The following is a 144,179-nucleotide window of genomic DNA, read 5'->3' as shown; positions in this document are numbered from 1 at the left end:
TCAGTTGTTAGTCCTTAATATTCATTGAAATGTGCTTTTCCTGAACTGCTCAACCACTAGGTATACCACTCTAAAATTTGGAAATTTTTAAAATCTAGCACCTCTCCATCCCAAAGAGTGCCAGATTTTAAAGAGTTTACTGTATATCCCACTTATTTGCACATTATGTGCTGCACATATGAAATTTTTCAGTTGTTTTATGAACAAATAAAATAAATAAATTTCTGAATTATATAGTATTTTTGTATGCTTATTGTTCTCAGAATCACTGCAATGTGTCAGGACCTATTTGTGGCCGTGATGGTGAGACATATTCCAGTGAGTGTGCAGTATATGCAGAACATGTTCCATTGGACTACAAAGGAACTTGCCTGACAGTTGGTAATATGTTTGGTAAGTTTAAATTTTGTTCTTATTACTGTATGACAGTAATAATAATTATATAATAATGATAATATTAATAAAAGAACAATTAATAAAAGAAAATAAGTTATGGCTCTTGGAATATTCAAGCAATGACAAAGAAAAGCAGTGAGTTAAACGTCAATGTAAAAAATATATAATTTTCATTGTTTATTATGTTTATATATTTGTCATTTAATTTGATTCTTTTTGCAGTTTTCCCATCAGGAAAGTCAATAAATTTCCTAAACTGTGTACAAACAAAATCAGAAGTTCATTAATTCTGCTTCTAGTTTATTAAGAGTTGACCTATTTCTTTGCCACACATTTTTCATCAAACTAAGTTACTTGTAGAACTGATATAATGAATTTGTAAATTTAATTAGATTAACCTATTATTTATCAATTAGTAAAAACAATATACTCACTATTACCAAAGAAAAAATGCTGATGTACAAAATTTAGAATCAACAAGTCTAGAAGCTTATTTGTTGGTCTGTTGCTAAAATTGGATTGCTATGTTCAGAAAATAAGTGCTTATTATAACATTAAGGAATTAGTACTTTAAACTTACATATTTTTTACTTTCATTTTCACTCTATAATCAAGACAAACTATCACATCTTGACAGTTTGTCTTGATTGGCAGTTTCTGTTTCAAATTTACCTTTAAAACCTATATTTTCATAGGTTTCAGAGTTACCTATGTTTCATACGTTTGCTCTCATAATGATCTCCATGAAAACATATATATAAAAACATAATTACATATGAATATATATTTTTATGTTTGTGGAACAAAGGTTTTGGAAAGTGCCAACAAAAATTTGTAAAGTAAGATAAAATAAAATACTACTAACAGAAGATTTCTACAATTACATAAATAAATATCTGTTTATTCATTGTGCCAGATGAATACATAATTGACTGGAGACAACATATCTGATACAGCCAAGGCCAGAAGGGTTTAATCAGATCCCAGTGATATATAATTAATAACAAATGAGTCTTATTTACATCAAGAATCATATAATAATAATAAAAACACACTAGCCTACAGGTTAAAAGAATGGATGGAGTCAGCAGTTTCCTTGCATTATTGGTGGTATATAGAGAATAAAAATATGTCAGTACTGAGCTGCTGAATAAGTTTGAGCAATGGATATGGAAAGAACCTATCAAGAGAAAAGATTCAATTGGAGAGAGGAATTAAAGATGGATTCTGTCTAGTACTCCTGGGGAAAATGTGCCAGAAAACATTATCCCAAATAGAAGGGGCCTGACAAGCATTTGAAAAGTGTTTAGAAACCACCTATTAAAGATTTAATGTGAAGCAACTTCTTAAGTGGAATCCAATTAAGTTTTCTATCATTGTAGTTCAAGGAATGTGTTCATAGCCAGTCTTTACTTAGCCTGTGTTAGTAGGCTCCTCCACTATTGTGTGTGGCTTCTTGTACTTTGCAACTTGCCAAGCAACATAATAAGATGCCAAAGTAGCTTGTTGCACAGAATATACAAAGCTTGGGTAGGAGCACTCAGGAGGTATCATTTGATTTTCTGTTCATGTCTTTCAAAGACACTTTGTTCTTTTCCTATGAAATCCTTATGTTTCATCTGAAAGAGTCTTTTTGTTTATTTTGCTTCAACAATACAACATAGCATACATTGTGGTTTGAAAAGTCCATGATCATTAATAAATGTGAAGCCAATATCCAAAAACTGTTCTTTATGTTTTCATTTTGCCATCTGAAGTGTTAAATTTTTGTTTAATGTTTATTAATAATAGTTACAAAAAATACAACCCATCAGCAAGGTCCGTAAAACACATGCTAAATTCTTCACCCACATGACGAATAGTGTCATATCGTGAGTGCTTGTCAGTCTAAGAACTAATGTCCTTACCAGTTTGTCTGTCTGTGCAATGCCTCTCGTGGTGAACATGTTTTGTGACATGCACTAATGTAATACTTTCAAATGGATATAAAATGAACTACTAATTGATATTTAAAATTCCTTACCTACTTTTACTTCCTTGAAAGTTTAAAAAGTTAATTTTGATAAAAAATATTTTAATTTTTTTTCAAATTAATATTTTTTTCTCAAATGCCTCATGAACTACTTAGAAACCTTGGCAACCCAAATTTTGGTCACGACCTAGGGGTTAAGAAACCCTGGGTCATGACCCAAATTTAACCAATTAAGCTGAGAACCAATAAGAATTAGATTAAATGGGAAAGTTTTCTTGGAGAAAGATGTAGGCACACTTCTCAAGATTAGTATGAAGGCCAAACAGGCTAAAATAATTGGTAATCACAACAACTAATAAATGAGCTGTTTTGCTGTGTCTCTTGAAGTGGAGATAGCCCAGATTTTAATATCATTAGCATAAACAATATAGGTGGGATTAAAGCAGAGAAGAGAAGGGCAGAAAGAGTATACCACCCTATAGAATTCCATCCGACACTTTAATTAGCAAGGAGTCTTTAAATTGTAATAGAAGGTTTTTGTGGAGGAGGAGGGATTCTTTAATGAAAAAGAGCAAATTTCCTTGTATACCATAAAATTTCTCCAGTAGGTACAGAAACTCTGATTGGTGAAATGTCAAATGCGGAGGATAAATAAAGGTAAACCAGGTCAAGTTAATCCTTGTGGTTAATAGTATCAGACACAAGAAAAGTAGTTTCTAAAAGATTCGGGATGATGGAGACGCCCTTCTTTCCATAATGAATGTGGAAGAAAGGAGGAGAGACAGAATTTGTGGATTCAAAAGAGGCAGAATGGATCTTTGAAACAATTTAAGCCACCAGTCTTTTTTAATAGTTTAACAAATTTTTTTTCAACTGCTCTGAAACAAGGTCTTTATAAAGACAGTGTCTTTTGATCTTCTGTGTGAAATGCATTGTAGACCTGGTTTCTTATGACAACAAGACTGTTTTATTTATATATCTTATCTTAAGTTCTCTGCCATATGTAGGTGCCACCTTTTGATTTTTAGCAGGTGAAACTAAATACAGTTTCAGAAATATATTTCAAATTAGCAGGAGCAAAAACAATATTATAGCACCCCATTGCAATTCTTTCCCACCAGGATATTGTGCGGTGACGGTCAATTTAATTACTTTTCAATTTGAAATTTTAGAATGACTTTTTTTTTTCTTGTTTCCCATGTCATATTCTTGACACAAATCCATCTAAACATTATATTTGCCATAAGAGTACTTCATGATAATCATAAAAAGAAATAACTTATTCAGATTACAATAAGTGACTGTGCTGAAATAGCAACATGTTGCTACTTCAGTACTAAATCCCAAAGTTACAGCTTGTTTTCTTTTTTCAGATAGCTTCTATAATTTTTTTTTTTTTTTTTTTTTTGATAGTTGTTACTTTTCTTTTCAGAGGGCATAGCATCCTCAAGGTGTAGTTATGTTACCTGCCCACCTTTGCCATCTGTACACTGTACAAGAATTATTCCTCCAGAATCTTGCTGTCCAATATGTGGTAAGATTTAAAATGAAAAGTTTAAAAAAAAATTGCAAAACATGTAATTTGTTCTTATATTTATTTTTTGCATAGTAAAATAATAAGAGGAGTTTACCTCAATATAGTTTGAACTCCACTTTAATTACCAACAAAAATTATAACTATGTTTCAACATGACCCACAACAAGAACAAGAAAAGTGGTAAATATGAACAAGAGTTCATATTTACCACTTTTTAGCATTAATTTAACACACATGATTAGCCTTATGACATCAAATTCTGTGACAATAAACATTTATTCATTAATCATGATTAAATTTATTTTACAAACAAAATTGTTTACTTTTTTTTTTTTATTTGAAGTGAGTGCTCAGTATATGCAGTAATTCCTTTATGTTGTATGTGGCACACTGCAGAAAATATTGGCCACCCCTGGTTATTACTTAGCATATTTGAGAGTTTTGCGTATTTCACTAGAACTTGTCCTCTATTTCCATGAAAAAAAAAAAAAAAAAAAAAAACCTTCCTTATTTTCCTGGAAAAGATTATTGAGAATTACCATGTAGTTGTGCCTTACCTTCTATATTAGACACCGACTACCTTCCCAATGTGCAGCAATAAGTGAAATCAGTCTGAATTAGCAGTATTCATAATCGTGTGATTGATCTTATCCATGTCCTTTAAGAATTAATATTCCCCTCTACAAATCAGTGAATCACCAATGGGAAGAGAGAGAGAGAGAGATTAATCTCTTTAGTAGCTCCTCTTTCTATGCATTATGGTAGTTTTAATTTTTTATAAATTTGTAGTCCTTATGAAATGGGTACAAGGTAGAAAAGTACACTGTATAAGATATACTGTTGGCTTCAAACTAAAGGTGCAAAATTATGCCAAAAATCACAAAAACAAGGTCAAAAGACATTTCGATCCCCCTCTTCCAACTGAGAAACTGATATGCAAGTAGATGAAGCAAGAGGAGGAGGAGGAAGAATTAAAAATTAGACACATACATTTTGTAAGCATGTTGCAAAATGGCCACAGTTGGAAGAAAAGGTGAAAAACTGGATAGCAGACCATAGAGGGAGGGGAAAAAAAAGGAATTTCCATGTCTACAAAAATGATTATATTCAAAGTAAGAAGGCCACATGTGGTACGACTGATTGCTGGAACAACTTGGTGTATAAATTTATAAAGAGGCACAACCTAAGCATGCATACTCAAAAACCAGAATAATACAAAACAAGATTCGGCATTTTTAGGATGTGGTTAGGGTAAGGAAGAAATCATGTTTCAAATTTAGAAAGATAAGTAATATGGACAAAGTTCCCCCAACTTTCAATGTTCCATCAAACAAGACCATGGATGTTAAAGGTGCTAAAACTTCCAGCCACAAGACAACACTATTGCAATGCTGCTATACTGTTATTTTAGCATGTCGTATTGATGGCAGAAAACTGCCTCCATTTTTAATGGGGCGCCTCCATAGCCAGGTGGGAAGGAGCAGCAGTGCGTAGCACATGCTTCTTGATTAGACTGGGGTTCAAGCCCGTCACCACCAAATACGGAGGATGCGGAAAGGTCAGGGAATGACCACCGCATATCCCGGAGCAATATGGCCTTAGTTGCTAATGCTCCTAAAAACCAAATAACAACAACAACCATTTTTAATATTCATAAGTCTATGCTCGGAGATGAATTTCTCTGGGGAATTTTCATCCACGTTCTTGGCTGGATGGATGAAAAGGGAATGAAGTTGTGGCTAGAGAAATTATGGTCAAGGTGGCCTTCTGAAAAGCTAGTTCTTTTAGTATGTGAACAATTCAGATGACACATTACAGAAGCAACAATTCCGTAACCAGTGGACATCACAATTAACAAACCATTTAAACCAGTCATGTGAAAGGAGCAGACCAAACAGATGGTAGCACAAAAGCATGATTTGATGCCAACAGGACAAATAAAGTGACTAGCCATTTCCCAAGTGTGCAAATGGATGAAAATTTCATGGGAGTTAGTGGAACATGGGACAGTTACCAAATCTTTCAAGAAATGTGGAATCTGCAGTGCACTTGATGGCAGATGATGTGCTCTTTGAAGAAAGCAAAAGTTCTGACTAAAACATTGGTAATGGTGAGTGTGACAATGGGTTTTTTGGGTTCTTGTATATGTATTTGATGTTTTACACATTTTGTGTATACATCAGAATGAACCAAAAAAGATTCATATACTTATATTTGTATTTCAAATATATGCAATAAAACATTATTTTTTCACATCTTCTAAAACCTGGGTTCATCTTATGGGTCTGGAAATTATGGTATTTAATTGCACAGATTAACATGTTGCTTTTAAAAGTGTCCACCTTTGAAGCAATGCATTTATCTCATTGCTTGATCCAGGATTGCAGGATGTAGTCAAATCATTCTTTAACATCTATAATCTTACCTGTACCACTTTCATAAGTCTCAGATACCATTTGCTTGTATGTATGTTTTTTTTTTTTTAAATTGTTACTTTAAATTTTTGTTGTTTATGTATGCTCACTTAATTTGTACATAGTTTTTATAATGGTTCAATTAACATCTTACAGTCAATGTTCTATTTTTATCTACATTTCATCAACCATAAATTGATCTTTTTATTGGTTACCTTACCTCTAAAGGTTTTCCCAAGAATTTTGGGAAACTGATAACTTATTGATGAAAGAACTGAGTCATTTCTTGTATGTATATGATTCATATTATGAGTTAAAAATTGAATCTTTATTTCCTTCACTATTTTAAGAGCTATCCGTTATCCTCCATGACAGTATAATGGTTTTGGAGAGGTTTGGAGACCACGGGAATTCTTAAAGGCCTCTTCAGACAAATTTATAGTTAGTAATCACAGGTGAAGTTAGTAGTGTTTTTCTTATGAGTTATCCTAGATTTATCAGCATGCACAACATGGAAATTGGCCTGTAAACTAAACCCACATACTTGTACAGACACAATACACAAGTACAATAATAGCTTAAGATGTACAATGAAACCACAACTACTGCTGTATCAACCACTGTGGATTATTTATTAAAAATAATAATAGAAAAATCAATTTTATTGATAACAAAGTGTATCTTTAATTCAAAATCAAAGTAGCACACCATATTAACATAACACAGTTATTAGGTTCCTGTAAAATGTTATGTTGTGTAAAACCATGTTATACAGGACTAAGAAAAAGTACAAGAAGGGGAGTTACGTTCCAAAAGCTAACAAAAATACACCATTCTAGATTTCGTGTATCTTCTGCTCTCTTTAAAAAAAAAATCAGTAATCTGGGTTTGTTGCTTTTGCTTGATAAATCTTTGTGAATTTTATCATATGGAACTAAGCATTTTTGAAGCTCCCTTTTGAACTTTGGGTTCCTTTCATTCAAAAATCTGCATTCAAAAAAGTAAGATTCTAATTTGCTCGGTTAACTTTATGCCATCCCCTATGCTTTTTAGTGTAAAATTCGGAAGTTTAGAATTTTCATCTGTGATATCATGATCTGAATTGATTTGATTTTATCTCCGATGCCATTTGCACCAAATTAGCTACGCCAACTTCTTTTTCTACCTGTAATTCTTGAGCGTCTTCAGTAATCATATCTTTTTTTATTTTTTTAGGAGCATCAGCAACTAAGGCCATGTTACTCTGTGTATATTGTCTATAAATTGTGTCGTGAGGTCGATTTTCTGTTTTGCTGGACGAAAAACCCCGAGTTTCCAGGAAGGATTTGAACTCGGGTATTTTCCAGCCGGTGTGGGGAGAAGGGCGATTCTATAAACTGTGATACCCACAAGGGCTTCAGTAATCATATCATCAAAACCTTCCCCTCCTACCGACGTAGCAAGTTCTACTATCACATTGATTCCGTTTTTTGCCCGTTTGATCATATTTTCTGAATGAACTGACTCTGGCCATACATTTTTCCACATGCATTTAATGTTGGCAGTTTTACTTCTTTCAGCAATAAAGCTATGATTCTGATACAGTCCACAATTGAGAAATGTTTCCATGCCTCCATTACTTCAATAGATTCGGAATCATTTTTTTCCAAAATCCATTGTAATGATTTTCTGATGGAATGAGTTTTAAAGGTGGATATAATGCCTTGATCTAATGGCTGAATGAAACAAGTTGTATTAACCTAGTACAACTGTGGTGGCAGAAAACATAACTTCAACATTTGGATGACTTAAATCTTTTGGATGGCCTGGTGTGCTATCCAATAGTAATAAAACTTTGAAATCTAGATTTTTCCACAAGTTCAACAAGCACAAGTTCAATAGCACGTAAAACAAGAATTTTCCAATAAAATAAAATACAGGGATTTCTCAATTTCTGTTTTGACTAGTGAGTCAACAGTGGGGATTCAAAAAGAGCGGAAATGTTGAAAAATTGCATCCAACATAATAGCAGGGTTACCCCCTGCACAAAAGCTCAAAAATACCCTGTTATGGAAGGTTTACCAAAATTCTCTAACCGTGTTAGAGCAAAACTGCATTATGTAAGTACCGTGTTGTGCGAGGATTTCCGCAATTTATCAATCGTGTTAGAGCGAAACCGTGTTGTAGAAGTACCACGTTATACGGGGGTTGCCTGTATTTCTAATTTCTCATAAATGATTAAAAAAAGTTTTTAACCACCAATGGAATTAAAAAAAAAAAAAAAAACCTGCAGAATATAAAATGTTAAGCATGAAACTTTTCATTCTGTTTACATTATAACAAGGAGCATCTCTCTAGGAATAACTACACCCATTCATTGCTATTTATGGCTGATTGGCCAAGAAAGCTCAACTGGACAGGTATTTCGAACGAACGGAGGGGTGAAATGGGAGTGGTTTTTTTTTTTTTTTTTTTTTTTGGCTGATGCTGAATAAGCTTGCTTTCTTGCATCATATGCCTCTACTAATGCTAAAGTTTTTACAACATTTTAACTACATCCTACTCAAGTATTTATTGTTTGTTTTCATTATTTGAAATCTGGGACATCCATGGTGATTTACTGTCTTCTTTTTTTTTTGCATGATTATAGCCAGAGATCCTTGTTTCCATTCTGTTCTCTTCTCACTAGCAATTTCTCATACTCAGGTTTTGGTTTTTTTTAATCCTCTATCTATGGTATTTTTATTTTTTTCACCCTAATGCATAATTTAATAAAAGCAAATTTCTGCTCATCTGTTCTACAACTGTCCTTTCTCAATTTGAGTTTATGAACCCTCAGGTTTGTAATTGGAGCAAGAGGAAGAATACCATTAACATTCAGCTCACTCAATCCGGCAAGGCTTTAAACACCCCTATCAGATCTCCCTGCAGGTGCCTGTTCTCAAGACACTGCAATTTGCAGAACTGAAGCCTTTCTAGGTAAGAGCACCCTTTTGTTCCCCTTCTCTGTATTCATTCTAGCAACTCTACATCCTTCCTAAAATCAGGCCTCCAGACTTGTATGCAGTACTCAGGGTGTGGCCTGACCACTGCCTTATACAAGGGGATAATCACCTCCTTATCCCTGCTTGCAAACTTCCTGTTTATCATTGGCAAGACCCCATGACCTGCTCTGGCAGCCTGTCTGGACTGCTCAGAAAACTGGATAGATCCCATCCACTCCAGATGCCTTTCTTATGTTTATCTTCAACAATTTCTCCTCCACTTTGCTCTGTTATTACAAAATAATTTAGCTCCCTGTTAGTTTAACGAGCTTCTCTTCTCCACTTCCCTACAGAATTCCTCATGTGTAGATGCTAAATACACATTCAGTTTGTCTGAACGAGTATTTAGTGAATCTGAGTAGCATCATTAACAGTCAAACCAATGATATCAAGTAGACCGATCTGATTCATCCTCTTCCTTCTAGAGTTTATATAAGTAAAGACATCTTTGCTGTTTTTCTTTGCATTCTTTGTCAAAGATTTCTCATAATCTGCCTTTGCCTGCCTAACATCCTTTGTAACTTGATTACAGACCAGCTTATATCTATTGTATGCTACTATGTCATCTGCTAATCTATATGTATCCTATGCGTTTTTCTTCTCTGCCACAAGTCTCATTAGTTCAAATGACATTCATTTGGGCTTAAATCTTGAACTCTTAGTTCGTATGAAAAGCCTAGTAGCTTCCAAGGTTAATTCCTTGATAACATCATCAGTTGGTCCCACTGTATAGAATTTAAAAAATCTGAGACCACTGTAGTCACTTTTACAAAAGCAAAAACCCTTCCTTTACTCCTGATGATAAATGCCACCTAGTGGTTCCTTTGTTGTTACTCTAGTTGTAGTTCTCATGTGTGTAAGTGTTGTGTGTAATCTGTAACTATTCCATGTTTCCTTAGCTGTATAAGATCTGACAACTTTCTTGTTATCTATTTTGGTATCCTCCTTTTGACATTGTAGTCATCATCATCATCATCAGCCATTTTCAATCCACTGCAGGATGAAGGCCTCTCCAGCAACTTTCCAGTTCCTTCTGTTTTGAGCACTGGCCATCCATTTACTACTCAAAAACTCATGAATTTCATCTATCCATCTCCGCCTTTGTCTTCCAGGTTTTCTTCTAGCTCCTCTTGGGTACCATTCTGTTATTTTCTTAGTCCATCTGTCATCATGTCTTCGAGCTATGTGTCCTGCCCAAGACCATTTTAGTTCTTTAGTTTTGATAAGAATGTCCTTTACTTGAGTTTGCTGCCTAATCCATGTGTTTCTCTTCTTATCTAACAGTCTGATTCCCAATATAATTCGTTCCATTCTTCGCTGTGTAGTTCTTAGCTTCTCTTCCATTCTTTTGGTGAGTGCCCAAGTTTCACTTCCATAAGTCATGGTGGGGAGTATACATTGGTTCATTATTTTACGTTTCAGACAAACTGGGATATTGCTCTTCAGTATGTGACTATATTTCCTGAATGCTATCCATCCAAAATTTATTCTTCTCTTGACTTCCAGCCATTTATCATTATTACAGCTAATAACTTGTCCCAGATAAGTATATGACTCCACCTTTTCAATTACTGCTCCTTCAATCATTATTTCCCTTTCCGTGGCATACTTGTTCATCATTACTTTTGTTTTAGCCATATTCATCTTTAGTCCAAAATCCTTACTAACTGTGCATAACTGATTAAGATTTTCCTCTAATTCTTTGGGATCGTGGCTTATGACCACAATGTCATCTGCAAATCGTAAATGGTTTAGGTACTCTCCGTTCACATTGACTCCTTTCTGCGACATTGTAGTACATTGGGATAAAAGTGATTTTTGGAATCACTTACAAAAGCACATAGTTTGCTGAGATGACCTTTGTCTCCTTCGCAGCACATGCTTTCAAGCTGCTGGATTTGTGAACTGAAAAGTCCCTCAACCTGCTATAGTCGCCATCTCTTATAATTGAAATCCTCTCTTTTTTCCTTTGATGACTAATCTTTGTAACTACAAGGCATCACAGTCCAAAATCAAACAAGTGACACAGCATTTCAGTAACCTAAACTTGATATGATGATATGACACTGAGCAAATATACTTCTCTTTCAAGACCAACTATGTTTCTATCCTTAAACTTGACAAGGGCTGGGTTTGAAGGACTTGCCTAGATGTTATTGAAATGATGAAATGGGGCTCCAGTAGATGAAATCCTCCTTTATTCCTTCATCTGTTAATTGTATTCAATCATTTATATTTTGACAGTTTAGTTCACAAATCAGTAATTTGAAAACACATACTACAAAGGAGACAAGACCACCTTAGCAAGCTAAATGTCAAATAAGTGATATTAGTGATTATATCACTTATTTGGCATATATTTAACACTGGAGCATTTTTGTGGCTTCCAGGATAATCCACTTAACATTTCCCACAAAGCATTTGTATCTGCAACCTAAAATTGCCAGACCACTTGATAAAGCCTAAGAGGATCCTCAACCTGCTGTGTTCACCCACATCTTAAAATTGAAGCCCTTTCGTTTACCTTTGACAACTGAAATTCTCCTTTACTGCCCATTTTATAAAATTATGCTCACTACCTGCTAGTAGTTTCTGTACTGTCATACCTTTTTAATAACACTTGAATCCTTAATAGACCAATTTCAAGGATATTTAGGCCTCTTTCCCTTTCTTTGATATAAGTAATAGTTGTCCAGGCCAGGTGACTCACTGATTTCATTTGGTCTGTTGAATGACTATAAATTCTAGTTGCAAATTTGTAGTCAGCAACAGTTTTTGCAAACAGCAGTAGCTGTGCCCACCAAACTTTGGTGGGGGGTTGAAGGATGTTCTGTTCAACACAGTCTATATGAACCTCATATTTCTTCACCATACTTCTTATGGGATGCTTATATGGCAATTTACATAGTGCTGCATATCTTGTGATAAGGCACTGCCCTATATTTCTTTTCCATTAATTTCTTTTTTATTTTTAATTAGGTGCAGCTTTAACTATTATATATAGTCAGAAGCAGGTTGATCAACTGGTGGATGCCATCAACACTATAGAACCATCTGTGTTGAAAAAGATTGCCGAGAAGTTCCGGGAACATGTAAAGGTAGCTGAATGTGATGTGTTTTTGTACCTGACTCTCCAGTCTAACATAATAGTATTAGTTGACCCAATTACAGCTCATCCTACTTATCTTCAAGTTGAAACCTGTTTGAGAGAAGCACAAAAGTTGCAGTCTCTCATTCAACAAAGCAGTCCAACATTTCTAACAGAACTGCCATTGTCTTCCATGATAGCAGCTTTTATAATAAATCCAGTTAGTGATGCTGGCACTCCTAGTAGTTTTCCCTCAATCCTAGTCACCATATTGATGTCATGGCTGATCTGGCTGAATTCCTGAGTAGCTTTGGCTATAAACAGTACTCATTCATATCTGTGATCTTTACGGGGGAAACAAGACAATTTATTACTCAGATAGCAAAGGTCAAACTCAAAGTTTTTGGTATGGAATTTCCTAAAATAGTTCCTTTTCTCAAAAAAAATTGGTTACTGGATGCTGTATAGCAAAAAAAATATGTATATATGTAAGACAATATTTTGACTAAAATATTATTTATTTTAAGTTTTATATCAAATCCCAAACAAATAATATATTAAAAGAACTTCCTATATAAAAGAACAAGTAAATCTAGTGTATGAATAGGATTCATTTGCAGTAGATGTAACCTGCACATAATTGAAAAAGGGAAGAGAAATCAGGATTACAGATGCATTATTTGCAAAATTATGATGCAAAAAGCTTTGTATAAAGGGAAAAGAAAGATGAATTTCAATATTCGCAGTGCATTTTCACTTCAGATTGATTGTGTTTAAAGGCATTCAATTTGCATATGCACCAGTTAATTACCTGACCATATGAAATTCAAAAGGGCATTTCCCTCTTTAAACATTGACATATGTCAATTGGTTAGTGTTACCTTATGAAGTTAATATATGAAATCAAGCTTTATTTATTGCCCAATCTTGTAGCAGCTGCATACTGCATCCTTTTAACTTTGTTAAATACAGTCTCATAAAATTGTAAATGTTAATTGAATACCATTTTGAAGTTGACTAACTTAAAATCCAAGATCCACTGCCATTGGTTATAATAATTCCCAACCATCAAATGCTCAGTCTGAGCAACTACTTAATTTCGTGATTAGATAGTATGAATCAGAGCTGTAATGCTCAATAATTTTGTAATATAAAATTATATTAGGCCTTGAGCCATATTGACTGTTTACATATCTCCTGTTAATTGAGCAGGTTTACTACTTCTCAGGTAATTTTTCTACAGTTAGAATTTAAGAAAATTTTCTGTATATAATTATAATTTATTGTTTTGCTTTGTATTTAATCTCAGTTAACACAATCCAGAATTTATATAAGAAATGGGAGATAGGGAAACCAAAGATGATATAATTAGGCAGCCACACTAACAACAGCATGCAGGGTACGGTTGTCTCATTTACTAAAATTTTTTATAAATGCAAATCTTAAAGTAAAAATGAAAACTGCAGCGAAATTTAACATCGTTATTATAGCTGTAATACTACAATAATAAAGTTAAAATATGTCGGAGAGTGAAAAACGATGAAATGACAATTTGTATATAGGTTGAAGTTCCACTGATAATGTATATGTTGTAGAAAAAAAGAAAAAAAAAGCAATAATTGTCTCTTCTAGTAGTCAAAAAAAAGTAACTAAGTTTGTGTTCTATTTTTTGTGATGTCCAAAAATTGCACTGTTGCATTATAACCAAAGAATTCTAGCATAGAACTCTCTTAAGTCTTTATAGAACAATGCAATTAACTAAATATTAGGCTATGTTTCACCCAAGAAATATCAGTCAGTGTTTCAAATAATGAGTTCACGTTGTTGTTTAACAGGCATACACAAATATTATTTTGTATATAACAAAGATATTTAAGAAATAACTTTTCTCTAAAAACTAAATTTGTTTTTGTTGCTTTTCAACCAAATTTTGAGAGCACAGATAAAAATTAAAAACTTTGATATGAATCACTGCAATAGAATTTCTCTTTTCTCTCCCTCCATCACATAACTGGGCATAGTATGGTCATAGCTACCAATAAATCGCCAACAACATAATTGGTATCAACATTTAGTATTTTTCTTTTGTTTATTTGCCATCTTACTTCCCAGTTTTTAAATAATTCTGGAACTGAAGTATTAAATTTACCAGTTTGGTGGTGGCAGAATTATATTGCCAGTATAGGAATACACACTGCCATTCCTTATAGTCAACTGATTTAATAAATAAAGTTACTCTCCTCACAGCCATGTCTCATCTTCACATTCAACTTTTATACTCTGTGCCTAGTGATCTAAGTAAACTAGACTGCTCTTTAATAAAAGTTGTACTTAAGGAGTGCTAAATATTTTCATCAAATTGGCTATGTAATATCACACAAATGATTGCTAATTTATCAACCAGAAAGAATTTTAATTTGGAAAAAATTTTTCATTTAATAGTTTAAAAGTTCAAATTATTTTAGCTAGATTATATAAGATGTACCATAACACTTCTGATTAAAATTATTTCCGGTATATCAACTAATTGTTAGTACATGCCATTGCATGAACAGAAATTAACTCCTTCCCATAGCTGCTCTCAAGACCACTCTTGTTTCTCTTTGCTGCTTATTGAAATCTGTTTTTCCTAATACAGTTGAATTTGGTTATAACGAGCATCAAGGGACTGACAAATTTTCCTATTTATAACAGTTACAATATCAGTGATGAGTTAAATTACCTCCTGTTTTTTTTTTTTTTTTTTAATTCTCAATAGCTTGATAAAAAGAGATTCAAAAACAAAAGAAATATTAGAGAGAATAAAAATAATATTAGTGTATACCTACATATTATTTATATTAATATGCTTGTATTCAGTTTTTAAATCGGTCCAGCCAACCATTATTACATACATACAAAATCATCACATCCAAATTGTTTAGCAAATTTTTCCCGCTTGAGCCTTCAAAATCAGCCTGTCTGTTGAAAATCCAGCACTTCTTTGTGTAGTAAACCATTGAAGCAATGCTTTTTCGACATTTGTAACCTCACACTTTCAAAAAAAAAAAAAAAATTTTTTTTTTTCCAATTATGTTCTTTTCCAGTACTGATATGTAAACATGTTTATTCTTCCACAATGTCGATACTGTTGAAGAGGACAAAGAAACCTTTTTACCACCAACATTTTTTGCACCACGTTCTAACAGTGCTATTCAAAGTGTGGTCTGTGGTGAATTGGAAATCAGTCGTGAACATGACTGGTCTCCAGCGATTCGTCCATTACCGATCTGCGAGATTTGTATTTTACAAAAGTACTGGTCCGCAACAGATTGAAAATAAAAAAAAATTGGTCCTTCACCACAGATAGTTTGAGAAGCAAAATCTAACTCCGAATAATTAGACTTTTTTGCAAATTGAGACACTTTCTTTTGTTAGCAGAAATGTTTCCAAAGGAAGGGTTTGTTTCTAACTGATTTTACTTTAAAATGACAGCATACAAAGTTCTTAGAAGTCCTGAAGTAAATTTATGGTTCAGTGAATACAGGGAATCTGTTAATAGAGTAATGCAACAAGCGGAATACCAATGCACTATTGTATAAGCTCTTGTCCCTGAAAGGACAAGGTCATAAACCAGCTGCTAATCTGATGGAGATGGTCATAAAAGCTTCAATGACCCAAGCAATTAAGAATGTTTGCATAGTTACCAAAATTTGTACGGTATATCCGTGCAGTATGCTCGTTACAACAGTAAGCAATTGTATAGGTAAAAAAAAAAAAAGGTAAAGTGCAGCCATTATCAACCCACTGCAGGATGGAAGCCTCCTCAACAATTCATGCTGAGGGAAATGGACCATAATCTGCCACGCTGGTCCACTGCGGGTTGGCAGATCTACCGTATCCAGCAGTCAGGGGCTTGAACCCCGGTCTACTCAAAGAGCGTGTGCTACTGCACTCCCGCTCCTGACCACTTGGCTACAGAGGCCTTTTGTATTGGAATTTGTATTGTATAGGAATACGCATAAATTAAAATCATTATGGCTTTTTGCTCATTTGCTCATTACAGCCATGATCTTGTTATTTCCATGCTTGTTATAACTAAGTTAGACTATATTTTCTTATTTCCAGGGTTTTTTGTCATTTCTGAAATATGTTTTGTAGTTGTACCTGCCCCATGAGAGCTCACGTTTCATTTAAGACAGGTAAACTAGTAATTACATGATTGAAACTGCTTACGTGTATAGTAAAAATTGCGCAAATAAAAGAAAGCACAAAAACTGTGTTACTATCATATCATATTCACCAATATACAGGATTATCCAACACACTAAAGAAGTCCATATCTGAATAACAATAACAGCACTTAACACTTGCTTGTTTATAGCTTATTGGCTAAGGAAGTTTAATTAATTTTAGCTATGTACCTTCCTGTCTAATTTTATTGAGAGGATATAGGTAGGTCATATCATAATCCATCTTATATAATCTATTTTTCTCAAGGTGTGCCACTTATTACTTTCATAATATGTGACAACTTCTCTTCATTATATAAAATGAAATTTGAACCGTCCGTCCCACATTTACTACCATTCTTTAGGTTTTCAGTAAGTGTTACTGCAATGGAACAACATTAAGCTCAAAGTATTTTATTTATTATTTATTTTTTAAGCTTAGAATTTTTTTAATCTAATATTGGTGCTCCAGCTTTCTTTTTGTTCACAATGAAATTTTATGTATTTAGACAAAATATATTTAAAATTTGTAACAATATTAAAAAAGTGAGCAGGGTTCAATAGTGAAATGTTCTACTCCCCTCATTCAGTATTGGTGATCAAACTGTCAGTGAAAAAATGAGAAAGCTCACTAGATTTGATAACATGAGTGGTCAGCTAAATACCCCACCTTCAAATGAGGCTATTGCATAAATTATGGTTCCTAAACAAAAAAAATTAGCACACCTTCAAATGCTCATCATAATTTCCAGTTTTTTATATATACATATATATATATATATATATATATATATATACATATATATATATAAAAAAAAAAAAAAAAAAAAAAAAGCTACCACGTAAATGAATTTTATACAATTTAAATAAAAAGAAAATCTACACAAACTTAATAAAAACTGTTTAGAAATCAGAATACAAATCTTGCACTACTCTCACATTTTGTTTGCAACTATAAACCATATACTATACAGTGTAATTATGGTAATTTGAACTAATTAATGAAAGGAGAGCTGTTGAACTTAGCAAAATATTCAAATTAACATAATTATAACTATCAAAAAAATTATGTACGTAAATTGATAATTTACACTTATTATTCAGAATAGCTCCTTGATAATTTCATTTTTTTCCCATTAATCGAACCTGTAACCTCTTCCTGACTTATTTCATTTCTTAGATAAACGACAGTTTTTACAGTCCTCAGCTTCATTGCTCCATTTCTAAATCTTTTAGAAATGGCACCAGTTTTACCCATAATTATCCACAAGGTGTCAATATAAGTTTGGCTAACACAGAATACCAGGCTTCAATGAGAGAAAACACCACATCTTTTAATGATATCTTTTGATTGAATTTTTGAAGATATGCAATTAGGAATCATTATTACATTGCCACCATCATGACCTTAATTCATCTACATCTGATGGCTTATTACAATGACAAAAAAAAATAGCTGCAATTTTTTTGGCATTTCTTTCTTTTAGATGCCTTTTTATAGATGGAAAAAATTCAGAATGAAACTATTTGGTGAATTCTCCATACAATCTTTCTTGTGGAATTTGTATAAGACATGAACATCATTCATGTTTTGCTGATCTTGTGACCTAATGTAGAATATTTGTTTTTATGAACTAAAGTTTTCTTCGGTAAACTCCAAAAATAAGCCACTCTCATCAGCATTATAAACTTATTCAGGACTCAAGCCCAATTTTGTTATGTTTACAACAGTTTTACACTAAAAAAAATTCTAGGAAGCAGTATCACTATAAAGTCTTTCACTGCTTGTGGACAAGTACAAATTCCATAGTGCTTTTTAAAATCTTCAATATGTCGATCACTGGCTTGAAGCCATATTTTGAAATGTCTGAATAAAAAATAAAAAAAAATTTGCCCTCTCACATAACTTCCCCAGATATTGGAGTGTTATGCAATCACTCTTTGAGGAACCAGACATACAAGGTACTTTCCATTAACAGTTACTCACCAAGGACTGCTGAACTGCTAGATTAGTAGATGAAATAAATGAATTTGTCTCTGATAGTAGACTTTCCAACATATTCAACTACCAGCTTAGTAACAGCTTCACCTCAAGTCACTTTAAAATGCCACACTTCTCCAGGTGAGAGATTTTTGTGCTCACTACTGCTGTAGGACATCAAACAATTAAAACAGAACTACACAAAAATACATGTACTGTAACTTAGTTACAGAGCTCATAGAAAAATTGAATTGACAACACTGAATCTAACCACTAATCACTTGCTCTTTACTGAGCAAAAGACTGCTAAGAATTACCATGATTGCACTGTATTTTGAAATGTAACAAGCTAAATTGCAGTATTTATAATAATTTCACTTGTGGTCAAAAATAAAATATTCATTTAGAAAGATCAACACAAGACTGACCAGCTGATTACAATCAAAAAATTGGGCACCTGTGACATTGAAATGTACTTTATTTTGCTGGAGAAAAAATTGAGTATTCTGTAGTGCATGTGATTTCATCTCAAATCCTATATCACAGTCTTGTTAAAATATAGTAACGAAATATGATTACAAACAACAATTGTAATAACAGCTTTGTGATTCAATATTTAATCAATTTTGGACTTGTGTATTAATTTTGATAAATTATATATAAAAAATAAAGCATAGCCTATGTTTAGACTATAACTATGTCAAATTCTGTAAATAAAGGGGAAATTAGAATCTGTTTATCCCATACAAGTTCATATAATGGTAGCATCCTAAAAAAAAAATTTGAACCAGACAATGAAATTTCCATATTGATATTAAAATCCACACTTCACTAAGACAGAATTTGCCGTGGTTGTTCATTTAACATATTCGAAGTCGGGCTTATAGGCACTCTATGCAGCTGGAATTTTTCAGCAACGGTTAACAGCTGCAGGTTTAGTATGAATGCTGATGGCTTTTCAGAATTGAAATTTGCACCCAGTTCTGCTAACTCTAGATTGCCAATATTACAAATCACTTTTATGAAGAAATATGGTATTTTAACGCTTGAGAATTAGTGTGCAGCTGAAACTAAACTGAGCATAAAGTTCATTATGAACTTCATTATCCATTACTTTAGACAGAAGTAAAATGCAGTATCAAAGCTGAAGCTCTCTGACTGATAATTTCTAAAGTTCACTCGAGAGAGAGAGAAGAGAAGAGAACCTTATTGCATTTGCATGTTCATTGTCTTACACGTTTGTCTGGTGAACTGGCGGTACATAACAGTTGATTTAGTCCCTGAAGTAGAAATCAGATAAGAAAAAAAAAAACTTATTTTCCTACCAAAAGGCATGCTCAATATACTAATAATATTGGATCCAACTTTGAATATCCATTATTAAGACAAAAGTTGGATCTGAAACATCACTGAGAATACAATATTTAGTGTATGTTTAATTTCTACTTCAAGGACTCAACATTTAAAACTAAATAATGTGTTTATTTTTTTATTTTATTTATTTTTTAAGTTTTAAAGAATATCATACCACATCATACACAAGGATTGTCCATAGATTCATCTGGACTATCCAATTTCCTAAGATTGGCTGTTTATCAATTTACATTTGTCTTGCATTATGTAACCTTGATGGCGAACTGTGCCATTTTCTTTCTGTTCACCACTGTGACATACTGTCACTTATTCAACAGACAATGAAAACATGAAGAAAATGTAATGGGTTACAAGTGTTTCCTATTGTTTCAGTTTTTTTTCCCCCATATTAATATTTTTAACGAGTCTTAAAAAAATCCACAATAAAAAGCTGCTTTGATATTACATTATAGGGTAACCTAATATCAAATTAATAGAAATACAGGAATATCCCCAGAAACAGTTAATTTATAGGTATTCTCCAGCCACTTGATGCAACCAGAAATTAAATTGCTGTTAGTAGTTTGAAGATAAACAATTTAAAAAAGTATTCAGAGGAAAAAGTTGTAAATAGCAATAAACAAAATAATTGCAAATAGGAATAAACAAAATACCATATTTTGTTGAACACATGTGCATTTCAGCATCTGGTACAGCCTTAAAATTTTATTGCAAAATATAGAAAATGGGATGTGCAATTTTATGTGAGCTTGTATGGCATTAGATATAAATGGATGTACTATTGTAAATAATGTGTTGCTGTTTTTTATAAAATGTTATAATTACAAAACCCTGTGATTAATACTATTAAAGATGATTTCAGTGTAATATACTTGTTGGTGGGAAACTGGTGACATTGTATTTTATTTATTATAAATGTAGAATGGAAATAATTTTTTTTTTATTTGATTTACAAAGAAATGTACAAGTTTTAATAAAATAATTAGAAAAATATAAATCAAATGATGCTTTAAGAAAATAATTCATAAAAATTGCATTAAAATTGACATGAGGACAATGTAATTATCATAAAAACCTTTCAGACTTGAACAAAAATTTTCTTGCATATAAACTCAAATATAATCACTACAACTATACTTAGATTTTCAGAATATGTTTAACCTATGTGTTAACTAAAAAAAAAGTAACATCCATATTAACGGCAAGCATTCTTCACAAAATCAACTTTAGTATTGGTGCCCTTCAATGACTGCCATTACCACTAAGAGGTAAAAGAAAATTTGTTTAAATAAAAAAAAAGGGGGTAAGGAGACCATTATATCTAATAATAAAAAAAAAGTATTTTTATACAGATGTCAAGCATACACTACCCCACATCTAGTACAATAACTTGCTAAACTAATTATTTATAGTCTAGATTCCTGGATCAACTATGTGATCCCATCATCAGGCTAAAAATGTCAATATTTGTCAAAATTCATATTTGCAAATCTGGATTTCCAGCACAATCTTTAAGAAGTGAAAGATACCCATCAGGACAAAAACTTTCTAAATGTTTGGTTGAAACTCTCACCATTCATTCCATAAAATTAGTTCTCTATCAAGGACTCCCAAGATATAAAGTCATATCAACATTCAACACTTGCTCGCTCTCTTTCACAACATTGATTCTATGCTTTAGCATCATTTCTTTAGTATCATCTTCCAGGAGTAGACTACTACAGCTCCCCCCCCCCTCAGAATATGCTAAAAAATACCTTAAAATACATGTTGGATTCCATCTTCACTTAGGAGTAGACCTATCTGCATCCAGGACATCATGGACCTTATCAACCTTTTTATCGAAGGGTAATTTTAAGTTCCAGGACAAATTTTATGTTCAAAAGTTGAGGCTCAGCATAGGAAACTTGAATAGGTTAAATCTGAAATATGGTGGGTGTGTGTGTATGTGCACGCACGCACATGTGCCTTGCACAAAGAAAGATCAAAATAAAGTTATTTCACTAGAATTTAAGTTGCTAGTTAACCTATACCTGCTTGTTTTGCTTTCTAGGTGTCATATTTCAAATTGTATGAAAGAAATGTGTATTGCAGATGTGATAACAGTCCCACTTTCAAAGTATTTCCAACAAATTTTATTCAGTTCTAAGCTTCTAACGTGTTGGTTCAAGGTCTTTAATTAATACTTTTAACAAATTTCAAGCAAAATTATCTGGGGAGGGGAGGCTTAGCAAATGTCATTTTTGTTTAAAATTCCTCTAGGATTTCAAACAAAAATGACATTTGTTAAAGTCTGCCATCAATTTAGTAGTAAATTGTTAATTTATCCACTGAATTTATTTCTGATTCAATATATCATACATAATATTTTATTAAGTGTTACAGATTTAACCCTCCAGAAGGCATGCTAGCATAAGTGCAATAAAAAATTGTCTTTTAAAGGTTTGTTTTTATATATATATATATATATTGAAAAACTTATTCTAATGAGTGCAGTGTTACTAAACAGATTGAAACCTAAGTGAGGAAATTTGAGGATAAATATCTATTAAAGGATATAAGTTATCTAAAATCTCACTATTGCTTTCAATTATTGGCACACTCTAAACAACATATGAATGGTAAGTGAAATGTGGAGACTTGAAAGTCTAAAAAGGTGTAAAAAGTGCCAAACATCTTGCAAACACTTGAGGATGAAATTATTTTAAAAAATTATGCTTACAATTAAAGAAATATTCTTGTTTGTATCCATTATTTCATTAAAATAAAAAATTACTTTATGGAGTTCACAATTTTAAACCAGTTCTTGTCTTTATTGAATAGAAAATTGCATATCTGCACATTCAGAAATTTTGTTTGGCTGCTGGAGAGTTAAGGTGGTTGGTTTTTTAAATAGTACTCAGATTTTTGGAGATTAATGCACACATGTTTAAGTTAAGATTAATTTTACAGGTAATTCCAAAAAAAAAGTAAGCATCTAAAATAAATTCAAAACTCAGACACTTATCTGTGATCAAAGAGCATTTATTTGTATATCACAGTCAAATTAGGAGTTTAGAATATTTGCAACAGTGGATTGATTATAAAAGAAAAGCACAAGGCCTTTTCTTAATTAGTACTAAATTTTAACAGTGATTATAAGAGGATGTGTGCAGCTTGAAATGTAGAATTAAACTGATATTGCATTACTTTCAAGATGCACTCATCAAACAGTAACTTGTGCCCAGAAATCTAACAGTGATGAAAGAGATTCTGGCATGTGGGGCACTTCTGTATTGCAAGCAATAAGACACCAGCCTTGATTATTAAGAGGAGTTGACCATGAAGCTGAATGTATAGTTGCCAAATTCATTATTGCACCTGAAAGCAGAGAATAAAGAAATAAGCTACTGGCCAATAAATCATAGATAAGGTTTAATCTATCGTTAAAGTTTAATAAGGCAAAAAGAAGATATTTAAGTTATCAATTCATATAAGCATGATCATGAGCACTGGACTGTTTCAATTATTATTAATTCAAGAAATATAAATCACTCATCCAAGTCAGATATTAACTTAGATTCAGTTTAAAACTGAAATCTGAATTTTGATATAGAAGTAATCTGATTTATAAATGTCACTGTTCCCAAAAAGTAGTTCATAAATCAAAAGTTCTTAAATTGGGACTGGTTTTTCTCATACATAATGATATGATTTGGAAAGTTATATGAAAAAAAATAATAATAATAAATAAATAATAAAGCTTTGCATGTTTTTTTTTTTTACAGTACTGTGGCTGCAAACTGGGTTTATGACAGAGGGTCCATCTTTTTCACTCAATTTAACCTGTTCTACATATCACTTGTAGTATATAGTTTGCAACATTTTTTTTTTTTTTTTTTACTAATTCTGAGAATTTCTGCTTATGTTCATTAATGAATTGGTTGTCAGGTGTTCTAGTCTAGGTTGCAAAACAGGAACACAGGATAACATCATTGTTCTGTGTAATGTTCAACTTGTTTCATTGTACTTGAATGGTGCAAAGCTAATTAACAATATCTTTCAACAAGATGCCAAATAATGTAAAATTTCAGAAAATACTGATGCAATTTCTCCATGTATTGTAAAATCGGGAAAGCTAACTGTTTGCTGATTTATATACTGTACATAGATGTGAGGCAGGAAATTCAGTTGATTCAGCCATTTGCAAACAAACAAGCATAAGGAAAACATGCAGCATATAGAAAGAATGCAAAAACAGATATAGCATTTCATGGTGACAGTGATGCTGCTGTATATGGAATGTCTATTTGCATCATTTATCAAATGAATGTAATCTTCCTCTGAGTTGTACTAATCATGCAGGTATAGTTATATTATACAAATTTGTATTATAAAAGTATAAGATAATTATAAAAGGGCAAAATGGCTGGCACCACTAGTGAAATTACAAAGTCAGAAAAAGAAAGAGTTAGTGAAGGTTCTGAAAAATGTGCCATGTTCAACTACTGCAGATGGCAGTAATCAAAATGATTCCAAGTTATATCATTTTAGTGCTAAAAGGAAAGAAGACAGATTTAAGCAGTTTCAGTTAATACATGCCACTGAAGTAAAAGATTTTGAAGCATGTGTGTACATGTTGACTGTCTTTGGGTAAATATTGAACCAGACTGGTAGAACAGTAACAAACTGACAAGTCTATTTAAAGAAGGAGGTTATAAGAAGTGCTATGTGAGCACGTTTTAGTTACCAAATTAAAAAGCGCTCACATGACACTGTTCCTTTCAAGAAAGGTTGAGCTCCAGATGCCTATGCATATTTCGGACTCTTGATACTGACACCAATTCCCTAAAGCCCACTTTTTCAGCCACTTTCTCCAAACAACATCACGTAATCACTATAGAACTGTTTTTTAATATTCCCAGTTCACTGTTTGACTATGCAGGACATTTTCATAGTGAAAAATGCCAAAAATTATGCAAGTCAAAAAATGAAAAGCACAATTTTCACATTTTGCTGAGATTGTTTTAGAGAAGATTTTATTTTGATTTCAGCAAAGCATTTGACTCAGTCCCACATGAGCAGTTACTTTATAAGCTGGAACAGGTTGGAGTCACAGGAAAAATCCTTAGATGGATGGCTTCAGGGCAGGAGGCAGAGGGTTGTGATAAATGGTTATTCCTCGGATTGGGTTGATGTAACAAGTGGGGTTCCCCAAAGATGAGTATTAGGACCACTGTTTTTGATTTTCATAAATGACATCAATGTCTAAATTTGCAGATTATGTAAAGATTGATAGAGTAGTTAATTATCACTGCCAAGCAGAGCATCTTCAGAGTGACCTAGATGGACTTCAGGCATGGTCAGAAAAATGGCAGCTATGCTTCAATCCAGCAAAATGTAAGGTATTGCATCTGGGGAACAGTAACCCCAAAATAAACCGATACACTTAGCGGAGTTGAACTAAAGCCAGTAGTGGAAGAAAGGGACTTGGGTGTTACGATATGGTCAGACATGAAGTTCTCCAAGCATAAGACTGGTTTGCAAGGAGGGCCCATGGTGTCCTATCGATGATTTATCGAACAATTGCTAGTAGAGATAAGGATGTCGTACTCCCATTATATAAGGCTATTGTTAGACCACACTTGAAATACTGTGTTCAAGTATGGAGACCACACCTAAAGAAAGACATTGTGCTCATTGAAAGGGTCCAAAGATTGGTAACTCGCCTGGCGAGATCGGCAAGAAGACCGATATGAGGAAAGACTTTGAATATGTGGGCTACAGAGCTTGGAAACTAGGCACCTTAGAGGAAACATGATTGAGGTGTTTAAGGTTCTGAGAGGCATAAGCAAAATGAATGAGGACAATTTTCACAGTTATAAATGATTCTAGAACAAGGGGCCATAATTTCAAGTTACGGGGGGGGGGGTTAAACTGGATTGCAGGAAATTTTATTTTAGCCAGAATTATAAATTACTGGAATAAGTTACCTACATGGGTGGTAGAGGCTGACAGGTTGGGGAAATTCAAAGGTTAGCTGGATAATTACCTACGGAAGGAGGGAAACACATAGGTTATCTATTTCCTTTTCTCTTATTATTATTTTTTTTTTTTTTGGCTGGTGCAGCATAAGCCATACAAACTTCCTTGCACCATGAGGCCATTGCTAATACTAAGGTCTTCTATTGAGAGGACTGGTCCTTTGTTTCTGAGTCACAGCCATATACCTGTGAATCATCACAAATAATGACAGAAAAAAAAAAAAAAAAAAATTCTGGGTCACAGCCATAGCAATAATGATAGAAAAAAATAGTTTGGGTCAGCAGCATGTTTACGAAAATCCTAATATTCGAGAACTTGCCATTTTCTGTGAACATTAATGAGAATGTGAGGCACAAACTTTGCTAAAATGTGTCATATTCCCAAATCTTGTGTTAAAAATTGACTGATGTCCCATAAGAGATACCAGTTTCACCAGCAATTTCAATCACTCCTGCTCAGAATGAACATGAGTGATTGAATCACTGGTTTTTAAAGTTGGAGGGCAGAGATAGAATCATCTTTGATGGAAAAAGTCCTCTTTAAACTTTAGAAACCATTGAAAGATCTTCAAACAACACATAGCATCTTCTGCAAAAGCTGTTTTTAAACGTTGTGGGATTGGGTTGAATTCTTCCCTCACTGGAACCAAAATTTGATACAAATTCACTGCTCAGTAAGATCACTCATTTTAAAATACAACAGAAATACATAAAAACACCTATTCAACATACGTTAGTTCAGACTAACTGCAGATAAACAGGTGATACATGCTTTACTATGTCCAGATGAGTTGTCAAACTTGTTGCATCAAGTTGCAATGCTAGGATACCACAATTGAAAGATACAAATCTGTCCCCAAATTTTCTGATCACACCTCATCCATATTACATACACAAATAAGAGCATTTGTTTCACTGTTTGAACAACAGTTTAAACATTTGTCCCAGTGTGGCAAATTCAGAATTCCACTGCCACAAGTTGTTAATGTTATATGTGCAGCAGCCAGTGATATACAGCAATTTTCACACTCTCATAAGTCTGGAAATGCTGGCTAGCAAAGATCTTTTTCTTCAATGAGCTAAAAAACAAAAAATTTCTAGGTACAAGGTTGTGTGGCATGGAAGCACCATAATAAGAAACCTGCAGATTCTCTAAGTGCTTTTTAACATATGCAACCTTCTGAATGCTGACTTAACAGCATTAATAATAAAATTACTTGAAACAACCAACTAAAACACAATATACTAAAACTAAATAAAAAAAAAAATCATGGAATTTAGGTGAGGATAAAATAAGTTAAAATCAAACATAATAAAATCAAGCTTTCAAGGCAAGATGCTACTTTGTTGCCCAAGTAGTGCAGAGCATAAATAGGTTTGTCATATAATAGAGGGTAAACCCAGGACATAATATAGGTTTTTTTTTTATTATAGGTGTCATTTTATTTTATTTATAGATTTTTTTTTTTTTTTTTTTTGAGAATCATTGTCCTTGTTTTACCCTCTATCATATGACAAACCTATATTAATGAATTTTAACCTATATTACTCTATGTATTTTTATCTTATATTTTGGAGCTGTGCCTTATAACCTCTCTCGGGCTTCTAGACTTCATTTTTGCTTCTGCTGCATGCCTTTTCTATATATACTGCCATGGCACTGTTCTTCTGAATTGGCTTCTATTAATTCCCCCCCCCCCTCTCTTCCAAACCAGTCTATACACATGCCACAACCAGTCAGCATTCTGTTACAGTCCAACTTCAACTCACAGAACCAACTTTTCTTCCGCATTTATTCCTTCAACTTGCATTTTCTGGAACAAAACTCCCTTCACACATAATTCCCGAAAATTACAATCTACAGAAAATTAGTCTAATGTCAACAACGATCTTCTTTCTTTCATCTTGTCAACCTTCAACCCATGCATGGTACTAAGTACTATAGGCTTGAACACCTTTTGTGTGGGGTGCCTCCGTAGCCAGGAGCGGCAGTGCATAGCACACGCTTCTTGATTAGACCGGGGTTCGAGCCCGTGACCACCAAATACAGAGGATGCAGAAAGGTCAGGGAATGACCACCGCATATCCTCAGAGCAATATGGCCTTAATTGCTAATGCTCCTAAAAACCAAATAACACCAACATAACCTTTTGTGTTTGGGCTTTTCATAAAAAATAATAGCAATAATAATAAAATTAATAAAGTTCAGTCAGTTGTTTCAAGTAATTTTACTGATATGGTCCCAATGTACAAGACCTATTTTCTAATCAAGAAAATGTTTTCTTCAGTTGGTGTGATAATCATGATATACCTCTTTAACTTGTGAAATTAAGATACAGTAAAATCCTGCTACTAAAATTGCTTTTTTTAAACAGAAATTTCACTATAGTGAAATTTCTGTTAAATTTAATGTCCCTGACAACTTCCCTTATTTCTAGTGCTTTACAAATCTCATCTGAATGAAATAGTTCTGATGAAATTTAGTACGAGTTACTTGAAAAGTCTATCTATGCATAAAATGTATTAGTTTACAAAGACAGAAAAACTACAAAAATCACAGATAGTAGCAATGGCTATGTTGGTTTCATCAGTTATCCAAAATTCAATACCTGGAATATTGTGTCAAGTGCACCCCACATTCTATAAATATAGCTAAGGAAGGAAAACAAACTCAAATAGCATTTCCTTGAACAAAAGATGTTTTGAAATATATACAGCAAAAGAATTCAGAATCAAGTCCAATGTTGGGCAGACCAATTTGTATACCATTTTCCAATATCCTTGGATGATCATCCAGTGATTAAAAAAAAAAAAAAAAAAGGTGTGATCACAATCTGAGTGAATCAATTTGTTTCTCCCCCCTTTCCTTTCTTTCTCAAGAAAAAAAAAAAAAAAAAAATTGTTCCTTATCAAAATAAAAATCAAATCTGGGGCTATAATGAAACAAACCTTATATTTTTATGATTTTATGTATTTTTCTCTAAAAATTCCCATAAACAGTCTACTTGTTCTTCAAACAAAGCACTAGCATTCATAATATACATTACAAATAAGTAATGTTATATTTTTCTCTTTAGAAAAGAGTTTGTAGCATATAAGCAACTTGTGATGGCAGCCTCACAATTTGAGAGAAAAATGTCTTAAGAGAAAAAAAAAAAAAAAAAGTCTTTTTCATTCAAATTCTGCCTGGTGTAAACACTGCAGCTGGTATTAACAGCAATGCAATAGTTAACAATACACCATACATTTTTTGTGGCAGCATATATGCTAAATATCACAATGTGCACAATGGTATCTGCATACATTACACACACTGGGGTGGACAAAATGAAAGCCCCTGTGATAAGAATTACAAGTATGCATTAATATACTTTGGCCAGCATACTTCGCTTTTAAAACAGCGTGTATTCTATGTTGAATAGATGCAAATAAAACTTGAACTGTCTTAAGAGGAATACTGAACCATTCTTCATGCTCATTGAGGAGTGAAGGTAAAGGAAATCTGCTTCTCACTTGCATCTCCAAACATTCCCACAGTGGCCAAATAACATTTAAGTTTAGTGATTATGGAGGCTATGGGAGATGTTTAGCCTCATGTTCATGCCCTTAAAAACCAAGATTAAACACACCTGGCTGGAGCATTATTAACTTGAAACATGGCATTGTTTATGGGAAAATGTTTATACCATGGAATGAGCCTGATCAGTCAGAATATCAAGATAATCAGTGGCAGTAATTTGCCTGCTCAGGGTGATGATAGGACTTAAAGAATACCAAGATATTCCTGCCCAAACCACTGCTGATCCTCTTCCATGTCTGGCTAGAACAAGACAGTTAGAATGATGCACTTCCTTTGGCATTTTGCCAAACGTAAATACTCCCTGATGTTGGAAAATGTGCAAGTGATTAGTCGTCTGAAAACATGTTTCCAATCATCACGTGTCCATATTTTATTTTCCTCATACCATTGCATCTCCCTATTCTAGTATTACCATCAGTAACAAAAAAGCTTGACAATAGCTACTTTTCTTAAATTTCAGCTTTATGAAATTCTCACTGAATTGTTTTGCTAAGACTCACATTAAGTTCTGCAGTTATTTTTGATGTAGTTGTTTTCAGGCTACAATATTTTCAGTGGTCTCTTTCAGTCAGCCATGATTTTCTGCCACAATTTACCCTATCAGATTTTGTTTTTTCCATACTTGATGAATGCAGGCATTTTCAATACAGTTGCTCTGGATACATTAATTTGATCTCTTTGGAATTCAGGCAGTTCATTTCATGTACCCTTTTTATATCCTCTTCAGAAAAACATCAAATAAATATAAGCTGTCTTTCCTACATGCAACAATCAAATCTCAATCTCTCTCTCTCTCTCTCATCACTGCGTGTTCATAAATACATCACACGGCTATTACAAAAATTTTGATTATTTTGTTTCCCCCCATCCTATATGTTACATCTACAAACAGCCAACCCCTCATCCACTTTAAGATTAGCATCTGGCCATTTCTTTCACTCCAAATCTAATAAGACTAGATTAGTTTCATATGTTATTAATAAAGGGAATCCAGAAAACCCATGATGGGCACTTGTGATACCTATTCTGAAAAGTAACTCAAAGGTCCTTATATTGAAAATAATCAGAATAAATTCTCACACTTACCAATTGTTTCAGCCACTGCTTGTGAGGTATAAAGTCCATGACACAGTATTAAATTTCTTCCAATTGAAAAAGGAGGAGAGAATATTGTCCCATCAATGCTATTAAACAGAATGGTATTTCCTTGAACAGTCCCTACTAATGAGTGACTAATTCCATCAGTTGTAACTTCAAGGGCAATAGCCGACAGAAAATTATCTTTCAATGAATTGGGAACATCAGCATCGTGCCCTTTTGTTATCTAACAGTGGAGAGGGGGGGAAAGCATTTTTTAGTATATATATTTTTTCAAAATCAAATTAAAATAATTTTCTTAAAATACTTCAAGAACAAAAAAAATACATATCAAAAATTGTAATTAGTCAGCACAGATATGGTTAAGTTGGTTAAGTTAATTTTATAAAAATTAAAACTTTAAAATATGAATTTCTGCATATTTTGAATTCGCTGCCCAACACTAAAGTAAAATTAGTGCCAAACACTGAATCAGAACATTGAAAAAGGTTAGTGTATAAGTTAGTGCTATTACATCATTTTAATATGCAGCAACCTACTAAAGTAGTATATAAATGGCATCATTTAAGTATGTCTCATATTGTGAATACCTTCACAATGAGTTGCCATGATAGTGCACTACCTCGACGCTTCACCAACGGAAAAGACTATTGTTACTTATTCTCAGCAGATACCACCACCCAGACAGCACCGTTTCAGAGCTAGTTGGCTTCTCCTTGGTGGGTGTGCGGGTATCCTGGTGTTGCAATGATAACAACCCAGTTGTGAAGTATAACTCCACAATATGAGATGCCTGTGGTGTGCAACTGGTTATCAGCCTGAAGGCACCTGGGGTGGATGCGATCTATCCAGTTATATTAAAGGAGGCAGCAAAGGAAGTAAGAAAACCCTAGCCATAATTATGAGAGCTTCCTTGGACTCAGGAGAGGTCCCCATGGGCTGGAGGTGTGCAAATATATCACCAATTCACAAAGGGGGTACAAAAGGTGACAAGTAATTATAGACTTGTTAATTAATTTGTGTTCGGGGGAAAATAAATGGAGTCACTGGTTAAAGAATCATTGCAAGATCATCTAGACAAGACTGCAGTAATAGTTAAGACACAGCATGGGTTTGTTAAAGAGAGGTCTTGTCTGACCAATTTGATTGGATACTATGATGTGGTCAAAGGAACTAGATGTCAAAAATAATTTTGATATCATATACTTGGATTTCAGGAAAGCTTTTGATACTGTTGCACATGGAAGACTGCTGTACAAATTGGAGAGGTATGGCATTAAGAGTAAGTTGATACAATGGATAAAGGGATGGTGAATGGGAGACGACAGAGAGTGGTAATCAATGGACACTGCTCTTTGTGGACAAATGTTATTAATGGAGTTCCCCAGGGTTCGGTGCTGGGCCCATTGTTGTTTTGTGTATTCATCAATGATATTGATGAAGGTATATCAGGATTAATGTCCAAGTCTTCAGATGATACAAAGGTTGGCAGGGTTGTTAGCAACAGTAAAGACAGAATGTTACTCCAACTGGATCTAGATAAGTTGGGCAAATGGGCTGAAGTGGCAACTGAAGTTTAACATTGACAAATGCAAAGTACTGCATATGGGTAGCAATAACCCAAAAGAAACGTACCAACTGTATGGTACTACACTCAGGGAAGTGGAAAGTGAAAAAGACCCGGGGATAATTGTACAATCAAATATGAAGTTTGCTGAGCAGTGCAGATGGGCTGCCATGGCCGGTTATGGAGTCTTGTCAATGATATATAGGAATTTTGCTAGCAGGGACAGGGAGGTGATTATCCTGTTGTACAAGGCAATGGTCAGGCCACACCTAGAGTACTGTGTACAGGTCTGGAGGCCTCATTTTAGGAAGAATGAGGAGTTGCTAGAACGAGTAAAAAGAAGGGCAACAAGATTGGTGAGGGGAACAAAGGGTGGTGCTCTTACCGAGAAAGGGTTAAGTTCTGCAAATTGCAGTGCCTGGAGAGTAAGCACCTGCAAAGTGATCTGATTGAGGTTTATAAGGCCTTTAATGGGTTGAGCAAGCTGAATGCTGATGGGGTTCTTCCTCTTGTTCAGATTAAGAACCTGAGAGGGCACAGATTCAAATTGAGGAAAGACAGTTGTAGAATGGATGTGCTGAAGTTTGCCTTTAGCCAGTGGGTGGTTGATTGGTGGAACAGACTTCCATCTTTTGTTGTGGAAGTTGATAGCCTAAATAAATTTATGGCTAGGCTGAACAGCCATTTGGAATAAATGGAGGGGTGAAATGGGAGGGTTTTGTGTTTTTTTTGGCCACATAAGCTTGCTTTCTTGCATCGCATGTCTCTACTAATGCTAATATCTTTTAGGTGCATCAGGCATCTCTCATATTGTGCAGTTATACTTCACAACTGGGTTGTCATTATTGCAATACCAGGATACCTGCCCACCCACCGAGTAGAAGCCGACTAGCTTTGAAATGATGCAGTCTGGGTGGTGGTATCCGCCGAGAACAAGTAACAATAGTCTTCTGCAATGGTGAAGTGTTACTTATTCAAGGTAGTGCAATATCATGGCAGCTCATGAAGGTATTCACAATATGAAATATACTTAAATGATACCAATTATGTACTACACTGGTGTGCTAAATTTAAGGACCAGTCAGGTCTGGATGGAACAAAAGGAAGAGGTGGTCCTCAGTAGGAGATATGGCCACCCCTAATATCAATGCAGGCTTTGCACCGCCTATCCATACTTAGAACAATGTTGTTGATAAGTTCTTGCAGTAACATCGTCCATTCCTCTGTCAGCACCATCTTCAGCTGGTGAACATTTTTTGGTGGGTGTGGACGTGCCACTAGGCATCTCCCCAAGAATGTCCCATATGCATTCAATGGGATTTAGACTGGTGGAACGGGCAGGCCAATCCATACGAACAATGCCCTCACTTTCCAAAAGCATATAAAGAGCTGCAGTGCGATGGGGGTGGGACGTTATCATCCATAAAGACACCTCAGAGCAGACGCACATGGAGAAGGATTACCTCAGTACAGTAGCATGCACCAGTTACAGTACCGCCTTCCAGTATCTGGAGTTGTGTACATCCATCCAAGATAGCGCCTCCCCAGACAAGAACACCTCGACTGCCATATCGATCCCTTTCAGTGACGTTTGCAGGGTGATACTGTTTGCCAACCTCTTGCCAGATTAGCTGACGTCCAGAATTGCTGCTGAGACTGAATCTACTCTCATCAGTAAAGAGTACCTTAAGTAAAGATTTTGTGGTTGTAACCTTTAGAAATAGTGTTGGTCCTTAAGTTTTGCACACCAGTGTATTTTAGTAGATTGCCACATATTAAAATAATGCAACAGCACTAATTTATAGTAGTAGTAGTGGCATGTGATGCAAGAAAGCAAGTGAATGAGCTTATGCAGCATCAGCCAAAAAAAAAAAAGTCACACCATTCCCTCCAAATGCCTGTCCAGTTCCTCCTTAAATTTATTCAACCTATTAACTTCCACAACAACAGATGGAAGTTTGTTCCAGCAATTAACCACCCACTGGCTAAAGGCAAATTTCCGCACATCTATTCTACATCTGTCTTTTCTTAATTTGAATTTATGCCCCCTTAGGTTCGTAATCTGAACAAGTGGAAGGATCCCATCAGAATTCAGCGTGCTCAACCCATTCAAGGCCTTATACACCTCAATCAGATCACCGTGCAGGTGCCTAGTCTCCAGCCACTGCAATTTGCAGAACATAAGCCTCTCTTGGTAAGAGGATCCCTTCATTCGCCTCGCCAATCTTGTTGCCCTTCTCTGTACACGCTCAGGCAAATCGACATCCTTCCTAAAATCAGGCCTCCAGACCTGTACGCAGTACTCAAGGCGTGACCTGACCATTGCCTTATACAGAGGGACAATCACCTCCTTTTCCCTGCTAGCAAAATTCCTATATATCATTGACAAAACCCCATGACCTGCCCTGGCAGCCTGTCTGCATTGCTCAGAAAACTTCATATCTGCCTGCCCAATTACTCCCAGGTCTTTTTCATTTTCTACCACCTTAAGTGTAGTACCGCACAGTTGGTACTTTTGTTTCGGGTTACTTCTACCCATAGGCAGTACTTTGCATTTGTCAAGGTTAAACTTCTGTTGCCACTTCTTAGCCCATCTGCCCAAATTATCTAGATCCTGTTGCAGTAGCACACTGCCATTACTGGTCATTAACAACCCTGCCAACCTTTGTATCATCTGCAAACTTTGCACTAAGCCTGATATACCTTCATCAATATCATTGATAAATATACAAAACAACAGTGGACTCAACATCGGACCCTGTGGGACTCCACTAATAACATGAGTCCACGAAGAGCAGCACCCATTGATTACCACCCTCTGTCTTCTCCCACTTAACCATCCTTTTATCCATTGTAGCAACTTACCCTTAATATCATTCTACTCCAATTTGTACAATAGTCTTCCATGCGCAACAGTGTCAAAAGCTTTCCTGAAATCCAAATATATATATCAAAATTATTTTTTGCATCCAGTTCCTTTGTAAAGACATCATAATAACCAATCAAATTTGTCAGACAAGACTTTCCCTTAACAAACCCATGCTATGTCTGAATTATTGCTGCAGTCTTCTCTAGATGATCCTGCAATGCATCTTTAACCAGTGACTCCATTTATTTTACCCGGAACAGAAGTTAAACTAACTGGTCTGTAATTACTCTTGTCACCCTTCGATCCCCTTTGCGAATTGGGGATACATTTGCACATCTCCAGTCCGTGGGAACCTCCCTTGAGTCCAAGGATGCTCTCATAATTATGGCTAAGGGTTTGCTTAGTTGCTTTGCCGCCTCCTTTAATATAACTGGATAGATCCCCTCCACCCCAGGTGCTTTTCTTATGTTTAACTTCGACAATTTCTCCTCCACTTTGCTCTCAGTTATTACAAAATCATTAAGTACCCTGCTACAATTTGATAACCTTCTGCCATTTTCAAACCTTAATAATTCCTCATGTGTGAATGTAGATGCAAAATACTCATTCAGTTTGTTTGCTATCTGAGCAGGATCATCAACAGTCGAACCATCGATGTCAAAGTGGACCAATCAGATTCATCCCTTTCCTTTTAGAATTTATATAAGTAAAGAAATCCTTGCTGCTTTCCTTAGCATCTTTTGCCAAGGATTTCTCGTAATCTGCCTTCGCCAGCCGAACCTCCCTTGTGACCTGATTACAGATTAACTTATATCTGATAATTTATATGCATCCCATGCATTTTTCTTCTCTGTTACGAGTCTCATTAGTTCATTTGATAACCATTTAGGCCTAAACCTTTAACAATATTTCTTAATTAGGTATGAAAAACTTTTAGTAGCATCCACGATTAATTCCTTGAATGCCTCCCACTTAGAATTTATTGTTGGTAACATCGTCAATTGATTCCACTGTACAGAATTTAAAAACTGAGACCACTGTACTCACCTTTACAGAAACAAAAACCCTTTCCTTTACCCCTGATGGTAATTAAATCTTTAAGTAAATCCCACATCAGTACACTAATCACTGCCACCTAGTGGTTCCTTTATCTGCAAATTTTTAATACACGAATGATCACTGCTGATAACCAGATCAAGAGTATTACTCTCTCTGGTTGCCTCTCGAACATGCTGCTGCAGAAAACAATCATCCAATAAATCCACAAAAGTCTGAATTTTACATCAGTAAAATTGCTTGCAACATGAGGCTTTAACCCTAAAAGATTTTCAGTTAAAAAACTTACTTTTGATATAATAATACAGGGGTGGGCACGCATGAGGTCAATGAGAGCTGCATTCCGGTTTTTCATATATTATAAAGAGCCACACCGTAGTTACATAGTATTAAATACACAAATTCAAATTTAATTTAATTGATATGATTACATATTCTACATAATGTCTTAAGTGCTATGTAAAGTATACATATATAAGAAAATATAATTAAGAGAAAGAAAATAAAATAATTATTTCAAAATTTTAATAATAAAAATAAAATATAATAAAAATGCATTAATTAAAAGTATAACATTTAACGAAGACCTCTGGTCAAATTTTTGAAATTTGGCGTTGTTGTTATTTAGGAGCATTAGCAACTAAGGCCATATTACTCCAGGGATATGCGGTTGTCATTCCCTGACCTTTCCACATCCTCCGTATTTGGTGGTGGCAGGCTCAAGCCCCGGTCTAATCAAGAAGCATGTACAGTAATACCCCGAAGTTACGCGATAGGTGGGTCCGACGAAAATCGCGTAAATCGAATTCGCGTAAGTCGGGGTACAACTTTGCATATAAATACATATAAATTTTGCTTAATTGGGACCAAGGACTAACAAAAACACTAGTTTAGAAGAAAAATATTAATAAAATGGCAGTTCTTTATACATATTAATACAAAATATGTATTAAAAAACAAATGACTTACGTTAAAAAGTTATTTCGATGTCGATGGCTTCATAAAATCTAACAAATTCGTGTGACGACACAGCGCGTTCTTTTTTTCACGCATAATTTCTTCGTAGCAAGCTAATAATTTTTTTATTCCTTGCTTTGTAGCTATAACGCGTTCTTCGTTGGAGTCTATGTTTTCTAAAATTTTTAAGCCCTTTACAATTGAGCCCTTTTCAATTTTCAACCTGTCAAGTTTGCAATTGTCATGTGCTTTTCGCCGTTGCTTCGTTTAGGCCTGTAGCACGTGCAATATCACATGGTCTTTCATTTTGCTCAAAGCGTTTCACAATTTCATATTTTTTCTCTATCGACAGAGGCGGACTGGCCATAAGCCTTACCGGGGAAACCCCGGTGGGCCAGTGTGATTTTGGCCATAAACCATAGTATGAGGCCACTATAAATTTTCCCGGGTAAGAATTTTTGATCCAGTCCGCCTCTGTTTATCGATAATTGCTTTTCTTTTTCTCTCTGAATCTGCAGTGTCTTCACCAGGACGCTTCCTTTTCACACTTTTAATTAAGTATTTTACTCATTTTTAGGGAATAAAGCACAATTACAAAACGAGGAGGCACGCTTGATACGCATAAACAAAGCTGCGCGCATGTAGCAACTGAATAAACAACACCATAAAGGCAGAGATACACTATTAACACCTCACATTTCTAGGGGTTACTACCATAAAACAATAAAAATCCAGTTGCGTTTCTGCTAGTGAAATCTGTTATAAACTGGTAGTAAACTCGATCTAATTGCATTTGCGATTATACCGATTGCTGGAATTGTGTTGGTTTTTATGTTATTATGGTGAAATGTGTTTCCCCTTCACTGATATAAAAAACATAAAAGCAGCAAAGTTGAATTTTGTTCATCTTTCGCTCTCATTCTCCGCCGTCGCACCGTATATCGATAACATACGAAAAACGACCTTGAAGATAGTGGGCGGCAGCATTGCCAAACGAAAAAAATCAAGAACCGCGTAACTCCGAGTTCGCGTAAGTCGGGGTAGCGTAAGTCGGGGTATTACTGTACTACGAACTGCTGCTCCTGCCCACCTGGCTACGGAGGCACCGACATTTTGCGTAAAATTTGTTAAAGCCGTTCGCAGCAATTCAGTGAGATGATGATTGGTCAACTGTGAACGATATTTCGACTTCACGAACTTCATTGTGGAGTACATAGATTCACAGCAATATGTTGTACCAAAAATTGAAATTAGACGGCAAGCAGTTTCTTTAAATGTGGATATTTTGATTCTGGCACAAGTATCCAAATTTCAATTATAGAAGTAGATTTGTAATGCATTTGCAATGCCTGATCCTCTTTCATCTCTAATAACTCCAATTCCCCAGCCATTTTTCAACAAGTATTAGTTCAGAAATTGGAAATCCATCTTCAATAATATCACAAATAAATGGGTTCACAAAATATGCAAATGTAGATTTCAAATCTTGAAACCTATGGTTTGAAATCTGCTTGCAATTCTTCCAATTTTTCTTTGTATTCGTCTAACTTTTCTTCTTTGATATTAATTATATTTGCTTTTACTCGTGGAAAATTATTAAATATTTTGTTCTTAAGATCGTACACAAAAAGCCGAAGTTTAGCTTCAAAACTAAATACAGTTTGTGACAAATCAATAATAATAATTTTTTCGTTTCCTTGTAAAGCCAAATTAAGTGTTTGCAAATGTTCTATAATGTCTGTAAGGAACATTAAGTCAGAAAGCCAAGTTTCATTTTCTAATTTTGGGTATTTTTTTCTTTTTTTGTAAATGTTATGATAGGATTTAGGAGTTCCACAAAACAGCCCAAAACATTGCAAGTTGACAGCCATCTTACAACACACCATAGGGATAAATCACTGGGCAATTCATCTGTTTCGTCATTCACTCACATCTCTTCTAAAAAGTTCTTAAATTGACGATGTGTTTTGGCATTTGTTCTAATTAAATTCACAATTTGCAAAACAATCTTCCATACATTTCCGTATTTGAAGTATTTCGCTATGAGATGCTCATGGTGAATTATGCAGTGAAGAGGTAAGAAACGTGGAATTTTAGGATCGTTGTTTAAAAGACCAATGAGACCTTGGTTTTTCCCTATCATTGCAGGCGCTCTGTCAGTCGCAACACTTACAAGTTTATTACGAGGCAATTCAAACCTGTTCATTACTTCAAGCGCATTTCTAACATCTATACCACGAGTTGTTTCGATAAGAGCTACTAGGTCTAACATTTAGTCTGCAGATACATAGCGGACAAAAACGGCCAATTGTGGAACATCCTGAATGTCTGTAGACTCGTCGAGAGCTAAACTAAATGCTGTACAATTTTTCAGATCACACAAACTATTTTCAACATTTTTACTAATTGCACCAATACGACGCTCAGTTGTACAGCGTGACATAAGAATCTGTGCGATCAATTTATGCAGTTTTGTATTATCTGGATACAAAACTTTAACCACTTCTTCCAAGTTTCTTTCAATAAATTCTCCTTCTCCATGTGGACATTTGGCACGAGCAATATTCCAAGCTATCAAAAAACTAGCTTTGTTTGCTCTGTCATCTTCGCGACTAAAAGAAGACAAGAGTCCTTGTTGCTTATGAAGACCAGATTGCAAGGACTTAAGTTTCTCTGTTCGCAATTTTGAATTGAGTGGATATTGAGTTGAAAAGTGGGGATGACTCACTTCGTAATGTCGACGTAAATTACTTACTTTGTAGTTTGCAATTGTAACTTTACAAATAAGACAAAGACTTTCCATTATTGTCAATAAAAGCAAAATTTACTACCCATTCTTCTTGAAAGAATATTTTCTTGTTCGTATTTTCGTTTTTTGATATTTTCTGAGGTAATGTTATCAAAAAATTTAAATAAATTTAATTCCAAAGTTTGAAATTGAAACTCTTATGGGAGGTTTGGTCACATTTTCTACCCGCTCCCGGTGTAGTGTTGCACAAGTCTGCTGATGGCACCAGCAGTGTAAATGTGCACAGATTTATTTATAATCAAAATAAAAATAGCAAAATATCTAGACATAAAAAAAAAAAATAAATAAATAAACACAACATAAAATCCGTATAACAAAATATTAGTTACTTAGTTAATTTAACAAGATTCAGTGAAAAAGGTTCTGAAATAAAAAAAAAAAAAGGATTTAAATTTTCAATGGGAGCCGCACTTAACTCAACAAAGAGCCGCATTTGCCCACCGTTGTAATAATACTATTTATGTATCATCTAATTCACTATTATCAATTTCTGCATCTGAATTCCAGAGAAATTTTTTTTAAATTTCAGATTTTGTTAACCAAAATTGGACAACTAAAGTCAATAGGTGCAACCCATTCTGATTTTCAAAGCTATTTTCATGCTAACATGTATTTATAAACTGACTAACATTGGTGTATTCTGGTCGGAATGCACTGGAACAACGTTTCGATACTTCTTTCTAAATGTCATAATAGAAAATCATTAAATTTATACACCTAATATTATGAAACAATGGCATAATCAAAGGGGAAGCAGAAATATCTATTTTACCCATTGCTACTAAAAATATATATTAATAGTAATCTTTAAAATTAATAGATTTCTTTAAAAATTTATTTAAAAACAAAAATAAAAATTTTTCAATGAAACTTGAACGTCTCTTACTAAAGTACATGTTAGATAAAGAGATCCAACAAATGAGATATACTGATGTGTACAAACGCCGCATTTTGATTTGTCATGAGCTGAATGCTAGAACTGGTTGTTCTATGAACTGCAAGTCTGAAATCTCATTCAGCTACTGGACAGTCGATGTGGCGTTATCATATAGTCTTCTGGAGAAAAGAGCGTTCCAGTACTATTTTTTTTTAGCAATACGCCTCGAGTCAATTAGTTGGAAATTGTAGATAATAGATGATAGCAAATACTAGAAAAAGTTAAGACAATTCATGCATTAATGGACACACTGTTTGAAGTTACCTTCAAAACAGACCTACACATGTACCCACCAGAGCTTACATGTGAAAAATATATATCTACAGACTTATTCCTGAATGGATTAAAAATATTGGATAAAAGGAAAAGTCACTGTCATTACATTAGAAATTGTTATTATTTGGTTTTTAGGAGCATTAGCAACTAAGGCCATATTGCTCCGGGGATATGCGGTGGTCATTCCCTGACCTTTCCGCATCCTCCGTATTTGGTGGTTACGGGCTCTAACCCCGGTCTAATCAAGAAGCGTGTGCTACGCACTGCTGCTCCTGCCCACGGAGGCGCCTACATACATTAGAAATGAAGACAAAAGTGATAACATGTAGTGAGTGGAGTGTTGAAATCTGAAAGTGGACCTTACTTGCATGACTGTGCAAACAATTCTAAAAAAAAAAAACCGAATCAATGCTGAAATTAAAAGTGCAACCATTACAATCAACAGTTATAAGGAAATGTGCAGGACTTGTAATGGAAACTATTGAATTTTTGGATTCAATACTAAAACAAAAACAGTATGCATTTAAACATGCCACCATTTGGGGCTGACATTGAGTGTTTTTGAAACAGTATGGATAAAGATTCAAGGATGAAAGTTTCGATGCAGGTAAGGAGTTATGCATTTCTAAGCTAAGTATGGCTTGCATAACATCAGTGCAAGGCAAAGCTGCTAGGGCTGATAACAAGCAGCTGTAGGTTTTCTAAAGAGACTCAGAAATCGTTGAAGAGGGAAGCTGTCATTCCAGGCAAGATGCCTTCAAGAGCCTACATCAGCCAGGAAGAAAAATTCATGCCTAGTTTCAGACCAGGAAAGAAGAGACTAACCTTTTCCTTGGTTCAAATGTTACAAGTGATTTCAAACTGAAGCCCTTGCTTGTTTATCACACTGAAAACCTTAAGAGTAAAATCAATCTAAGAGCTGGAATAACTGGGCCCTTTCTGAGTGGATTGCAGACTTATTTTTTCCAGATGAAGTTATTTCCAGCAGAACAACCTGCCATTTAAAGCAGTAATTGCTTGACAATGCCCTAGATTTCCATACCTTACTGATAACCCAACACCAGCCCATAAACCAAGGAACAATTGCTTCTTTTAAGACATTAATTGTGAAGAGCCTTTTCCCAGGCTATCCAAAGCAAGGCTTAAATTGTGTATTTAAAAATACCTTAATAGGCTGTTTGCTGAATAATAACAATTTTTTAATCCTTAAAGTAATTTACCAATTGTTAAGAAAATAATCTTCAATAAAAATTTATAAAAATTGATTTATTAATTAAAACAGTATAAAAGTTTACTTTAATATCTGCTTCCTTTGCTAGAAGAGGGGCATTAATGAAGTTAGCACCATTCTGTAACTTCCGTTTCAATATTCCTACTACAGCAGCTATACTGAGAAAATCTGCTTTCTTTTCTAGTTCTGAACCTGGATGGAGAAAAAAAAAAAATCTAATTATCAAAGATTATTATATGAAAACTACATATTAAGATTATATCTAGTAATATCTATTAAATACAGTTGCCAAATTTGTAAAAAGAAAAAAAAAAGTGTTTATTCAGTTCATTCAGTGCTAATCCCTTACTTTTGCCATATTTTAATATTAGGAAGTTATTATATAATTTTCCAAATTTTAGGACATTAGGATCAAAATGGTAAGCTTTTTACTGTTATGGATAAAAATTGAAAAGCAAATATATACCCTTGTCCACAACTAGTACTGGTAATGGAATGACTTCTAATGGTAAATGGTTTTGATGAACTACGAGGTGTGATCATTTAATTCGCAGACTGGTGCAAGATTTTATATTTAAATTTTCCATAACTGCCACTAGAGGTGCTCTCTCCCTGATCACTACTGAGCAGATTATGTGCATGCCAGTACTTGTCAAGTTAGTGTTGTGTGAAGAGCTTTTTTTAGTGCATGTCACTGATGATCATTTTGAAGCAAATATAGAGTCAGACATACAGACTGAACAGCGACATGCGATTCGTTACTGTGTCAGATAGGGCTCAAATGAATCGTAAACAGTTAAAGAGATGAATGAAGTGTATGGTACTGACTGTCTTAGGATGGCCATGTTTAAATGGTACAAGCGATTCAGTGGCCGTGAGTCTGTTGTAGATGACCCCAAGACCTGGTCAGCCTTCTTCCTCAACAACTCCTGAGCAAATTGCAGAGACCCAGGAAATGTTGGATGAAGACAGGAGAACTGCACTTTGTGAATTAGCTGTTAGAATGTCCATTTCGTACGGTAGTGCTCACAGTATTGTGAAAGATCACCTAAAAATGTCTCAAATCTGTGCTCGCTGGATTCCATACAATTTTTACTCCAGAACAAAAACAGCAAAGAGAAGACTTGTGAAAAGAAATAAGAAATGCTTGATAGTTCGAAACACTAGGTCAAAACTTCTTAAATCAAATACAGCCACTCCCCAGCTCTACTTACGGAAATTCAACTTTACGTAAGTTTTTTCCAGCCAATGCAAACTTTAAAAAAATCGTGAAAACTTATTTTGCATCCCGTAAGAATAAATGGAGGAATTGTGAAAATATTGTAATGTGAACCCAATAACACCTTGTTTTTTTTTGGAAATTCATTCCAAGACCTCGGAATTTGAAATTTTTGCTATATAACTAAACTATTTATCTCTCTAAAAGGTAATTTTTATAATGGAAATTGCACTGCACTTTCATCATTATCATATGTTCCGTTATAAGGATCAATTTTGAACACCTTTGTGATATTTTTCTAAAACACATTTCTGGAGGTCACTGCCATAAAAGAAAAACAATTTGCACTTTCCAGTTTATTGGGCTTTTCTATTAGCCCACACCAAAATATTATATTATAATATTTCACCACACCAAAATATTATAAACGGGTAGTAAACTCGATCTTATTGCATCTGCGATAATACCCGATAACTGGAATTCTGTGGGTTTTTGCGGTATTATGGCGAAATGAGTTTCCCTTCAATGAAATCCTCAATCACATAAAAAACAAATTTTCAGAATTTTCTCTTCATTCCTATTTACTTATTACAATGGTGAAGGGAAAGGGACCAACAGAAAATGCAAGTGCTGGCAGTGCTAGGAAACTAAACAAAACAAAATTGATTTAGAAAGGAAGATGATTAATTAAGAATTACAAAGCAGGATAAAGTTTGCCATCTATTGCACACAATTAGGTCTCGCTGCTTCAACAGTGAATACTATTTTAAGGGACAGTGTGCATATAAAAGAACATGTTAACGGATCAACACATTTATGATCAACAGTGATCACAAAACAGCATTCAAGGTGCTATTAATAATATGGATGGAAAATCAATGCCAATGAGTCCAATGACCATTCAAGCAAAAGCAAGAATTTATGAAAATAGTAAGGATAAGTATGCGAACCCCAAGCCAAGTTCATGGCAAGCAACGGGTGGTTTAATAGGTTCAAATGTCGTGCTGGTTTCCAAAACATTAAAGTATGCGGTGAAGTCACCAGTGCAGATTCTGCAGAGAAATTGTGATGTGGTGGGGGGGATTCTAAAATTCCACAGCTCAACTTCTGCAGCAGCGTGCTTATCAGCTGGAGAGTTAATTCTGGCAATGATGCTCGAAATGTAAAACTTGCTGACGTTATGCCTGTCTCCTCTCTTTTTGTAATTTTATAATTTTGAAATTTTTGTAATTTCTTACACTTTTGTAATTTTTCCTACGCATGTGATAAAAAAAATTGAACAAATAATTCTATTTACATGTTTGAACATTTCTTTTTTGCTTCAATCAAATTTGCGAGTGCTGCATAAGCATTTAGGGAAATTCCAACTTACTTAGAGTTCCACGAAATGCAACCCTTACATAAGTCGCGGGGTGGCTGTAGTGACTTGTGATGAAACTTTTATTTTTCACTATGATCCAGAGTCAAAACAACAGTCGAGTAAGTGGAAGCATTCTGATTCACCGAGACTTAAGAAATTTCAAGCTTCTCATTCGACTGAAAAACAAATGGTGCTTGTGTTTTTTTGACATAAAATGCATTCTTGTTACACATTTTGTGCCTCGTGGAACAACTATGAATAAGGAAGCGTTCTCTGAGTCAAATTTCACCACACCATTCATGAGAAACATCAAGAACTTTCCAGTATGAAGTGGTTTCTCCATCAAGAAAATTCCCACACAGCTAATATTGTGCAGTCAGTGATCACTGCCATAGGTGCCTAGGTTCTTCCACATCTCCTTTATTCACCAGACTTAGTCCCATGTGATTTCTTCCCATTTCCACATCTGAAGCAAGCTCTTAAAGGCAAGTGTTTCACATCCGACAACAATGCTCACAGAGCCACAACAGAAGCACTTTGCAGTCTTTTCAAAAATGGTTTGCAAGAAGCATTTAATGCATAGATACAACAGTGGTGAAAGTGTGTAAAGTTCAAGGGAGAGTATTTCAAGAAGGAGAAATGCACAGAAGATACGAATGATTACAATTAAGATAACCTCTTGCACCAGTCCATGAATTAAATGATCACCCCCTCATAGAAAATTTTTGATGACCTGAAAAGTGAGAAAAGCCTAAGCAGGAATCATTCAGTGCTAGTAAGAAAATAGTTTGAGTCAAGGCTGAACTGATTTACATACCATTTAAAACATAGGGTAAGACTACAAATTTTGATTCTGAAGCTGCAAGGAAACATTCTGAAACCTTGAAAGAAATTTTGAGGAGAGTTAGTAGTAGAAGAGACATGTGATGCAAGAAAGCAAACTTATGTAGCATCAGCCAAACACACACACACACACACACACACACACACACACACACACTTCACACATCCATTCCCTCTAAAAGTTGGTCCAGTTCCTCCTTGAATTTATTTAAGCTATCAACTTCCACAACAGATGGATGTTTATTCCAGCAATCAACTACCTGCTGGCTAAAGACAAATTTCAGGGCATCTATTCTATAACTGTCTTTCCTCAATTTGAATTTATGCCCCCTCAGGTTCGTAATCTGAGCAAGAGGAAGAATCCCATCAGAATTGAGCCTGCTCAACCCATTCAAGCCCTTATACACCTCAATCAGATCACCTCAAACAACACTTATATAAATGAGATTGCCTTATTCTCATGAAAATTATTATTAAAATTTCCAATACTAGAGAAAGGAAATCAATTACCGGTTTTAAAGCTAAGAACCAAATTATTCTTTTGCTTGGGGACAATGCACCTGGTGATTTCAAATTGAAACATTTTGTGTACTAATCAGAAAATTCTTGAACTCTAAAAGGACTGCCATATACATAATAGAAAGCTTATGTCCTCTGCATGACCTATGTTTCCTGTTATATGGCAATCCAATAAAAAAGGCTGGGTGAATTAGTAACTTTTCTTGACTGATTGCCATTTTTTTTTTTTTTTTGGTTTTTTTTTTTGATTTCAGTTAATAAATATTTAAACAACAATACCCTGTTGCTTAAATGTTTAGAATAAGGCTCTGTTGACTTTATACAATGATTCACATCTGTATTAGCTTTCACCAGCAAGACTAAGACTATTTTTCCCTACTCCACCCAATACCCTTGTTTGCAATCAATAGATCAAAACATTATTTCTAACTCCAAGTTATAATCTGTCTACTATCTAAGAAAAATATATTCGAAATGTATATGCAATCAGCTGAAAGTGAACCTTCCCTTAAATTTGGAGGACTTACAATATATGTAAAGCCACAGGCAACATTTATGAGACATAGGACAAAATTTTCTCTAACTGCATGAATGATGCTTAGAAAAAGTTGTGGCCAGTGTGTAAGTGATTTTAAAGGCTTTGAAGACTACCTCAGGGGATCCATGATAAATTTGTTGAACTGAACAAGCAGTTGTGTTTTGAAGATTTGAAGGGCAACAATGTTCAGGAGTTTTCAGACTCTCATAATGAGGAAATGGACTCTGAAGGTTTCATGCAACTGGAAAAACATAGAATGTCTAAAGATGACCAAAATCACTTCGCCCAAATCCATATCAGTCAGTTAACTGAATGCTTAAAAAATCTGGCTGTTAAGGCTGGGTGATAAATGCGATTCAGATAGAGCAAAAAAGGTCAAAGGTGATCAGAATTTGAGAATTATTAGAGGCCATATGAGTTCTAAAGATGGATGAGGAAAGTCCATCACGAATTATATTAATCTCCAAATTTCCACTAATTATTATATATGATGCAGAATAATCCTGCTAGTCATGAGGCCAATATTCATTAATAATGTACAAGTTAATTTTGCTGTACTAAATGGAATGTAATGTTTTAAAATATACTTTGCTTGCTGTAGAACATGCGAGGCATTCGCCAATTCTGTGCACCAATTATAATGAATAATCCACATATACTAACTTCCATTGTCTTTACCAGTACTGTAGTTCAGTTTGCATTTCAAAGTGACCATGCCCACATGACATACTACAAATGCAATGTTACCAGAGCTCGTGTTCATGAAGACAACTGATCACAGTAGAGCAAGGAGGGATGGGGGGGGAAGAGAACTTGCAAAATATAAAAAAAAAAAAAAATTAACTTATTTCTTTGTGGCTTTTATTTATTTGTGATGCTGTGTGCTTATTTTTTCTATTTGCACATCACACATCAGTTTTGTTATTCATATGCACAAACAAAGAGAAGGCATGAACACCACAAAAAGCAGATTTGCTTTTATTTAGTACAAATAAATAAAAATACAGGGGGGGGGAATCACATCAATATACAAGAATGAAGCTTGCTGTGATTTCACATTCCAAACACATAGTAAGAGTGAGAATGTCTTATTTTTATTCAAAATTTTAAAATTTGCACCAAAAGTAATATTAATGATTGCTAGCTGTGAAGCAATTCCAGCTGCAAAGAAGTTTTCTTGTGAGCTTTCTGGGATGCATCCACTGCAGCAATGACATCGACTGTTAGTGGGAAAATGGATGCCAGCCAGGTTTTTTTTTTTTTTTTTCAAATTTACTAATTTGAAAAAAAATTAGTAAATTAAATAGGTGAAAGTCTGATGGTGCTAGATCTGAGAGTACAGAGTATGGTCCAAGATTTCAGTCACACTTATGCAGTGCAGCCATGGCAATGACAGACTTGTGATCCAATGTGTTGTCCTGGTTGAACAAGGCTCATTTTCCTAGGCATTTGTCTTTAATATTTTCACACAAATGTCACACAAGGTCTGCATAATATTCCCTTATGCCTTACTAAAGGTAAGCTTTCACTAGCAATGTTCCAACATTCCAAAAAATCAATGCAGCTGAAGAAACTGACTTGGCTTTCTTAGGAGGGGAAGAAGAGCTGTGTTTCCACAGTCTGTACTTCTATTTTGTCTCTGGGATTCATCCACTGCAGCAATGACATCAACTGTTGGTGGGAAAATGGATGTCATTTTGAAATTTGCTTGAAAATGATGCAAACGTTCACTTGATTTGACAACTCTAGTGTGTTTTTGATCTACTGCCAACAACTTTGGGACCCATCATGCTGACACCTTTTTTTCATAGCAAGAACTTCTGTTATTATGTGGTACACACATTCAGATGAGATGCCCAAGAAACTGGCAATGTACTACAGTAGAACCCTGTTAATCTGGACTTGACAGGACTGCACTCTGTCCAGATTAGTGAAAGTCCGGATTAACCAGAAGCTATCTTTAACGTACAGTCAGTCCTCTTATAACACGTGTTTACACTACACGAATTCGATCATACACGATTTATAAATAAGGGAATGATATCGTATATAACACGAACCAAATTCACTTATGCACGATTCGCCTTTGTGTTTACAAGAAATGGCAGTCGAACGTGGAATCACCCCAACTGAATGCAACACGATAGGAATGAAGAGAAGATTCTAAAAATGTATTTATGTTTTTTTTATATCGGTGAAGGGGAAACACATTTCACCCTAACAATGTAAAAACCCATACAATTCCAGCTATCGGTATTATCGCAAATGCAATTAGATCAAGTTTACTACCAGTTTCCACTAGCAGAAATGCAACTGGAAATTGTTTTTGTTTTATGGTAGTAACGTGCTTTAGTAAAATGTGAGGTGTTAATAGTGTGTCTCTGCCTTTACGGTGTTGTTTATTCAGTTGCTACACGCACGCAGCTTTGTTTATGTGTATCAAGCGTGCCTCCTCATTTTGTAATTGTGCTTTATTCCCTAAAAATGAGTAAAATATTTAAAAGGAAGCGTCTTGGTGAAGACACTATAGATTGAGAGAGAAAAAGAAAAGCAATATCGATAAACAGAGGCAGACTGGGTCAAAAATTTTTACCCTGGAAAATTTGTAGTGGCCTCATACTAGCGTTTATGGCCAAAATCACACCGGCCTCCAGCCCACCGGGGTTTTCCCGGTAAGGCTTATGGCCAGTCCGCCTCTGTCAATAGAGAAAAAAAATATGAAATTGTGAAACGCTTTGAGTGAAATGAAAGACCATGTGATGTTGCACGTGCTACAAGCCTAAATGAGGCAATGCCAAGAATTAGAAAGAATGAAGAGAAAATAAAAATAACTTTCATTGCAGGAACAACTCAAAGTGTAATTAAAATCCATTAGATTAAGACACAAAGAATTGGAAGAGATGGAACGGCTGTCATCTGTTTGGATAGAAAATCAAACAAAATACAAGTCTGCTTACGATAGAAGCAAAAACATTAGCAATATTTTATTACGTAATAGTCATAATAAAATACTTAGGTATTTTATTACGATTATTTATTGTGTTTGGTAATGTTTTGGTTAAAAATGTGTGTTGAATCTTGGGTGGTCAGCACCTAACCCTATTTTTCCCATAGGGCCTGTTGTTTATATTGCACAATTTTGCATTGCACGAGGGTTTCTAGGAATACAACTATCGTGCCATACGAGGACTGACTGTACCAGTTTTTATTTAAAGTTACTAAATAACAATAACTAAATTGTTTTTTTATATTAAATTAATAAACAAAATACTTTAAAGTAAAAATTATAAAAAGCAAAATAATATGGTAAGTAAACAAAATAACAAAATACTCTACAAAGACATTCATTATAGTACAAAAATACTGTAATGAATGCATAATTGATCCCCCTCCCCATCACTGATCACGTGCTATGGTGCACCATCACATTAGCTCTTATCCAGTGCAGCAGGCCGTTACCGCATGGACTAGTTGTAGTCCCTTTATCCCTGCTCTTGTTTACATGAAGAGCAGGAATAAAGATGTCGCTAATATAAATTTAGCTAGGAGAGCTCATTCTTGTAAATATAATATACAATTTTCAGAAACCACTCATAAGTCAGTTATTTTTATAATTCCTTCCATATATATATATATATATATATATATATATATATTTTTTTTTTTTGATTGTTAGAATTTTTCCTCTGACGGAAAACCCAGTCCAGATTAACTGAAAGCCTGGATCATCGGGGTTCAGATTAATGGGGTTCTACTGCATAACTTGCCGATCACTCATCAGAGATCATGCACACTGTCAACAACTTTGAAGTGATGAATGTTGCAAGATTTCCAGGCTCTTCTTCCTGCACATGAATTCTGTCACTCACTTCTTAACCATGGGAATAGGAAGGGGCATCCTCCCCCAATGTTGTAACAATATCCTCATGAGTTGCCATTAGTCCCTTTAGTTTTAAATATTGGATGACTGAATGGTGACTGATTTTGTCAATCTTAACTCATTCACACAACTTTGTTGATTTCGGGACCTGTAATTAAAAAAAGATGACTGAAACTGCATGAAACTTAGTGGGTTATTATTTAAAGCCTTATTTAAACATATTGCATACAGAAATTTTTAAGACTGTAACACTGCCCTTTCGTGCTCAGACCACAAACTTTTCAAATGCCCCTAATGCAATCATTTTACTGTAATTTAAAACAGTCACCATTTCCCCCCCCCATACTTATATTTGTTGTCTTTTCCCCCTTCTACAATTCACTATGCAAAAAGGTGAATTTTAGAAAGCTTATCACCAGGAATTGAATTTGATATTAATCAGATTTAAAAAATTTAATTAATTTTTAATTATGACATTACATAATCAAATGGCTACTACTTGCCCTCTTAGGAGAGTTTTGAAAGTTTTCTTCAATGTTGTAGCATGGCAGATATACACTGCTCAACAAAGTTAAGAGAACACATTGAAAACGTGGTGTAACTTGTGCAGCTTGAGATGAAGCAGGTCAAAATTTGGTATGGTGATGTATCATAAAATAATGATAAATGAGGATACAGCGAGAAACTTCAGACAGGTATAATGAACATTTATAGGGTTGTATAAGAATAACCAAAAATTTCACATTACAGAAGTCGATACACAATGCTCGAAAATGTGGTCACATGATACTGGTACAGCATACAATCCCCTCCAACAGCTAAACAAGCCTGAGCAGCAAACTATGCTTGATATAAGGTTGTCTACAAGATTCTGTAACAACAAATCCCATTCTTCCACCAGTACAGACCTTAGCTCACCAACTGACAAAGGAGTTGGCTATCAGTATGCAATGTGCAAGGACATCCCACACATTTGATCAGATTAAAGTCTAGTGATTGTGCTGGTCACGGCAGTCGTTGGATATCTTCAGTTTCAAGATATTCCTCCACCACTATGTGCAATGGAGTTGTCGTACACAAAAAAAAAAAAAAAAAGTCTGGGCCAACCACACTCCAAAAAAAAAAAAAATCACACATAGGGTTTGAGGATCTGTTCTCGGTACCTCTGCACAGTTACGGTACCCCTATCAAAAACATGAAGGGGGTGCAGCCATTGATCATTATCCCCCCCCACACACACACGAGAACACTGCCCCCACCATGTGTCCCTTTCTCTGATGTTGGAGGGATGGTACTACATTCCTCATCTCCAGATGAAATGACATCTAGAATCTGTTTGTAGGCTAAAACAGGACTCCGAGAACATAACTGTACCCCATTTGTCAGGGCTCTTAAGTCACATGGTCATGGCACCAGTTTTGATGAGCTCTGCAGGGTTTGGAGTTAATGGGATATACACCACTGGCTTCCTTGCATAGAGTCCACTTGAATTGAGCCTTCTTAACACAGTCTGTTGGAAATGTTCACCTGTGGTAGCAGCAGAAGCAAACTCAGACAGTTGATGACAGGACATCATAGGGTTTCATCTTGCTGTTAGAGCCAAATAGCAGTCTGTTCTGGTTGACATAACCCTTGGCCAACTCTTCTTGTAATGGTTCCTGTCTCCTGAAACTGCTTCTATAGTGCCAAGAAGACATTGTATGACACATTAAGCCAACGTGCTACCTCCGCCTGCAGCACACCAAGAAACAGGAATGAAGTGATGTGGTCACAACCCGTGTTTTTATAGGCATGAATAATCTATATAATGTGCAGCTCTGTAAGGTGGTAGATCAATTTCTATGGGATACTCTGAATTTGCATGCCAGGATACCTATTATATCCAATATTTGCCTTCGGCAACACTGTTCGCAATAAAATATTTGTGAAAAACATGTTATACACACTTCTTTTTCGAGAAGTGTGTATAATATCATGCTACTGTGAATATTCACATGTAACATAAGATAAAATTAAAGGTCCACTGCAGAACAATACTAATGATTTTGTTTATTATATACAATACTTTGTATATAATAAACAAAATTAAAATTCTCTAACCTCCACATATTTTAAATCATCATCAGTTTTAAATCCACTGCAGAAAGATGGCCTCTACAGCAACTTTCCAGTTTCTTCTGTTTTGGGCAATGGCCATCCATTTACTACCCACAAACTTTTGAATTTCATCTATCCATCTCCATTGTTGTCTTCCAGGTTTTCTTTTAGCTCCTCTTGGGTACCATTCTGTTATTTTCTTAGTCCATCTGTCATCATGTCTTCGAGCTATGTGTCCTGCCCAAGTCCATTTCAGTTCTTTAGTTTTGATAATAACGTCCTTTATTTGTGTTTGCTACCTAATCCACGTGTTTCTCTTCTCTAACAGCCCAATTTCTAATATAAATTTGTTCCATTCTTTGCTGCATAGTTTTCAGCTTCTCTACCATTCTTCTGGTGAGTGACCAAGATTCGCTTCCATAAGTCAAGGTGGAACACATTGGTTCATTATTTTAAATTTCAGACAAATTGGGATATTGCTCCTCAGTACGTGACTATATTTCCTGAATACATCCATCTGAAAATTTATCCTTTTCTTGACTTCTAGCCATTTATTATTACAGCTAATGACTTGTCCCAGATAAGTATATGAGTCCACCTTTTCAATTACTGTTCCTTCAATGATTATATCCCTTTCTGTGGCATACTTGTTCATCATATGTTGAAGTTTGTAGATGATACAAAGGTTGGCAGAGTTGTTAATGACAGTAATGGCAGTGCGATACTGCAACAGGATCTAAAAAAACTTGGGCAGATGGACTGAGAAGTGGCAATCTATGTTTAACATTGACAAATGCAAAGTACTGCATACGAGTAGAAATAACCCCAGAGAAACGTACCAACTGTGCGGTACTACACTTAGGGTGGTAGAAAATGAAAGACCTGGAAGTAATTGTGCAGTCAGATATGAAGTTTTCTGAGCAATGTAAATAGGCTGCCAGAGCAGGTCATGGGGAATTGTCAATGATATACAGGAATTTTGCTAGTAGGGAAAAGGATGTTATTATCTCCTTGTATAAGGCAATGATCAGGCCACACCTTGAGTACTACATACAGGTCTGGAGGCCTCATTTTAGGAAGAGTGTGGAATTGCTTTAGCATGTACAGAGAAGAGCAACAAGATTGGTGAGGGGAACAAAGGGGTCCTCTTATCAAGAAAGGCTTAAGTTCTGCAAATTGCAGCGCTGGACACTACACACCTGTGAGGTGATCCGATTGAGGTGTACAAGGCCTTGAATGGATTGACCAGGCTCAATTATGATGGGATTCTTCCTCTTGCTCAGATTACGAACCTGGGGAGGCATAAATTCAAATTGAGGAAAGACAGTTATAGAACTGTCTATTATAGTTATAACTGTCTTATTCTATAATTATAACTGTCTATAATTATAGACAGTTATAATTATAGAATAAGATGTGAGGAAATTTGCCTTTAGCCAGTGGGTAATTCATTGCTGGAACAAAACTTCCATCTATTGTTGTGGAAGTTGATAGCTTCCACAAATAAATTCAAGGAGGAACTGGACAAACTTTTAGAGGGACTGGATGTGTCAAATGGCTTTTTTGGGGGGGGGGGGGGCTGATGCTACATAAGCTCTATGCTTGCATCACATGCCTCATTACTATTACTATGTGGCATACTTGTTCATCATGTTTTAGCCATATTCATCTTTAGTCCAAAGTCCTTACTAACTCTGTATAGTTGATTAAGATTTTCCTCTAATTCTTTGGGATCATGGCTTATGATCACAATATCATCTGCAAATCGTAAATGGTTTAGATACTCTCCATTCACAATGACTCCTTTCTGTGACCAGGCCAATCTTCTGAAAGCTTCCTCAAGGGCAGCAGTAAACAACTTCGGAGATGTGTCTCCTTGTCTAACTCCTTTCTCGATTTTAAATTTGCTAATTTCTTCATCTAGTCTAATAAAGGAGTAGCGTTCTCATATATTTTCTTCAAAATCATATTGTATGGGGTATCTATGCCTTGTCTTTCCATTGCCTGAAACATTGCCATATTCTGTATGGAATAAAATGCCTTTTCAAAATCCAAAAATGCCAATCATAATGGTATTTTATATTCATTTGCTTTCTCCATTAGCTGCGATATTACATGAAGGTGATCCATAGTTGAGAATTCTCTCCTAAAGCCAGTTTGCTTGTTCGGTTGACTCTCATCAAATATTCTTTCTAATCTGTTAGGTTAGTAATGACCCTTGTGAACAACTTATGACCCTTGGAAACAGATGTGGGACAAAAAAAACTAATTGGTCTATAAATTTCCAATTTATCTCCTTTCTTATGCAGCAAAATTATGATTGCATTATTCCATTCCTTAGGCATCATGCCTTTCCTATTATATTTTGTGAAGAGTCTTGCCAATTTCTGTGTTATGTCTCTTCTTCCCAATTTTAACAACTCTACAGTAACTTCATCTTCGCCCGGAGCTTTCTAATTCTCATTTTCTTCAATGAATGTTCTACCTCATCAGGAAGGATATCGGGTATGTCATGTGTTGCTAATTTGTGATATATCATCCCCGCTGCTGGCATCATTCCCTCACTCCTTATATAATTCTTTATAGTAGTCTTCTACTATTTGAATTATTTATAAGTACACTATCACAATTCTTCAGTTTCAATTTGATTTTTTTTTACAGTTTTTCATTTTAAAAAAGATACAGATACTCTTATAAAAATTCTCAAAGCCTTCTTTGTTTTTAAAGTAGCTCATACAGTTGGATAGACTGCCAGCCCCTGGCCTATGTAAGCTACAATCAGATAAATTTGTAACAAGTATCAGTTGGATGATTGTTTTCTACATCAGCATGTTCGGGAGGCAATTAGAGGGAGTAATACTCTTGATTTGATTATCAGTAGTGATTCTTCATGCATTAAGAATCTGCAGATAGAGGAACCACTAGGTGGCAGTGATCGCAGTGTGCTGAAGTGGTATTTACTCAGAGGTAAACTACCATCAAGGATAAAGGGAAGGGTTATTGCTTTCGTAAAGGCAACTACGATGGTCTTAGACAGTATTTAAATTCTATATAGTGAGACCAACTGATGATGTTACCAACAGCAAATTCAAAATGGGAAGCATTCAAAGAACTTATCTTGGAAGCTACTAGGCTTTACATACCAACTAAGAAATACTGTCCAAGATTTAGGCCTAAATGGATGTCAGATGAACTAATTAGACATGTGGTAGACAAAAAAAAAAATGCATGGGATACATATAAACTAACAAGTGACACAGAAGCCTATGATAGATATAAACTGGTCTGTAACTAAGTTACAAAGGAGGTTAGGCAGGTGAAGGCAGATTACGAGAAATCTTTGGCAAGGGATGCAAAGAAAAATAGCAAAGAGTTCTTTACTTATGTAAACTCTAGAAGAAAGGGGATGAATCAGATTGGTCCACTTGATATCGATGGTTCAACTGTTGATGATCCTGCTCAGGTAGCTAACAAACTAAATGAATATTTTGTATCGACATTCACACATGAGGAGTTATTCGGCGAGGGGAATGCCAGAGATGTATTCAACTCTGGCAGTAAGCTAGATAATCTTGTAATAACTGAGAGTAAAGTGGAGGAGAAATTGAAGATAAACACAAGAAAGGCACCTGTGGTGGATGGGATCTATCCAGTTATATTAAAGGAGGCAGCAAAGGAAGTAAGCAAACCCTTAGCCATAATTATGAGAGCTTCCTTGGACTCAGGGGAGGTACCCATAGACTGGAGATGTGCAAATGTGACCCCAATTCACAAAGTAGGATCAAAAGCTGACACAAGTAATTATAGACCTGTGAGTTTAACTTCTGTTCCAGGAAAATTAATGGAGGCACTGGTTAAAGAAGCACTGCAGGATCATCTAGACAAGACTTCAGTTATAGCTCAGACACAGCATGGTTTTGTTAAGGGAAAGTCTTGCCTGACCAATTTGACTGGATACTATGATCCAGTCACAAAGGAATTGGATGCAGGGAATAACTTTGATATTATATCATTGGATCTTTGAAAGCTTTTTGATACTGTTACACATGGAAGACTGCTGCACAAATTGGAGCAGTGTGGCACTGGAGGCAAATTGCTGCTATGGATAAAGGGGTGGTTGAGGGGGAGAAGACAGAGTGGTAATCAATGGACACTGCTTATCATGGACTAATGTTATTAGTGGAGTCCCTCAGGGTTCAGTTGGGTCCATTATTGTTTCCTGTATTTATAAATAATATTGATGGTATATCAAGCTTAATGTAGAAGTCTGCAGACAATACAAAAGTTGCCAGGGTTGTCAAGGACACTACTGATGCCATGCTGCTGCAACAGGATCTGGAAAGGGTGAGCAGATGGGCTGAGAGGTGGCAAATGAAGTTTAACATTGATAAAAGTAAATACAGTAAACCCCCGCTATTTGCTGGGGTTACGTTCCTGAGAAATGCCGCGAATACAGAGTTATGGCTCCCATAGTAATATAGGGGTTCCGTTCCAAAGTATGAAATATATAAGAAAAACTAGTCTAAAATTTTGTCTATGTATGTATTATATGTACATAGACAATACATAGTGAAATGCAAGCATAAGGCACTGAAATGAAAATAAGAAACAATTTAATATTAAATGTAATATTTATTAGAAATTTCAAACAAATCTTTCAAACCAGTGCCTTTGCTAGCTAAAAAAAAACAAAAAAAAAACAAAAAAAAAAAAACTTATCCCGCCAGTGCTATCACCAGTTTCGCTAAAGTGTTGATAAAGTTTTGCCTTTTTACGAGTGAACTTAACGGAATTTTATTTTGAGTTCGGTCTTCTTTCCACAGATTTAAAGCTTTTTCCATTTTTTCTAATTTAACATCACGAGTGACAGAATTTTGAAGCAATTAGCGCGTTTTCACAGCCACTACAGCAGATTTTTTCTTCCGATTTCTTGATTGATCGTACCGTTGACTCATTGATTTTATAATGTTTTGCCACTGAGGAGACACTTTCACCATTAGAAATTTTTTCTAATAACTCAATCAATTTTATTCGCTAATGTCGTCACCTTCTTTGATCTTTTCACATTTCCCTTGTTATTCGTAGCCATATTTTTTTACGGGTTAGAAAGAACTTGTCCAGAATAAAGTCACTTTGTTCCGTTAACACACTCTAAAGTCTGTTTTACACTGCAAAACGGTAGATTTATCACTTTTGTAAGCATATCAATTTATAAATTGATAAATTTATAAGCATATAAATTAAAAGCAAACAACGAAACCTTCCATGACAAGCGCATAACATATACTGAACAAGGGTTAGTGAGAAACATCCACGCGCGCGATTTTGTCATCCTCCCCCACCCACTGAGCGCTGTTTTGACCGGGAATGATAATTTTAGCCACGCCCATGTTTTTTTTATGGCGGAAAATGTTCACAGCGCTTTAAAATTCACATTTTTTCATTTTATATTAAATCAGCGACCGTGAATAGCGGGGGTTTACTGTACTACATATGGGAAACAGCAACCCCAGAGTAACATATCAACTCTGTGGTACTACACTGACAGTGGTAGAGAATGAAAAGGACCTGGGGATAATTGTGCAGGCAGATATGAAGTTCTCTGAGCAGTGTAGATGGGTTGCAAGAGTAGCTCATAGTGTCTTATCAATGATATACAGGAATTTTTCTAGCAGGGATAAGGAGGTGATTATTCCCTTGTATAAGGCAATGGCCAAGCTACACCTTGAGTACTGTATACGGGTCTGGAGGCCTCATTTCAAGAAGGATGTAGAGCTGCTGGAACGAGTACAGAGAAGGGCAACAAGATTAGTGAATGGAACAAAGGGTTGCTCTTACAAAGAAAGGCTTAAGTTTTGCAAATTACAGTGTCTGGAGACTAGGCACCGGCAAGGTGATCTGATAGAGGTGTATAAAGCCTTGAATGGTTTGAGCATGCTCAATGCTGATGAGATTCTGCCTCTTGCTCAAAATAATCACCTTAAAGGGCATAAATTCAAATTGAGGAAAGACAGATGTAGGATAGATGTGCGGAAATTTGCCTTTAGACAGCGGGTAGTTGGTTGGTGGAATAGACTTCCATCCCTTGTCGTGGAAGTTGATAGCTTAAATAAATTTAAGGCTTAGCTGGACAGGTATTTCGAACGAATGGAGGGGTGAAGTGGAAGGTTTTTTTTTTTTTGGCCGATGCTGCATAAGCTTGCATCATATGTCTCTACTACTAATGCTAATAATAGCGAATATAATTATTACTGACATAAATGGTTTTATTATTGAAGAAGGCAATACATTCACCATTGCAACTGATAGGAATTTTTATTTCAGAAAAAATAAATAAATAAAATTTAATTTCATGTGTACTAGAGAAATGTTTTATAGGAAAATATAAAAATCCTGTAACAAGACTAAAAGACGTATTTCAACATCTAATTATAAATTCCATAATTCTCACCTAATGTTGTAAGTTCTAAACCGATGCTTTTAGTAGTGGACGGAAGAAGTGCAGCAGCAATTTTACCAAGAGCATCAGACAGGGCTACCCAGGGTCGGTTAGCTTCTGAAAGTATGTGACAAAAAGTAGGCGCGTTCACCTAAAATTAAATTAAAAAAAAAAGTTTTAATTTTTAAAATAGGAATTTCCTTAAATTAAATCAATAAATTCAGTTATATGAGAAGCATATCTCATTACAGTAATTTCCAGTTTGTGCTATAACAGGATGATTCTTAGTTGAATCATCCTGTTATAACACAAAAAAGGTTGAAACTCACCCATGAATTTTCATTCCTTGGTGTGTTTGCGAGGATGGGGGACTACAAATGCATCTAGTACACAAGGAACATTTTGTTCACTGCTTCTGCAGAAAATTTTTAACCCATAGAAACAACTTATATTTGCAATGTGATTTCAATACATTGAAAGTACCTTTGCTGTGAAGGTATTGAAATTTTATTCAAGATTTCTATACCTTCACAGCAAAATTACCTTTTAAACCAACAGTACCATAATCTTTTAACATTATCCTGAAACTCGTGCATAATGTGGATTTGATATAGAAAAATTTTAGGTATTTTCTTATGAACTGAGCTGAACCCCTTTTGAATGGTGAGTTCCATGGATATTTGTTTGGAAATTGCAAAAATTGTTACCCTAATGTCATCTAAAGTGGCATTAGAAAGAAGGGCATGTAAGCGAACATAAAAGGAGTGTAAGAACACTCCTTCATGGTCCTTATTCCAACTGACCCATACTCACAAAACTTCTTTATAATCTCGAAAATGCAGCTTTGCTTGGACAGTGAATGTTAGAGAACTTTAACAAAATTTTGTTGCTATTCACTGCAAGATCATTTCCAATTAAGATTCCACAAAAAAAAAAAAAAAAAAAACAACATTACTTGAAGGTAAACAAAATACAACAGTTTTGTTTACCATCAGGCAATAGTAATGATGCAATTTCAAACAGATTGTGACAAACTGAATACTTGAAATGAAAGGCTGTCACTTGCTCCAGTTACATAATATCCTCCACTAGTGGCCTTGCACAATTCTTTTTTTTTGTATTAAGCCCAATGCTACCAATTGTAACTTGGCAGCATTATACCTAAGACAAATAACATAAGTTTACTTTTAAAATGAACACCCCTGTATATTCAAAGTTTTACTTGAATAGTTTCAGAAGTAATGTGTGTTGTTTATGCAGAGTTAAGTGAAATTGGCAAAATGTAGTAATATGTGCATATGCATTCATTTGCATTTTTGTGCTTTTAATGGTTATGACTGAAAAATGTCTAATAGTTTTATGTTTATAAGATTTTCCTCACAGTAGAATCAATAAAAACTGCTAAACTAAATTAAACGTGATGTAATCAAATAATGATTTACAAAAATAAGTACTATTATATCACATAAAAGGAATTGTTACAAACTGCAACAAGTAACAATGAAGGTATGCTAACTATCATCTTCACTCAAGCAAAAATTAAAAAACAAACTACCAAATAAAAATAAATAAAATTAAAAATACAAAATAGATAAGCAGGAGTCCATTCACCAAGGAAAAGGCAGGGTCTCCTGCTTAAAAAATTGTGCAAGTGCTGCCAAAAACAAGGAAATAACCAACGTCACAATACAAAATCCAAATACAGACTCCCACTTACTTCTTCATGGAGGCAATATGACTTGTTAAAATTCCAAAACATTTCTGTCATGGCCTGCTAACAGCAAAGAACCATGGATGCTTTATGTGAGTGATCAAGACAGGCACAACACAAAATAAATCTTAAATATGGTTAGCTCAATAACTAGGAAGCAACTCAAACTGAAATATGAAATGAAAATTTCATATCAAACAAAGCCAATCGAGAAGCCAAAACCAAAATACAAATATGCAATGCAATATTTACTAATCCAAATTACAAAGCAAGACAGCAAATTAAATACCAAATAAAATTTTAATTATTTTATTATTTATATTTTATTTGGTAATTTGATTTTAATATAGTTAGGGAAGGATGTTACATGGTTTAGTGGTGTAGGAGATTAGCTTAATAAACCATATTAGTGGTATTATAGTAATAATCTTAATTTGATTTTAATTTTTGCTTGAATTAAGGTAGCATATGACATCTCTTCAGTGTTTTTGTTGCAGTTTGCAACAATTTCTTTAACATGGTGCATTGGCATTTAATTTTGTAAAACATAAAATCAATTTTTATTAATGAAAATAAAAAGTGCAAGACAACACTTATATTTAAAAATTTTCCTTAAATAAGCATTAACTCATTAGAAAAGGTAAAGCACTGGTATAATGCAAGCAGAATTTTAAAAACAACCAATAACTTCTTCAGATTTAAAACCACCAAGAATTTTTCAGAAATAAAAAAGAAAGATGGATCTGTGAGGCTTTGCAACACCATGTACGCTGTGATTAGCAGTGCCACAATTGCTTGAGTTAAAGGAAAATTTTGAAGATAAATTTCACAAGTCACCTCCAATGGATAAAACATAATTACAATTTTTTTTTTTTTTTTTTATGTAAACCCCAAACACAAGAGGTATTAGAACCTATAGTCCTTAGTACTGTGCTTGGGTTGGAAGTTGAGAAGATGAAAGAAGATATTTGTTGACATTGGACTTGAACTTCTGTAGATTGTAATTTTCAGGAAATACGTATGAAGGGTGTTCCAGAAAACGGCAGTTGAATAAATAAACGAGGAAGATGAAAAGTTGGTTCTGTGAGTTTGAAGTTGGACGGTAAATGGATGTTGGCTGGTGGCGGCACATGTTCGGACTGTTTTGAAAGAGAGAGCGGAAATTATAGAAGCCAATTCAGAAGAACAGTACCCATGGAAGTATCTGTAGAAGAAGCATGCAGCAGAAACAGTACGTCTATGAGAAAGCGAGTGGAGAGATTCTGTTAGAGATGAATCATTAATTAACCTAACTGTCCTCTTCTGAATGTAATCAAGAAGCCTGAGAGAGGTTTTGGGTGCACCACCCCAGATGTGGGAACAATATTCCATTGCAGGGCAGATTTGCAATTTATACAAGAGCGAGCAGCTGTTTGGAAGAAAAGTAACACCGAGAGCAAAAGAGAAAACCAAGTTTTTTAGATGCAGAGGAAGCGATATTTGTAATGTACTTGTGCCAAGAGAGATTAGAAGTCAGGGTAATCCCCAAAAGAGATACAGCGAAACTTCCCTTTAACGGACAGCCATGGGGAACGAAAATGTGTCCGTTAGAGAGAAGTGTCCGCTAACAAGAAGTCTGAGGGAGAAAAAAAAAAAAAAAAAAAAGAATGAAAGAAAAATCGTTAAACGTTTAATGTAAAATTAAATTAAATACAGATTTTGCACAATATTTTTGTAAATAATATACATACAATTGTGCTATGCATATTATGACTTTATCTTAAGAAAAATACATACAATAATCACTTATTTTCTTCTGCACCTTCTTCCGGCTGATAATTTTTGTTTTCAACATTTGTTTGGAGTGAAGAAACCATCGAAAGTCCTTCAGTATCTTCTTCAGCGGCGAAAAACATTTTTAAACGATTGATTTGTATGAACGCTTCTTCTATTTTCATCGGTGGTTCGTCGTTAATATGTTCTTGGACAGAATGACCTCCTTCCATTTCTTCATCCTCATGAGGAACTTCTTGAAAAATATCGATGATAATGTCGTTGATATCTAGAGCACCATCTTCTGTAGTGAGGTTTGAGTCTATATCTTTGTAGCCAGGATCACTTGCAGCAGAAGTATCGTACATTATCGATAGATGTTGAAGTTCTTGTTCTTCTTGGTGCTCCACATTGCTGCTCACAACTTCAATTTTTGCGTTTGAGAAGCCAGACTTTACAAAACAGTTCACGACAGTTTGTTTTCTAATTGCGTTTACTGAACAGGAAATCCACTGAATCGCATCTATGATGATTATTTTCTTTGCAAGGTCACTTGCACATGTTACATCGTTCATGTTTGCAATGAGATGTCTTAAAACACGTTTTCTGTAGTGAAGTTTAAAATTTTTTATTATCCCTTGATCCAAGGGCTGACACTCTGCAGATGTGTTTGGTGGCAGAAAAATTATTTGAAATGTTGGACAATTCAATGTGCGGGTGAGATGCAACATTATCCATGAAAAGAATAATTTCTCTGTTTTGACGAATCATGTTTTGGTTAAAGTGACTTATCCATTCGCTCATGATATCTCGTGTCATCCACGCTTTTTTATTAGACTTCCAGTCAACATTCAACTTTATGCCGTTGAAACAACGAGGATTTTGTGGTTTTCCTATAACAAGAGGTTGTTCAAAGTCTCCCAGCATATTTGTACACAATAGTACAGTCAAGCGTTCCTTAGAAATTTTTCCGCCCTGGCACTTTTCGTTTTTAAGACTCAGTTTTTTCAGGAAGAGCTTTAAAAAAAACAACCCTGTTTCGTCACAGTTGTAAATATCCTTAGCTTCAAAATCACGACATAAATCTTCCAATTTGACGGTCCACTCTGTTACAACCCCAGTATCAAACAGATTCACCTTCACTACTTACGGTTTTCCAAGAAATTTTATGCCGAGTTTTGACCTTGTCTAGCCATCCCACAGAAGCTTTGAACTCATTTACTCCCATAGATTTTGCAACCCCCAAAGCCTTTTCCCTAATAATAGGCCCATTAATGGGAATTTTTTTAGCATGTGCGCAACAAATTTGAAGTCCAACAATTTTCGGGAATGATTTTTGAACCTGATCATTTCCGTGTTGCCAAAATTGTTTGAGCAGTTCATTTTCTTTTGGATGTCGCTTATCTGCGTCTTCCCGATTTTGAATTTTGCAGTGAGAGTGCGAACACTATTTTTTTGCCGATCATACGCATTAATGAGTTCGACTTTATCTTTTAAAGTTAAATGTTTACGAGAAGACATTGTGCACTTCACACGACACTGAACAAAACTGAAAACTGAAAAGACGAAAGGCCGACCATATCCCTCCCCCCTGCACACACCAAATTCATCAGAAGTTTTACACTTGCCTTAAAATTCTTGAAAAAGGGTTTAGAACCGCAACGTAAACCTTGATAAAATTCAGAGAATCGGAAATAGAAAATAAACACACGATTGAGGCAATACGTGGAAGAAAAGTTCCTAGAAAAAGGGCCGTGAGCTCGCCCGCTGTCCGTTATGAGGAGATCAAATTAAGTGCTAATCTAAACGAAACAGTGCAGATTGCCTGTCCGTGTCCGTTACAGAGAATGTCCGCTAGACAGAAGCTGCAAACACGTTAAAACCAATGGAGGTGAGTTGGGGAATTTGAAAATGTCCATTGTAGAGAGATGTCCGTTAACGAGAGGTGTCCATTAGAAGTTTCACTGTATATCATTTTGCCTAGAAATCGGAGTGTCACTAAAGATAAGCATAGGAGCAGAAGAATCCTTTTTGCGAGACTGAGTTTTAGAAGGGTTGAAATCAACTAAGTTGTCTTTGCCCCACTGGAGAATTACCTGAAGATCAGCATTTAAGGAATTGGTAGCAGATTTTCGAGAAGTTGAAGCTGATTGAGCAGGACAAGGTTTCTCAAAATGGAAAGTGGAATGCAATGTGCGATCATCAGCAAAACTATGGATAGAATTTCCAGTCAATGGAAGAAGGTCATTAATATACAAGAGGAAAAGAGTGGGGGAAATAACTGAACCTTGGGGGACACCGGCATTAATGGAGAAGTTAGAAAGAATTAATGGAGGAGCCATCTACCATCACCCTCAGTGAGCGATCAGAGAGAAAACTGGATAACCAATTACTAAAAACAGTTGGCAAACTATAAGATGGAAGCTTGTTTAGAAGACCTTTATGCCAAACACGATCGAAGGCCTTTGAGATGTCAAGAGCAACTACTTGTGTTTTACTGAACCTTTCCATTGAATTAGTCCATAAATGGGTAACATAAGCCAGAATATCACCAGTGGATCGACACTGACGGAATCCATACTGGCGATCGTTGATCAGACGGAAGGTTTCTAGGTAGTTTAAGAGTTGGTGGTTAATTGATTTCTCCATTACTTTAGAAAGAGTAGAAGTAATTGCAATGGGACGATAATTGAATGGGAGGGATTTGTCACCCTTTTTAGGAACTGGCTGGATATGAGCAAATTTCCAAGCAGAAGGAAAAACCTCTTTGGAATAAGAAAGTGAAAAAAGGCGGCAAAGAATAGGAATACATTCAGCACAGGTTTTGAGAACAAGTAGAGAAATACCATCGAAACCTCGAGCTTTCTTAGCATCAAGATTCGTCAAAATCCTTCTGACATCCTTTTGATGGTAGACTACAGGAGGCATTGAATGGAGCATGTTGGGAATGGTGGGAGGTGTTTTACCAAGATCATTAATACAGATGCTAGCAGGTCAGCTTTATCCTTGGCTGATAATGACAGCAGAACCATCTGGTTTGGACAGAGGTGGGAGCAGAGATGGGCAAAAGTTGCGGCCAATAGCTTTGGAAAGAGACTAGAATGCTTGGCTACCTGGTCAAGATTAGGGCAAGAAGCAAGTTTTCTACTCTTAGCCTGTTCAAACTCTAGTTTGGACTGATTAATAACTGCTTTACAATTGTTGCGAGCTTTGGTGAAGGCAGAAAATGAAACTGGAGAATTAAAAACAAGCCAATTACTATATGCAACATTCTTCTCTTGAACAGCCTTAGCACATTTATTGGAAAACCAAGGTTTATTTAAAGGACGAGATTTTAAAGTGGAGTTTGGGATAAAGGATTCCATTCCTGCAAGAATAATTTCACTGACACGATCTGAGCAAATGTTGACATCAGAAGTTTTGAAACAGTAATCCGACCAAGGAAAAGAAGCAAAGAAGTCTCGCAGGTTATCCCATTTTGCATTCTTGTAATGCCAAACAACAAGAGGTTGGGAATAGCCATGAGATAAAGATTCCATTGGAGAAGAGACAATCACCAAGTTGTGATCTGAAGTGCCTAAAGCACCTCTCACTTCGACCGTGTACTTAGAAGGGTTGTTTGTGAGAAAAAGATCAAGCGTATTGGCTGTATCATTAGGATGTCCGGTATTCTTGTAGGTAAATGAACAATCTGTGCAAGGTCATTAGTAATTGCAAAAGCCTCAGCATCTCGACCAGCTGGATAGGCGTGACTAGAAAACGGAAGCCAGCTGGAGTTATGAACATTAAAATCACCAAGGAAAATTACCTCACTGTTAAGAAAGTTGGACTGGAGAAAGTCAAGTTGCAAAGAGAGGAAGTCAAAGAGCTCCAAGTGATTAGTGGAGTTGGGAGAACGGTAGAGACAACAGATGAATTTGACACAGTGAGGTAGAGAGATTTTAAGCCAGAGAAGATCAAAGAGAGGAGATTCCAAATTTCCAAGTCTCTGACGGGGAATATGAGAATGGACATATGCACAAGTACCACCTTCGAGGCGAAAGGAATCATACAGCGAATAATTTGGGCATCTGAGATGAGCAGTAGTTGAATCAACAGATAACTGAGATTCTGTCAGAAAAAGTACATTGGGTTTGGCGGACTGCAAGTGGAAATGGACATCGTTGAGATTAGAATTCAGACCACGTATATTTGTGAAATTGATTAGGAAGTGCTTGCGAGGTTTAGATCTTTTCGCAGATAAGTTTGCTCTATTAGTTTGACAATTCAAACTAATAAAAAAATTAGTTTGACAATCGGTACAAACATTTCAGTAACAGGTTGGCTGGAAGATCAATCAAACAAAAACACAAGAAAATGGAAAGTGAGTTATCCAAATTATCTCAGCATTCAATGAATGGTGAAAGATATGTGTGCATCTCTTACCGAATATACAAGTACTCCCCATATCAAAAAATTACATTTCAGTACAGTCAGTCATCATATAATATGGTAGTTGTGTTCCTAGAAGTAGAAGCTCTCGTGCAATGCAAAAATCATGCAATATAAATAAAAGCAGGCCTTATGGGAAAAATAGGGTTGTGCCGACCACTCAAGGCTGGACACATTTTTATAACCAAAACATTACCAAACACAATAATTGTAATAAAATACTTACATACTTTATTACAATTATTACGTAATGAAATACTGATAATGCTTTTATCGTTTGCAAACTTGTTCCTGATCTCATTTTTGTCTTAGCTTCTATCCAAACAGATAACACACATCCTATCTCTTCCAATTCTTTGTATTGATCTAATGGATTTTGTTACACTTTGAGTTGTTCCTGCTATAAAAGTAGCTTTTATTTTTGCTGAATTCTTTCTAATTGTTCTCAATGTTGCCTCATTTAGGCCTGTAGCACGCACAATATCATACATTCTTTCATTCCACTCAGTTTTAAATTTTGTATTTTTTGAAAATATTTTCTTTTTCCTCTCTGAACCTGCAGTATCATCAACAGCACACTTTCTTTTTGCACTTTTTTCAAGTATTTTACTAATTTTTAGGGAATAAAACACAATTACAGTATAAAAAGAACAAAACAAAGAGGAGGCATTTTTGATATGCACAAACAAGCAGCACACGTGTAGCAACTTAGTAAACAACGCAGTAAATATCAGCTAGGGCGATTCTGCCATTTCTTGTAAATGCAAAGTCGAATCGTGCATAAGCAAATTTCGTTTGTGTTATTTGCAACATCGTCCCCCTATTTATAAATCGTGTATGATCGAATTTGTGTAGTGTAAACACTTGTTATATGAGAACTGAATACAGACCCTCCCTGACTTATGTAAGGGTTGAATTTGATTGAAGCAAAAAAGAATGTTCAACAAACATGTAAATATAATTATTTATTCATTTTTTTTTTTATCTCATATGCAGGAAAAATTACAAAAGTGTACAATTAAAAAATTTCAAAAAAATTATAAAATTACAAAAAAAAAAAAAGAGGAGACAGGCATAACGTCAGTAAGTTTTAACTCACGAGCATAGTTGCCAAAATCAACATCTTCAGCTGATAAGTACGCCGCAGTATCTTCATAAATACTTCTTGCTTTTGCTTGAATGGCCATTAGACTCTGGAGCATTCGCTTCCGAATCTGATTTTCCATTCATATTATTAATAGCTTTTCCATCTTCGATATAGTGCCAAAACACTGTTTTTTGATTGCTGTTGATCCTTTAACATGCTCTTTCATACTTGCCTGGTCTTTTAAAATAGTATTCACTGTTGAAGTGGAGAGTCCTAATTCCCACGCAATAGATAAACTTTGTCTTGCTTTTTACTTCTTAATCATTTTCATTTCTAAATCAATTTTGTTTTGTTTCATTTCCTAGCACTGCCACCACTTGCACTTTCCCTTCATCATTATAATAAGTAAATAGGAGTGAAGAGAAGATCCTGCAAATTTGTTTTTTATATGATTGAAGATTTTAGTTAAGGGGAAAACACATTTGCCATAATAACATAAAAATCCACACAATTCCAGTCATTGGTATTATCGCAGATGCAATAAGATCAAATTTACTACCCATTTATAATTAGATTGCACTAACAGAAAAGCCCAATAAACCAGGAACTGCAAATTGTTTTATGGTAGTGACCTCCAGAAGTGTATCCCCCTGCTCACGCTATCACACCTCATGAAATTTCTGTTTGAACTGAAAAATGTGAACTTCTAAAAACAAGAGTTGGCCTACAATATCTTGTGAATACAGCAAATGACAGTGTGTTTCCGACTAATACAACTATAGTAAAATGGGAAATGTAGCTCTCACACATTTGACATTTTTTAAGCTTTGTAAAGTTGTATGTATTACTGCACAGGTCGCTATGTTCAGCTTGGTGCTGAGTTTTGCATTCACCTGATGTTACTAAGACAAAATCGTGCATGAGCTAACGCGAAAATCTCATTATACTCTCATTGTTCCCTAATATATCAGTCTCATTGGAGAAAATTCGCATTGCCAAAATTTATAGCAGAACTGACTGTACTACTAAAGGATAATATCAGATTTATACCTTACACTGCAGATTACTGCATCTCAATATTGAGAACATGCTTTCTTGGATTACAGAAGAAAACTTATGTGCAATGGTTAGCAACTTAATTTTTTTTATAGAATTTTAGAAAACAGTGGAGGACAAGCTGAATATGTTAACTCTCATTAAACTTACCTTATTGGACTGTGTGTGTGTGTGTGTGTGTGTGTGTGTGTGTGTGTGTGTGTGTGTGTGTGTGTGTGTGTGTGTGTGTGTGTGTGTGTGTTAAAATGTTTATTTTTACTCTAAATTTTTTAAATTAAATTAAATTACTCATACTAGAATACCACCTTAATCAGTTTCACTTTACTTTTTTTTTGCTGGGTTATCCTGTATAATTTTAATTTAACAAACATGCATGTGGTAACAGTAGAATGGTATAGTAGTCTATTTCTTAGTATTTTAAGATATGAAAGAATACCAAAATAAAACATTTATAATTCTATGAGGGGAACAAGGTCAAAAAGCCATATTATAAACAAGTGTTTACATTATGACTGTGTGTGAGAATGATCAATCAAAATTATCCAATCATACTTTCAACTTTGATCTGTTTTACAGATTTAGCAAATCTAAAACTTACTACACCAGGCACAAATTTTCCATGTAATAAATCGACAAACTGTTCTGCAATTTCCTCAGCTACACGGCTCTGAGCTTCAGATGTGCTGGCACCAAGATGAGGAGTACAGATAACATGAGGATGCTGAATAAGAGGTATATTCTTTGGAGGTTCCTGAAGGGAAAAAAATTCATTAAGTACAGAAGTAGTATAAAGTACAAAAAAATTCACGAAAATTTTGCTTGAGTTGTTAAAAATTCATTCACTAAAATACAGTGTGCAAAGTTTTAAAGCTTAAAAAAAAAAAAAAAAAAAAAAAGTAGGCCTGTTGGCAAAAATTTCTCATTATCCTAGATAATGAAAAATACAAGCTTTTTAAGGAATGTTTGCAAATGGTTAAGTACATATCAAAGCTTCAGCATGTCAGTCCATCTATCCACATGTAATACATGTACTTTCAGAATAATGACACCTTTAGGGATTCAAGGTGCCATTATTTCAATTTTCCATTATCTAGAAAGTTTATTTTTAATATATTTAATGCAAAAATAATGAGGCTAAATAAGAAAGATTAATAATACAATTTTATTAACTGCACATAAAAAACAAACATGTTGACGATCCAATGTAAATTCAGCTATTAAACTCCTGCTTATGCCCCGTTCATTTTTTAAAATTTTTTTTTATTATTATATCAAGTTTAGTCTGCGCAGTAGCACAGTGCATCACTGTCTTCCCCACACCAGGTGGAAAAGGCCTGGATGCGAATCCAGTCCATGACAAACTTTTATGGGCTTTTTTCCCCTCTGTGGCTGAGTTAGTCTGTCTCAGGCATAAATAGCTAAGTTCCCCCCCCCCTCCAGAAACTGGGGCTTTTCATCCAGCAAAAGAGGCAAATCAACCAGAGAACACACACAATATATATCAAGATTGTCACTAAGCTTTAATGTTGTTCTTTTCTTCTGTGTGAAGTTTATTAACTTTAGGAGCCATAGTGGGGTATTTAAAATAAATGTAAAACAGAGTCATAATCTGTCATATTAATACAGAATTCACTTTTAAAATGGCGAACTTAAACAAATACAGTAATCACTTGACTTGCCATTTTCTTTTTTCGGCACTGAAAAACATCTGCGCTGTACTTAAACAACCGATCTCACTGTACCGTTGGCTCGAATGTTCAGTTTTTTAGGGTGCTGTTATTTAGACAGTCTACTGTACTTCCAATGATGGATTTTCATGAAATTTTATATTTAAATAAATTACAGTCAGGAAAGGGATAATATATTTTGAAAAAAAAAAAAAAAAAAAAAAAAAGTGCAATAGAGCCAAAATATGTCTGCCAGGGATGAAAGTTGATGACTTTGGAGAGCATCTATCATTTTAGGATACAAAAAATGTTGGCATTGTTTTACACATTATTAACAATATTAAGAGTAGATCTGAGATCTACACTTAACTACAAAATGCTCATCGTGGACTAATGTTATTAGTGGAGTCCCTTGGGGTTCAGTGTTGGGTCCATTATTGTTTTCTGTATTTATAAATGACATTGATGATGTTATATCAAGCTTAATGTCCAAGTCTGCAGACGATACAAAGGTTGGCAGGGTTGTCAAGGACACTACGCTGCTGCAACAGGATCTGGAAAGGTTGAGCAGATGGGTTGAGAGATGGCAAATGAAGTTTAACATTGACAAATATAAAGTACTACATATGGGAAACAGCAACCCCAGAGTAACGTATCAACTCTGTGGTACTACACTGACAGTGGTAGAGAACGAAAAGGACCTGGGGGTAATTGTGCAGGAGGATATGAAGTTCTCTGAGCAGTGCAGACGGGTTGCAAGAGTAGCTCATGGTGTCTTATCAATGATATACAGGAATTTTTCTAGCAGGGATAAGAAGGTGATTATTCCCTTGTATAAGGCAATGGTCAAGCTACACCTTGAGTACTGTATACAGGTCTGGAGGCCTCATTTCAAGGATGTAGAGCTGCTGGAACGAGTACAGAGAAGGGCAACAAGATTAGTGAATGGAACAAAGGGGTACTCTTACAAAGAAAGGCTTAAGTTTTGCAAATTACAGTGTCTGGAGACTAGGCACCGGCAAGGTGATCTGATAGAGGTGTATAAAGCCTTGAATGGTTTGAGCATGCTCAATGCCGATGGGATTCTTCCTCTTGCTCAGAATAATCATCTGAGAGGGCAAAAATTCAAATTGAGGAAAGACAGTTGTAGGATAGATGTGTGGAAATTTGCCTTTAGCCAGTGGGTAGTTGGTTGGTGGAACAAAACTTCCATCCCTTGTTGTGGAAGTTGATAGCCTAAATAAATTTAAGGCTCAGCTGGACAGGTATTTCGAATGAACGGAGGAGTGAAGTGGAAGATTTTTTTTTGGGCTGATGCTGCATAAGATTGCTTTCTTGCATCGCATGCCTCTACTAATGCTAAAGATATTTTAACCACTGCTGTCTCTTTCCATTCCGGCTTCCCCTCCGTCACACTGTCGTGTTAGGTGGCATTGGAGTCATGGGCACTGGCAAGATATTTTGCAAGGTGGTGCATGTGGGAATAAATTTTTATTCACCAAATTTTGGAAAAAAAATGCATTATTTTAATTAAGTTAAGTTTGACTGATTTACGTGTACAGCTGAACCAATGTTTTGTGATTGGCGGGAGAAAGGACTTGTATTGTTTTAATGTTTCAATAAATTACTTTGATATCCAAAAGGTGGTACACTTGCACCATCTTTGGACTTCAAATGTCCATGGTAGTTGGTTGGTGGAATAGATTTCCATCCCTTGTCGTGGAAGTTGATAGCGTAAATAGTAAATAAATTTAAGGCTTAGCTGGACAGGTATTTTGAACGAATGGAGGGGTGAAGTGGAAGTTTTTTTTTTTTTTTTTTGGCTGATGCTGCATAAGCTTGCTTTCTTGCATCATATGCCTCTACTAATGCTAATGATGAGAAAAAGTCACAAGTTAGGATTCAAACTGAAAATGTTTGCAATTCTGCCCAGACACAATAGAAGGGTACTCATGATGAGTCTTATCAAATCAATTCAGACCTGGAGAGACTGTGCAAAGCTTATTGCAGTAGAATTTTTCTCATTGTGGTCTGTGCATGTTAACAGGAGAGACGTTTTTACAAATATGGAATACACTTAAATAGAAGGAATGCAAAAATATTTGTTAATGCTAACGAGGCAGGTGGTAGGCGGGTTGGGAAACTGCTGGCTTGGGGAGAATACATAGACTAATAAATTAAGCAGCTGCATGCAAAGGTGAATTTTGAAATTGCTTTTATTGAGCCATGCAGCAGTCTGAAAAGCAAAATGTTGGGGATTGTAAGACCAGCTGAGGGTTCTCGTGGGACAAACACATATACATGAACTATATTACGCTTGTTAAGAGAAAAAAAACAGGTGCATGCATACTTTCATGTACACTAGGAGTATGTTAAACTTCAATTATCTCTTCTCAGCCCATCTGCCTAATTTTTCTATATATTGTTGCAGTAGCATGCTCTGATTACTGTCATTAACAACCTTTAAAACCACCATCTTCTTCTACTCAACCATTCCTTTATCCACAACAGATGCTTGCCCCTAATATCACACTGTTCCAATCTGTACAGCAGTCCTTCATGTGGAATGATATCAAAATTTTTTCTCCAAACTATGTATGACGTCAAAATTATTTTTTGCATCCAGTTCCTTTGTTGACACATCATAGTATCTAATCAGATTGGTCAGACAAGATTGTCCCTTAACAAATTCATGCTATGATTGTTGTATAACTTTCTTGTCCAGATGGTCTGTATTACTTCTTGAACCACTGACTCCATTATTTTCCCAGGAACAGAAGTCAAGCTTACAGGTCTGTAAGCTTGATTTCTTTTCATGTCCAACTTCAAAGTGAAAGTTAGAAAAGTGAACCCTTTTCCTATATAAAACTTATTTCATTTAGGTAAGTATCATATATGAAATAATTCTGCCATTAAATTTTTTACTGATCATCTTTAGGGACTCAAACATCAGTATCATCAAGAAAACACTAAGGTTTAAAAAAAACAAAAAAACAAAAAAAAACAGGCACATTAAGAAACATTTGAGCCATGCTCAAAAATCTAAAAATAAGTATTATAACATAGAAAGCAAAAACTGAGTGGTGTAGTGCAGAATGTTTTGTTTTATTTATATTGCTTCATTAAAGTACTTCATTTTTTAAAGAGCAAATATGTTTATAAAACAGAATTTACAATTTATTTCTTACCTCCAAATATACATCTAAACCTGCTCCTCCACACTGACCACTTTCCAATGCTCTTAACAGAGCATCCTCATCAATAATACCACCCCTAGCACAGTTAACAATGCGAACTCCCTTTCGGCATTTTTCAAACACAGCATCATTAATTAAATCTAAAAAAATAATTTAAAAATATATTTTAGTGACATTATCTTTGAAATAATAATCATAAATCTTTTCTTATTAAAAAAAAAAAAGACCCCTGCCATGCACCACCAAGAATAAGGAATCAAAACTGCAATTTTTATCACTTTTGTTGAAAGTGATAAATATGAAAAATAAAGCTTTGAAGATTGATCAGCACTTTATATCTGTATTTTTGGACAATCATTGAATGTAAAACCTGAATGAAGGAAATATAATAATAAATTCAGAAGGAAAGATAGAGGTCCACAGAGGATTCACAGTATCTAAGGTTTTGTAGAATATGTTAAGGAAATGTCTATAGTCCTAATAATAACACTAAGGTTGGTGTGTTTACTTTGTCACCAGTGCCAAAGGCAATGCATGAAAGAATGATATGAATTACCATTCACTTAATCACTACAGCAAGACACCATACAAAATTCTACACAAAAAAAAAAAAAAAAAAAAAAAAAAATGGGAAATTGTCTATGATCTAATTTAATTTTAAAGTGAAATCCACCAAAAGTGAAAGTTTAAATGAAAGTGAAAACTTGCCTAGTAGCCTCTACTATTACTTCCTTGAATGGTTCCCATTTAGAATTTACTGCTGATAACATCATAAGATTGTCTCACTGTATAGAATATAAAAACTGTCTGAGACCACTGCAGTCACCCTTACAAAAGCCTTTCCTTTACCCTTAACAATAGTCAAAGTAAATTCCACATAAGTATATCCTGCCACCCAGTGGGTCTTTTACCTGCAGGTTCTTAATGGATGATGAATCACTGCTTATAAATCAGATCAAGAGTATTGCTTCCTCTTGTTACCCCTCTAAAGTGCTGCTGTAGAAAACAGCCATCCAATAAATCTACAAATTGTCTTGCTGTTGTGTGAGTGACCAACCCACAAGATCCAGTAAATATCTGAAAAAATTTCCCATTATAAGAAATTTATGTTTACTGGCCCTCTGTTTCTTTGTATAGCTTTTCATTATATTCATCACAGTCATTTGGCATATGACACACTCCTGGTCTCATTTTTGTTTTCCCAGAGCTTGTATCACACCAAACTGACTCAGCACTGCTCTGGCCATCCATGTCAACTGGATGTGCTGCCTTAGATTCTATGTGCTTCTTAAATAAGTATAATCCCTTTCCCCTCCTGTGCTCTGTCCTTTCTATACACATCATACTCTCCATATTCAAATTCTGCATCACTCATGTCTGAGTGACACCATGTCCCCAATATCCATACAGTGTCTTCATTTGATGACTTAATCAGTACTTCAAAATTCGTCATATTTATTTACTAATCACATGTTTATCATATTTATTTACTAAGCACATTAGTGCACATGCAAGTATACATGCACCTGTTCCTACTCTTAGCTAACCTAACACAGCCCGTGTATTTACTAATTCCATGGTGACCCACAGCAGGGTTTGAAATCCCGACACCTTGCTTTCCAGGCTGCTATATGTTCCAATAAAAGCAATGCAAGAAACACCTCTGCCTGCAACTAATCTTTTAATTTGTGTATCCCCATCTCCAAGCTAGCAGTTTTCCAACCTGCCTAACTGCCTTGTTAGCATCAGAAAATACATACCACAGCATTTCAATTGTTGGTGTAAAAAACTTTCCAATGCAGCCACTTGGATTCATATACATTTTAAATAACCACTGGTACTATAAAACTGATATTCTATTCTCACAGTCCATATAGTATTATCAACCAATAATTAAAAAACAGCAAAAAATATATATATTCAAAATTGGTTATGCCTGTCCTCGGTATGTGTCACAACCTCATGCAACTATTCTGTTAATTTTTTCAACCCATATTTTTAACCAGGCTCCTATTACAAACAGGCAATTTATTGATGAAATGAACACAAGCAGCACCTGTAAAGTAGTATGCAACAGAACATTATCATTAAGAGCTAAGAATGGTACATGATGCCATTCCTAGACCACAATAAACCTGGCACCCATGTTTCACCATAGGAGTGAACTCTTGAACTTCACAATTGAAAGACTGCCAATCCTTCAGCTAGACTGTGCAAAATCTCTAAATAGTCTTAACCAAGAAAAGGCAGTTTCTGGCGTTCAAAGTTAATTTAAAAGATCTTACTGAATGCACAAATGTTTATAAAATATAATATACCAATCTAATTTTAAAAAGAAATCCACTGCTTTTGTTTATTGTTTCAATGAGTTAACTTAACATAAGTTGTCTAATATGCTGACCAAATCAGGCAGAAAAGTCAAATAAAAAAGGTAATGCAGACTTGGCCATAGAATTACTGAACTAAACATGGTGTTTTAAAAATTGAAGACTATTAGATGTGCATTTTTCTATACACTGACTACAGTAATTTAAATTAGAAGTTCACATATATGGAACAGCAGAAAAGTGAAATAACAAAAAAAAAAAAAAAAAAAAACCAACACAATAGTAAATGCCAGTGTTGGAATATAATCAAACAGTTTAAACTATAAGTTTGTGAAACACCTCTTCAACAGGCCATAATGTGTGCAAGTTAACAGAAAATGCACATGGGTAACACTTTAGATAAGTAACTTATATACAGGACAAATACCAAAATTAGCTATTAATATAGCATGCAGGCATCAAATTAAGAAATGCATGCACGCACACACATACAGTATCGTGTAACAATTGTTTACTGATTTCAAGTCATTGTAAAGTTCTTTGGTTATTAACAAATTTCCCCCCTCCCAAATCTCCAAACAATTACCGGTAACTTATAGGAAATTCGTTCTGTGCTTTTTTCACATATCTAAGTTTTTCTCCTCAAAATTAGGTTTGGTAAATTCACAAGTTTTAGAATCCAATGTTAATAATGGAATCTTACTGGATTGAATAATACAAATTAGAAAGCCAAGATGCTCAGGAGAAACTTATTCCCTAAAATTTACTTAATAAAAACAAAAAAAAAAAAAAAAAAATCAAAGAATACTACTTTGTATACAATAAATCCAGATTTAAATTAAAAATAAAAGATACATACTTTTGGTCTGACGAATTAATGGTGTGTGAACTGTAATGTAATCAGCTTGAGGCCATAACTGATCTAGTTCAAAACTCTCTACACCAAATTTCTTGCTTTCTTCTGCAGGAACCAAAGGATCAAATCCAATAGTCTAATTTAAATAAAAAATATTTGATATCAATAATTAATCTCAAACAGTTTTTCCTTAAGTACCAAATATGCTTTATATTTATTCAAATCCAATACATTTTGTCTTGAAACTACAATCTACCACAACTATTGCAGTCCTCAGAAATAAAGAAAAATCTATATTTTTTTTTTTTAAGGTTTTAGCTTGCCAGTCCTACCATACAAAAATGGATATAAAAATATTTTATTTTTACATTTTTCAGAAATACCATTTGTTTACCAGGATAACTCAAAAGTAGCTTCATAATTTTAAGCCTATAACTTCCATATTTTGAACTTAAAAAACATACTAAACATTAAATAAAAAGCTGTAGCCATTAGTGACTATAACATCCATCTCAATGTGACTATCACTAATCATGCACTATATGCTCCAACAAACAAAAGTCAATATCCTGACATACCCATTAACAGATATTATATCATCAATAAAAACTCAATTCAGCTGTTCAATGTGTAAATTTGTTGGTAATGGCAGCTGATAAACCTGATCCCCTAAGAGGAAAAATTCAACAGTAAAGTTCATATCTATGAGAGTATGCCATCTTGTTAGTATGTGAACTGGTAATCTGGGTTGTCTTCAATGACCTTTGGTAGAGAAAGTTCTACCATATCAATACTCCAGGGAAGGTTTCTTCAGAAACTCACTGAAAGTAATCAATGATGCATAGAACAGGTTAATTCAGCAATAAACTAAGACCATAGTTTCAGTCATTTCTTAGTATATTTGACCAAACCCCTCAAGGGCTGCAGCTCCTAAGGACAGCTTGGCCAAGTGCAGTCAATGTGTTATGGTGAAACATTAAAGGGTCTGAGTCCCACTTTTCTGGTCACAAAAAGGTCTCAAAACTTCCAAATAGAATTCTAATTAATCTGCCCCTGAGGTGCATACACATAGCAAAAACTTCCTGATCAAAGAAAGCAACAGCATTTTTTTTGTTAGGCGTTTGTTCTTTAAACTGACAGCAGCAATCAGAAACTGTACAGTTCGAGAGTCATTGACAAATGACTGACTAAGTAACAGAATTTGTTGATTAGTGAAAGCAATAGGAACTGCTGAAAATTATTCTCCCCCATTTATAACTAGAAAATTTAAACTAAATTTACAACTACTGCAATATACTATACTTTGCTTAGATATACTCAATAAAAATGCTATTTATAACACAAAAACACTTTTCAAAATAATCTAAACTATTATTATAAACACAGGGGTGTGACTGAAAACTACTGATTACTGTGTAACAAAAAAGTCTGTGTATATTTTACTGTTTCTTATGTATTTTGTGTGCCAAATCCAACGGTGCCATCAGTTTTTCTCTAGGATGAAATGATGGTGCAAGTTATCTCCAGACACATTTTGCTATGTTTATGGATATTATAAAAAGGTGTGAAGCAGGTGATGCAAAGCATCATTGGTGACACCAATGATGTTGTGCATATGAAAAATATTATTGGAATGCCTATGGGTGATCAAGACAAGTTGTGGGTGCCTAATAACTCTGTGAAGAATGCGTAGAGGGATAATTCAGTGGTAGTCTTAAGTGTATCTTTCTGCTATACTCAAATATAAAAGGAGCCCACAAATCATCATGATGACTACCTTTGCATGGCGAATCAGTTTTTTTGAAAAGTCTGAAGATCAAAAAACTGCACTGTATCCCAACATACCATCCTCTATTGCTCTGGTACCACAGTGAAGAATCTGCCAATTCCCAATCCACCTTCCAGAGAAGAGCCTTAACTGGATAATGAACCTGATGAACAATGCAACTGGGACTGCATCTCAGAAGCCTATTCAAGAAAGCATGACATTTTCCTAATCAGCAAGAATTTTATTATTTAGTGAGGGATTAGGGCTAACCAAATCCAATGCAGAGTTCCTCATATCCTATTTAAAATAAATCTACTGAATCCCAGCTGCAAGACTTTCATATGGAAAAAAGAGATGTCTATTATACATATCTGTACACTTCTGTAGAAATTTGCTAATGTTTTTATTTGATTGGTCTTCATAAAAGAAACTAGTATTAGTCATAATCCACAGAATCATTTCATGGACAGTTTTAAGAAAAAAACTGAAAGGCATGTTGCTTCACAATGGGAATAAATATCCATTGATTCCCATTGCACACTATTCATATTAAAGAAGATACAGAAATGTGAAGCATGTGTTAGAGAAGATCTGGTATCCAGTATATGAATGGGATGTCTAGTGGGGGAATGGACTTCAAGATGCTGAGATTCCTTCTGTGTTTCAAGGGAACTTATTTTCTCTGCCTCTGGGACAGAAGAACAGCATTACAGGAGAAGAGAACAGTCTACCATAATTGAGCTGCAGCGTGACACAAACATAATAAACAAATCCTTGGGTCAAAAAACAAAGTCTTCAAGTTGGTCAAACAATTTGTTAGAGCACTGGATCCTCAAGGTGACATCTACAAGCATATACAATCCATGTTTCCAAAACTGTCTAATGCAAAAATGAAAGGTGGCATATTTACTGGTCCACAAAAAACAGATGTTGTCCTCACAAGAAGTAGAAAATAAAATGGCTGATGCTGAGTGAAGTGCTGTCAGATTCATTGGCATACAAAATATGTCAATCAAGTTCCATTACTTGCACTCACAGCTAGATTTTTTCAGACTAAATCTGGACAATGTTAGTGCATGGGAAAATATTCAACCAGAACATGCAGTCAATTGAGAAGACATACCAAAGAAGGTAGGATAGGTTTAAGTTCACACTGACAGCAAAAGACAAAAAAAACATTCAAATGTATATTTTTAAGGAAATTCTTTTTCTTAACTAAAGGAGAGTTTCTACTTTTTGATTTTTTAGCCTGTTCTTTGCTTGTGCCAAAGATTAATAATCTATTCTATACAAAAAGTAAACATTGTTGATAAATTTGATATAGTATTCTAAAATAAATTTTGCAATAACAGACAAAATATATAAAAAAAAAAAAAAAAAACTTTATTAAAATATACTTATAAAATATAGTATAACAAGAGATTTTAGAGGATAAAATTTCTCGTTATATACTACATTTTATAAGTATATTTTAATAAAGCTTATTTTACATTTTGTCAGTTATTGCACGATTTATTTTAAAGGATAAAAGTTAAAATCTGTGAATAGAAATAAAAGTAATTAGAATGTACAGATAAAATTTATCTGTATATTTTTATCATTTTTATTTCTATTCATATATTTTAGCTTTTATCCTATAACAGCTTTCATCATAGTGTATTTTAATAAAATTTTATTTCTTGCATTTCATCAGTTGTTGCAAGGTTTATTTTAGCTTGCTTCTCTTTCATTTCTGGGCAAACCACTGATGCTATACAAAAACTAGAGTTATATTGTGTCATATATATGAAATATTATCATAATTTCTGAACTGCAATAGGAAAAAGTTAACACATTACAAATAATACCATACCATTTGTAGAAAAATATAATACTATTTATGGTAAGTTATGTATACCTTTATAACTTTGCAAGAAATGACACGCAGACAAAGGTTGAAAGCTGATTCAAGAATTTTAAAAAAAACTTTTGAATTACTCATCCAATGGGAAAATTAAATATGCCCACATAATCAGAATGATAAAAACTACACCACCACAAATTTAAAACAAGTGACCATAAACTGCTAAAATTTAAACAGCCAAATTCAGCAAGGTGGGGTCATTTTTTGACCCCACTTGCTAAATCTGGTGGAGGGAAACAAAAAAGGCAGTCTGTTTCGATCAGTGCTACAGCTGGAGCAAATTTTTTTTGCAGTGCATACATGTACAAGCAGAGAAAACAGTTATCAAGATATTACATTACATTTAATCAACTGTAATAATGTTGCAATAATGATTATTCTCCTTTCCAAAAGATTCATAAATACAACACATTTAAAATATTTGCAATACCGTCATTCCAAAGGCTTTCATCCTGTATGCTACTTCTCTACCAATTCTGCCTAAGCCTACAATAGCTAGAGTTTTTCCTTGCAGTTCATGGCCCATGAATGATTTTCTGTCCCATTTTCCACCTTTCAGAGAAATACAAGCCTGAGGAATATTCCTGGAGAAGATTAAACAGTGAAATTAATAACATGAAAAACTTAGATTAATTAAAATGATTACAAAAAACAATTAGACAACAAAAAATTCTTTTATTCAAATTCCATTATCTAATGTTAAATAACCAGTTTAAAAACAAATAATCAAGCATGATATGAAAGCTAAACTACTCATTCAGGAAGATACAGCAGATCAATAAAAATAAGAATTAGTTGGGGGGGGGTAAGAGCCACTGAGTTTTTGAACATTTGTAAAGAAGCTGAAACCAAGCGCACACAAAATGGTGTGGAAGATACTTCAAAATGAAGAGAGAAAAAAAAAATTAAATTATTTTAAAAACTTTAAAACAAAAAGACAATATTTACCTGAAGACACAGAATTTTTTTTAAATACAGGCAACCCCCCGTATAACATAGTACTTCCACAACACTGTTTCACTCTAACATGATTGATAAATTTCAGCAATCCTCAACACAACAGAGAATTTCAGTAAACCTCGCATAACAGGGTATTTTTGAGCTTTTGTGTGGGGGAAAACCCTGCTACATGTTGGATATAATTTTTCAATGTTTCCACTCTTTTTGAATTACCACTGTTGACTCACTAATATATATAAAAAAAAAAAAAAAAAGAGAGAAAAATCCCCGTATTTTATTTTGTTGGGAAATCCCATGTTACATTTTGTGTTATTGAATTTGTACTTGTGGACAAATCTAAAATAGATTTTGGAAAAATTGATTCAGAATCTATTGAAGTAATGGACGCATGGAAACATTTCTCAATTGTGGACTGTATCAGAATCTTAGCTTTATCGCTGAAAGAAGTAAGACCGTCAACATTAAATGCGTGTGGAAAAATGCATGGCCAGAGTCAGTTTATTCAGGAAATATGGTTGAACGGGCAGAAAACAGAAAAGGGGAAGGTTTTGATGATGACTACTGAAGCCCTTGTGATGATATGACTACTGAAGCACAGTTGATAGAATCGCCCTCCTCCCCACTGGCTGGAAAATACCAGAGTTCGAATCCCATCAATGAAGGGAGGAATTTTTATGGGTCTTTTTCACAACGTAGCTGAGTTAATTGGGCTCGGGTAGCATGGTTTTTTTCCCGGAAACTCAGGTTTTTCGATCTCAGGACACATGCAATTTATAGACAATATAGACAGAGTAACATGGCCTTAGTCGCCGATGCTCCTAAAAAAATAAGATTTGATTGCTGAAGAAGTTTCAAGAATTACTGGTAGAAAAAAAAAAGCCGGCGTAGCAGATCTGGTGCACATTGCATAGGAGGTAAAATCAAATATCTGATGATGATATCGCAGATTAAAATTCTAAACTTCCAAATTTTACACTAAAAAGCATAGGGGAAGGCATAAAGTTAGCCGAGCAATTAGAATCTTATTTATTGAACACAGATTTTTGAATGAAAGGAGCCCAGAGTTCAAAAGGGAGCTTCAAAAATGCTTAGTTCCATACGATGAAATTCAAAGATTTATCAAGCAAAAGCAAACAAACCCAGATTAACGATTCTTTTAAAGAGAGCAGAAGATACAAGAAATCTAGAATGGTGTATTTTTGTTAGCTTTTGGAACATAATCCCCTTTTGTACTTTTTCTTAGTCCTGTATAACACAGTTTTGCATAACACAACATTTTACAGGAACCTAATAACCGTGTTATACGAGGGTTACCGGTATTCTTAAAATCTGCAATGATTTTATATTTGTAACTGCTCATTCCCAAATTTAAGATATTAAGTACAAGGATTTGCTTAGATAAATCTATAACAGACATTTATTCCTTTGTATAAGGCAATGGTCAGGCCGCACCTTGAGCACTGCATACCGGTCTAGAGACTTCATTTTAGGAAGGATGTAAAGCAGCTAGAACAAGTACAGAAGGGCAACAAGATTGGTGAGGGGGGAAAATGGAGTGCCCTTACCAAGTAAGGCTTCAGTTCTTCAAATTGCAGTAAGAGACTAGGCACCTGCGAGATGATTTGATTGAGGTGTATAAGGCTTTGAATGGTTTGAGTTTGCTCAAACCATTCAAAGACGGTTGCAGAATAGATGTGCAGAAATTTGCCTTTAGCCAGGGAGTGATTGATTGCTGGAACAAACTTCTGTCTGTCATTGTGGAAGCTGATAGCTATGAATGGATAGGTAAAAATGGGTTTTTTTTTTTTTTTTTGATGCTTTATAAGCTTTCTTTCTTGCATCATATGCTCCTACTAATGCTAATAGAACAAACCAAGCCCATACTAGGTATAGGCTTGCAGTACCAACCAAAAGAGCAAGCTGGCTTTAGGACAGAATTCTCAACTATGGATCACCTTCACATAATATCACAGCTAATGGAGAATGCAAATGAATATAAAACACCATTATTCTGCCTGGCATTTGTGGATTACGAGAAGGCATTTGACTCCATACAGCATAAGGCAATGTTTCGGGCACTGGAAAGACAAGGCATGGACATCCCATATATTATGATTTTAAAGAAAATATACCAGAACATTACCTCCTTTATTAGACTTGACAAAGACAGTAGCAAATTTAAAATTGAGGAAGGAGTTCGACAAGAAGACACGATATCTCCAAAGTTGTTTACTGCTGCCCTTGAAGCTTTCAGAAGATTGGACTGGTCGCAAAAAGGAGTCAATGTGAATGGAGAGTATCTAAATCATTTACAATTTGCAGATGACATTGTAATCATAAGCCCTGATCCCAATGAATTACAGAAAAATTCTTAATCAGTTATGCAGAGTTAGTAAGTACTTTGGACTAAAGATGAATATGGCTAAAACAAAAGCAATGATGAAAAAGTATGCCACAGAAAGGGATACAATCATTGAAGGAGCAGTAATTGTAAAGGTGGATTCATATACTTATCTGGGACAAGTCATTAGCTATGATAATGGTAAATGGCTGGAAGTCAAGAGAAGAATAAATTTCGAATGGATATCATTCAGGAAATATAGTCACATAATGAGGAGCTATATCCCAATTTGTCTGAAATTGTAAAATAATGAACCAATGCCTTATGAAAAGCACCATGACTTATGAAAGTGAAACTGGGGCACTCACCAAAAGAATGGAAGAGAAACTGAAAACTACACAGCGAAGAATGGAACGAATTACATTAGGAATCAGGCTGTTAGATAAGAAGAGAAAAACATGGATTAGGCAGCAAACACAAATAAAGGGAATTCTTATTAAAACTAAACTGAAATGGTCTTGGGCAGGACACATAGCTCAAAGATGTGACAGATGGACTAAGAAATAACAGAATGGTACTCTAAAAATTATTTTATTTGTTCGTTAATAATTACTTTATTTTTTGGTTATATAAGGGAGATATGTTACAGCTCTGCCCACAGGCACACTAAACTTTAGTCCCTCGGTTGTATAAAAGATTGTATTGCCTATATCTGTTGTGTAATGTCACTGCCTTATGGTAGATCACTTTGAAAGGCTACTTTTGACCTATTCCTCAACACCAATTTGCTAAATCTGTGCTAACAAAAACAGGTAATGGACAGTAAAGCATTAAAATCAATCTATTTGAATTTCATTTAATTAAATCTTCATTACAAAATTGTAAAAGAGACTACAGTAATTTTATCAAGTGTTTAAATAAAATTCTGTATAAGTAACATAGCAAGTAAATTGCATGGATCAGAAATGGATTTAACAATACATTTAATTTGATTACAAAAATTTGATAAATTAAATAAGAATTTATTCATTTATTTCAGGAAAATATTTATTAAAAAAAAAAAAAAAAAACTTTAAAAATTCATAATTAAAATAAATATAATACAGTTCACAGAATTAAAGTATTTTACATTTTAAATAAACAAATATCCGATTTTGCTTTATAATGTCATAAGGCAGAATAAAGCAAATGCTCTGAATTGTTAAGAACATTAAGAATTCAATCAACAGATCAGTTATTCCCAAACGAAGTACAATGGCACTTTAGGGTGCTCCAATCTTGTTAAAAAGGGTGCTCAGAAAAGGGGGGGGGGGAGTTATGAATATAATGTTATATGATATTTAATTGCACAATATGATATTATTATATTTACCAAGGTGCCCTTATTGGGCAAAGTCTGAAAACTGCATTACACTCACCAATTTAACAGCATAACTGTTCACACATAAATCAATCTGAATGCTTTATTATAGAGGCAAAAAAACGAAGTCAATACCTAGTAAAAACCTTGAAAACAGATAAGTATTTAGGGTCTAACAGCAGCACCAGGGGTTTCCCACATTTCCAAGTTGTATGCATTGTTTGTGAAACACAGTACTCTGTGAAGGCCAGAGATTTAAGAAGTATATGGGTATTGTTCTGTTGTGTAACGTCGTGATGCATTGTATCTTCTGACCATTTAGCCGTTGGGCCCTAATGGGACCCACTGTTGCCCACACTTGCAATGAGGAGGCAGGTCGGGTACCTAGTAGATTACAATTCATACTCTGGCAGGCCCTGCCACCAAAGGCCTATTGTAAAAAAAAAAAAAAATGAACCAATGCCTACTCCCCATAAGAGCTAGAATTTGATTAGGCCAAAATGGTTTAATGAGAGTGAGGTTGGAATTTTGACGCTACTAATTTAGGGGGCATATGCTGTCGTTTTAGTTAGAGTGAAGGGAGATAGACAGAAATATGGAGGCTATAGAGAAGGCAACCCCAGACAGATCAGCGAGGACATGTCCCACCAGAGGAAAAAGAGGGCAGGCAGGAGGGGAGGAAACAGAAGCCAGTCCCCTTCCATCCAGGGAAGGAATAAAGGTACCAAACAAGTGAGTCAGTACGGATCGCCAGAATGGTGCTGGCAGCAAAGCTGCAGATGTCATGGTCAAATCAAGTACGGTTGCGGTGCCTGGGACAGTGCAGTCCCATCCAAGAGTTGCCAGGTTGGTTTTTGGTCATACGTGGGAAAATTGGCCTGTCCATGGAGTCCATTCTTGTGGCATTGCTGAGTCGTCTAGGCTGTTGTGCTACCCATACATTGGGCAGTGTAGCGTTTGGAGTCTGAGTAATCCAGTGTTGCGTTCCCTTTGGTCAATCAACAGCGGGCGTAAACCAGATGGTCGTTTTCAGGAATTACGAGTTTGCCGCTATGAGGGCTTTTCTTCACACAAATAGTGCTTGCGCAGATTTCGTAAAGGCTTTACTTTCATCCACCATGTCCAGTAGGTGCAATTCCATGTTTCATGGCAGGTATGTTATTTTTGTGATGAGAATGCATTTGATATCTTCATAGAGTTTGCAGTAAAACAGATGATGCCAACTCTCCACAGATACATAGCAGGTCCTGGGTGATCCAAAAGTAGGCAAATTTGGCATTAAATGCACCATGGCCTGTGAGGAGGAACGTCACATGGAGTCCTGGAGAACCAGGCTGGGGTAAAACCTGTCAGCTGCTGGGATGAACTTTTGAGTGATCTCCCCCTTCATCGAGACCATCCATCTGGTCTGCCATGCCTGCTGCAGGTGTCTTTGGAGCCTTGCTTTTTCCCATTTTCGGCCGTTGTCCGGATCAAGTGTGAAGTCCAGGAGGGTACACATGGATCCTTTAGATAGGTGGTACAACATGCCAGTTCTGATTACTTAGAGGTCGAGTGGAAGAGCTCCCCACCAGGACCTGTGGAATGTGGGTGCTTACCATGTGGCAGGTGCAGGTGACTGTAAGTAGAATGATTCTTTGAATTGTGTCCAGATGGCGTTTGTTGGCTACATTGGTGGTTTGTGGAACCAAACTGCAGAGGCATAAGTTATAATTGGAATAAGGGTGGCCTTGTAATAAAGTGACAGGGTTTGTCTGTTGAGGCCCCAATTCCATCTGGAGACTCTAGTTGACCACTGCTGAGTATTTCCGAATACTATCTCTGATGTACATTAGATGTGGTCAGAAAAATATGGGAGTCTAAGATAATCCCCAGGTATTTAATTTAGGTGGACAATTTAATAGTTTTACCTTCAATTTTAATCTGCGGTGGCCTACGGGGGTCAAGGGTTCCTTTGAGCAGTATCTATGAAGTCTTGTTGGGTAAGATCCTGAGGAAATGGGTTGCAGCCCAAGTTTGCAATATGTCGAGAGCCAGTATCTCCAGCTGGACTCTAGAGTTTGCCACCACAGTAAGAATGAGGTGGTCTGCAATCTCACTTCTCCCAGGTCCAGCACCAGGAATTTGTCTAGGATGAGGTTCCAAAGGAGTGGTCCCAGGACAGAGCTCTGGGGGAAACCCCTAAAGACTGGTCTGGTGAGCTTTCTGTAGGGAGCATTTACTTCCATCTTCCTGTTGGATAGGTATGTTTTGATGACACTGTATAGGTTGATTGGCACACATGCTTTTCTCAGTCTGGCAAGGACACTGCCACCATATGGTGTTGAACACCCTTGAGAAGTCGATTGATATGACCAGAAAGTACTTCTTGTAAGAGCTTGTAGCTGCATTTATAAGTGTCTGAACAGTGTCATTGGTAAAGAGGCCCAGTTTGAAGCCAAATTGTTTTGGCAATGAGAAATTCACTTCATTATAGTGTTGTTGAAGTCTGACGTGCAACATCCTTTCTAATAGTGTGCTAGCAACGGGGAGCAGGGCAATCAACTGATAGGTGCCTGGATTGACCAGATAGTGATCAAAGAACAACATGTTACTTAGTCTAACTTCTTTGTCAAAAAACAAAATTTACAGATTTTTGAAATAGTCAAGCCACCCCATACATACAAATGAATATTGTTTATAATAATAAAAAAATAAATAATTAGTAATAACCAACCTCGATAATGTTACAATCATGCCACATGTTAATTCTGCAGCACTAAGTGTATTACCACCAGGAGCACTATAAGAAATAAAAACAAATTATGCATCATTAAATGAATTTATTAATATGAAGCATTACAATCCTAATACATGAATAACAGAAAGTTTAAAAATTTCTATATAACTAATAATATGCACACACACACACACACAGCTAGCTAAAGGAAGAAATAAAGAAAATAGCACAAAATTCTCATTATACTGAGCCAGAAAGTCATAACATTAAACACAAGATGACAAGATAAAATTCAAACTCAACTGAACAAAAGTCAATTTGAATATCAGCGCATGTTTGTGAAGCATTTGTTTTCAGGGAATAAACTGATGAATGAGCAAGTTTGGCGAATCTCTCTCTCTCTCTCTCTCTCTCTCTCAAGAAAATTCTGTCAACTAACAAACTACTCAGGAATGCATGGACTTTTCTAAATATACCGTCTTGATTATTTTGACTAATAGTTGATAATCTTCTCTATTTACAGCTGCTTAATTAGTACTAAGCCTCTTGAGATGTTAATACAGCACAGACTACTACAGAACACTCTTCAGCAGTCAGAGATATTTGTTTTGCAGACTGACTGAAACTATCAACCGATTAGCCAAATGTTCTGCATACCAATCAACTGATTAGTTTTTACGCCAATGGAGCATTCCCCTTCTAAGAAGGCTATTCAAAAGTGTTCATCAAGCTTCGGGTCAATTCTCCATCTATTTAATTACCTCTTCTAATAGAAGGCATCATTGGTTTTAGGTAAATGAGAAGTTAAACTCTGAAACATTCAATGACTTTGTTCATTTGGTTTTGATCCATATAAATGGGAAAGATGCGAGGGTCCTACTTTATTCTTTGATGGATCTAACTTTTAAAATTTCATGTGTCTGTATATACAGTAAACCCCCTTTATTTACTCAGGAACGTAACCCCTGAGAAATGCCGCGAATACCGAAAACGCGAATACTGAGTTATGGCTTCCATAGTAATAAAGGGGTTCCGTTCCAAAGTATGAAATATATAAGAAAAACTAGTCTAAAATTTTGTCTCTGTATGTATTATACGTACCTTCATATGTATGTATGACTATGTACATAGACAGTACATAGTGAAATGCAAGCATATGGCATCGAAATGAAAATAAGAAACAATTTAATATTAAATGTAATATTTATTAGAAATTTCGAACAAATCTTTCAAACCAGCGCCTTTGCTAGGAAAAAAAAAAAACAAAACACTTATCCTGCCAGTGCTATCACCAGTTTCGCTAAAGTGTTGATAAAGGAGTTTTTGCCTTTTCACGAATGATGAGTGAACTTAACGGAATTTTATTTTGAGTTCGGTCTTCTATCCACAGATTTAAAGCCTTTTCCATTTTTTGTAATTTAACATCACGAGTTACAAAGCAAATTTTTGAAGCAATTAGCGCGTTTTCACAGACGCTACGGCAGATTTTTTCTTCCGATTTTTTGATTGATTGTACCGTTGACTCATTGATTTTATAATGTTTTGCCACTGAGGAGACACTTTCAACATTAGAAATTTTGTCTAACTCAATTTTATTCGCTAATGTCATCACCTTTGATATTTTCACATTTCTCTTGTTATTCGTAGCCATATTTTTGTATAGGTTAGAAAGAACTTGTCCACAATAAAGTCACTTTCGTCCGTTAACACACTCGAAAAAGTCTGTTTTACACTGCAAAACGGTAGATTTATCAGTTTTGTAAGCATATCAATTTATAAGCATATAAATTAAAAGCAAACGACGAAAACTTCCATTACAAGCACATAACACATACTGAACAAGGATTAGCGAAAAACATCCACGCTCGCGATTTTGTCACCCCTCTCCCCCCGCCCACTGAGCACTGTTTTGGCCAGGAAACATAATTTTAGCTACGCCCCTGTTTTTTTATGGCGGATAATATTCACCGCGCTTTAAATTCACATTTTTTTAGGTTTCATTTTATATTAAATCAGCGATCGCGATTACGCAAAACCACGAATAGCGAGGGTTTACTGTATATACATATATATTTTTTTTAATTTGGTTTATTTAGGTATGAGTTCTTATTTAGTAATGGAATAATTCATTTCTTTCTGATGTGTTTCCTGCGTTAAATATTTCAAATTACTTTAATTTTTAAGTGCTTATTAAGATCATTTGGTTTATATTGCATGTTTAATAGATCTCGAAACAAAAGCTCTGTTCAACCCTAAAATTAGTTCTTAAGATCGTGCTTGTTAACATAATTACTGGTACAGAATGTGATATAAACTGAAAATAACATTTTAGGTTGGGGTGCCAAGATGCCGAAGGCCACAACCAGGAAAAAATGAATTTAAGCTGAAACTGAGGATAGTTAAAAAAAAAAAAAAAAAGAGAGAAATGATCCATGTTTAGGAAATATGTGCTCTAAAAATGAAAAAATATATTTATTAAAGATTTATTTTATTGAACTTCCTTCTGTCTCAATCATATTTTGTTCAATAAAAAAATCTTTACATATTAAATTTATACAACATCACATCACAACAACACTTTACACCCAAACAGTTTTGTTCATCCCACCAAAATGTAGTAGGATTGGCAACATTCTAAACAGAAACTGTATTTTAATGTGGTTGTTAAAACTACAGTCCAAGCTGGTACTGGTGGTGATAAATGATGCAAAAAAAAAAAAAAAAAAAAAAACACCAAGCTTATACAGGACAAGTAAAGAGAAAAAAAAAAAAGAAAAAAAAAAACACCATTTCCCACATTACTTGTCCATCCTGCCTAATAATTTGTCTAGTTCCTTAAATTTATTAAAACTACCCATTTCCAAAACACTAGATGGAAGTTTGTAATAACAATCAAACACCTACTAGCTGAAAGCAAGTTTTCACATATCTATCTTTCTTGCAACCATCCTTCCTCAATTTAAGTGTATGCCCCCTCATGTGCACTCTCAGAACAAGTGGAAAAATGCCATCAGCATTTGGCTTACTCAATTCATTCAAAGCCTTAAACACCCTAATTTCAAGTCTGGCAAGTGCCTAGCTTTCAAATACTGTAATATGCAGAACTAAAATCTTTCTTGGTAAGACTACCCTTCCATTGCCCTCAATAATCTCACTGCACTTCTCTGCCCCCACTCCAACAGATCCACATGCTTCCTAAAATGAGATTTCCAGACCTATATGCAATACTCAAGATATGACACAAACATTGCCTTATACAACAGGATAATCACCTCTTTATCCCTGCTGAAATTCCTGTATATCACTGAAAAAACCCAAGAGCTATCACAGCAGCCTGTTGGCACTCTTCAAACTTCACATCTGACTGCACAGTTATCCAATGGTGTTTTGTTCACCGCTAACCTCAGTATGGTACGACACAATTGATATGTTATTCTGGGATTACTGATACCCATATGCAGTACCTTATATTTGTCAATGTTTAACTTCAATTGCCAACCACCTGCCATGTCACCTGCAAACATACACCAATAAAATTTTATAGACCATCAATATTGTTAATAAATATTGAAAACAGCAAGGGAGCAAGCAATCAACCCCAAAGGACTGCAATAATAACATTAGTCGAAAAAAAGAGCAGTAACCACTCTACCTTCTCCCACTCAACCACCCCTTTATCCACTACACCAGTGCCAAACTGCTCCAACTTGTACAGAAATCTTTCATGTGGAACAGTATCAAAAGCATTTCTGAAATCTAAGTATATGATGTTATTATTTTTTTATTCAGTTCTATTACTGCATCATAGTATCCCATCAGATTGGTCAGACAAGATCATCCCTTAACAAATCCATACTGTGACTGTCATATAACTGCATGCCTGTGTATATGTTCTTGCATAACTTCTTTAATCAGCGATTTCATTATTTTCCCCCAGAACAGAAGTCAAGCTTACAGGTCTGTAATTACTCATGTCACCCTATCATCCACTATGTGAATTGGAATACATTCACAAATCTCCAGTCCACAGGGATCTATCCCAAATCCAAAGATGCTCTCATAATTATGGTTAAGGGTTTGTTTACCTCCTTTGCTATCTCCCTTAATATAACCGGATATTACAATTAAATGAACAGAAACCTAAAAAAATAAAAAAATAACTGGATATAACCCATCCACCCTAAGTGCCTTTTTTATATTTCCTAATGTCTGGCCTTCCAGTTTCCTCTGTTATAACAAAATCATTTTGCTCCCTGTTAGGGTTTGATAACCTTCTGGCATCCACTTCCCTAAAGAATTCCTCATGTGCAAGTGTAGATACAAAATACCTATTTAGTTTGTCAGCAACCTAACAAGATCATCAACAGTTAAACCACTGATATCAAGTAGTAGTAGTGGCATGTGATGCAAGAAAGCAAATGTATGAGCTTATGCAGCATCAGCCAAAAAAACAAAAACACAACACACCATTCCCTCCAAATGCCTGTCCAGTTCTTCCTCAAATTTATTCAACCTATCAACTTCCACAACGACAGATGGAAGTTTGTTCCAGCAATTAACCACCCGCTGGCTAAAGGCAAATTTCCACACATCTATTCTACATCTGTCTTTTCTTAATTTGAATTTATGCCCCCTTAGGTTCGTAATCTGAACAAGTGGAAGGATCCCATCAGAATTCAGCGTGCTCAACCCATTCAAGGCCTTATATACCTCAATCAGATCACCACGCAGGTGGCTAGTCTCCAGCCACTGCAATTTGCAGAACTTAAGCCTCTCTTGGTAAGAGAATCCCTTCATTCCCCTCACCAATCTTGTTGCCCTTCTCTGTACATGCTCAAGTAAATCTACATCCTTCCTAAAATGAGGCCTCCAGACCTTTATGCAGTACTCAAGGCGTGGCCTGACCATTGCCTTATACAGAGGGATAATCACCTCCTTTTCCCTGCTAGCAAAATTGCTATATATCATTGACAAAACCCCATAACCTGCCCTGGCAGCCTGTCTACATTGCTCAGAGAACTTCATATCTGACTGCACAATTACTCCCAGGTCTTTTTCATTTTCTACCACCTTAAGTGTAGTACCACACAGTTGGTGCGTTTCTCTGGGGTTACTTCTACCCATATGCAGTACTTTGCATTTGTCAAGGTTAAACTTCAGTTGCCACTTCTTAGCCCATCTGCCCAAATTATCTAGATCCTGTTGCAGTAGCACACTGCCATTACTGTCATTAACAACCCTGCCAACCTTTGTATCATCTGCAAACTTCGACATTAAGCCTGATATACCTTCATCAATATCATTGATAAATATACAAAACAACAGTGGACCTAACACCGAACCCTGTGGGACTCCACTAATAACATTAGTGGAAGAAGAGCAGCACCCATTGATTACCACCCTCTGTCTTCTCCCACTTAACCATCCTTTTATCCATTGTAGCAACTTACCCTTAATACCATTCTGCTCCAATTTGTACAATAGTCTTCCATGCGCAACAGTGTCAAAAACTTTCCTGAAATCCAAATATATGATAACAAAATTATTTTTTGCATCCGGTTCCTTTGTAACCACATCATAATATCCTATCAAATTTGTCAGACAAGACTTTCCCTTAACAAACCCATGCTGTGTCTGAATTATTGCTGCTGTCTTCTCTAGATGATCCTGCAATGCATCTTTAACGAGCAATTCCATTATTTTACCCGGAACAGAAGTTAAACTAACTGGTCTGTAATTTCTCGTGTCACCCTTCGATTCCCCTTTGCGAATTGTGGATACATTTGCACATCTCCAGTCCGTGGGAACCTCCCGTGAGTCCAAGGATGCTCTCATAATTATGGCTAAGGGTTTGCTTAGTTGCTTTGCCGCCTCCTTTAATATAACTGGATAGATCCCATCCACCCCAGGTGCTTTTCTTACGTTTAACTTCAACAATTTCTCTTCCACTTTGCTCTCAGTTATTACAAGATCATTAAGCACCCTGCTAAAATTTGATAACCTTCTGCCATTTTCAAACCTTAATAACTCCTCATGTGTGAATGTAGATGCAAAATACTCATTCAGTTTGTTTGCTATCTGAGCAGGATCATCAACAGTCGAACCATCGATGTCAAGTGGACCAATCAGATTCATCCCCTTCCTTTTAGAGTTTATATAAGTAAAGAAATCCTTGCTGTTTTTCTTAGCATCTTTTGCCAAGGATTTCTCGTAATCTGCCTTCGCCTGCCGAACCTCCTTTGTGATCTGATTACAGACTAGCTTATATCTGCCATAGTCTTCTGAGTCACTTGATAATTTATATGCATCCCATGCATTTTTCTTCTCTGTTACGAGTCTCATTAGTTCAATTGAAAACCATTTAGGCCTAAACCTTGAACAATATTCCTTAATAGGTATGAAACTTTTAGTAGCCTCCACGATTAATTCCTTGAATGCTTCCCACTTAGAATTTACTGTTGGTAACATCGTCAGTTGATCCCACTGTACAGAATTTAAAAACTGTCGGAGACCACTGTACTTGCCTTTACGGAAGCCAAAACCCTTTCCTTTACCCCTGATGGTAATTAAATCTTTAAGTAAATCCCACGTCAGTACACTGTGATCACTGCCACCTATTGGTTCTTTTATCTGCAAATTCCTAATACTTGAATGTTCACTGCTGATAACCAGATCAAGAGTATTACTTTCTCTGGTTGCCTCTCGAACATGCTGCTGCAGAAGACAATCATCCAATAAATCCACAAAAGTCTGACTAGTGTGTGAATGAATATCTGGGAAGTTAAAATCCCCCATTATACGACATTCCGATTTACTAGCCCACTCTAATTCTCTGTACAATTGTTCATTGTACTCATTTGAGTCATTAAGCCTATAACACACTCCTACTCTAATTTTTGCTTTAGCCGTGCTTATGTCACACCAAACTGACTCAACAGTGCACTGTTCATCTGTATTAACTGGATGCACTTCTTTTGATTTTATGTTTTCTTTATTAACAGCATAACACCTCCTCCCTTCCTATCCTGTCTATCCTTTCTGTGCACATTGTACTCCCCAAATTCCAGTTCGGCATTCCTTATATCTGTGTGACACCACGTCTCTGATATCCCAACAATATCCACCTTTGATGTCTTGACCAACACTTCAAATTCATCAAATTTATTTACTATACTTCTAGCATTGGTATACATGCAAGTATACATGCACCTATTCCTATTCCCAGCCACTCTAACACATCCCATATACCCACCTGTTTCACGATGACTGACATCCGTCCCTGAAACCCCCAACACCCCTCGCTCCAGGTCGCTACTTATTCTAATAGAAGTTGTGCAAGAATCACCTTCACCTCTGCCTACGGCTACTGTTAAACTATTAGTCCTTGTATCCCCCCAAGCTAGCAGTTTTCCGACCCACCTAACACTGCCTTGATAGCATCAGCAAATATTCTTGCACCCTTTTTATTTAAGTGTATCCCATCCCTGTAGAAGCAATCTCTCCTGTTAACAAGTACAGTCCAGGCTGAAAAAAATTCTACCCCTTGAGCCTTGCACAATCTTTCCAGGGCCGAACTGATCGACAAGGCTCTCATCATAAGTGGGCCAATATGATTCATCCCTTTTTTCTAGTTTACATAAATAAAGAAGTCTTTGCTGCTTTTCTTTGCATTTTTAACCAGATTTCTCATAATTAGCTTGCCTAACCTCCTTTGTGACTTGATTATAGACTAGTTTATATCCACCATAGGCTTCTGCATCACCTTAAAATGTGTATGCATTCCATGCATTTTTCTTCTCTACCATGAGTTTCATTGGTTCAGCTGACATTCACATCTAATCCTTAAACAGTATTTCTTAGTTGGTATGAAAAAAGTCTTATAGATTCTATGATGACACAGCATGGGTTTGTTAAGGGAAAGTCTTGTCTGACAAATTTGATAGGATATTATGATGTGGTTACAAAGGAACTGGATGCAAAAAATAATTTTGATATCATATATTTGGATTTCAGGAAAGCTTTTGACACTGTTGCGCATGGAAGACTACTGTACAGATTGGAGCAGAATGGTATTAAGGGTAAGTTGCTACAATGGATAAAAGGATGGTTAAGTGGGAGAAGACAGAGGGTGGTAATCAATGGGTGCTGCTCTTCTTGGACTAATGTTATTAGTGGAGTCCCACAGGGTTCGGTGTTAGGTCCACTGTTGTTTTGTATATTTATCAATGATATTGATGAAGGTATATCAGGCTTAATGTCGAAGTTTGCAGATGATACAAAGGTTGGCAGGGTTGTTAATGACAGTAATGGCAGTGTGCTACTGCAACAGGATCTAGATAATTTGGGCAAATGGGCTAAGAAGTGGCAACTGAAGTTTAACCATGACAAATGCAAAGTACTGCATATGGGTAGAAGTAACCCCAGAGAAACTTACCAACTATGTGGTACTACACTTAAGGCAGTAGAAAATGAAAAAGACCTGGGAGTAATTGTGCAGTCAGATATGAAGTTTTCTGAGCAATGCAGACAGGCTGCCAGGGCAGGTCATGGGGTTTTGTCAATGATATATAGGAATTTTGCTAGCAGGGAGAAGGAGGCAATTGTCCCTCTGTATAAGGCAATGGTCAGGCCACGCCTTGAGTACTGCATACAGGTCTGGAGGCCTCATTTTAGGAAGGATGTAGATTTACTTGAGCGTGTACAGAGAAGGACAACAAAATTGGTGAGGGAAATGAAGGGATCCTCTTACCAAGAGAGGCTCAAGTTCTGCAAAATGCAGTGGCTGGAGACTAGGCACCTGCGCGGTAATCTTATTGAGGTGTATAAGGCCTTGAATGGGTTGAGCACGCTGAATTCTGATGGGATCCTTCCACTTGTTCAGATTACGAACCTAAGGGGGCATAAATTCAAATTAAGAAAAGACAGATGTAGAATAGATGTGCAGAAATTTGCCTTTAGCCAGCAGGTGGTTAATTGCTGGAACAAACTTCCATCTGTCGTTGTGGAAGTTGACAGGTTAAATAAATTTAAGGAGGAACTGGACAGGCATTTGGAGGGAATGGTGTGATTTTTTTTTTTTTTTGGCTGATGCTGCATAAGCTCATACACCTGCTTTTTTGCATCACATGCCACTACTACTACTTCCCTGAATGCTTCCCATTCCGAATTTAAAAACTGTCTGAACCCATTGTCGTGACCTTTAAGAAAACAAGTCCTTCCCTTTGCCCTCAAAAGCAGTTACATCTTTAAATAGTTTTCCCACATCAATACACAGTGATCACTGCCACCTAGTAGTTCCTTTATCTGGAAATTCCTAATGCATAAAGAATCACTGCTCATAATAAGACCGATTGATTTGATTGTTTATGGTGCAAAAACATTTAAAGCCATTATGACTCAATCAGATCATCAGTATTTATTTCCTCTCAGTACCTCTCTAACATGCAGAAAACAGTCTACCAGCAGATCAAGAAAAGTCTCGTTACTGTGTGGGTGACTGACCCACAAAAGTTCAGCCAATATCTAAAAAACAGCTAACATCTCCATTATAAGACATTCTGATTTACTGGCACACTATTTGCCTATATAGCTGTTTATTATACTGATCATAGTCATAGCACACTTCAACTCTCATGCCCCCCCCCCCGTGCTTATGTCATGCCAAACTGATTCAATATTACACTGGCCACTCCATCAACTAGGTGCATTGCCTCAGACTGTGTGCTTCTTAACAAAGAGCACAACTCCCTACCCTCTGGTCCTGTCTATTCTTTCTATATACATTTTACTCCCTATATTCAAATTTTGCATCCTCCACGTATGAGTTTCACTATGTCTCTAACATCCGTACAATGTTCGCATTTGATGGATTAACTAGTATTTCAAATTCATCACTTGTGTTTAATAAATCAAAAAAAACATATATCACATTCTTTTAAATGAATTATTTTTTTTTCCAATTATAATTTGAGGATTCAGTATTGCAGAGCTGAGATATAGTCAATCATACTAATTTAAAATAACAATTCATGCATTCCAGAAACTATTCTTTCAATATTTCCACTATGTGCCACAATGGCAAACAAAAAGCCAAATAATTTTTCAACATTCTCCAAATTCTACTTCTGAAATACATACATCAGGATAAACAATGACCTCTGACTAATAAGATCTATTAAACCAGTCATCATTCCTTTTTTTTGGCTCTTCTAAATTGAATTTTTAAGCAAAAAAAAAAAAAAAAAAAACACACACTGACGAAATAAGTTTTCACCAAATTGAAATTCCATATCAATAATAATAATTTTATATGTTAAAAGAACCTTCCAAGGTTGGGAATATTTTTATACATGTATTTAGTACGTCCTCCCAAACTGGTGTACTTTTTATTGAAGCCCATATTTCTATGTATTCACAAACTCTTCTGCTACCAATCAAATATTTCATCCTTAAATTATTTCTTCACCCAGAATTTGTGCGTCAGTTAATTTTTTTAGCAAGTAGACAAATTCCGCCAAGGGAATAAATTTTTCGTTAATGTCTAATTTAAGTATCTTGATCTCTAATTTAAGTATCTTGATCATCTACAGCATGTAACTCATGACCTCTATTATGCAATTTTCAGAACAGTCAGTCATTTTTTAATAATTGACTATTGAATATGTCAAGCATACTATGCAAATCATGGAAGTATGCTTCATTTAATGGCAACGTCAAAAAAATTATACAGGGTCATCGAAAAGGTGTCCATAATTTCCCTTTTAATTATCTTTGGAAATATTTGATTGATTGCTGTGATTGTAGCAGCAAACAGTGTGGTAACTCACTAAGTTTTATTTGACACCTCAACAATGACCTTGGCTGCACAGTGAGTGTGTGAAGAATGACTCCTACGTGCACAGCCTCAGTCATTGTCAGTAAGATGGCTGTGCAATAGAAAGTGCAGTGTGTGTTATGGTATACTGAATTTCAATACCGACACGTCGGTATTGACGTTGCACCGTTATGACAGATTTAAATTCAGCTTATCACAACACACTGTGCTTTCTGTTGCATGGCCTTCTTACTGACACTGACTGAGGCAGTGCACGTAGGAGTCATCCTGCACACACTCATGGTGCAACCAAGGTCGTTGCTGGGATGTCGAATAAAACTTAGCGAGTTACCACACTGTTTGCTGCTATGATCACAGCAATTGATCAAACATTTACATGGATAATTAAAAGGGAAATCATGGACACCTTTTCCGATGACCCTATACAATAAATTTTTCCTGCTTTTTTTTCTGCAACAAAAAATATCTTCAATTCTTCAAGACTTTTTGATATCTGATTGATCACTTGCTGCAACAAGTGAGTTTTTGAATATACCAATAACTTGTTATAGGTTACATCTTCTAAAGAAGAAAATTCTCAAAATTACAATGTTCAATGATTAGTAATGAAAAAACATTGCATTTCGAGCAAGATCAATGGTGTCTGCAAGGCAGATTGTCCTACCACACAATGCATATCTGTCCACATGGAATTGTCTTTTAGTCCATAGGAGGGTGTAGTTTGCAGAACACTAGGTGCACTCAAAATCTGCACCAGTGAGACTACTTATACACAGAAGGAAGAGAAATATGTGCCCAGGTGTCCTAATTTTCTTAGAATCAGCTTTTAGTGAACTTATGCCATAAGCAGTTTTTCCATCACTAGAAATGCAAATGCCTTTCATAAAAAGTCATTTTGTACATCTAGTTTAACCTTCCATTACTAGTATGCATTACAGATGCCACTTTTTAAAATTTTTTTTTAATTAAAAAAAATCAAATCCTCCCACATACCTTTTGCCAACCAATACTTTCTAATGGTTATTCAGTACTTTGTTTTTCATTTCGACATGCTATGAATTAAAAGACAATTTCTTGTGTAGCATTTAACAGACGTTAGGCAAGCAAAAGTTTTTTTTTTTTCTAGGCAATTCCCATTCCTAGGTGGCATGGTTTGTTTGTTATTTGTTTTTTTTAGGAGCATTAGCAACTAAGGCTATATTGCTCCAGGATATGTGGTGGTCATTCCCTGACCTTTCCTCATCCTCTGTATTTGGTGGGCACGGGCTCGAACACCGGTCTAATCAAGAAGCGTGTGCTATGCACTGCTGCTCCTGCCCACTTGGCTACAGAGGCACCCCTAGGTGGCATGGGTGAAATGCCATCTAGTTTTTTTTTTATGAGAGGTGCCTAATCTTGCCATAGAGCTTTGGTTTTGACAGTCCACAAAATTAGATACGTTCACAGTGCATCTGCCAGATGCCACAGAAGTGTCTGGGTTTCCATTTTGAGGATCAGTAATCTTGAAAATTCTAAAAAAAAAAAAAAAATGTGATAACAATAATATTATTATTGGTCTATATTTTATTTTTGTTTGATATTTTTTAATAGGGTTTAGCAAATCCCAATGATAATTAATAGATCACCATTTTCAATTCAGTAAAAAAACATTAAAACAAAAGGTGGAGAATATTACACAGATGTCATGCAAGTCTTTGTTAACCTATCATCACTCACACCCTCATTTTTCACAAAGCTACTCTGGTACCATCTGTGTGATCGATCCCCTATTTTTAGTTTTATTTTCAAAAAATGTTTATAGCATGCCAACTTAAAATGATTATTTGATGTAGTATACAGCTTAGGTGTGGACTGTGAAGTCTGACAACCAGACATCTAAGGGAAGATCTGAGGTGTATAACACATTAATTCATTCAGCATTATTATACAGATATATAAAACACTAAAGGGATTGAGTAAAATGAATGAGAAAAGTCTGTTATTCCTCATGGATGAGACATGAACCGGGTGATAAAAATCAAGGAATAACAGAAAATTGTATTTCATGAAATTCAGCTATGAGCAGCAAGTTAGCATAGGCATATGATGCAAGAAAGCAGGTTTATATAGCATCAGCCAAAAAAAAAAAAAAACACACCTTCCCATTTCACCCATCCATTTATTCCAAAAGTTTGTCTAGTTCAGTCTTAAATTTATTTAAGCTGTCAACTTCCACAATGACAGATGGAAGTTTGTTCAGTAATCAACCACCCACTGGCTAAAAGCAAATTTCTGCACATCTATTCTACAACTGTCTTTCCTCAATTTGAATTTATGCCCCTTCAGGTGCAGAATCTGAGCAAAAGGAAGAATCCCATCAGCATTGAGCTTGCTCAAACTATTCAAGGCCTTATGCACCTCAATCAGATCACCTCGCAGGTGCCTCATATCCAGACTGTAATTTGCAGAACTTAAGCCTTTCTTGGTAGCAACAACCCCTTGTTCCACTCACTAATCTCACTGCCCTTTTCTGTACTCGTTTAAGCAGCTCTACATCTTTCCTAAAATGGGGCCTCCAGACCTGTATGCAGTACTCAAGGTGTGGCCTGACCATTGCCTTATACAAGGGGGCAATCACCTCTTTATCCCTGCTAGCAAAATTCCTATATATCATTGACAAGATCCCATGAGCTCTTATAGCCTTTTTGCACTGCTCAGAAAACTTCATATCTGACCCCACACCCTTTTCATTCTCCACTACCCTTAGTGTAGTACCACAGTTGATGTGTTACTCTGGGATTACTGTTACCGACATGCAGCACTTTGCATTTGTCAATGTTAAACTTCAGTTGCCACCTCTCACCCCATCTACTCAACTTTTCCAGATCCTGTTGTAGTAGCATGCTGTCCTTACTTTAAAAACCCTACCAACCTTCGTATTGTCTGTAAACCTGGACATTAAGCCTGATATATATCTTTATCAATATCATTGATAAAAACAGAAAATGGAAAGGGGCCCAACACAGACCCCTGGAGGACACCAATAATAACATTAGTCCACGAAGAGCAGTGTCCATTGATTACCACTCTGTCTTCTCCCACTCAACCATCCCCTCATCCATAGCAGCAGCTTGCCTGTAATGCCATACTGCTCTAACTTGTACAGTAGCCTTCCAGGTACAACAGTATCAAAAGCTTCACTAAAATCCAAGTACTGTATATGATATCAAAATTATTTTTTTGCTTCCAGTTCCTTTGCGATCATACTATCCAATCAAATTGGTCACACAAGACTTCCCCTTAATAAACTCGTGCTGTGTCTGAACTATAACTCTTATCAAATAATGCAATAAATTGGCAGCTAGTCTAACTAAATTTAAAGCAGAACTGGATGATTACCCTTGTTGGAAGGAATAGTATGAATATTGTTGTATTTAAATTTTTATTAGTTTATTTTCGACTGATGCAGAGAAAGTTTGGTTCCTTGCATCAATCAACCTTACTAATACTATATCATTAGTCTTATTATTCAAATGTTTTGTTTACTAGATTTCAGCCAAGGTATTTAACAGGATGAGCCTTGTGATTCGCCTATCATACTTTAAAAATAAAACGAACACTGCACACTAAAAAGGGGGTGAATTTTTAATGAAAAGTAACAGGGATATACAATATGTTATTTAATAAATTAATTTTTAAATAAAGATAAACATACCAGAAGCACAGGAGAATTTAGATCCTGTGAAACTAAAGCCAGAAGGTGAATGAAAAACTTCGGGAACGTAGCAAAATAAAATATATAAAAAAAAAAAAAAAAAAACTCAGTTTTAATACACTCAAGCGATTCACAAATAGGCGCTTAAATATAACACACCAGACCATGTTTTTTTTTTTTGTTTGTTTGTTTTTTTCGTCCATCTGGCCGTAGTATGCACCTGAATTGCTTAATTCACCTAGCATTCTATTTTAAGAATCAATTAATTAATTTAACTACTTTGGTAGATAGCTATGTTAAAATGATGCATTTGCACTAACCTACATATTAATCAATTTATTTATTCTTGATTTTTTAAGGAGTCCTTATGTGCTGTAATGTAATAACTAATGAGGTGAGTGCTGAAAATTAAGCTAAGCTATACACATACGATCAATTTATTTATTTTTGAAACCATCTGCTGCAGCGAAGTGGCGCTCGAATCGCGCGAGAGGCTTGCGTATAAAAACACTCACATTTAATTATGACGAGTATGTACAGTAACCGTGGGCCCCCTCCCATCTTAAAGCTTTAAAATCTAATTCGATTGACTTAAAAATAAGTAAATAAATTCAACTATTGTATACTAATGCAATACTATGAAACTATTTTATTTCTCCAAGTTTCATTTAAAAAAAAAAAAAAAAAAAGTTTTTTTTTTTACCCGCTTAAGTTGCGTCTTCTTTTCGCCTATTTACATATATATGGCTGAACTCTTGCTAGTTACGAATTTGCCTCTGGAACTAATCAACTGTCATGAGCAGATAATCAAATGGAAAGAATAACGTACTGTAGAAGTAGACACGCTATGTGCAACTAAATGTCAAATAAACTTTCCTAAAACTATCTGCATGAAAAATCTACAAAATTCTAAAAGCAATGGGTTAAGAATGAAAAACCTCTTTCAAATAAAATAAAACAGCATTTTTCCATTTTAAAACAAAAAAAAAAAAAACTACGTGTATATCAAGTGAACTGTTTAAGAACAAAATAACAGTTTGACCTACTTCAATACCAACACACCGTGCCGCGTGGCAGCGTCGCAGTCAATGTTATCGACTCCGGTTCCAGCTCGACCAATCACCTTCAGATTTTTAGCTGCCGCAATAACGTCTGCAGTAACTTTTGTCGCCGACCGCACCACCAAGCCATCGTAGTGCTACAAAGTATAGAAATCAATCCGTAATAGCAGTATTTCTGAATAATCGCTTCTAGATTACAGAACAATTGTGAAAAAAAATGTATTTAAAAATTCCATTTAATTAGGATCATTTCAATATATAAATGTTTACATTTTTTTATGCTTTATATACTTTTTTCTTTTTTGTTTCCAACTGGTTTAGTACTCTTAAGAGATGATATGCCACTGGTATAGATCCTATACCAGTGGCACAGAGTAGTAATATTATTATTAATATCAATTTATTTCCGAAGAAATGTCCCTTTACAGCTATGCAGCTAGAGGACATGAGTTACATACAGAGATAAAACAAAATACAGACAAATTCATTGTATACAGAGCCAGATACAAATATACGGCCTTAAACAGCCACTGGTGAAGATACAAAAACAAAGTTACAACAAATAAAAGTGCATACGGATACATCGGAGCGTGGATAGTGCGGCATCACAGAGAGTCCACCTAGAGCATGACTAAGGCATACATGTCTGCAAGAATGGAAGATCTGTAGGTTCTGTCCTTGCAAAGTTTCTCGACATCTATGGCTAATCTATCAAATATTTGGAAGGAGCTATGTGGAAACATGTTGTTCAGGGAGGACATGCTACGCAGCTTCGATCTGTATGGGGAGATGTTGGACTGGCATCTTCTCCTGTCGGACGGTCTGGCGATGATATCCCATATACCAGGTGAAATATCTTAACTACACTGTGGCCAGTGGCATATTATTATTATTAGCCATATAGTGCATGGAAGCCTGAGGCTTATGCTGCACCAGCCAAAAAAAAGTTGAGTTACCCAGAAACAGAGAGAGAGAGAAAAAAAAAAAAACCAAGAGTCAGAAGTAGAAGGGAATCACCAAGAAAGAGAACAATGATGATATCCAGCTAAAGATCCTGGGTGTGCCAAGATATCATCTAGAACAGGCGGTTCGTTGTATGTAGCAGGAGCATTACTAGGAATTTTGACACCTATGGCCGAATATCAAAAATGGCCTTTATTTTCATAAAATTAAATTATATAATAATATTAATTAATATTTTAAAATTAACTGTAATGTTAAATTCTAATTAAATTATAGAACTAATTTTTAAATTATTATCCATAATAATGATAATTGCATGTCATATTTTTAAAATAAATTATAAATACGGTTATTCTAAGAATCAATCTCCGCTCTACTATCAAGCTTTCATTTGTTCTCCGACATTTCGAAGCACTGATCAAAGTCTGACTCAATTCGGCGCCTACAATGAATGGGACCTGTGAACAGGTTCACAATCGCCAAATAATAAGAGGCATGTGATGCAAGAAAGCAAGCGTATGAGCTTATGTAGCATCAGCCAAAAAAAAAAAAAAAAAATTTCCCTCTAAATGTTTGTCCAGTTCCTCCTTGAATTTATTTAAGCTATCAACTTCCAACAACGACAGATGGAAGTTTGTTCCAGCAATTAACCACCCGCTGGCTAAAGGCAAATTTCGCCACATATATTCTAAAACTTCTTTCCTCAATTTGAATTTGAGCCCCCTTAGGTTCGTAATCTGAGCAAGTGAAGAATCCCATAAGAATTCAGCGTGCTCAACCCATTCAAGGCCGATACACCTCAATCAGATCACCTCGAAGGTGCCTTGTCTCCAGCCGCTGCAATTTGCAGATTTAAGCCTCTTGGTAAGAGAATCTCTTCATTCCCTCACCAATCTTGTTGCTCTTCTCTGTACACGTTCAAGCAAATCTACATCCTTCCTAAAATGAGGCCTCCAGACCTGTACGCAGTACTCAAGGCGTGGCCTCACCATTGCTTTATATAAAAGGGATAATCACCTTTTCCCTGCTAGCAAAATTCCTGTATATCATTGACAAAATCCCATGACCTGCTCTTGCAGCCTGTCTACATTGCTCAGAAAACTTCATATCTGACTGCACAATTACTCCCATGTCTTTTTCATTTTCTATCACCCTAAGTGTAGTACCATACAGTTGGTACGTTCCTCTGGGGTTATTTCTACCCATATGCAGTACTTTGCATTTGTCAATGTTAAAAACTTTAATTGCCATTTCTCAGCCCATCTGCCCAAATTTTCTAGATCGTGTTGCAGTAGCACACTGCCATTAACAATCCTGCCAACCTTTGTATCACTGCAAACTTCGACACTAAGCCTGATATCCCTTGCATCAATATCATTGATAAATATACAAAACAACAGTGGGCCCAACACCAATCCCTGTGGAACTCTACTAATAACATTGGCCAACGAAGAGCAGCGTCCATTGATTACCACCCTCTCCCACTCAACCACCCTTTTATCCATTGTAGCAGCTTACCCTTAATACCATTCTGTTCCAATTTTTACAGTAGTCTTCCATGCGCAACAGCTTTCCTGAAATCCAAGTATATGATATTAAAATTATTTTTTGCATCCAGTTCCTTTGTAACCACATCATAGCATCCAATCAAATTTGTCAGACAAGACTTTCCCTTAACAAACCCATGCTGTGTCTGAATTATTGCTGCAGTCTTGTCTAGATGATCCTGTAATGCATCTTTAACCAGTGACTCCATTATTTTACCTGGAACAGAAGTTTAACTGGTCTGTAATTACTCGTGTCACCTTCGATCCCCCTTTGTGAATTGGGGATTTGACATTCCAGTCCGTGGGGACCTCCCCTGAGTCCAAGGATGCTCTCATAATTATGGCCAAGAGTTTGCTTAGTTGCTTTGCCGCCTCCTTTAATATAACTGGATAGATCCCATCCACCCCAGGTACCTTTCTTATATTTAACTTCAATTTCTCCTCCACTTTGCTCTCAGTTATTACAAAATCATTAAGCACCCTGCTACAATTTGATAACCTTCTGGCATTTTCCTTCCTTAATAACTCCTCAGTGCAGTCTCCTCTGTTCCAGTTTGTGCCATTCTACCTCACAATAGCAAAACTACCAAACCGCCAGGTATGGTATTCACACAGAGGAAGATAGCATTTTTGGTAGATCCAACAGAGAGAGCCGTTAGTGAATCTTGCGGGCGTGGTCAGTTTCATCGCTGCCACCTCTCTCTCTTATTCTGGTTTCAAGATTTGCAGATGAAATACAATAATTCTGAAAATTAAATTTCACTAAATCTTCTGGCTCCCCTGAATCCCTGTACCACCTCCCGATTAATTAAGAACTCCTGATTTAGAGCTTGGGCTCTGGTACAACAATTTATTTTTTTATATAACTTTCTGTAATCTTTGCGTGTAAAATTTGAGTGTTGCAGCTACACTCTTTGCACCATCAGAATGATTATGCCACCACTTTTTTTTTTTTTTTTTTTTTTGGAATTAACGGCAATTACAAAAGAGCCATGGCACTAGTAGAATGCCAATTTTGGATCCAAGAGCGCAAGTGTGCGTATGCAGACGAGGGGGGGTGGGATGTTCTAAATTATTCCAAAAGCATGTTCAACTTCTGAATTCTCTCAAATAACAATTCTCCTATACTGTTCCCCCAGTAATATATATATATATATATATATATATATATATATATATATATATATATAACTGGGTCTATCCTTAGTGCGTGCCGAACAGTGGCTGGTGTAAAGGCAATGCCGGCTGAATAATGCTTAGGAAACGAACAATTTAAGTTAATAGGAAGGAACACCATACATCAATAAAAAGGGACATTCGGCAAATGAAAATATGTAATTATTCTAAAACCGTCAAGGATAATAAATTATTGCATACCCAACAGCGTAGAGTAATGTGTTCCTTATTCCTAGACATAGGTAGTTTAGTATTCCTTAGGAAGTAGCTGGAGAGTCCCGACGAGTTAAGAATCCAAACTTCTCTAAACGAGTGACAAGAAATAAAAACAATGCTTGTAATGGAAGGAGCGAAGACTGTGCAATCAGGGTCGGTGCAATTTATTCAACAAACTAAGCGAACCCTTTCACGCGAGTGCCCATAGTAAATTTTGATAAGCTTGTGTAAGACCGAAACGTTGCTTTAATGTGTTTTTTTTTTTTTTTTTTTTTTTTTTAATAGTCAGTCTAAGCCATTCCTCCCTTCATAAAGTTTTCGTATTTTCACTTAAATTTGGAAGTTTTATCTAAAACTGTTCGTAATTTGTCACCCCAGATGTTGGTGTCCCTGAACAATTGCTAGTGCAGGGGTACCCTTGGTTTTTTTTTTTTTTTGGGGGGGGGGGGATGTGTTGTTTTTATGAAGCACGTTTGTAAAGAACATATAGAAAAAAATCCACTAATCTAAGTACGAAGCGTGTTTTATTTTAATCTTTTAAATTAAATGCAATGAAGTATATATTAATTTATAAAAGTATGTATATTTGTAGCTAAAATTATGTCAAATCTTTTATTTGCACTCGTTCTAGAAGATGGAGACGCATGAAATTTGGGAAATACAGTACTGTATTTTAAGGAGCACAAGGTATGAAACTTCTAACTTAGTAGGTAGCGACGGCCCTGTGTTGTGAGCAGTGATTATCATGATATAAGCGTGAAGTTTAATTTCTCACTAAACGGTCGGTAGTTTCTTTTATATTCAACTGCCACCGGAAGTTAGACTTTTTCTTTATTGTAACTATTTATGGTCAGCGGATAAACTAGCGCCCAGGTTATTGGCAACATAGTTTAAAAAGCAACGCAGTTTCTTGTGGCAGCCGTATGGATTCGATTGCATACATGCACATTATGACCAAGTACGGTATTATGTGACCACGGTCACCAACCTACCACCCCGCTCCGCCTTACATAGTGATAAGACTACTATAATTACTGGTAATTATAGTTTTCTTTTCAATTTGGTAATTGTTATTTATTTTCTGCAACACAGGCGTTGCAGAAAATCATTTTTTAGTGTCCAAAACCAAACATTTTATTTTTTTTAATAATGCTTTTGACATTTAGTGACTTTTCAGTTAGAAATAGGATTTTTTTTTTTTTTTTTTTTTTTTTATGATGTAGTTTGATGTATGAATAAGACCAATACCGGTTCGTGCAAACCAACTGAAACTAAAGTTCAGTGCACTCCTGGTTAAATACTGTATGTCTAAAGTATTATGTGGAAAACATCGTGAATGTATTTGTAATTTGCTTCTGATATTCGATCAGTTTGAAGTGAAAGAAGTTGGCACGGGATTTTAATGTTCTTTGATATAATGATCATCAAGTTTTAAAGTTTTACCCATAAAAGTAGTAAAAGAACAGATCTGGATATTGTAAAGGGGTTATTAGCTTTCTGGTTAATCCATCTAATAATGATTTAGCCACTTGAGAAGTGTGAAATAAAAATTCTATAAATATCTTGTTACCCTTATTATAAGTAATTTTTAACTTCCTGTGGTAAAATAAAAATAATTTCAATATATTGTAGTTAGGGAAGGACGTTACTTGGTTGTTTTCAATATAATGGCTTTTTACTCCTCACGGCTGATCCCTTTCGTGGCACCCCCCCTGTGAAGTATGTGCCCACGGGATTCTACCCGACTGCCTGGCCCTAGTTCCGCTGTAGCCGGAGGGATCCAGTGAGGGAGATGCTCAAATATTTGTAGGGTTTCTAAGGGAATTATAAATAAAAAAAACATAATTCCTCTCCATCCTTGCTAGTTTAATATACAATTTCATGTGAAACAAAGTTAAATTTAGGGTGTAACAAGTACTGCCTTATTTCATTGATTGTAGCCGCATTGCAGTAGATGGCTGTAGGATAGATTTCCTGCATCATAAAGCTTGTTTATATAGGAAAAGGTTCTCTTTTATCTAAGATAACAGATACAAATGAATGACAATTGCTCTTCTGTACTCAGTAACCGTCACGCATGCTTGCACAACTGCCTAATTTTTGACATATATTTCAAGTTAGCATTATTTTCAATAAATTAATTTAGTTCTTGTTCTGATAATGCATTAGTACCAAATTACCGTTAATAACATTAAGTGAGTGTTATGGTGATGTTTTTGTGATATCCAATGATAATTTTATAGCAGTTGCTTAGCCCAGTTTTAATATGGAACTGAGCAAGCCCGGAAGGGCGGTGTTTCATACACCAAGCTGTGCATGTGGCCAGATGGTTGAGTATACTCTGACGCGCTACTACAAAAAATTTACAATTCGGTCAAGGTCAGTTTTTTGTTTGGAGGTAAGATTTCAGGAAACTCAAGTAACTAGACTTTACTGGTTACGGAGGCACGTGCTATGATATAACGAAGGGGTCGCATTACCTAGCAGTTCCAGTTTTGTAATTGAATACGGCTACGCTTTGTGTGCGTAATTAAATACAGGCAGTTCTCGATTTTACTAGTTAATTCGTTCCTTGTGCGTGCTCGTAAAGCGGGGATTCATTTCCCATAGACATAAGGTTAAAAATAGGGGTATTAGCCATATGGTGCAAGGAAGCCTGAGGCTTATGCTGTACCAGCCTAAAAAAAAAAAAAAAAAAAAAAAAAAAAAAAGTTCTGAATTACCCCCGAGAAAAAGAAAGAGAAGTAGAATGGAATCACCAAGAAAGAGAAGAATGATGATATCCTCCTAGGAAATTGCTTAAATTATTAATGAACCCAGTTATCCAACAAAGTTAAAAAAGAAAAAAAAAAAAAAAAAAAAACTTTATTCTTGAATTTCACAAAAACTGAAGAAATTTTGAAAAATTTTATACTAGCTTGGATATCACATTTTATTACATATGAAGTAATACAAATTAGTTCTGTCTCAAAAGCTCGTTCGTTAAGTCGATTATTCTGAAAGCATTTTCCCATATAATTTTTTTTATAAACAATGGTTAGTTCCTCCGAGTAGCACGTAAAAGCCTACTTAATTCATAATGTAGCTAAAATTGCAACCCATTTAATAATCTCGAGACCTGGGACTGGGCACAATTTTTGGGCCCCGTAGATTACTCGTACAAGTGAATTGTAATATAAATAAATCTGGGACCCTTATCGAACTGGGGATCCCAAAATTGTGGATGATAGGCCACGCATACAAATTGAAATTCAGTTAAATGTTCCTGGGGTGGTAGTTTGGGCAAGGGGAATATCTGTTCAAGACTGGTTGGACTTTTTTCTTTTAAGGGCATTTTCACTTCAGATATGTTGTAATGTTACAGGAATATGCACGGAATGCGTCGGGCTTCATTAGTTTTAGATTTTGTTCTAGTGTGATTTTTAATGATCCCACTTATATTAGGAGTTGCGATTATCAAACAGTGTTCATAGATAGTTGTTGAACAACATAAAATACCCAGTCAGTCTCTCTCCCTCATTCAGAAATTATTTTTATTTTTTAGGCTGGTACAGCATAAGCCTTCGGCTTCCTTGCACCATATAGCTAATAATAACAAAAGATAAATATTTCTACACAACTTTTTTTATTCTTACAGTATTGTTAGGCCTAACACTAAATTTACGACTACTCGATCGCCTAAGTTAAGCTACGAAACGGACAAAAAAAAAAAAAAAAAACAATCTCGCCTCCAAAACTAAAGATCATCATGCGTTTTGAAAACTTTCCATTGCTCAATGAAGCTAATCCAGGCCTTCTATTTCCCAGTCGAAGAATTATTCTTACTTTTAACATCCCAACTCTACCAAACTCTAACAGCTGACTATCCAAACTGTCATGTACGTCCTTACATCCCGCATCCACTAAGATGCTATATCAAAAATATGGACATTCTCATACAGCATCTCGTGGAGTCTCAGTCTACCCAAGGAAGGTGTGGATCCGATTAACATCAAACATGACACCATGATATTTTCAAAATGTAAAGGAAATCATCCAGTCTGATCAAAATCCTGTGAACACTGGAAAATAGGGGGGGGGGGAGATCCAGAAATAAAATTGAGAAAACAAAACCTCTCAGAAAGCTAAAAATCCTATTACACCAACCACTTCCAAGATTTCTTTATATCACGTCTCGTCAGAAGCAGCAGATCATTCTAACTCAGAGAGATGTGTCGGTCTCGCCTGACATCCCAATCTCTGACTAGTGCTTAAAGTCCTCTGAATACCAAAGCCATGAATCAATCTTTCCAGAAAACATGCATTCAACAAAAACAACACTTAAATCAAGGAAAACTGAATTAACCACAGTTACTGCTACCAATAAATCACATATCGATCTTGTAGCAAATTCGAGCAAGAAGTAGATCTAATCCTTCGGATACATAAAGAAAATTATACGAATTGAGCCAGTTTTTTTTTTTTTTTTTTCCCTTCTCTCTAAAAGAAGGAACCAAATCTCATAAACCGAAAGAAAAAATACTAGCAAAAATCAGCCAGATTCAATCTTTCCCCGAAAATAAATAATGACACATTTAATTCAGTGGAACTGTAGAGGATTTGGAAACAAAAGGCGAAATTTATTTATTTTCTTACATACTTCTTATCCAGAGAGCATGCATACACACTAAACTTAGGTGAGATGGCTCAGAATTATGGCATAAACGATGATTATTTAATAAATGAATAATTACTGTATTTAATAAATGAGTGAACCCGGCTGGCATTTCACTTCGAGATATCTACTAACTGCCCAAGTCAACTCAATAAAACTGATGTACCATATACAGTACAGACAACACAGACATGATGCACAAGCTGCTCACATGGTAGCGTTATCATATTAATTAATGCCAGTATATCCATCTTAAACCACTTATCCTGCGACAATTACCTTTATAAAGAACACCACGTTCTGGAACCTATAATATATACCGGTCTCTTGATCACATATACAGTCTCCTCTCGGTGGTTAGGATGTTCAGGCAAGTTAGAGAAGTACGTCATAAACGAGTTTGACTCTTCTGGCATCCGTCTTTTTCTCTTCATATCATAAAAGAGTGACTGACCTCCGATTGGTCAATCAGAAAGACCGAGTAACTATGCTATCCTCTAATGTTTCTATTCACAATAAATAGAAATATGAGGACGGATACAGATTCATCTTTTCTACAAAAAAAAAAAAAAAGACATTTATAATGAAAAAAAAAAAATTTTTTTTTAACTCTGATTTTAAAATCAGAGTAACGCGGGATAAGTTTAAATTGTAAATATCTTCTCTTAATGGAAATGTAGTAATATATCGCTTGTCTATAAAAGACTGACACTATACTTAGACACAACAGCCAACTCTAATTTGCCTAATCGGGGACTTCAGTGGTCACCATTCATTGAGGTTCGCCTGAAATAGACAAGAGCGAGTTATCGAAATTGTTCTAGATGTCCATCATCTTACTCTACTCAACACTAGTTCCAGCACATATGTATAGATGTATTCACTAGATCAGCGTTTCCCAAACTTTATTTAGTCACGGAACACTTTATCTCATAACATAATCACGGAACACAAGTTTAGCGGGAGCCAAAGAACTGTTTGCCAATATTTTATTACAACATACGACGCACTGGGCATCTTTATTTCAAACACATGTAAATCTGAAATTCAAATAACTATCGTTTTGGTCTTTAATTAGTTGGTTCTTGTTTTTTTTTTTTTTCACTTCGGATTTTTGGGGAACAAAAGGCTGCGACTGTACATCCTCACTTTGACTTGTGACAATATTGTGTTCGTTTTCGTCGACCACAGTTGCACTACTAGAAGTACTTTGTTTCTCGTTTTAAAGTTCCTTTTTTCTCAACCACAAATCCATGGTCACATATTTTAATAATAATATTTCGAAATACTAATAATTATCAAAAAAAAAATTATACAAGGAAGCGAGTTTAGTTATGATATCGGTTCGCTTCCCCCTCTAATTCAATCCGTGTACTCCAGGCTAAATCGCATACGAATGGATTATTAGACCACTACATTGCTACTTTTCATAGATGCCATTACCTCTATGCGAAGCCCGCCAAAATAAAGTGTTCCGCGGTCTATTTCACTATTAGTCTATGCCAGTATATTAACCAGAGGGGGGGGGAAATGTTAAAAATTATGATACAAAAGTGGTGTACGCTACAAATTTGAAAAAATATTATTTTATTATTAATAATTACGATTTTTCACGGAACACAGTTTGGGAAATGCTGCACTGGTTCACCTTCGGCAATCGATCTCTTTATCTGCATCCAAACTTCGAATGGTCAGTTCATCAGAATCCATTAAAATGACTACTTCTCCATAATCTATAAACACCTAAAAAAGTCATGTAAAACGCGTCGCAGAAAGTGGTAGTTTGCATATGCAAACTAGTCAATTTTTAATTCATGTGTGAAATTATTTCAAAATTTTATCCAGTCTCAATCTATTGATGCTGCACACACTATATTACAAAACAAGTATTTTATGCAGCAGATATCTCCATCCCACAATCAGCTCAATATCTGGAAGGCGAATTAACCACTGGTGAAATCAGGAAGTACGCAGTTAATAAGGGAAAAAAAAACAAAGTAGGGAATCAGTTTTGCAAATATCCCTACTACTACTGCAAATCTCTCATCTCAAAATCTCAGCCACAAAGACTCAATCCATTCTGCTCAGGGGACACCTGTATCCCCGGAGGCAACCAGAAATCAAAATTAAATGGCACAACAATCAAACTGGTATCTGAACTAAAGCTCCTTGGGGTTGTCATAGACACAAAGCTCTCCTTCATCCCACATCTAAATTATCTCCAGAAAAAGATAAAAAATTACACGAGTGGGGATTAAAGAAGCGTACCCTGACTTTGTACTATAAAGTAGTGTTTGTACCTGCACTCACGTATGGCTCCAGTCTCTGGTTTCATAGAGCTGCCACAATGGTGGGCAGCAGGAAACTGAACATCATTCAGCGGCCGATCCTTCTAATGGTCTCAGCAAGAGGAATGCCAGAGGTGTATTCAACTCTAGCAGTAAGCTACAGAATCTTGAAATAACTGGGAGTAAAGTGGAGGAGAAACTGTTGAAGATAAACACAAGAAAGGCACCCGGGGTGGATGGGATCTATCCAGTTATATTAAAGGAGGCAGCAAAGGAAGTAAGCAAAAACTTAGCCATAATTATGAGAGCTTCCTTGGACTCAGGGGAGGTACCCATAGACTGGAAATGTGCAAATGTGACCCCAATTCACAAAGGAGGATCAAAGGCTGACACAAGTAATTATAGACCTGTGAGCTTAACTTCTGTTCCAGGAAAATTAATGGAGGCACTGGTTAAAGAAGCACTGCAGGATCATTTAGACAAGACTTCAGTTATAGCTCAGACACAGCATGGTTTTGTTAAGGGGGAAGTCTTGCCTGACCAACTTGATTGGATACTATGATGCAGTCACAAAAGAACTGGATGCAGGGAATAACTTTGATATTATATACTTGGATCTTAGAAAGGCTTTTGATACTGTTGCACATGGAAGACTGCTACACAAATTGGAGCAGTGTGACATTGGAGGCAAATTGCTGCTATGGATAAAGGGGTGGTTGAGGGGGAGAAGACAGAGAGTGGTAATCAATGGACACTGCTCATCGTGGACTAATGTTATTAGTGGAGTCCCTCAGGGCTCAGTGTTGGGTCCATTATTGTTTTCTGTATTTATAAATGATATTGATGATGGTATATCAAGCTTAAATGTCCAAGTTTGCAGATGATACAAAGGTTGGCAGGGTTGTCAAGGACACTACTGACACTATGCTGCTGCAAGAGGATCTGCAAAAGGTTGAGCAGATGGGCTGAGAGGTGGCAAATGAAGTTTAACATTGACAAATGTAAAGTACTACACATGGGAAACAGCAACCCCAGAGCAATGTATCAACTCTGTGGTACTACACTGACAGTGGTAGAGAATGAAGGGGACTTGGGGGTGGTTGTGCAGGCAGATATGAAGTTCTCTGAGCAGTGCAGACGGGCTGCAAGAGTAGCTCATGGAGTATTGTCAATGATATACAGGAATTTTTCCAGCACGGATAAGGAGGTGATTATTCCATTGTATAAGGCAATGGTCAGGCCACACCTAGAGTACTGTATACAGGTCTGGAGGCCTCATTTCAAGAAGGATGTAGAGCTGCTGGAACGAGTACAGAGAAGGGCAACAAGATTAGTGAATGGAACAAAGGGGTGCTCTTACGAAGAAAGGCTTAAATTTTGCAAATTACAGTGTCTGCAGACTAGGCACCAGCGAGGTGATCTGATAGGTGTATAAAGCCTTGAATGGTTTAAGCATGCTCAATGCTGATGGGATTCTTCCTCTAGCTCAGAAAAATCACCTGAGAGGGCATAAATTCAAATTGAGGAAAGACAGATGTAGGATAGACGTGCGGAAATTTGCCTTTAACCAGCGGGTGGTTGGTTGGTGGAACAGACTCCCATCCCTTGTGGTGGAGGTTGATAGCCTAAATAAGTTTAAGGCTCAGCTGGACAGGTATTTTGAACGAACAGAGGGGTGAAGTGGATTTTTTTTTTTTTTTTTTTTTGGCTGATGCTGCATAAGCTTGCTTTCTTGCATCAAATGCCTCTACTAATGCTAATGCATGCTGCGCCACCAGTACCCATGCTCTGCAGGTAATTACTGGCTTCCTGCCCATGGACTCGAGGTCGCTCGAGATGGAATTCTATATCTGTTTGGAAGAGGACGTTCCACCTTCCGTGGCTTCACCTCGGACCCAGCCAACGCACGATTCCTGGAAAAAGCCAGGCTCAATAACCAACTCCAACAAATATGACAGACAAGGTGGTCTGAATCCACAAAGGGAGCCATCACCCAGAAATTTCTCCCAGACATTGCTAAGACACACCCCACATCGCCCCCTTGGTTCTCCCCAGGCTTTCTAATGACCTACCTCCTCACGGGCCATGGCCCTTTCTGCAGCAAGCTGAATCTGCTTGGGATCTCTGACAACCCACTATGCGCTTGTGGTGCCCGGGAGACCTGGGACCATCTGATACATGACTGCCCTGTATTACGAGGATACAAGATCTAGACTTATAACTTGGCTGCATTTCACCCCAAAGGAGCAGGATCAATACCCACTTGAGGATCGTGACACCTATACCCTGCTCTCAAGCTTCGCCCAAAATTTGTTCACAAGGAGGAAAACCCTGCCGCTGCTACCACCAGAACCTCCACAGGTCCAGGATGGACCCGACAATGATAACCCTGAAACCCAACCAGGCAACACAAGAACGAAGCAGCCTGGAACGTGGGCTGGAACTGCCAAGACATTGGACCCTCATCTACACTTGAATCGCTGAAGAAAACCCCCAACTGCCAAGGCTAAGCCACTGTATTCCATCTATCCCTAGGATGGTATTACCTTAACTGGCCTGGACTCTCTCCGAATTCCTGAAGGCCCTCTTCCTGGACGTAACCTAATCTGGAGCGACCATCATGATATTTATGAATGGGGCGGTCACGTGTCCCCCATCCTCCACTGCATGGAGCTTTACATCAATTTCCGGGGGGGAGGTGGCTTTGCCTGCCTCCTCTCCACCCCTCTTTTCTTTCTAGTGACGCATGGGCATTTCCCACTGATTACAAAGGGCCATTTCCTTGTCGACCCCTTATTTCTACCCCCCAGTACTCGATCTCCCTCTCCCCCCCTTACTCTTATCTTTCACAGCGCGCAGTCCCACACGTCAATCTTTAAACATCAAAATTTAGCCCGACTTCTCAGGCACTAATATTATTCTTTCAGCATACAAACCCAACTTGCGTTCTTCAAATGAACTTAGGCAAAACCGAACCGCGATATACCGTGTACATTTTTTTTTTTTTTTAGGTCCTAGCCACCGAAATCTCTGGAAAGTAGGTGGCAGGATCTGCCAGCGAAACAAATGAATAAATGGATATACCTAGCTGGCCTCTCCGTGACAGAGTATGGTAACGTTGGGTTCCATTGGGGCCTGGGGCCTGGCGGCCAACAAGCCAAAAGAACAATGGGCACAACATATTACACAACACATGATCCACACATTTTAACTCTCTGGCTTTGATAAATTACTGTCCTCGATACAAAGAACATACGCGGAGATGGGGTGCCATTAGACCCGAAAATACTCTATTGCAAATCTCATAAGATAAACAACTCTGATAACTTCGAGCAAAAGATCGGAAAATCATTAGAAAAGCAAGGAAGGATTCCTGGATTCGATTTTCAGCAATTAACAAGACATCATACTAATTTGGAAAAATCAGATTACTCAATGGCAAAGTTTTCACAAACTCATCGAGAATGCTTTTGGAGAACCATTTTCCTTTCATATCCAGTGGCGGCTCTTGATTCTGATGTATGGGGGTACTGCTTTTTAAAGTTATATTAAATTGCCTTGGTTATAAGACATGTAGACATAGATGGTAATAATAATAATATGCAAGTTAAAAATACTACAAAACATTAACTGGACACTTAGCATTAACAGACTTGGGTAATCTCGAAGTTTTATTTAAAAATAAAATCCATTATTCGGCTTTTATTTATTGAAAATAGATTAATAACTTTTTCATTCAAATTTGGTGCACTGTTCAAATCGGCACTGCTCGGTCGTTCCGCAGTTCCTTTTGACTCGTTTTATCACCTCTAAAAAAAAATGCGTATTGGCAACCTGCCAACTAGGCATTGACTCAACCACTGGGACCAAAATGTGGAACTGCGTAGTGCACAGTTCCGCCTAAATTTAAACTTCAAAATTGAAAACTATTTCGTGTTTTATTCGTTTATTATTGAAACGATTATTGGAAATCGAGGATGGGTATACTATATACAGGACCTGTTAATTTAAGTGTAGTTGTTGCGGACCCCAGGGACCTGTTAATAAAAATATTCATTGCGTTGCATTGTTCTTCACAAAATTTCATATAACTCCGTTGACTGTATATTTAGATTTAAAAAGCTGGGGGCGCTGCAGTTCAGCAATACCTAACAACGAGCCACCCCTATTCGTATCATTTTACTTAGGTTGATTCTATGGTGTTGCAAAAGTTGATGTGGGAAATATGTATGAGATACAAGAGTTGAAGTGCATTTCTGTAAATGGTCGTATTTTGATCCTCTTCTTCATTCAAAATTTTCTAAAAATTAATTCTTTTAGATTTTTGAAGATAAATTTGCTTTCCTGCACGGTTCACGAAATCTCATAATTCATTCCGACGTCCCCCACCAAGCAAGCGTACTAAGTATTATAGATTCAAATACCTTCTTTCGTGTTTGGGATTGACATAAAAATATATATCTCATACTGCTCTGCTTCATACAATTTAAATTTTTATTTAATTTCTGTAGCCCTAGCAGAAATGCATTCGGGGCGAGCGCCGATGTTTGGTCGAATCGGGGACAAATTTTTTTCGAAAACTGTCCCCATCTCTCGGGACATTCTGCGATTACACTGGTAGGAGTATGCTGTTTGGCAGGACGCCAATTTAACGAAGAGATAAGAAAGTGAAACTCGAAATGTAGTTATAAATCTAAAAAAATAAAATAAAATAATAATGCACACAGTCAAATTTATTGATTGTAGATTGGACTTAATTATTAAGAATACTGCACCTCTAGCGATTGGCTTAAAGGTCATGCGTGAGAATAATACTCAGAATCACGTAATTGAAAACTGAAAGGAGAAAAAGAAAAAAAAAAAACAGGGACGGATCGCGTGTAATAGCCGAAGTGAAACCAACTGCTTAAAAGTTCACTGTGTGCGTCATATAGCTCATGTTCTTTTTTAAGCCTTCCATACTGTTCAATAAATCCTGGACATAACGAATACTTACGAAACGAGAAAAAGGCCATGGCGATCTTGGAAAGGGCTCAATCCCAAAAACGCTTGCTAACAAGATGAAAATGTAATCTGTCCATCAATCAATTCCATTTTATGGCAAAGATCATTATTGGAGGATTAAGCAACCACAGTTTAACATGGTTGATATAGCTTATACCAAGTGAGTTAACAGAAAACATAAATAGCACTTAAGCACAAAACAGAAAAACAGGCTCGCCCTATATTATGACTATAATCATAACAGCAAATGAGATGAGAGCGTACATAGAACTACGTATTTAGTTTGTAATTTTTCCATAATTAAAATGCTGTGACAATTAATATAGCATAAATAACAATCCACTGAGTTATAAGTTGCGAAATTGACAGCAATGGTTTCCTTAATTAATATACTAAAATCCAAGCCAGTCCTAGATCACTCGGCGCCCAAGACCAGAAGAATCTTCAAGAATTCCCTCTCACACCTGCCTAGGCCCAGCTCTGACTGAAGCTCATCTCTTATCCTAAAGCTTTTTTTACCCTTAAGCTTTTTTTTTTCAGAATAAATTTTTTACATCCATTGATTGTCACACCTCGAGAATATGGAAAAACTATTTTACGCTTACAATAATTTTTTTCTCTACCTGCATAAAAGCTCATTAAAAAAAAAAAATTCCACATGTTCATGTGTACAGTAAAAACCTGATTATCGTATTTTCCGGACAATAAGACGTACAGACGTATTTGAAGGCAACTTTTGGGAAAAAAAAAATTTCATATTTGATTAAAAAAAATAATAATAAAGTTAATGCAAAATGAAGCTTTTACTAATGTAAAATGCCCACATTTTTCATATTAATTTACAGATATTTCCCATGCATTTCCCTCCCCCCCCTTTGCTGTGCCCCTTCTTGCTAAAGAGTTGTTTTGACCGTTTCAGCAGAAAATATAAATGCCAATCGTACATGAGTAACCGCTATCAGTTTCTTGTCAAATATAGAATGGTAAAATTCGACTTAGTTGCTTTCTCAGTTATAAATTCCCTTTGCCATTATTTTCCTAACTGAAGATAACAGTCGCTACGTAGAAGTAAGTTCACAAGTCCACGAAAATACGAGCTTCGCTCTCCCTGACAAATACTGGTCAGTGTGTCTGATGTTGACCGCGTGAGAAAAGTGTCCCACGCTAGTTCAAGCTCGGTGTGAGGCGAAAGTTCATGCGATAAGGAGCATATACCCTGGTGGACGATGAGCGAAAGGGGGTTGTTTTGTGGTGGCTTTTGGTAGAAGCAGTCGGTTAGTTAGTCTGTATGAGAGAGAGTGAAAAATACAGTAAGTTTTTGGAAACGGGAATTACGTTACAGAATGACTGTACAGAGAGAAGCTTGAAGAACAGCGCAAGAAGATATAGAATGAGCGAGCGAAGATAGCAGAACCCGAAGGAAGGCTGCGAAAGCACGGAATCCCCTCGCCGAGTTCCGCCCCCGTAGAATGAGTCATCCGTATTTAGGTAAGTCATCCCACAGCTATACATAAACCTTACTCCTCAATAATATAATTAATTATGTTAGCATTGATAAATTGTAAAATGTCCTAATACCGCTATCTTAAATAGCGCATCACTTAGATTGTCAGTTTCACAAATTAACAATAGGTAAATGATGTATCTTAAGCATGCTATCCTAAATAGTGCAGTATTTTTAGTATTGACCCCATCATGTTTGTACAACCATTATGTCATATGCTAGTCCTTGCCTGAGATGAAGTATCCACACGAAGAACACCTATGTGAAGAACCCATTAATTTCCAAAACATCAATAAATGCTAAGAACTCTTAAATACTTCCATAAAGTCAGTTTATATTATTGTAACCAAATGATTTAGGATTTGCTTGTCACTGCCGCTAGGGCAGTAGTTTTCATACATGTATCAATTCTATAATGGAGTATATTAAACTATATTTTGTTTTAAACATATGCCTCAGGCCTATCCTCTATTCACACGAATGAGTAAGCAAAGAATTATATAATAGAACTGATACCGCGGGTACTCGAATTTCTACCTATAATTGGAAAGAGTTTGAGTATTTTCACAACGCCTGATCGAAGCTGCAGTTCCTATTCCCTTGAATAGTTTACCGAGGGCCGAGATCATTGTCCTAATATGAAAAACCACTAGACAATCACGTGAGTATACTGGGGTTATCATTGAACAAATGATTAAGGAAGGAAAGTGTCCCGCCATACAGATGTGTTGTCCAGAGAAGTCCGAACGAACGAAAGTAAGTAATTAATAAGCAAGCAAGAAGTATAATAAATAAAAACACCCAGTATAACACTAATCACAAAACTCCAATAACGCGTCGTGTTACTGTCGCATTCGTCATTACTGATGCTATGGTCTGAATTTTCACTTTCTTCAAAGTCATTGTTCATTTCGCATTTCTTGAAAAACATGGCAATTGTCTCGTGTTTGTCACTAACTTCGCTAATTTTTCACCCATTCGCACACCTAGTAAATGGCTGGTCACTTCATTCATCCCGTTAGTATCAAATCGTGATTTTGTACCTCTATCCATTTAGTCCACTCCTTACAAAGGGTTTGTTAATTGATATGCCCAATAAGGTAATTAGCGAAGGCCTCCTGGAATAACAACTAACTCCGTGATTGATTCAGAAACTGTCCCTTTTTGTTGCGTCACTTACGTGTGGTCTAAAATGTTCACACAATAAAAGCTTTTTTAGAAGGCGATCTAGGATCTGTTTTGTCCATTTTGTTTCTTCTCATAAAGGACTATTTTAGTAATCGCTGTGTTTTGATACAAACTAAACACCAGTCTGTATCCAGACATATTACTCGAGGCCGCCCCCAAGGGTCTATTCTTGGACCCCTAATGAGGAACTTAGTCCTAAATGATTGGCTTCTCCTCAATGATGACCTGACAAATATAAATACAATAGCTTACGCCTATGACTTATCCATTTTTCTCCACAGAAATTCTAGAAGGGATCTAAAAAGTTCTGCAAATAATATTCTCTCCAGACTGACTGGGCAACTCAAAACAACCTCACAGTTTCAGTGACAAAAACAAAAATGATCTTTAAGGGAAAACTAAATTATGCTAGACCTCCAGCAATAAATATCAGGACATTCGCTTCCTTGAGTGTCCACACAAACACCTTGGCGTTCTCCTTAGATCAGCGGTTCCCACACTACTGGGATTTAAGGACCCCTTCAAAAATCAAAACAAGTTTGCGGACCCCCTTCAAAAAAAAAAAAACCCAGTATGAATACTAGGTTTTCTGAAAAGAAAATTCAAAGTTTAACGTGCGAAACAACTCAACTTTATTCTTATACAAATACATAATAATAAATTTATCATCAATTTGCTATACATATAACGAATAATTTGAAATACGTATACAATTATATACACTAATTGTATCGAAAATGGCCCCAGGTGCCAAGCGATTTATAGAGTGTTCTGAAAAATATACCAGTTTCTTTAAATTTTCATCGTTAAATTCCTTTTATTTTTGTGAAACAGCTCTTTGTCTTACAATCAGTAAGTGAGGACACAGAAAGGAAACTCACCTTTCTTATTTTTTCTCTTATTCTCACTTTTACTAATCTAACTTAACACAGTCGCTTGGTCACTAAGTGGCACTGCTCTTGCCTCCACGTGGCGGGGCTGGTGACCTGGGAGAGGAAAGTAACGCTCCCAGGGCCAAAAGAGTAAACATGAGTAGTAAAATAACTACTAGTACTACAGGACTTCAAGGGAAAGCCCTACCAAGTAGTGATACAGAAAACACAAAATCAAAGAGACAGAAGACAGATATGGACCCACCAAAAATACCGACATACATTGTCATACATGCGACAGGAGATCAGACATTAGGACTTATGTCTCCGTTCGTTATTCAGAAAACATTAGAGGGTCTAGTAGGATCTCCCCAAGTACTTCGACGCCTGAGATCCAGAGACATACTAGTGTAAACAGAAAATCCCAAATACCCCCAGAAGTTGCTATCAACAACAATTTTTAGAAGAATTGCCAGTTGTAACAACATGCTGAATTCTTCCAGAGGGGTGATCTCAGAATGGGACCTCTTAAATGTGTCAGAGGAAAAGCTCACAGAAGAATTAAGAAATCAAGGAGTAACAGGATACTCAAATTTTTTCTATATAAAGTTTTTTTTTAGTAAAAAAAAATTTTAATATTCCACAACCTCCAACACCAGTCAAAGCAGGATACCTGAACTGCCAAGTACGACAATGTATACCAAATCCACTGCGTTGTTACAAATGTCAGAAATTTGGCCATTCGCAAATGGCATGCAGAAACTCAGCAACCCGTGCAAGATGTGGTTCTAAAGAACACGAGACTACAGTTTGCTCTGCCAACATCTTGAAATGTACAAACTGTAAAGGGGAACACTCAGCCTACTCAAAAACGTGCAAAAAATGGAAACAAGAGAAACTAATTTAGACAGAACAGAACAAAAAACACAATGTACCAAGAAGCAAGGAGAATAATACAGCCATGGCCTACAAACAAGCCAACATATACATATTGTAATCCAATATAAATCAGAAGTTCAAACCAGTAAGTTCAATCCAGTTAGTAGTTCAAAAGAACCACTTACTGGATTGAAAGCACAAAAACAGAAGAAAACAGTGAATACCCCAATTTCTATTCACACAGAACAGATATACGCAAATCAGCATCACAATCAAGACCGACCTAAACTTACAAACACCAAAGCAACCGAACAGATGGAAATAGAAAAAATAAACACATCTCAAGAACCAGTACTAGAAATTTTCACAGAAGAATATATGGACATGGACCGGCCAAACTATCCTAAAAAAGATAAGACAAAGCATAAGAATGCTCCATTTCGGAAGCAACCCGAAAGCCCTAGAAAAACAAAATAATGGATCAGTTCATCCAGTGGAACAGTAGAGGACTACGAGCCAATTAATCCAGGGCACCTCCGTAGCCAGGTGGGAAGCCACTGAGATTTAGGGTAACCATCTGTTCGGTGTACCTTCCACCAACACCAGATATACCATTTGAAGAAACAGACCAACTAACCTCCCAACTCGCATCACCTTTCTGTATAATGGGAGACCTGAATGGGCATAGTCATCTGTGGGGAAACAAGAAGGATCTTCCAAGTACTTCGACGACTGAGATCCAGAGATATACTAGTGGAAACAGAAAATCCCAATGTATTTGACATCAACAGACGAGGACAAATAATAGACCATCATAACCTTTCTCTACTCAATAATGGCAAACATACGTACTTTCACTTTTCTAGTCGTACAACCTCAGCAGTAGATCTAACTATATGCCCACCTTTCCTTCTACCAGAATTAAAGTGGCAAGTAATAGAAAACCCATACAGCAGTGACCACTACCCAGTAATCACCATACTGACCAGAAACCCTCCTTGCCATCCCAACTGACCACCCCGCTGGAAAATAGAAAAAGGCAACTGGGAAAAATTTAGAAAACTGGCAATATTTAATCCACAAATTATCCAAGAAACATCGGTCGATGAAGCCCTGAAGCATGTCACAGATACCTTAATACACGCAGCCGAACAAACAATACCCACAACTTCAACTCGTTTTCCGTTGCACTCAAAATCCTGGTGGAACGAAGATTGCATGAAAACAAGACAACAACAAAACAAAGCTTGGAATAAGTTCCGGAGATATCCTATAACGGATAATATGATAAAATTTAAACAAACACGAGCACTAGCTAGTATACATGGAAACAAGCCAGAAAAACTTCTTGGATCCAGTTTACTTCCTCAATAAATAGAACAACAAACACAAAAATAATATTGAATAAAATAGGAAAAATGAATGGGAAGTATAAAAACCAACCATCACTAGTATTAACATTGGAATGGAGAAAGCATTGCCGAACCATCAGAGATAGCTAATATATTCCCACCAATTACAATACATTAATTACGCCAAGCAGTATCACAAACAAAACCAAGGGCAGTTGGACCAGACAATATACACTATGATATACTTAAACACCTAAAGCAGAAAGAGGTAGAAAACCTCCTTCAACTGTACAACCCCATTTTTCTAGAAAACCAATATCCTGAAGTGCGGCATCATGCAATAGTATTAGCTTTCCAAAAACCCAATAAAGATCAAAGGACCCAAACAACTATCGACCGATAGCCCTCACTAGCTGCTTAAGCAAAGTGCTAGAGAAGATAATCAACAAAAGATTAGTTTGGTATTTTGAGACAACTAACTGGTTCACCAGTATGAAGTGTGGGTTTAGACATAATCAATCCACATTAGATCTACTCGTACGAATAGAGATGCATTTATTACCTCAAAGCATACGGTTGCTGTGTTTTTTTGATATAGAAAAAGGCCTATGACACAGCATGAAGAACTGTATATTTACAAGACATCCACGATGCAGGACTCAAAGGACATTTACCACTATTCATCCAAAATTTCATGAAAAATAGAACATTTCAAGTTAGAGTACACAACACAATGTCAAAAATCATATAAACAAGGAGTTCCCCAAGGGTTCTGTCCTGAGTGCCACTATTCTCCATAAAAATATGGAGAATAGTAAAACTATTCTACTGTGCTACTATTCTCCATAAAAATAACTAGCATCACAAAACAACTACCACCCAGAGTGTCATATGCACTATATGTAGATGACTTCAGTATTTCATATCAAGCACAGAACATGGGAACAATAGAAAGACAACTGCAATGCGCAATCAACATCAGTTATTGGGTCCAGAAAAACGGGTTTAGAATATCAAAACAGTCTGCGTACATTTCTGTAGAAAACGAAATTTACACCCTGAACCTGAACTAACATTGCAAGGTAACATTATACCAGTTAAACAAAATGTAAATTTCTTGGACTTATTCTAGACAACAAATTGACCTTTGTAGAACATATAAAACAACTATGAATAAAATGTACGAAACAACTTAATATTCTTAAAGTCTTAACAACAGCATCTTGGACCGTTATACCCTGCTCAACCTGTACAAAGCACTAGAAAGGTCAAAAATAGATTATGGAGCACCGGTTTATGCATCGGCAAAAAAAAAGAGTGCCCTCAAATGGTTAGATCCGATTCATCATAGTGCTATACGAATAGCAACAGGGGCTTTCCGCACATCCTCTACATACAGTCGCTATACAGAGGCTAATGAATCACCACAGTTCCTGAGGAGACAACAGTTGGCACTGCTGTATGCTTACAGGATAAGACCCATTAGAGAACGTCCGACTTGGACAACTTTATTCTCACCAAAATGGGAAAACATATAGGAACCGCAAAAGAGCAAACCAGCCTCTAGGCATTAGACTACAGGAGCTACTGATAACACATGATCTCAAAATAGATGTTGCAAACCTAGAAGGACATATAGTATTTTTTTTTTTTTTTTCTGTTTATACTCCAGCACGACAACCAAGTCAGTAGAGTTTACAATAAATCGTCAATACAAATTTTATCGTATTTAGTAGTCACGGGCTTGAACCTAGGTCCACTCAAGGAACGCGTGCTATGCACTCTCGCTCTTGACCACTCTGTTACGTCAGGCCTAAGTTCCACCATGGATAAACCATCCCACAGTTTATGAACTCTTCACACAAAACTGGAATAAAAATACTTTACCAGACAGCAACTTTCAACAACTGCTTGCAGCACATAGAATGCAATATCCCAATAACATACCAATATATACAGACGGATCAAAATCAGAGAACCATGTAGGAGCATCAGCAGTATTCCCAGATGTTACACTGTCACGACAACTCCCAAAAGAATGCAGTGTCTGCACTGCAGAATTAGTAGCGGTTCAGATAGCCCTGGAGCATTTCGGAACCACCTACCACTTGAGAACAGCAATATACTGTGATTCGTTAAGTGTAATCCAAGCCATACAAAACACAAGCAATATAACCCATCCAGTACTCTGGCTAATTAAACAGATACTAACAGACTTCACAAATAAAAAACAAGAGATACTTTTCTGCTGGATACCAGGACACAAAGGGATAAAAGGAAATGAAGAAGCGGACAGAATTGCAAAATCAACCACTAACCTTCAAGAACAATATTTCGCAGTTCCACATAAGGACTACAAGTCAATCATTAAAAATCGCTGTCTAACCCAATGGCAAGAACTCTGGCAAAAACAAACATGGAATAAATTATATGAAATAAAACCAAAAGTTGAGCACTGAAAAACGAGCATAAGGAAATCAAGGAGAGAAGTTGTTCTGACCAGATTGCGGATAGGATATACGCATTTCACAAATGCGTATCTATTACGTGCAGAGAAATCCCCAAGATGCCAACTATGCAATACTATCCAAACAGTTAAACATATAATTATAGAATGCCCAACACATGAAAATGATCGACAACGAATTTTTTCATTATATAAAGGAAACCAAAACATCACCCTTAAAGATCGTTTAGGTGAAAAGGAACAAGTATCAGATATTTTGATTCGAACGAACAAACAAACAAACAAACAAACAAACAAACAACATATACCATCTGCTGTAAATAATAATATAATACCACAGAAATATTTAACCTTCTTGCATTCGAACAAGATTTATATACAGAGAACATACTACATTTGTATAACAAATGAACTGGCGCACTATGATCTCTGTTGTAAATGCGCCAATAAACACCAAAAGAACAACAACATATCGAAAATAAGTAATGTTCTATGACGAAGTTCGTTGTGATTCTGTCAGTATATATTTTTAAGAAAATAAACAGATATTACTTGATACCTTCTGAACGTTTCGCAGACCTTCCCCCCTGGAACTGGTCTACGGACCCCAGTTTGGGAAACGCTGTCCTAGATGACAGTCTAGCCTTCTCTTCACACTTACAGCATCTCTAAAAAGATTAAAAACTTTACATCAATGCTCTTCAGAATTTCTAGAAAAGAATGGGGACTGAAAAGAAAAATAATACTCTCCATATCTTGTATCGTACTGTCTTTATCCCAATTCTATCATATGTCTCCTCCATTTGGTTTCAAAGGGCCAGCCTCCTTACTGTAAAATCTCAACTGGAAACTATAGAAAGGTCTTTTCTCTTGGCATTGCTACGAACATGCCGTACATCTCCACTCCGGAGACCGCTGACCTTCATGTTATTTATAAATGTCTCTGCTATTATATTAGGAAAGGGATACCTATTACCTTCCTAAATATGACTGTCGATCCAACTGCTGACCCAAAGAAAGAAAAAGGAAAATGCTGGAATCTTCTCACCAACTGTTAGCAATCGGTATCGTTACCAAGTTGTTTATACCTGACATTTCATTTACCTGTTCCAACATTGTACAGAAATGGTTCTTCCCCAGTCTCTGCACATCATACTTAATAACAGGTCACAGATCATTGAATGCGAAGCTCCTACAGTTTAATCTCACCTCTACAGATTCTTGCTTATGCGGTGGCATCGAGGACTGGCAACACGTAATTTACTCTTGCCCAATTTACCAAGACTTTCGGCAACAGATCAACTACATCTCATCACTTTGCTCCTGGAAATGAACACAGTTTAATTGCAAAAAAGGAAAACTTTTGAAATCTTCCAAGGATTTGCAAAAGAAATCTTTAACAGACGGCGCCAGCTAACCGGCTTCCCTACTATCAGGATATCCGCCTTATAACTCAACTGTAATTTCTTATGATATAATTTTTTGCCTCCGAACAGAACTTAGAGATTAACGTTCGTGTTTTCCTTACTTAGTAAAGAACCTACCATCGTTGACTACATGTTTTTCCTCTCTCCATGCGATTCTGGTATCAATTCCAGAGTCTTCTGCTTTGCCATGTGTCGCCCTGGCCAAGTCTACATGAAATTTTATTACAGAAAAACTGCTACCAGGCTGTACCTTTCTCCAACGACTGGATAACTGCTGATCGGAACCCCATAACTAAGTTACATGAAGACTACTGAATTCATTATTCCCGGTGGTTTTTTAATTTTTTTGTTTGTCAATTTTAATTTTTTGTAGGTATTTATTACTTTTATTTAATTATTTGCCCTTTTTTGTCTGTATTCATTACTTTTTTGTTACTTCTTTTTATTTTCCCTTTTTTGCTTTATTTTATTCATTTATTTATTTGCTGGTACCACCGGTTTGGGCTCCCAGTGGTACGGGATTTCCTGACATCCACTGGAAGTGATTCTTACCTTGTCACTTTCATTTTACGGTACTCGTATTGTTATGGCCCGCCTCCTCGTGGCGTGGACGGGAATTAGGGAGCAGCCATCCTGGTGATCTCTGCTCCCTAGTAGCTAAGTGCCCAGATACAACAGAAAAAACAAACACTTCAAAGACATAATACCATACTAATATCTGGCCATTTTACAGAGTTCTGTATTCATACATGGCGGAATGAACTAACGTTTAGGCGCCGCCGTACATAAGATACAACACGTGTCCACTTTGTTTCTAGTCAAGGCTAAAGATATCACCATGCACCTAGATTATCTGCCGACCATAAGATGTAGGGAAATATATTCCAAGAAAAAATGAGTCTAATGATCCAGAAAATACGGTAATTCTTAATCTTCGTTTCATTCCCTGGACAGCCAACTATAGGGATGTACATATTCAAGTAAGTACAGTATATCAGGTATTTACATGGGGATAGTTATGTTTACAAAAGGCAAAAAAAAAAAAAAAAAAAAAAAAAAAAAAATCAGCTTTCAGTGAAAAGTTCAGTGTGGGCATGTATTTTCCAGTGGAACTTTTAAGATAACCTAAAGAGTCAGTATTATTATTAGCTATATAGTGCACGGAAGCCACAGGCTTTTGCTGCAGCTGCCAAAAACTTAATCGAGAAAAGTTGCTATAAAGCTCAATCAGGTAGGTCCCCTCTAAGGTGCCTGTTTGCAAAGCTCTGCAGCCCACATCTGTCTTTTCTCGTATAGTCGTCCTTTTTGCCGATCTCACCATGCGAGATACCAGAATTTGAACCATTTCAAGAAGCTCAATGTTTTTTTTCAGATGAGGTCTCCATCCTTGGGCACAGCATTCGAAATATGGGTCTTTTTTTTTTTTTTTTTGCATGTTTACACGCTTCAGAAAACTTCATAGACGCCCATATCGTAACTGCCAAATCCTCTTCTTCCTCTCCTGTTTTTAATTCAACCCCACCAAGTGGATAAAATTACTTTGGGATTGCTATTCTCCAAGTTTAAGACCTTGCATTTTGCTACATTAAAACAGCTGCCACTCCTCATACTCCTTTTTCTGTATCTCTTCGTGGGGTTATTCCAAAACCAACGAAGTACCTGGTCCCCCAGATGATAATGCGCTGTCTTGCTCAGATAAGTCAAATTTTAGAGTTCATGATGCATTTCTAGCAAGGATGACTGTAACTTCAATTTTTGTCAGGTACACAGATGATTGTATTCAGTTTCTCAAGTGTTTTATAGTCCTATTATTAAGAATCTCATTCATTAACTGCATTTTTCAAGATAACTCTGCACCATGTCATTACACATAAAAAGATACAGGTTTTAAAAAAAATTAAACATCAGTGAACAGAAACTGAAGTTCAAACGTCAACATTTGTACTTCAGTTTTTGTTCACTTTTTTAATACAAAAGATTCATTAGGGATGCATTATTCCACAAAGCGTGCTAAAATACAGTGAGTCATCAGCTGACTAGAAATTTCAGAAAAATTAGAACCTCCAAGGTCAACAAAATATTGACTGTGCCCAAGGTCGATAGCGAGCAGTGCCAAAACCACTTCACTGCAATGCAGACGCCTACTGTTACAAGAGTAAATTACATTTATTTTAAAATCCTTGATGGGCTCTTTTTTTTGGATTTTATTTTTTTATTTTGAGAGAGAGAGAGACCTAAAACTTAGTTACCTCACTGACAGAGGGGTTAAATATAATACTTCCTGTAATGACAGATAGTATAAAACGAAAAACTTTAGTATCCTAATTGGAAACAAAATCAGTTACATTTATAAATGTGCAACTTTTCTCAATTACAAGTTCAATGTAAATTCTAACAAAACAGAATTGCCATCAGCAATAAAGTTACTATATCAGTGGTCGATTTAACTTCAGATCTACTTATGAAAAAAGTTATATATATATAAAAAATTAATGCCTTGCTGCTCCTCTTTTGATTTTTCCAAAATAGTCTTCTTTAGTTGCCTAAGTAATGAAGTTTTTTGCACAACACGAACAATGCCGCAAGAAATATGCGATCCATTGTTAACTGCATAATGTGTGACTGCCATCAGTGAAGTTAACGTACATCTTGTAGGATGGCTATCCTGGAACACAAAGGTTGCTACCACTCAAGTAAACGAATATGGGTTCATATAGTTGATGACCCGTTCGGCAACATCCCAATGATCATTTATGTTGCGACAGTGAAATGACTGCACGGCCACAACTCACACCGTACGTTAATTTCATTGCGTTCAAAAGGAAATCTTAAACCATCGCACAATGATGAAGACGTAGAGTATTCAGTCCGAAACGTTTGCTGTCTATTTTGTATTGTACTCTTTCTTTTGGCCTGCATGCCAAAAATATAACAATTTTTCGCGTGCCAAAAGGGTGTGGGAAACCCTGCTTAAAGTTAGTAAACAGGTTTTATTGACATAAAAAAGTAACAATATTCTTATATAAAAAAAATAAAATAGATTTTTAAAAATAATACAACAAAGATCTAAGTTTCTACTGAGAACTTTGTTGCTGCATAATTTTTCGTGCAGTATGCTGACAGTTTTCGCACTCGAAAGGGGGGGGGATGTTTAAGTTGAAACCAGTGTTGTCCAACCGTTAGTTTATACTATAAAAATCAAGTAGCTTACGGGCGCCTAGTAGCCCACGACAACGAGGTGCCCATAAGGTACCAGCGCCATTTCTTTTTAATTTAAAAAGTGATGTAACGAAATTACAATATTTACCTCTCCTACTTCTTAGTAAGGTACATAAATCAGGAGGCCTCCGTAGCCGAGTGGTCAGGAGCGGGAGTGCAGTAACACACGCTCTTTGAGTAGACCGGGATTCAAGCCCCGACGGCTAAATACCGTCGATCTGCTAACCCGCACTGGACCAGCATGGCAGATTATGGTCCATTTCCCTCAACGTGAATTGTTGAGGAGGTTCCATCCTACAGTGAGTTTTTTTTTTTATTACATAAATCAGGGGGAAAAAAAATTTAATAACTTGTTCATCACATTCGCCAGCATGCCGCAAAGAAAGAGGGAGGGCTGACCCGTGGGTGGGGATTGGTGCATTGTATTTTTTTTTGTATACTGCGTGTATTCAGTTTTTGCCGCATAAATAACAGAGTTCTCAGGAAGAAAATGGAAGAACCATTAGAACGAGATCAACTAACTCTGCTAGTGAGGGTTGGAGAGAAAGGAATAGGTTTGAAGGATATTATGTATGACCGCGAGACAGTCAACGAAAGAGGAACTAAAGTGCACCCTTGTTATGACAATAAAGTATTTCGGTTTGCTCAAAAAAAAAAAAAAAAAAGTCAAGAAACATTGCTCCAAGAAGAAACTTGTAGTCAAAACCACACAAAAAAAGATATTTCCGGAGGCGAAGGAAGAGGAGGGCTAAGCCTCCATCCTCTCTAATATTATTATGTGTAACTGAAATTGCGGAAGGACATAATAACAAAGTATTCTGGACACTCGTAGCCTCTTTTTCGGAGGGAGAGGCGATATAACAATAATGATATTGACAGCAATTGAAAATCAAGCTCGACCTTAGCTTGAATTTACTTCGAATTTTTAACCAACTTATATAATATACAAGCAATAACTTAATATCATAAAATATACAGTAGTGTTCCAGTTTATTCGGACTCCTGAATCTGTCACTGGTTCTTGACTGGAATACAGGTCAAATATTGCCAAAGTTGTGCACCTGTGTGTGTGTGTAACGCCATAGCAACTAAGATCGTGAGGTGTCGGCATACTGTTCCTGTAAGTTACGTGGTCGATTTGCGTGTTTGCTGGACGAAAAGGCCGAGTTTTCGGGAGAACAAAAAACCATGAAACCCATTTTTCAGATCAACTAACTAAGCCACATTGTGAAAAAGATACCATTAAAATTCTTCACGCCATTGACGGGATTCGAACTCAGGCCTTTTCTATCCGGTGTTGGGGAGGACAGTGATTATATCATTATATCTACTGTACTGCCGCAAGTGCTTGCTACAGTTGTACCTTAATAGATTACCATCCGTTGAATTCGTCCAACTCATTTTAGGGCTACATTCATAAAAAATCGAAATCAAGGAAAAAACTTATTACCATCTAATCTCCAAAGTACATCCCTCGTAACTCGATACACCTTTGTACAGTCGTAGAGCTTCTGGATGGCTCTGATTTGGATCTCTGAACCGCTGTCAAAATGGTGCCCTTCAGGTGGGATTTCACTTTGAGGAACAGAAAATAATCAGCAGGTGCCAAATAAAACGGCCTGACAATGGTCGCGTTCTGTGATGGTGCATTGTAGTGAAGCACGAACCACTCACCTAGCTCGGCCGCGTCTGGCCTAACACGCCGAATTTTTTTCAACAGTATGTCATCACTCCTCTGTAAAATTCAGAGTTGACTGTCTGCCCTTCCGGTACAAGTTCTTTGTACATAATTCCTTGCCAATCAAAAATAAAATCACCAACGTCGTTTTGGTTCGAGAATTTTGTAATCTGAGTTTCTTCGGACTCGGGGAATTTTTTCTAACTCATGCATCTGATTGTCTTTTTGTTCCGGGTTCGTACGCGAAGCAGCAGGATTCATCACCAGTTATAATTTTTTTTTTTTTAAATAGGTCTGATCACTGACTACCATCATTAAGAATAAAAAAGAAACAGAATTCCTCGCTATTCAAACCCGTACCGATATCCAGCAAGAACACAAACGTGTGTGGCTAGAACTGATAAACTTATGGCAAACCCACTGGAATAACTTGACAACTGGTGAAACTACTAAACTTTTCCTCCCTGAGATAACCCACATCAACAAACAACGTTCCACTTGGTTCTTCTCTGACAGTTATGCTTCCTTCCTATTAATTGGCCACGGGTCCTTCAAGAAACGCCTTCCAGAGTCGGCCTAGTCGAGGATGCCCTCTGTACCAGCGGAGAACCTGAAGACTGGGGCCATGTGATGCACTCATGCAACATATACTTAGATCTAAGAACCCAACTACTTCTAGACCTCCACACTAGACCACTTCGACCAGAAACCAAGTTATTGGAGTCTAACGATGGCTTCCATGCACTGACCAGTTATGCCAACGAGGTCTTTCCTCGTCGCTGGCATCACCTGCAACTTCCTAACACTCCTCCTGGACAACTTCCTCCACAGAGAAACTGATAAGCACCGGAAATTCTGTCATGAAACTGCAAATTGGGCTCCTAACCCACTTTTATTGCTGGTCCGGGGGGGTGATCCTTTTAGGGGCTACAAAACTAGGTTCCCCGCCGAAGCCGCTCCCTGGTTCGCTATTGTGGCGATCTCCGACTCTAATTTGAACTTTAGATGTTGTTTTCTTCTCCCTACCCACAAAAAAAAAAAAAAAAAAAAAAAATTATATTAGGGTCGCTTGTAATCATTACATAAACCCGTATATTGTACCTGCAAATTGCGTGTGTTCTCTGGTGGATTTGCCTGTTTTGCTGGCCGAAAAAAACCGTTTCTGAAGGAGAAAACCTTGCTATGTATGCCTGAGACCGACTAACTCAGCCACGGAGCGAAAAATGCCCATTAAAGTTCCTCGCGTCATCGACGGGATTCGAACTAACTCGGGATTTTTCCATCCAGTGTGGGGAGGACGATGACAGTACCACTGTGTTAGCAGCGCAGACTCTCCCTACTGATCTCCAGGCTTCCCAAATGCACCTAGAACTCTTGCTCCTTTTCGCCTGAGGGGATGCCTACACTCTGCCATCCCCACTGTCTTCCCCTTTCCGGTCTCTTCTCTTTCCTTGGCCCCTCCCCACTCTCTCTCCTGCAAGAGTGGACAGTCCGTAAGATGTTTTTCTATTCCCCGGACCGGCTCCTCGTGCTAGTGTGGGAGGCTCCTGCCTGATGATCGCGCCTCCCAGTAACAGCATCACAGAGTACTTAAGGAGGATTTGTGGGAAACCACTGGAACGGCATAACAATAACACTATGTCCACCATCTCAATCAGATCTTGACATGCAGTAAGTCGTTCCTCTTTCTGTTCCGCCGTCAATGCATGCGGCACGAAGTGAGCATTTCCCCCCCCCCCCCAAAACCTTCGATAACAATCGGGTGCATGGTATCCTTGCTGATGCGAAGCTGGTCTACTATCATTCGGAGGGAAGGCGACAATCTTCCATTAACAGCTGCCAAACCTTTTCATTGATCTGAGTCTTTTAGACACTGAGATGGGCGACCACTCTGGGAATCGTCCTGAACACCTTCACGCTCTTCACGGAACCGCCCGTACCAGCGAAAAATGTTGGATCGTGATAGTGCTTCGTGTTCACAAGCTGCGCTGTTTCGGGCTTTAAAACAAAATTTTGTCGCCACTCTTTTCTCGGTCCTTGAATCCATGACGATATGATTTTGCTGCACCAACTTAAACAAGACTTTGGAGTAGAACGTTACCCCCTTTATTAGACTAGACAAAGACAGTAGCAAATTTAAAAATCGAGAAGGAGTTCGACAAGGAGACAATATCTCCGAAGCTGTTTACTGCTGCCCTTGAGGAAGCTTTCAGAAGATTAGACTGGTCGCAGAAAGGAGTCCATGTGAATAGAGAGTACCTAATTGTTTGTTTGTTATTGGGTTTTTAGGAGCATTAGCAACTAAGGCCATATTTGCTCCCTTTCCGCATCCTCCGTATTTGGGAGAGTACTTAAACCATTTACGATTTGCAGATGACATTGTGGTCATAAGGCACGATCCCAAAGAATTAAAGGAAAATCTTAATCAGTTATACACAGTTAGTAAGGATTTTGGACTAGTAAGGAAGATGAATATGGCTAAAACAAAAGTAATGATGAACAAGTATGCCACAGAAAGGGACAGAATGATTGAAGGAGCAGTAATTGAAAAGGTGGAGTCATATACTTATCTGGGACAAGTTATTAGCTGTAATAATGATAAATGGCTGGAAGTCAAGAGAAGAATAAACGTTGGATGGATAGCATTCAGGAAATATAGTCACATACTGAAGAGCAATATCCCAGTTTGTCTGAAACGTAAAATAATGAACCAATGTATACTCCCCACCATGACTTATGGAAGTGAAACTTGGGCACTCACCAAAAGAATGGAAGAGAAGCTGAGAACTACACAGCGAAGAATGGAACGAATTATATTGGGAATCAGACTGTTAGATAAGAAGAGAAGCACATGGATTAGGCAGCAAACTCAAGTAAAGGACATTCTTATCAAAACTAAAGAACTAAAATGGTCTTGGGCAGGACACATAGCTCGAAGACATGACAGATGGACTAAGAAAATAACAGAATGGTATCCAAGAGGAGCTAGAAGAAAACCTGGAAGACAAAGGCAGAGATGGATAGATGAAATTCATGAGTTTGTGGGTAGTAAATGGATGGCCATTGCACAAAACAGAAGGAACTGGAAAGTTGCTGGAGAGGCCTTCATCCTGCAGTGGATTGAAACCTGGCACATAACCAATAAACTCATGAAACCTGGCACATAACCAATTCAGACTTCAGTGAACAGTTTCAATAGTGGCTAATGTATGGCGCTGGCACTATCATCTAAAAAATCAGTCCTAAAACATTTCAGCCGCATCTTGTATGAGTACAAACAGCGACACAGTTTGTCAAATGGAAGTATTTCAGTAAAACGACACGAATAAATAACTTGGAGTAAATATACCAGTCAGTGTCGTTTAGAATAAATAACTAATATATATACACACACACACACACACACACACACACACACACACACACACACACACACACACACACACACACACACACACACACACACACACACACACAATATATATATATATATATATATATATATATATATATATATATATATATAGTGGTGCCTCGACTTACGAGGACATCGACATCCGATATTCTCAGGAACGGATATACCTTACATACGATCGTTTATTTTAAGGACCGATGATATTTGCAGGTACCAATAGCTTTCCAATATAGCTGGAACGATACATGGGTGGAAATTTTCAGACACGTGGCGCACGAAATATCACTCGTACGATTGTTGTCAACCAATTAGCATCTTTTTTATTGTTCAACAACGTTATTGTTCAACGTGTTGCAAGCGGAAATCACTCGTACGATTATTTCAGATCTATGATGATCTGAAACTTAAAGCTCCATCAACTGGTTTCGGCGCTTCAAAAAAAAAAGGGCGAATGTCAAAAGTGTTGAAAGGCATGGAGAAGCGTCCAGTACTGATAAAAAAGCAGCTGATATCTTTAAAATTGAATTCCAAGAGTTTGTTGATCAGGAGGATTATCTTACCCACCAGGTTTTTAACATTGACGAAACCGGCCTCTTCTGGAAGTGAATGCCCAGGAGAACGTGCATCACTGAGGATGAGGCTAGTTTACTTGGGAATAGGCCTATGAAAGATAGGCTCACTCTCCTGTTGGGTGCCAATACCGCTTGGATTTATGCTGAAGCCTTTGCTTATGTATAACACTTATACCCCCCAGAGTATTTAAACAACAAAAGGTCGACAAAGGCATGTTGGGAAAGTTTTGGCGCAGTAACAAGAAGGCCTGGGTTACGGGATGTCTTCAATGAAGTTTTCCGCCCTTCAGTGAAGAGTTATCTTGAGAAAAATAAGCTTCCTGTGAAGGCACTGCTCCTGCTGGATAATGCGCTAGGCTATGGTCCCAACCTTGTTCAATCTCTTGAGGCACAATTTGACTTTGTTCAAGTCAAATTTTTGCCACCCAACACCACTCTTCTTCAACCAATGGACCAGCAAATGATTGCAAACTTGCAAGAAAATCTACACCACGAAAATGTTCGCAAGTTGCTTTACACCGACCTCTGGTGAAAATGCTGTCACCCTCAAAGATTTTTGGAGGTCGAAGTTCAACATGCTGGATTGTGTGAGGCTGATTGTAAGTTCTTGCAATGATGTTTCCACCAGATGCTTAAATCCAGTCTTGAAAAACATCTGGTCTTTAATTATCCATAACGTTGATGGATTTGAAGATGATGGTGCTTTGACAAATGATATTGTCACGCTTGAAAAATCAATGGGTCTGGAAGTTAGCTAAGAGGATGTGGAGGAGAGGACGTTATTGATGCTCATGGGCGTGAGCTAACAACAGAGGAGCTACAAGAGTTGGAGAAAATTACGGAGAGTAACACTGGAGAAGAAAAGGAAGAAAAAGATACCCAAAAAGTGTCAGCTGAAGACTGTCATTTCTTGTTGTGAGCGTTTAAAGAGAAGTGATAAAAACACCCCGACATTGAAAACACTGAACTCATGATGCGAAAAATGGAGGACGAAGTAATTTCTTACTTCAGAAAGCTACAAAAAGGTCGTAAAAAACAGTCCACTTTGGACAGTTTCTTTACCAGTAGCAACAAAAGACTGAAAAGACACCTGACGCTTGATATAGAGTCCCATCACCACTACGTCACCATTGATTTCATGAGCTCTGCACCTCAAGTCGAATGTAAATGCTAATTTATTGTTTGTTTTTTTTTTTATTTTAAGATGTTTTATGACTATTTTTTGTCACTAATTTTTAACATGTAAGAAATAGCTATTTGATGCGTTGTTGGGGAACGAATTACAAGAAATCAATATATTACTGGTTTCAAGTTACAATATTTTCAACACACAATGGGTTTTGTGGAATGCATTACCATCGGATGTTGGGGCCCACTGTTTGTGGGTGTAGTTCGTTAAATAGTTGCAGATCATCGACCATTATCTCTACTGCAAAGTAAAACGTGGTACTAGTAATTATACATAAAATGTCGCGATTAGTAGAGCATGCCGACAACTGGATGGTGCTGAGAATCCAAGTTATTTTCTGTCATCTTTTTACTACAGTGAAATATATATATACCTAGAATACAATTTTTCTTATGGCTTTTTTCGGGGAAGCTTTTCAGATCAGAAAAGTAATTAAGAAAATTTAACTTTTCTTAGGATATTTTCGTTGGAACCAATAAAAGCAAAAACTATAAAACACGTAAAACTGAAGCTTCATTCTCTGCCTACTCTTTATATTTTCAAACATTAGGCTTTATTCGTTCATCCTTATTTTTGTGGCTGATCTGGTTTTTTTTTTTTTTTTTTGTGACGTCTAGTGATAAAGCGAGAAAGCCTTTGGAGGTGTTGACGCAAAGTGTCTAGTGTTATCGACTGCATAATGTTTATGCACGTTCCAAGGTTACACGAAAGGTTGACTCAAATGCATTATCGATACGAGCTGGAAGTTATGCAACAGAACTGATAAGATGCATAAATCGCTCCTTTTCAAGGTGCTATAATTTTTCAGAGGACTATTTTTTTTACTGTGGTGTATTAATGCATTATAAGATGTGCTTATAATTCCTTATACCTCAAGATTATTATAATTTAAAAGCAAACTGGTAAAATTAACTGAATATCATACGTATCTTTGAACAACTCGTTTTCTTCGTGTGAGTTATCTATCTTGCCAAGTGATCAAAGGCTGTCGCCATTATTAAACGTAGGCTTTTCACTATTCGGGAAAATAATCGCACTTTGTACTAAACCTAAAATATTAATTAAGTTTTATTACCTCGTTCCATAGCAGAGACGAGGTATTTCTGCTCTTCAGAAGTGCGTCGTCTCCTTTCCATAAACCAACACCATTAAAAAATAAAAACTGGTTTGAACAGTATACAATGAACTTGCTAGCAGCAGTTTGATAATGCCTGCTCTTCTAACCTTTTAAAAAAAACTGGCATAAAATGTAATATAATCGCTTTTGTCGATCATCGTAAAAAGATTAAGATACAGTTAAATTATTTATTTTATTTATTTAAAATTTACGATCGCATTTTTGTTGCAAGAGGTACTTAAACACTGTGGATCTTTAGCAAAACTGGCAGATGGAAGCCATACTGATGTGCAATTTGATTATTTTTCTGTATTTAGTAAATATCAGTAATACCAATTTAATGCGATCTTTCCAATTGCATTTGCAAAGAGATTTAATTTTGCTTGACTCCGTTGCAACAAGAGAAAGATTATTCACAAAGTTAAAGCTTTTTTTTTTTTATTATTAATAAAAAATATTTAAAGTCGTCACATGTCAAAACAATGGCTTTTAACGCTTGGCGATTATAAAATGATGAATTCTCAAGAAATGTAGTTTCGCTTCTTTAAAATCAAGAAGAAAGGTTCAAATAAGATATTTCTTTAATTTTTGAATAAAACATAATATATTTTTATGAAAAGTATATTTTAAAGATTGTGGTATCTATCATTAAACGCAAAGATTATTTTCTGTACAAAAATATATATTTTATATCAAAAATATAACATTTATATATAATATAGTTTTTTTTTTTTTTATTCATATCGAAAACTAAAAACAGTTCCTCTTAGAAACTATGCTAAAGCAGAACTTTACAGCATAGTGGGTAGCACCATTTCCAAAAATACAGACTGAATTACAATACTGTATTCCTGTACCTCGCCTACTTTATTATTCACTTAACATCATTTCGTTTTAAACCATGGGTCGAAATGGAAAGTTTTACAAAACAGATCGCTAGTTCATATATTTAATAATCATCGTGTACAAAACATTACCAATACGGGTGACGAACTTGAACAGCGTTCCGACGTACTCTGGTCCATTCCAAGCCCTGGTTATAACGCTACTTTAAAGTTATCAGTACTGTATTAGGTTTGTGACATCCTTCACATTTATCTTCTAGTTTTTGTGTGCATGAGCAGAAGTATAACTAGAAATTCTGGCCCTCGCATGAAATTTACTGACGGTCCTCCCGCCCCACCCTGAACTTCGCAGCGCACTTACAATCATTTTTACAATCAATACGCGCCCCCTCCAGGAAGGTGGAAGACCCAATGGAATACAGTAAGTTTCGATACAGTATACGAATAAAAATGTTTTGCTGCTATGATTTTCGTCTATTTATATAACAATATACTGTAGACTTGCGTATTTTGTTTATTATTGGTATTTATTGTTTGGCCTCATAAACAGTTCACGTTACCTTTTTGTAATTCTGTTATTGTTTATTAATTCTTTTTATTTTTTTTTTTAATGAAAACCCCAAACACGGGAGGTTATAGAACATATAGTACTTAGCAACGTGCATGGATTGGAAGGCGAGAAGACGAAAGAAGTTATTTGTTGACATTAGATTTGAATATGATTGGCAGTACACGACCACGTTCCCTGTCAGTTTGACTGAGGAAGGTTAACAAATTAATCGAAAGCTTTTTGTATGTATCTAATCTAATATATGTATGTGTTTTCGCTCTGTGTCCACAGTAATTCGATATTAATAATTAGATTTGAACTTCTGTAGATTGGAATTTTCAGGAAATACGTACGAAGGAAGGTTGTTCCAGAAAACGGCAGTTGAATGAATAAACGAGGAATATGAAAAGTTGGTTCTGTGAGTTTGAAGTTGGACAGTAAATGGATGTTGGATGGTGGCGGCACGTGTTCGGACTGTTTTGAAAGAGAGAGCGGGAATTATAGAAGACAATTCAGAAGAACAGTGCCCTTGGAAGTATCTGTAGAAAAGGCATGCAGCAGAAACATACGTCTATGAGACAGGGTGGAGAGACTCTGTTAGAGATGAGTCATTAATTAACCTAACTGCACTCTTCTGATGTTAACAAATTTGTGTTAATGTTTTGTGTATGCAGTGGTTGCCATTCTTTTGTCACTCAAGTCACACTTTAAGTTAAAAGACGAATATTAATGTCACACCTAAATAGTGATTGCCATTGAACTCAATGGAAGTTTTCCAAGTCTTGCGGCACACCAAAATGCCGAGGCACAGGCTTGAGAACCACTTACAGCATTTACATTCAAATTTCCGTTATGTATGTTTTAATTTAAAAATAAATGAATCTAACTACCAAATCGCAACACAAATGAATTTTTTATTTTTCAATTAGAAGTATATGCGAGCAATAACGCCACATTGTCTAAACTTATAAAAAGTGGCAATCGCCTGCTGACCGCCTGAGTTCCAAATTAGCATCAAATATGCGCAATTATTAACCTTTTGTTCTAATACATTTGCGTACAGTTCGCAAAAGTAGTCAAAAACATATGATAATCATTCAGCAATCATTACATTAAATTATTATAACCATATATATTGATTTCTTCACTCTAATTTATCGTTTTTGTGTGCGCGCGAAAATGGAATGTCCATTTAGAGCTACATTGGTCTTCAGACAGTGCGTCACTTCAACAAAAGAGAAAAATCAATTGTTAGCCGGCTCACCCGGAAGCGGAAGTACCATAAATGCTACGTTTAAATGCCGATAGTACATAAATCGTGCGCTTTCTCTTTGCCATGTATAATACATGAAAATGCCATTATATACTACGCTATACTTAGCTCAAAGATCGCAAAAGAAAAAACAAAAAAAAAATCCATTTTTAATTCCTTTATTAGTATAACTCTCTATCAGCTCAATGGCCATATAATCTTAGTTATTATCGCACTCGCTTTCATGCAAACTGATAGAGTACTCATGCAACATATTACAAAATCATACCTTAATTTCTTCAAGGAGTTGGTCTTTTGATAACCCCGTCTTGGTAGTTACTTCTACTCCATTATCTTGAAGTATTTTGCCACACGCCTCATCTACGGGCTCACTAATCAACACTTTTCGCAATGTGAATGCCATAGCCTTAACAAGAGAACAACCTGCTGCGTAGCTCCTGATAAAAGGGACCATTCGCCTGACGCCGCGCTGCTTTAAGGCCGATTCCGCAGTTACATTTTACGCATGCGCGGTATTCTTACTAGACTAAGCGTAAATGTGAAAGCTAATATGACAGCAAATGAGAATAAAGGAGTAAAGACAAAACCGTGATAAAATCATGAATCATAGAATAGTTAAATTAAGGGGAATCTTTTATTAAGGTGTGAGAGGACCCATCCACGATATTTCATTATATTTATACCTTTTTGTAAGCGTACAATGGTAATCATAGATGTAGGAATTCTTTGTGTTATTTCAAAGCAAGTATAACTTAAGGAAAATAAA

The 144,179-nt window shown here is 36.1% G+C and overlaps 2 protein-coding genes across 3 annotated transcripts in view; one reads left to right on the top strand and one right to left on the bottom strand.

Annotated features, from left to right (window-relative positions):
* Positions 1-12,795, top strand: part of LOC150079482 (reversion-inducing cysteine-rich protein with Kazal motifs-like) — a 275,557-nt gene extending 262,762 nt beyond the window's left edge. For both annotated transcript variants that reach the window (XM_090382723.1, XM_090382722.1), the window contains exons 20-22: positions 264-393; positions 3,801-3,902; positions 12,322-12,795. In XM_090382723.1, the coding sequence (XP_090238849.1) occupies positions 264-393; positions 3,801-3,902; positions 12,322-12,734 (645 nt within the window). In that variant the 3' untranslated portion in view covers positions 12,735-12,795. The remainder of the gene's footprint in view (positions 1-263; positions 394-3,800; positions 3,903-12,321) is intronic.
* A 10,256-nt stretch (positions 12,796-23,051) lies between these two features.
* On the bottom strand, positions 23,052-143,886 carry LOC150079481 (D-3-phosphoglycerate dehydrogenase). Its single transcript, XM_090383731.1, has 11 exons — positions 143,682-143,886; positions 104,004-104,155; positions 88,427-88,492; positions 81,480-81,633; positions 77,382-77,514; positions 74,187-74,335; positions 69,930-70,082; positions 59,307-59,445; positions 42,464-42,591; positions 30,686-30,923; positions 23,052-23,356 (listed from the first exon to the last, which is right to left on the bottom strand). Exons 1-11 carry the CDS (start codon positions 143,865-143,867, stop codon positions 23,202-23,204), a joined length of 1,653 nt encoding a protein of 550 aa, XP_090239857.1. The 5' UTR covers positions 143,868-143,886; the 3' UTR covers positions 23,052-23,201.
* Positions 143,887-144,179: the final 293 nt, after the last annotated feature.

The sequence above is a fragment of the Mastigoproctus giganteus genome, chromosome 10 (genome assembly GCF_048544385.1).
Source record: "Mastigoproctus giganteus isolate SK-2022 chromosome 10, ASM4854438v1, whole genome shotgun sequence".
NCBI classification, from domain to species: Eukaryota; Metazoa; Arthropoda; class Arachnida; order Uropygi; family Thelyphonidae; genus Mastigoproctus; species Mastigoproctus giganteus.
This window is presented reverse-complemented; position numbering and strand designations above follow the sequence as displayed.

Excerpts from the sequence above, each read along its gene's own strand:
- LOC150079481 (XM_090383731.1), bottom strand. The coding sequence starts at position 143,867 with ATGGTCCCTTTTATCAGGAGCTACGCAGCAGGTTGTTCTCTTGTTAAG. Across the intron at positions 77,515-81,479 it reads TGAAAGCCTTTGGAATGACG|ACTATTGGATTTGATCCTTT; the intron begins GTATTGCAAATA and ends TATTTAAATTAG. Across the intron at positions 23,357-30,685 it reads AGCAGTGGCTGAAACAATTG|GTGCAATAATGAATTTGGCA; the intron begins GTAAGTGTGAGA and ends CTCTGCTTTCAG.